Genomic DNA, 136,891 nt, shown 5'->3' with positions numbered 1-136,891 from the left:
GTCATGGTGTATGTGCGGACATGCTTTTTAAATGGGGTAAACGACCATCCCCGCATTGTGATTGTGGAGCTCAGAGACAAACTGTGAACCATATTGTGACTCAGTGTTATCTCAGAGCATATTCAGGAGACAAATTGGACTTTTTAAGTGCTACACCCGAAGCTATGAACTATCTGACCAATATGGATGTAACCTTTTAATTTTATTGGTTTTTAAAATGACTTTTGACTTTTAATTTTATGTTATTAAAGTGTATTGTACTGCATGTTTTGATATTCATGCCATACGAATAAATAAAAAAATCATATGCTCGATAAAAAATAAAATACATTTATTGTGTGCATGCGCGCTCAGTATGAAAATAATAATTATTATTATTATTATAATCCGCTAACGCATTTTAGGCGAGACCGCTTTAGCCCTATCTAACATTTGGAGACTAAAGGATAATGAGTCTGGCTGACTGAAAAACTTGGCTAAATCACACACACACACACACTGCATACTACTATCTGATATCTGTCCACCAGTAACCCACTTATCTAAATAAATACTTTACACTTCAATATTCTCCAATGTTAGTTAGGGCTTAAAACGGCCTCACCTACTCCCTGTATATACGGGAATAAAAAGGGGTTAACTAATGTTTTTTTTTTTTTTGATATTCTCCAATTTATGCAATAGCCTTTCTTGTGATGTGGTATCTTATAACATGTCTTACCAACAGTATTATAGTGCAGCGTTTCTCAACCTTTCTAAGCCCAAGGACCAGTAAAATGCCTAAAGCAATTCTACGGATCACTAAGTTACAGAGGCGTGGCTGGGAGAAGGCGGGAGATCCTCCCCTGGCGTCACTTTTTTAGCGTTTAAGAAATCTTGCCATACTGTCTATAAAAGCAACTGAGTGATGAAATAGACTTCGACAATGTCATCGACGATTCTGCGGAGAGAAAAGCAAGAAAAATAACATTTTAGAATGTTGGAATGAAAGTTTTACTTCAAAAATAAACATAGTGTTTTTAATTTATTTCCCTATATGTCGTTTTGACTTTTTGTAATTTTTTTAAAAACCTATGTAGGAATTACCAACATTTCGGAAAAATTTACCATTTATAACAATAAATCTAAAAGCATATTTTGAATGCATATGGAAACATAATTAATTAAATTGGAAGCAAATGATTAACATTGAATCATCATTAAAGAAAGTTTTAATTGTTACTATTTAGTTTTAATAAGATGGTTGAGCTTCTCGGCCCTTGTAGGGTTGTTGGATATCTGGCTCAATATTCGTCAATTTCAGTCGAAGATCGGCACATACACTAAGACGATTTCTATATTTTGTTTTTATTTGAAGAAGCGATGAAAATCCTTTCTCAGAAAGATAGGTTGTAGAAATCTGCATGACGATTTTCAAAGCTTCTTCAGATAATTCGGGAAATTCACTTCTCACTGAAGGCGAGATCCAGAATCGAGCCAAACAACGATCACTGAATTGCATTTTAAGCCCACTGTCACTTGAAAGCTCAATTAACTGTTCGATAACAAAAGGTCGATCTCGTGACTGTAAGCCTGAAATGGATCGCAAACTCAGAGAAATTTCTTATAAAAGTTATTTGGAAAATATGTTTCCGAATGTGCCCATTTCATCGCAGAGTACGGAAAATAACCTGTTATATAACGATCGAGCCTTAATAAAATAAAATTAACTAGCTTTACAGCGTTATAGCACAGATTTAAATTCTGGTGGCATTCCTTTTGAGGCTAACGCTTCCCTATGTATGAAACAATGTACCCAATTTAAATCCTGAGCTACTTCCTTGCCCATAGAAACAACCTCACTATGCCTGCCTGCAAGGGCGCGAGCTCCATCCAAACAGAAGCCTATACATTTTTCTCACTGGATCCCTTTGTGCATTATGTAATTATTGAGAGCGTGAAATATTTATTCGCCAGTTGTTCGGGATGGCAAAGTTCAACAAAACAGAATATCATCATAAATGTTGTTATCATGCACATATCTTAAGTAGCATATTAGCTACGCATCATTTGTAACATCAGTAGTCTCGTCTATTTGTAACGCATTTTTTTTTTAACTCTTTCGATTACGGTTTTACGTCACCTGCCATATCATTAATTCTGCAACCGACAGAATTAATTTGAAATTAATTCCTTTGAAAGAGGAATCAAATCACTGTTATATCTTGTTGCCAAACATAGTTTTACCACATTCTTTATAGCTGGAAGTAGCAAATTTTCTCCAATAGAATGAGGTTTCCCTGTTTCAGCTATGCGCAAACTTAAGAGATAGGATGCTTCCAGTGCTTTGCTATTAATGGAACCCATGGCCGAAACTATATCTTTCTCATGATTTAATCTCACTAAGCGTCGCTGAAAAAATTCAATTCGCTTATTTTTCACCTCACAATTTAAATTTCTAAATGTCGTTGGAGGTTCGCAGGTTTCATGTACTCGTTTGACAACACTTCATAACACAACACATTGAGGTTTTTGTTCGCTTTCATCTCCACACCAATATGAATTGTTATATTTCCTACTGTATTTTTTCTTTGAACTGTTTGTTTCGTCTACCTTAATAGTATCAGATTTACTCGCCATTACAACACGTATATCACAATTAGGGTTAGCATCACCTGTTTCATTTTATTCTTCTTTTCAAAGTCTTAGTTCTAAGCCACTTTTCCATTATTAAAAAACGTTTACGAAAAATACTTGGGTTAACTCACTACTTCCTTTGTTCAAGTATCTCTCAGCACTACTGAGGATATACTGAGTCTTTGTTGAAGGAGGGAAACCTTCAATAATAAAAATCAATAAACAACAAGCAATTGGTTGAAATGTGTTCATGTTCACTTCAAATCTGACCAAACAGCAAGGGAAGGCGGAAGCAACATAACTATATTGTTGTTCACTTCATCCTTCTTTTATTATTCGTCTTTCTGCCGCGAAATTTGTAGCGGCAGAAAGAGGAATAATAAAAGAGGAAGTGTACAACAATATAGTTTTATTGCTTCCTCCTTTGAACATTCTCACGCTATTTGTTGGTTTTTTCAAGTCTCCATTTGATTTCAATAATTTTTAATTATTTATTCCATTTTAATTTGTTCTATTTTGGATAATTAAAAAATAATTTATTTATTTAATTAAGTAGCCTGTGTAGCTCAGTAGAAGTGGCGTTTGCACTCTACAGCGCTTGACCGCACGAAGAAAGGGTTTGGTGGTTCAAATCTAGTCGCCGACTAGAGGAAATTTTTCTAAGCCTTTTTTCGACCGGTTCCCGAGTTAGTCGATCTCTGGCACGGGCAAGCGGGTTTTTCCTCCCGGAAACTTGGGTTTTTCGTCCCGTAAACTCAAGAAAATCGACCGCAGAACCCACATTATTTTCAGACATTAAATATATTGTGTTAAGGTTAGGGACCACGAGATGGCGGCACATTTGAGCCGTCTCTCTTCACTGTGTACCGCCTAATTAGTGATAGTCTTGGGCCATCTATCTCCGATTGGTACCAGTGGAGATTGAACTGCCCACTCAGTCTCCAAAAGTTAGATAGGGCTAAATGGCCTCGCCTACTCCCGTATACGGGAATAAAAAAGGCGTTAGCGGATTTTTTTTTTTTTTTTTGATTTATTTAATTTAAGTCTGCCTGTGGACCACCTGTGCCATCGTCGCAGACCACAGGTTGAGAAACACTGTTATAGCGTATTCATTGCTTATGATAAAGTATTTTACCATGGTATGGTAAATTATTGTTATTGTTGTGCCGATAATTGTCGAAAACTCGCCGCTTGTAACCCTTGTATTCTTGCCTTCTGGTCTGCTGGATGTAACTTTTGTCCATCTGTGCTGTCTCCTCTTTCTCACCTTAAGTGTAAAATTGTATCATTTTCTAAAGGGAAACATGAATGTCCTGGTTGGATTCTTCTCTTCCAACTCCTTTATAGCTAACTATGAGAAATTGCCTCCTTCTTTGCTTCATTGTCTAGAGCAGTGGTCTCCAAACTTTTCGTCGTGAGGGCCATATTGGTTACTTCAGCACTGTTCAGCAGGCCATAGTAAAAAAAAAAAACTCTAGAACTAGATATATGAGTTTTACTGAAAGCAGATAAAAACTGATTACAGAGTATGTGAGATTAAATTATCGTATATTAATGACAACGAACACTATAAGCAAATTCTCATATTTTTATCACAAATTATAATAAAATCATTAATGTGAAAATGATGTAACTCTGTGTTTTTAATATTTTATTGAATTCAAGTTCAAATTTTGAAGTGCTAATTACAAGTAGCGATTTCAAATGTTCATCAGATAAATTTGCGCTGTATTTTGACTTCATATATTTCATTCGGGAAAAAGTTTGTTCGCAAAGATACGTTGTCCCAAAAATAGAGATAAATTTGCAACCAAATTTCTTCAAATTTGCTAGTAAAATTTTGTAAAATTCAAATTTTGTTTCTTCGTTAGTCCATTTTAACAGCCCCTTTGCAGTCAGAAAGACCGTAACTTGGATTACGGTTACTTTTTGCTATTCAGAAATATATTTTGAACACATGAAATCTATCAACACCCTGTATTTTTTTGCGGATTCTTATTGAAAAATTAGTCCAATTGGTGGGCTGGATAAAATCATATAGGCCGTATCTGACACGCGGGCCGTAGTTTGGAGACCCCTGGTCTGGAGCATTGCAACTCATTCCTTCTGTGTCCTTTCACCAATCTTAAATGAATCTTGAAAAATGTGGATACCACAAAGGCAGTTTGTTCTGATGGAATCCCTTCTATTGTGTTGAAGAGATGCCCTTCTGAACTAACTTGTTCTTTATCATCTCTACACGAAACTGTACTCAGCTGGCATTTACCCTTAACATGGCAGCAAATCTATATGTATTCAGCTTCCAAAAAAAGGTGACAAATATCTATCGACCTATTGTTCTCATTACAACTTTGTGCAGAGTAATGAAGAAGATTATCAACAGTCAATACTTGTGACACATCTAATTATCTACCAACTATGAATTTTACCAATGTAAAATTCATAGTTGGTAAATCTACAGGAAATCTGGCTTATATCATGCTCTTCTGGACTCATTCCATGGAAAGGTTTGAAGAAACCTGTACTATTGCACTTGACATATCCAAGGCTTTTGATAGGATCTGGCATTGAGGGCTTCTCAACAAATTACAGTCATATTGACTGCCTTTTTCTTCGTATAATTGGATTGCCTGTTTTCACTCAGATCGATCCTTACATGTAATGGTGGGTGGCATTTTCTCTTCAGTTTCCTGCTAATACAAGTATCGCTCAGGCTCTGCCATTTCACCAATCCCCTTCCTGATTTATATAAATGACGTGCATTTATTGACTCTAAACCCTATTCATAGTTTTCCTGATGATAGCACTCTCCACTCTTCCCACTTATGACAAACCTTGCAGTTCTCAAACATCTCAAGATTCAAGAACATCTGCAATAAATGTACTGAATAAATGTGCATTTATTCTGTTAATTGCCACACAGAATTGCCTGAATTTTGAGTGGCGGTTGCATCCCCTGCCTTAGGTCGCTCAAAGTTAGACTTAAGTTCAAGTCTAGTCGCCGACTGGAGGAACTTTATCTAAGCCTATCTCTGTCACGGGATAGCGGGTTTTTCTCCCCAAAACCCGGGTTTTTCGTGGGTAAACTCAACAAAATCAACCGTAGAATTATTGTTATTTCAGACAATAATATATCCGGTTCTGGTTAGGTACCAAGGGGTGGCAGCACTTGTTTACTGCCATCTCTCCCTTACAATTAGTGATTAGTCAGGGGCCAGCTGTATCTGATTGGCTACCGGTGGAGACTGAACTGCCCACTCAGTCTACAAAAGCTAGATAGGGTTAAAAGGCTTTGCCTACTTCCTGCAAGGGACAAAAGGCGTTAGCTGATTTATCTTTTTTATTTTAACTAAAATTTTGCCTAAATAGCTATACTGTTTCATTCTTTCTAAAGGTTTTCAACTCGAAAGCAAATGAAGTTTCCTGCTTGTTCTTTCATGCTATATTTGTTACATCAATTATTTCATTTAGATAAAGAATTTCACTAACTTGTACTAGATTATTTAAGAGTATAGCATCATCCACATAACATAAAGAGCTGAGATTACCATTTCTAATTTTGATATCCGGTTTAATGACATAATGTGATCTATATAGATAATGAATAACAGAAGAGAAAATGTGCACATTTAAATCAGATCTTCCTGAATCTGCTTCAATTCTAATTACTGACTTACAACTTTAATATAGACTAACTATCGATTGGCATAATATCTTGTTTTCACTACATACTTGTAATGCTTTCAACAGTATTTCTCTTGAAGGCGTCTATGCCTTTTCCTGATCTTACAGCTTAAACAGAGATCATTGATATATTACCATGATTTCTCAATTACCTGTCTTAAAGTGCAAATGGTATCCTGAGAACTTCTGTGTAGACTGAACCCAATTTGCTCTTCCTCAAGTTTGCCTTCCACAATTTTCTTACAATTTTCCTCAAGTATGCTTAAATAAATCTCACTAGGGAAATTCTTCTCTAATTTACGCATTGTTTTTTTTTTCATTTTACAGAAGGCAAATGAGAGCTCTTCTACAATCATCTGCAATTAACTTTCTGACCAAGCCTTCTGAATTATTATTATTATTTGACACCTCCAAGGAGTCCAAAGACTCGTCGAAGGAGAGTGTGCCAACAGCATCGAACGATTGCTGAACAAATATCTACTCTAGCTGCTTTTCGATATGTAAGATTTAGATCACTTTTTCTGTCTTTAGTACTGGTATGTACTCCTTTCAATTACTCTTGAAAACTTCCTATGATTCTTCTATCACTTCAGATTACATTTATTAGTCTTTCTTAATAATTATACCAAACATCTATGATATTATATTGCTTATTTTTGTTACATTTACTGTCAGGAATCCTCTTTATAGCACTTTCATCATCATCATCATCATCATCATCATCATCAAATTCCTGCCATGTACCCTCAAGGGGGGTACAGGATATAATAGTACTACATGAAAAATTTACATCATTACTAAATTCCTATCTACAGTTTTCCTTCAAATCAGTCTTTTACTTGTCAAGACTGCAACAATACCAGATCTTATATTTCTATCGTCTAAGGCACTTTGTACCGTATCAATCCACCTATATCTTGGTCTTCCTCTGGGTCGTTTTGCTGCCAGCCTTGCAGAGAACACTTGTTTTGCTAATCTTTCCTTGCCCATTCTGTTTAAATGACCATACCACCTGAGATTAGCTCTGCTAACGCATTCCTGGATGCTGACAATGTCAAGTTCTTTCCTAATATTCTCGTTTTTAATATGATATTGCCATTGATGCCATCTGTTCACACCCCTAGTCTCTCTCAGGACGCTCATATCTGCGGTCTCTAGTCTTTGGTCAAGTGTTTTACTTCTGACCCAGCTCTCAGATCCATAAGTTAAAACTGGTTTGAACACTGTCTTGTATACAGCTTATTTAGTGTTCCGAACTAATTTCTCTCTTATTCAATATGAATTTATTCAATTGACTTCCTACCATACCAGCTTTGTTGATTCTGTTATCAATTTCCATATTTAATTTACTATCTTTACTAAAAATCGTGCCGAAGTAGCTGAAATGTTTCAAAAGGTTCTCCATTCACGACACAGTTGACATTTTCAATGATTCTGCCTATTTTCATTGTCTTTGTCTTTTTATTGCTGACCTTTATACCATATCTATTGCACTTTCATATATTTCGGATTTTTGAATAGTATCTAGAACCTATTGCCAATATTCGGATATTAATTTTCACCGTTCTTACTGATCTTCCAAAAGTTTTCTAGTTTTGCTTTCTTAAGTTTTTCTCATATTTTCTTAGGACATCTTCAGCCTTATTTCCTAGGAACGTTCAAAAAGCATTCTTTTCCACGACTATCTCTTTTACTTGAATCCACTATGAAGTTTTCTTTCCTTGCACACAGTTCGCCACATGCCTCGCAAGCTAAATTAATGAATTGTTTCTCTAGTCTACCCCTGCATTTCCAAGATTTGAATATTGTTTTCAACTTTCATTTTCTTCTGAAAATATTTGTGTAGTGAAGTTTACAGTTCACTCTGAGGCTACCCGACTTTGATTCTATTTAAAAAAACTCCCTTATATATGTTTTCAATATAATATTCAATTCTACTCTGTTCAAAACTAAATGGTCGTAAATTCCCACTCTCACTCCTCCATATACGTTTGTCGTGAACTAGTTTGAAATCGCTATCTACAATAATCATATCAATGAGACTTTTCATATTCCTTGTGGCTTCTCCCCATGTAAATTTATGCGCATCTATATTTTGGATCACCAGCAATGATATCTTTTTTTTGGCATTATATCAACTATATTCCTTAGTGATTTCAAGTGTTCCTCCCTTATCATTTTCTGTTTGGTTTTGAAGACTATAGCTACTCCTCCTTTACCTGATCATTACAACTTAAATATAAATAAATAAATATCTTGAATATTTAGAAGAATCTCACTTTTTTAGTAACAACAGCTATGTCAATGTGGTACTTCATTAATTCAACTGTCGATTTCCACATACTTTGCAATAATACTTAAGTTTATTATGGCTATATTGAATTTTCCTGTCTTTCCTTTTGGAGTTTGCTACAGTAGCTAACTTTTCACTCAAACTCATAACTCTTCACTGGTCACCCACTTTTCTTAGAAAAACAACATTAGGAGTTTTTTTTAATCAGGATATGTCCAGCTTGGCATGAGTTTCATCGTGTTATACCATAATTTTCTTCAATTGAAGCTAATACCGTGGAAACGAGGATGGGTCATTTGGGATTGGACATTAGAGCAGAAACATCACCACCTTCTTGTGGCACACAAATCCAGTGCTGTTAACTCGATGCTACACAAGGAGGTGATTGGAAATTGGATCAGAACTACTGGTTGGTTCTCTTCATTCCTTAAAAACTATATGAAAGTCTTCTCTGTTATCCAGCTTTGATCCTTAACAAACCTTTATGATTATAAGGAGTTCATTTAATTTATTTGGTGATATTAATACAAATAAACGAAACCGACTAGTTTTGTGGACATGTAGTTGCCATTAGAGCTTGAATATAGCATCTGCAATATTTAGAAGAATCTCGCTTTTTTGTGACCCTACCGATTCCAGATACTTTGCATTAATAATTATTATAAAACCATTACAATATTGTAACCTACATGTTTTTGCATTATAGTAACGATTCCTGTTAGCCTTTTATTATAACTTTTTGTTCATTCCAATCCTAACCCAGAAAAAACACAAATATATGAGGCGAAATTTATCAATTTCATTTATTTGCATTAATGCAGACAAATAAACCCAATGTATTCCTTCTTATAACTAAATTTTACTGATCGAAAATCTACATATTAATCATTACTATTATTAATTGCCACCTGTCATCAAAAAAATGAGAGGCCATTTTGCTCACTTTAGGGAATAACAGGTGTTGAAAATTTTACTAAAAGAATCACCTGAATGTAGATTAGAAACGAAAAAATGCATCTTCTGTGAAGAACAAACTTTATGTCTATGTAAAACGCCTAAAAACAAACAAAAAAGGCTTCCGATGAGAGAAACTGTTTTTAATCATTTAAAATATGCTCGGTTCCCGAGTTAGTCGATCTCTGGCACGGGCAAGCAGGTTTTTCCTCCCGGAAACTCGGGTTTTTCGTCCTGTAAACTCAAGAAAATCGACCGTAGAACCCACATTATTTCAGACATTAAATATATTGTGTTAGGGACCACGAGATGGCGCTTAATTAGTGATAGCCTTGGGCCATCTATCTCTGATTTGTACCAGTGGAGATTGAACTGTCCACTCAGTCTCCAAAAGTTAGATAGGGCTAAATGGCCTCGCCTACCCCCCGTATACGGGAATAAAAAAGGCGTTAGCTTATTTTAAATAAAATATGCTAATCCTGAAACCATGAAAACGGCTTCAACAAAATAGGCTCACATCTCACATGCAGAGAAGCACATGCATGCATATATATATATAATAATTGATGTCCTCCCAAATGCACTATCCAAATATAACACAGAATTTAGAGTTGTTTTATGAGACTGAGACTAGGTTGAAACACCCATATATGAAAACCTATATATATATATACGAGGGTGGTCTGAAAAGTTCTCGGCATGGACCATAGATAGCAACAGTAGCGGCAAGATTTTTTTTTTCTAGGTTGGTACATTTGTCATAAGCATCCATGTGAAACTGTTAATCATTCTATTAAGTAGCCTGTTTTATACAGCGGTCTGAAGCAAAAGTGTCTGTATCCCTTAAAATGGATAAAATTGCGTATCGTGCGGTTATAAAATTCGTTGCAAAACACGGTTTAACGCCAAAAAAAAATTCATTCGAAGTTCATAAAAGTTTATGAGCCCCCTTCTCCTTCATTTTCGACAATTAAGAAATGGGCTGCAGGATTTAATCGTGGCCATAGTCTTGAAGATGATTCACGTGAAAGACGTGAAAAAAGTGTAAAAGCACCAGAAATCATTGATCAAGTGCCCGATATGGTATTGAATGACCGGCGAGTCAAAGTGCGTGAAATAGTTGAGACTATAGGCATTTCAAAAGAACGTGTAGGATATATTTTGTATGAAGAATTGCAAATGAAAAGGCTTTGTGCAAGATGGGTGACGTGCATGTTCACAGCAGATTATAAACGCACTCGCATGAAAATCTTTGACTTGGAGCGTTTTAACAAGAATAAAACTGATTTTGTGCTTGGAGCGTTTTAACAAAAATAAAACTGATTTTATGCATCGATTTTACTATGGATGAGACTTGCATCACACACCAGAATCCAAACAGTACTCCAAACAGTGGACAGATGCTGGTTGTTCTGCGCGAAAGAAGACAAATTCGGTTCTATCAGCAGGAAAGGTCACGACATCGGTGTTTTGGGATGCTAAAGGCATTTTGTTTATTAATTATCTTGAAAAGGGTAAAATAATAATCATGAAATATTATTCCGATCTTTTAACCAGACTAGACGAAAAAATTCGTGAGAAAAGACTTAGTTTGTAGAAGAAAAATATCATCTTTCATCAGATAATGCACCAGATTACAAAGGTGTTTTGGCAATGGGAAAATTAAGGGATGTGCACTATGAACTGTTGGAACATCCACCCTATTCGCTAGATTTGGCTCCCTCTGACTTCTGTCTCTTCCCCAAACTAAAATCTTCCTTAGTGGTCAGCATTTTTCATCGAATCAAGAGGTGATTGCAGCTGTAGAGGGGCATTTTGCATATCTAACTGAGAACCACTACAGGGACAGGATAATGGCATTGGAGCATCGCTGGAATAAATGTATGTCTTAAGGGAGATTATGTTGAAAAATAAAAAAAAAATAATTTTTAAATTATAAGTTCGTCTTTTCATTGTTAGGCCAAGAACTTTTCAGACTAACCTCGTATCTAAACACCAATATATATATATATATATAATTATTATTTATATGAGGCTTGGTCGCTCAAAGTCAGACAAGTTCAAGTCTAGTCGCCGACTGGAGGAACTTTTTCTAAGCCTTTCTTTGACCGATTCCCGAATTAGTCGATCTCTGGCACGGGCAAGCAGGTTTCCCCTACCGGAAACTCAGGTTTTTTATCCTGTAAACTCAAGAAAATCGACCGTAGTATCCACATTATTTCAGACAGTAACATATCTTGTTAGGGTTAGGTTAAGTACCAAGAGATGGCAGCACTTGTTTCCCAGCATGTTTCTCAACATGTGGAAATTTTAGTCAAGAAAGGGTTTATGCGGAATTACAAAGCTGGTGATTATGATTAACACATGGTTAATCACTAATTATAGTGGCGATCTTCATCGGTGGCCACTATAATTAGTGATAGACATCGGCCAGCTATCTCTGATTGGCTACCAGTGGAGATTGAGCTTCCCACTGTCTCCAAACACTAGATAGTGTATATAAGGCCTTGCCTACTCCCTATTAGGGAATAAAAAGGGTTAGCTGATTTTTTTTATATTATTTATGTGGGCACTCCACAGAGCCAAAAGACTCATCGCTATTGTCCCATACTCTCCATTAACATAATACGTATTTACACCTCCTTAAAGACCTGTGTAGCTCAGTGGAAGTAGCGCTTGCATCCTCTGTGCTTGGTCGCTAGAAATTAGACTTCAGATTGAACAGAGTAATTTGAACTTCCTCCAGTCAGAGAAACTTCAAAAAAGTTCCCAAGTTAGTTGATCTCTGGCATGGGCAAGCGGGTTTTTTTTTCAGTAAACTCAACAAAATCGACCGTAGTACCCACATTATTTCAGACAGTAACATATCTTGTTAGGGTTAGGTATCAAGAGATGGCAGCACCTGTTTTCTAGCCTCTTCATCGGTGACTGCCTGTAATTAATGATAGCCATAGGCCAGCTATCTCTGATTGGCTACCAGTGGAGATTGAACTGCCCACTCAGTTTCCGAAAGCTAGATAGGGTATGAAGGCCTCGCATACCCCCCCCCATAAAGGAATAAAGGTGTCAGCTCTTACATCACCTTAAAAGTACACTTTTGGGCACTCACAACCGCATCTGGCAATACATTCCACTCATTCACCACTCTCCAAGATAAGAACCTCTTCTGCGCATCCTTATTAACCACACTCTCAAACAACTTCCATATGTCCCCTTGTTTTCCCCCTACTCCCCATCCATTGAACATTTTTCTTTTTTGTCCATAATTGAGAATCCATTCGGTAACTTATAGCCCTTCTCCTCTGCTTGTTAGAAAACTCTGCACCCCACACATTCTCAATCCATCCTCATAGGGAACAGTTCACAGACTAGTCACCAGCTTGGTCACACTTCTCCGAATCCACTCCACCACTTCCCAATCCCCAAGAAATGCAGGTGATGAAATCTGTGGCCAGAAATCATGTCACCCAATCATAGCCTTATAAAGAGGAATAATAATTTCCCTATCTCTACTTGTACATGTGCTTTTCAGCATCCATGCTATCCTCTGAGCTATTTTGCCGACTCTTGTCAATAATATGTCCGCTGAATTTCAAATCTCTATCCACCATCATCCTCAGATCCCTAGCCTCATCAATTTCCTGTAAACTAGTACAATCGATATGATATGAAGTGTGTGATCTTTTCATCCCGAAATGCATTACCTTACATTTTACAAAATTGAATGGACTGTCACTGTTCTTTGTCCACATTGCCAATTTATTTAAATCATCTTGTAAGATATCTACTGTTGCCCTTCCCAGTTTAACATCATTGGCAAACAATTGAATGTTCCCATTGAAATTTAAATAGTGGTCCTAGTACAGAGCCCTTGGGCACTACATTAGTAACCCTCATTCGCCTTGATTTCAATCCACCACACACCATCCTATGATTTCTATCGGATAGCCATAATCAGTCCATGACACCAACCTCATATCCATTCCGATATTCTTCAACTTACAATAATTTTCCATGCTATAGTCTGTCAAATGCCTTTGCAGTATTCAGTAGTATAATATCGTGAATAAATTACTGAGGCAGGAGTACCCTTTTACAAAGAAATCCTGCCGCTATAAAGTACCGCATTCCTAACCATCCATTCCTGAAATTTACTTTTCAACTTTTCAAATATTTTAACCACGACTCCACCACCATTGTATAGAGACTATGTTGTTCATAGTTTTTTTTTTACCTTCAGTGTTTTTTTCTTTTATAATGTCACCTGATGAAGGCTGTTGTAAGCCGAAACTAGTAGTTTTATTATTAAATCCCCTTTTACCTCTGTCACCTCAGTAAGAAAGTCACCATCTGAATGATATAATCTTGCAAAGTGATCATTTAGTAACTGAACCATTTCTTCTGATTTTGTTACTTTCATACCATCAGCAATGAGTACAGTAATCTTTCCATAACCATTTTTTCTCTTATTTGCGCTGTGGCAAAGAAATCTTTCGGTTTTACTTAGGCCTCCTTCGCTAATTTTCTCTCAAACTCTGATTTGACCTGCCTTACCTTGCAATACCACACTAGTTACCATTCTTGCTTGTCCTTTATATTGCTCCTGGGCATGCTAATCACCTCGTTCTTTATTTCTTCCACAATGTCTTCTTTTTTCAACTTTTGCTTTATACTGCTAGTCATCCATTTTATACCTACTCAGTTTATTCTCATATGCATTCTGATTCTGCCTTCATCAAACACAATCCTTGGCAACTTCCCATGCACCAATGGCATTCCATGGCACTGATCAAAGTTGCCTCATGTGTTAATCATAATCACCAGCTTTGTAATTCCGCATAAACCCTTTCTTGACTAAAATTTCCACATGTTGAGTAACCTCCCAGGATATATACATATATATAGAAGCGAACAAATTATTCCGATCAAGCCGAATTTTCATCAATTTTTTGGTTTGATTTTTGTTTCACTTCACATTAATTTTGGTTTTAGTTCACTATTTTGAGTGCTGCGTGTTTTTACTGCTTCTAAGATGTTTACTAGTGTTATGTGTTTTATTAGTATAAACAAGTTTATATGCGTAGTGTTTTATTCATTTTGTGTAGCTATAAAATAGATACAACTCCAAGAAAGCGTTCAAAAATATATATACTCTTTCTTAGCACACATTCATGACTCAAAGACAAAATTGACAATGGATGTGGTTTTGATTTGGGTACAGTTAATGCGATTTTAAAGAAGTTTAGAGAGCGGGTACCTTTTCTTCTGACAGAAAATGAAAATGTGTGCGAAAAAACTATACTTACTCATGATCGTTTACTATGAGGAAAAGGAAATGGATCCATGATTGTCTGCTGTAGACTTAGCAAGAGACTTCGCAGCTAGTGGCATTAGTGTTTCTGATATGACAGTGCATCGAAGATTATTGGAAACAGGGAGGACTGCCCACAGACCAAAAAAGGTACAACTGTTTACGAAGGCTATGCAGAAAAACAGGTTGCAGTGGGAAAAAGTGTACTAATATTGGACTGTTAAGTAGTGTATGAAGGTTATCTTCTCAGATGAGAGCCATTACTTTGTGCACAGAGAGTGAGTACCCTATGTTCGCAAATGAGCGGCTAAGAAAACTTCTCTCTCCCATCTTCAACAAGCTCCTAAACACCCAGCTAAAAAGATGTTCTGAGGTTGTTTTACACATGACGGTCCACGATCACTTTTGCCTGTTGATGGTATGATGAAAAGTGACCAATACATAAAAATATTGGAGAAAAGAGAGCTCCCATAGATCCAGAAAGACAAAGAACTCATCTTCAAACAGGATCTCGCTCCATGCCTCACTTTAAAAATAGTGAAAAATTCCTCAAAATTCACAACATTCGATTGCTGCACTGGGCAGATAACTCTTTTGAAATTAATCAAATAGAGAAATGGGTTGACATAGAATTTCTACTTTGCAATGAACAGGATGAGCTTATTAAAGGAAGGGCTTGTTTTAGCAAACTTGCTCACATTCTGTAATAATGTAACCATTTAGGTAGGCAAGGGGAATGAATACACTACAATTTTGGATTTTGTTAAGGATTTTCACAGAATACAGCATGTAATACTTGCATAAACAATGGGAGATGTAAGTGCAAGATTTAAGGTAACCAGTAGTATATCACAAGGATCAGTCCTTGGTTCACTGTTATTCAATCTGTACATTAATGGTATGGGAAGGATTTGACAGACGACATTATGCGAAGATAGGAATGGTAATCTGAAGTGATGCTGATTTGTAGTACTTGCAGAATGATTTGAATAGGCTGGAATCATGGTCATGTGAAATTCAATGTTAGTAATGTGCTTCAGTGTGATTTTATATATATATATATATATATATATATATATATATATTATAATGGAGCCTCTGTAGCTAAGTCAGTATAGACAGAGACCCTTTGGTCAGAAACGCCTGGGTTCGATTCCCGTCAACTACTTCACAGTCTCATTTGACTAAAGTGCGTTAGCCATCTCATACGGAGGCAGGGATTTTTCGTCTCCCAAGAACAGGCAAACTGCCCAGTGAACACATGCATCTACAGACATGGGACACACAGGAGGCATAGAGCTATCTGCCTTATCCTCGATACGGTAGCGGTTAAATGTAGAAAAATCCTCGCCACCGCAAGGAAAAGAGGAAGAAATGAATAAGAAAAAGAATATACTGAGGGATTATGGTAGAAAAAACTGATCAGGCTAGGAATCTTGGAGGTTTAGCAGATAGGAAGCTGACGTTCCTGAACCATATAGCAAGGATTTCACATACAGCTCAGAGGATAACTTTATTGCTGAAACGAACCTTGACATGTAAAGATAAAGCAGTTATTTTGCCTCTTTATAATACCTTGATGATACCTCACTTGTGCACAGGTGTGGTCTCCTGGTGATTCTGATACAGTAGTATGTAAAGAGAATCTTAAAATGAGGTCAGGATTGTAGAATGGCGATTTATAGATTTCAGACACTACTAAACAGGACAATGTGGAGTGAAATGATTGAGACTTATCAACTTCTGAAAGGATCATACAGAATTTCAGTTGATGGAATTTTTCATTTTAAAGAGAGTGGGGAAAGGAGAGGGTATGGGTATTATTGAAGGTTGAAAATGAATGACTTAGGAAGAGTGTGAGAACTAGATTTTTCTCATAGAATGCTGCGTTATTGGATAGTGACTGCCATTTGATGTGTGCACGAGTAGTGTGAATGAATTCAAGAACAAGTATGATAACTGGTATGGGTAGAACATACTCACCCTCCGAGTCCCTGAAGGACTCCCTTAATATTTTGTATGCCTTCATATGAGAAAAAAATGGTGAAGTAATTGTCATAACACACACGTTATATTTAAGTAGAAAATTAGAATAGGATTGTGATGGTTTTTTCCCTCAGTCGTTTCCGACCTTAGGTGTTTTTTGTGGGCAATTGCTCAGTGTTCCTAGCGAGATTTTTACAGGGATCACCATTGCTTTCTCTCCACCCCCCACCCCCAATTTTCCCATAATGTAAAACACATCTCTGCCAGGAGATGTGTTTTACATTATGGGAAATATTAAGGATAGTGATCAGAGCTTACTCCACCTTTACTACGAGTTTCCCATCATGAAAGGTTTGCTTATGCTTGGATTCGCCAAAACTTTTGCTATATTCGGCAAGAAACTCGTTTCTCTATTCGGCTTTGAAATAATGTTAGATTCAATATCCACTTAATTTGAATAATTTTGCATCGCCGAAGTGAAGCCTTTTCGCTCTTTTTTTCAGTTAACAGGTTTAATCATTTCAATATTTCATCTCAGTCACAGAGACATCTTCAGGAATACAATATTAAAATTGTATTATTTAATGTTAAAATGACAGGTGAAATATTGAAACAATTAAGCCCGTTTAATTATTTCTCTGTGCAGTTATTATTCCATTAAAGCATAACATGAATATAAACCAGTACCAAGCCTAAACACTTGTTTCCTATTGCACATTTAGTAGTGCAGAGTGGACTAAGGATCTACCCACACACTACTAAATTCCTCTAGAGTCCAAAGACAGTGCTATCAGGCTTCCAATAAGTAAGATGATGGTCTACTTACCAGATAACAAAAATCATCTACCACAAAGACTTTCATAAGCATCCATGCCACAGTGGGATTTGAACCAAAGGTGTTGGTTGGAAAATGGAAAAGCTATACACGTAGCTAACCAGGTTGGCAATAATAATTTATGTAATTAAAAATACTAACTAACGTGCTAATATACAGAGATATCATTTCAACAACAAGTTTTATATATATATATATTTACAGTATTATGAAGATATACAAATAATGATAAGTACATAAAAAATGTCTACACATAATTTGATGAGAATATCATTATTATATACAAAACAAATATATGCCTTCAAGATGGAAAATCCAATTTTTCATAGGATGTATTTAAAACAGGGAGATGGTGGCAAAGTTCTGCTGGATCAGCCAGCACTGTAATAGGAACCTAAAAATTTAATAACAAAGTTATTGCACAAATAGAATACAGAAATTAACATTGAGTAAAACAGTAGAAAAAGAAACTATAATGTATCGAATATGTAAAATCACAATGATACTGGTGATATTTTTATCGTTGAAAACAGTATTCAGATCAGAAAAACAAGAAGTACAATACACAGCCTTCCTTACTGGTTCAGTTGGTTTTCAGAAAAGTAGAGAAAATCATATTTGGATAATTTTTCCCCTTCCTCTTTCCCTTCTCCTCACTCACCTCTATTTTTTAATGACCTGTAGAAGATATCCTTTATGTGTGGCTGTCACCAATACAAAAATTAGTATCCCTACCACTAAAAGAAACAAGATTAAAGTGTTTCTGTAGGACAAGCGCCAAACAGTGCATTAGGCTGTATATAACGAATACATATTAGCAGGTGTAGGGATCACACAGTGAAATTATTCACTGCCATCTATTAGTACTGTTATCCCAGGTGGGGGCTGTTAAAGAGCATAGTTTTTGTCTCTTGTATGTCTCAAAAATGCATATGAAATACTGCAGAGCTAATACAAGATTGGAAGAATAACATTAGGATGTTGGTATCCAAGCTATTAGATTCTCACTATGTCTTTTGGCAAAAGATGGTGCATGCAGTAAGCTCTACTGCAATCAGGAGATGATTTGTCATGGTTGTTTATAGAAGATCTAAAGCAGAAGAATGATACCAGGAGGTCAGCCTTATTTCTGAGTCATGTCCTGATGACATCAGTATAAGCATAAGAGGTGTAAACATGGCCAACAGAAGTTGTAATAGCAGCCTTGGCAAGGGACTAAAAGGCCTGACTGCTATTTGAGCAGGAAGCAAGTTTTGTGCATTTTGCTCTTTCAAAGCTGGATTTTAATTTGTTGCCATTTTTTTTAATTTACAGTAGTTGTGACTACAGAGCAGGCTAAGTAACTGATAGAGTTTTGTCACAAGCTAGTGCTGAGATATACTGAATTTTTCCCCTTTTTGGATTGTTTGGTATGCTGTTAGATAACTAAGCTTTAGATAATATTTTTTTTTTTTTTTTTTTTTTGGTGTGTGTGTGGGGGGGAGATAAAAAGTTCTCATTCCAGCAATGAACATTTCAGGTAGGTATTCTCTCAGAGTACATATTCAGATTTGAAGAGTGGAAACAGTAATTAGAATATAGAGAGAAAGAGTAGAAATCATGGGGTCAACTAACTTTGAACTGTTGCACAGTAATACCAAACATAATACCAAGAATGGTGGTATAAAAGAATATTCCATAGAATAGTTTACAGTAATCAAGAGGAGTACTGATAAGTACTGTATATTTAGAAGTGTGGTAAGGATCATCTATTGTTTTGGTGAACAGATGGGCAATTTGTGTATGAATGATTGCTAATAGCAGACACTTAGCATCTCTTCCAGTTTGATCCATTGAATCAGAGAAGAAAGAGTTTGAGAAATTCTCCAAGGAAGAAGTTTTACTGTTCAGCTATCTAGATTACAGAAACTCAAGTTTCAATATAAGGAATCAAGGGAGATCAGAGTACTTATTAAATCTGAAGAGTGATAAACAGTGAATGAATGCAACAAAGTATGGTAAAAAAAAATTTGAACCATAAGTGATTCAAGCCTGACAACTGCATGCATGTGATGGAAAGAACAGCATTTTAGCAATTATTACACAGCTTTTAAATGGTTGTTAACAGAATGAAAGTCTGATATGCTGCATAATCAAGCTGAGTCAAACGGAATCCTAAAATAGAAGGTGAAACATGAGTGTTTCACCTTCTATTTAGGATATCATGAAGGTGCATAACTTCACTGGAATATTTTGAAGCCCATATTGCCAGGTTACCTTCCATTAGGGCATAAAATGAAATGACCACTTCATGTCATGGTGTTTTCTGTGGAGATGTGGATTGTACAGCATGATTTATCCTTTGGTGATTGATCTTGTTAAAGTTTTTATTTATTTTTTTTTTTTCAGATTTGAGACCTATTCAGCAAAGTAGATTTTGCTGCATGAGCAAAAGATCCTCTATATATACCACTGTTTTTGAAATGAAATAGTTTTTTTTTTTGGGACCTTACAAAATTCTGAAGGATTTGAGCTGAAAACAGATTTCATATTAATTTTTTATTTTTTTTATTACCATCTGTATGTAAGGAGGCAGCACAAATTCAAGGAAAGGAGATGTAACCTTTATATCCAAATCTGGTAGCTGTACACAACAAGTTTCTCAAAAAACTTTTCATAACTTTTATAACCATTTTGCAGGAAATGTTTGAAGAGAAGATTAAATCCATTTTTCTCTTTTAAATGCATACCTTTTATGATATGTAAGAGCTTGCTTTTTAAGGTGTTGAGAATTCAAAACTGGCATGATGGTATCTACTAGTGTGGGATGGTTTCCTATAGGCATCTAGAGACAGTTAAACATTTAGATGTCACAGCTCTTAAAATACACAAGTCCTGTTATTCTGACTTAGTGTTCCTCATACTTTTCTGTAAACATGAGAACAGTAGTTGTTAAAGTCATCATCTGAGGGTTTGTAAGAAAAAACAGGTTTGTTTGGTTTAGGTGAAACAAACAGCAGTGAACATCGTTCATGTTTGTGTTAAGGCCATAAATGATGGTCAAGCAGATGTGGAAGTTTTTTTTTTTCCTTTTTTTTGGTAATGCTTTTTGTGAGAATTTTTTTCTGATCTACAGTACAGATCTATATCTTCCAGATGTTTTTTACACTTGGTGATGAAAAAATGTGAAGTGGGGACATACAGTGAGAGGTGAAACATTCCTAAACAGTCTCTTGTACAGGTAGCATTCAGTCTCCAAATCCTAATGTGTCCTCAAGTGCTTTCCCCTGGTGTGGATACAGTCAGGACATGCTTGTTACTGACAGATTCCCTTCAGGCATGGCAGAATACTTGGTAACAAAATCATTTGCCAGCCTGCTAAAGAAGCATTCTAATGCAGTATCATTAAGTCTACTCCAATATACTAGCTACTGGCTAGCCTCGGGGAACCAATTTATTGCTGTACTTTCCAGTACAGCGATAAGTTCTGGGTCCATATAATACGTTTGCATGCCTTCTAAGTGTATCATTCATATTACATGTAAGAAGAGGGGCAAGGACACAAAGGAAGAGCTTGATCTAGAGATTGAATAACAGCTGCTTGAATTAAAATAAGTAATCTAGCCCCAACTCCAAACTGGAACCCAACGATGCATAAATGAATACCATTCTCTTAGAAATGTAAATTAAAGAACCTCATTTTGTGTTTGAACGATTCTTTATCCATAAAGTTAAAATCTCTACTGAATTTCTGGTTGAAAATTGAGTTCTTTAACTCATTTTTGATTTTAATGGTAAGTCTTCATATATTTAGTTCATTACAATTTCAGGCAAGTGACAATAATAAGCTAATGTAACATTGCAAAATCGAAACATCAATTTTGGATTGTCCAGGACTTCTGACCTAATGTCCAATCCTCACCTTCTCGTGGTGCACCTTTGGATACTGAACGAACGAAGATGGGCTGGCAATTTGGGATTTAGCCGACCAAATTGTATTCTTATTGATTAAATCAAAATAAAAAATGATGGTACAACATGACAAAATTTCTCTGGCTGGGGCGTCGCCTGGTTAAACAAGGACCCTGTTGTTTTCGCCAGGGAAGCAGGGCGAACAGCGAAAAGTCAGCTACTGGAACAAATCTAAAAACAAACCCCAACTCAACATCATCAGAGTTAAAGATCAGTACTATCAACATAAGAAGCCTGAATGGCAAAAAAATGGAGCTAGCTGAGGAATTAGATAAGTACCAGATCGACATAATAGGGGTGACTGAAACAAAAAAGACAACTGGTGAGATCTTTCTGAGCAATAAATATAAAATGTTATATTCAGGCAATGATAATCAAGGAAAAGAAGGAGTAGCCATAGTATTCAACACAAAATATGAGGCTAATCTTCTTGAATGGCAGTCAGTCTCAAGTACAGTAATGTGGACAAATATGAGAATAGGGAACTGGACAAAGACTTATTTGTGCTTATGGTCCCACAGAAGGTTCTACTAAGGTAGAAGTGCAGGAATTTTTTGAAGCTTTAGAAAAAGCAACTGACACAATGAAAAAGGAAAAGTTGGTCCTTGTTGGGGATCTAAACAGCAGAGTAGGAAATGATTGTGAGACATACAAAAATATCTTGGGAAAATTTGGAGAAAAGAGGAAAGCTAATAATAATGGCAAATATTTGTTGGATTTCTGCTCAGGACATGGACTGGTTATTACTAATACCATGTTGCAACATAAAAATGTGCACAAATTCGCATGGAGAGAAGAAGAGGCAAGGAATAAGAAAAATCTCATTGACTATGTTATTGTTGATAGTGATGTTTTCTCCCTGGTGCAGGACATCAGAGTGTACAGAGTATTTGAAATTGGAAGTGATCACTATTTAGTCTTGAGCAGGATAAAATTGAATTTCATATTGAAAAGAATAACATGTAAGAAAGTTTTAAAGCGAATAAAAGTTGAGCAGCTCTCAGATGTGAACTGTAGACTAAAATACACAAAGATTATTAAAGAAAAAATGAAAGAGTTTGAGAACGGGAATCAATCCTTGGCGATTCAGTGGCAAGCCTTGAAGAAATCCCTGATTGATTCAGCTAGAGAGGCATGTGGTGAAGTTGTCTGAAAGTATAGAAAAATTAGAACTCCATGGTAGGCACAGGAAGTTAAAGAGGCAGCGAAAGAAAAGAAGAAAGCATATCAAAAGTTCCTGGCAAATAAGTCAGCTTGTGCTCTTAGAGAATACAGAGACAAATGGAAGAATGCTAAACACTCTGTAAAACTAGCTAAACAAAAGTCATGGGAGGACTTTGGAAAGAATATAGAAAATAAATATCAAGAAGGTGGCAAAATATTCTGGAGGTTGTTGAAGAAGCTTAGGAAAGGAGGAAAGAGTGCTGTGAAAGGAGTTAGAGATGATAAAGGTGACATGAAAACGGAAGAAAAAGATATCCTTGAAGTATGTAGTAATTATTTGAAAAACTGCTAAATGAAACAAGCAGTGATGACAGCACAGTGGTAGAAAACACTGACCAGGCATGCAGTCAGGAATACATATCCATACTTGAAGTAGAAAAAGCCATCAAAGGCTTAAAATGTGGAAAGGCAGCAGGAGTAGATGATATTCGACCAGAAATGCTGAAGTATGGTGGTATAAAAGTCTTACAGTGGCTGCACTGCATAGTTCAGAAAGCCTGGACACAGGGATGAATTCCTGATGATTGGAGTATTGCTCTCATAGTACCCATATATAAAAAGGGAAATAAAACTAATGTGAGAATTACAGAGATATTTCCCTACTAAGAGTTCCTGGCAAGATCTATGTAAGTATACTTGAGAAACGATTGAGAAGAATTGTGGAAGAAAAGCTGGGTGAAGAACAAGCTGGATTCAGGCCAAATAGAGGCTGTCAGGATCAGATCTTCACTTTACGACAAATGGTCGAGAAAACATGGGAATATAACAAAGATCTGTATTTAAGTTTTGTCGATTTGGAAAAGGCATATGACAAGGTGCCAAGAGAGAAGCTATTCAATACGCTGCAGTTATATGGTGTCAATGGGGCATTATATCAAGCAATACTTAGTCTTTATTTGAGTTGTAAGTCAGCAGTTAGAATTGAAAGAAGTACAGGAAGATGGTTTAATGTTAAATCTGGTGTGAGACAAGGATGTACATTATCCCCTCTGTTATTCATTATCTATATGGATCACAATATGAAGGAAAGTGGTATTAAACATGATATTAAAATTGGAGATGTTAATGTCAGCTCTTTGCTTTATGGGAATGATGTTATACTTCTAAATAAATCTGCTACAAGTCTGCAAGATTCTCTGACTAAATTGAATAACCGTTGTAATAGATATGGTATGAAGGTCAGCAATAAAAAGACAAAGACAATGAAAATAGGCAGAATCATTGAAAATTTCAACTGTGTTGTGAATGGAGACCTTGTGGAATAAGTAAAACATTTCAGCTACTTAGGCACAATTTTTAGTGAAGATGGTAAATTTAATATAGAAATAGACAACAGAATCAGCAAAACTGGTATGGTGGGAAGTCAAGTGAATAAATTCATATGGAACAAGAGAGAAATTAGTCTGAACACTAAATTAGCTGTACACAAGACAGTGTTCAAACCAGATTTAACTTATGGATCTGAGAGCTGGGTCAGAAGTAAAACACTTGACCAAAGACTAGAGACCGCAGATATGAGAGTCCTGAGAAAGATTAGAGGTGTGAACTGATGGCATCAATGGCAATATCATATTAAAAACAAGGATATTAGGAAAGAACTTGACATTGTCAGCATCCAGGAATGCAATAGCAGAGCTAATCTCAGGTGGTATGGTCACCTTAAACAGAATGGGTGAAGAAAGATAAGAAAAACAAGTGTTCTCTGCAAGGCTGGCAGCAAAACGACCCAGAGGAAGACCAAGATATAGGTGGATTGATACAGTACAAAGTGCTTTAGACAATAGAAATATAAAATCTGATAATATTGGTGTCTTGAGAAGTAACATACTGATTTGGAGGAAAATTGTAGATAGGAAGTCAGTAATGTTGTAATTTTTTTCATGTAGTACTATCATATCCTGTACACCCCTTGAGGGTACATGGCAGGAATTTGATGATAATGATTATGTTATTTGTACTTCCTGTTGCTGTTTTCTGCTTTAGATATGGTTTTCCATAATTTCCTGTGTTTATTGCAATTTCTTTTATTATTTTCCTTACAATGATTTCCTTAAAGCATTTTCTACAATTTCCTTTGTTTTATTTTTCATATTTTCCTTTGTTTTATTTTTCATATTTTCCTTTGTTTTATTTTTCATATTTTCCTTTATTTCTGGCGATTTCCTTTTGTGTTCTGTTATCAGTGTAAAATCTCTACTGACTGTGATGTCATATGGAAGGAAATTCAGTTCTATCACTATCATAAAGGTGACTAGCTTTTGATGTTCGTAATAGTAATAAGCATAAAATAGCAGTCGTTTCACAGGTCTCAGACAATGAAATTTTTGTAGTTCATTATAATGCATCAGTTTGTTATAGTGATGTTCACTAGAATGTGAATCTAATCATACGTATTCATCTTGTGTATTAGCAAGAAGAAACCTTTCCATAAGGGATGTACTGCTGCAGATCCCTTATGGAAAAAAATTAGTAGTAGAAAGACACAAATGCCAATTTTGTGAGAATTACAATTAATTTCAACAGTTCTGACTGAATGGCTATTTCATTTGGACTATTTTTCCCCAACTTCTATTCACCTCTTACACAAGAGTTGCAAATCTTATAGCACACCAGTCATGCATGTTGGCAAGTGGTTAAGAAGAAAGAAGGCACTTGGTCAACATGCATCACTAATCTTATATAATCTTAGGAAAAATTGTGAGAGGAAGTCCATGACAATGAATAGAAACAGATGGAATGAAAGAGGATGACAATTAGCTAGTTTGGCAATTTTGAAACTGACGTGGTTCTTAAAAGAGAAGAAAAAATGTTACATCAGCTAATCATTTCATAGACTGGTTCCACAATGTTAAATCTTGAATGAAAGGTTTAAATTGTCATAAAACATTTCATTCAGGATTTAACTAGGATACAATTAAATTTTCCTAAAGTATTGTATATAGGTATAAATGAAATTGTAAATAACGTATTAGTCCTTTGTTTTCTAAATTCCTCTGTTTTGCTATATTGTTAACTGTCCTACGTATAACCGAAAGGAATCAGATTTTTGTGAGAATTATATTAGAATAGAAAATGTTAGATCGAAGTTCACATCGAAGTAATCGGCTTAAAGACATAACCCGAGGCAGTCGCGAGGTCCGAGGTGCACGCGAGACATCCACGTGGAGAAGATATCGAGAAGATAGTACCGAGTGCAAGGGGCTTAGGTGCCGAGCGGAATCAGTGACGTAGGGGAAGAGCAGAAACGTGGAGGTATGAAGCTTAGCGGTGCGGGCTCGAGGTGTTTTTTCTCTTCATTCCCCTTTGGCTTTCGGGTACTGGTAGAAGTGACACGAGCGGTCAGGAAGGACGATGGTCAGTGGTGGCTAAGTGACCAGGTAGCAGTCCAGTCCAGGTATGGTACAGCTAGACAGTCAGCGAGAACCGAAGTGTCATGCCGAAACATGAGGACCTGTCCAGGCAAAGCAGTCTCGCTCACATCAGCAAGAGGGGGATTTGTGAACGTAGTCACTAGAGAGTCATATCCGAAGACAACAGGCCGTAGAATGAGGTAACAAGCCACGTGCTCACAAAGGACTGATTGGGAGAAGATACCAGCACGAACCAGATGGTCTGTAATGTAAAATCTTTCTAGTTCCATTGTGCTCTGAACTAAGCTGAAGTGCAGAAAAGTGCTGATATATTATGTGATAGGACTTGATAATTAGTAATAGGACTCTAGTACTTAACTTATCAATAAATTACTGTAACTCTAAAAGTGCATAGTAGTAGAGTTTGAGTTTGAATTGTTGAGGTATGCCATTGTCTGTTAGTCTTAGATGAATGAGATAATCGCAAGTTTAATTTTGTTACATGAGTAGAAGCAGGATAATTTAAATTTGATATTGTCTCTTAATGTGTTGTATTGATTGTAGTTCTATTTTGTCTAGTTAATAATTGTTACGTGCAAGTGCAATTCAGTTTAGTTAAGTGAACTTTTGATAAATGTACAACAAGCTAAAGAATGAATAAACATTCATGTTTTCTTTACCTTATAAAGTTGCCTGATCTCTAAAATCAATGCACCACTCACTAAAATCAAAACCTGTATGAATTCAAATGCGGGGGGGGGGGGGATTGGCTATGACTGCATGTAGAATAAGTTTGTTAAGGATTTGTAATTGGGATTGCTGTTTGTCAGATTCTAGAATCATAAAACAGTTAACTCCAAAACAATGAGATTTCTCTTGAATAGGAAATAAGATGGCGCAGCGTTATCAAACAAATTTTTCTTAATTCTGAAAGGGAGTTAATTCCAGAATTTGCATTCAAAGAGGCTTGACTCTAGCTCAAGACAGACTCTTTGTCTGCTGAGCTTTGCACTCATAACCAACCGAAGGAACGGCCATCGAAGGGATAGGATTTAGCTAAGGCAGATTATAGTAGCAGAGGGGTCAAGGATAGATAAATTACTGTGTTTGTAGGTACTTCTAACTATTTTTGAACGGAGTTGAGTAAGGTTAAGGGAGAGGAATTCTAGCATACCTTGAAACACTTAAACGCTAGAAAACAAACAATAATAGTGAAAACTAACACACAACTACGATGTCTTATTCAGAAAAAGATTTCTTTGGGACTGTTTTGAAGAATAAAAAAGTGACTTCATGTGCTCAACATGGAACTTTAAGAATCAAAGCTTAATTCTGTGTAATGTGCAGAAATCCTTAATCAGATATGTAGTATCTCAACTATTCCAGCACTCCCACAAACAATGCAAAGCAGAAACAACTGACATGATATAAAATGTGCTGCATAAGAAAAGTAACCGTTCAATGTTCCATTAACAATAATTCATATTCATTTCTATATGTTAAATTTTTCTTTCACTGTGTAAGATGTTTGCATTCAATGAAATGAATTCAGAATGCAAAAAGAAAGGATTAAACAGAAACAAAGACAAAACATAATAATATATTTGTAATAGTGCTTTATGGTATAAACAGCACCAGACAAAACACACAATTTTTTGAAAATAACTAATTTATTGAAGAATTACTAATATTTCTGGATTTCAAACCAACATCTTCAGAGCACAAGTTCAAAATGTGACAAGACACAAAGAACTCAATTAGAGAACATTGAAACAGTAAATGAGAAGTAATCCTGTCAAGGAGTCTCTCTTGGAGCCAGATGAACAACCAAGCTAAATGTGGTCTTAGAATGATTCTTTCAGATAGGCAAATTAATGTTATACTTAATTTAGGGTAGTGCTTCTTAGCTGATGCTGATTCTAAAATTAGTCTCTCACGCCTAAAGTCATTTTTATGCAGCACTGTTGTCTTCTTCCATTTATGGCACGTTAGGAATGGCATGCTCTGGATGCTACTTCACACAGGATTAAACAGCAGTCAACTGTGCAGCATAGATGTCACTACAGGTATGAGATACTATTTTTGGATTGCAATCTCCACTTACAAATTTATGTCGATATTTTTGTTATGATAATTGTTACTTTTCTATATGGTCATGCTGCATAAAAATGGGATAATAGATATGTTATATTCTCTGTCACTACTGTATTGTGACTAAAATATCATAATCATAATCATAATAATGCTAATGTAATGTTGCTATAAAATCTGAAAATAATGAATGGTAATTCACTCAAATTCAGTACCACTATTAATATTTAGTAGTAGCAGTAATAATAATACATTAAGATTTATAGTTATTCATAAGGAAGGGAAAACGTTCGTAAAAATTTACCTTTAGATCACAAATTTTGCTTTCTCTGCTTGTAAATTCTCTTAAAAAAAAGTTGCAGTCTGACTAGAAAAATAATTAATAATCATAAGCATTCTAATTAATTCATACTCAGAATATTCAAATAAAATTAAAATTAGGAACAAATTTTATTTAGTTTTAGACTTTCTTAAATATACAAAACACACATGGTAAAGTCAAACAATAAATGAATATGGTGCATAGCTCCAGTACCTGCAGTGAAGGACCAGTAGTCTGTTTTCAATAGAGGTAAAAACAAAAATATGAAGTATTAAACCAATATTGCAGTAAAATAATAAACAAATGCTACAATTTGACTTGTGGACTATGCAGAGAACAATAATTTCAGCAGAAGTAAACAGATATCCAGAGCTGTTAGCTATAGAAAAATATCCTTTGAATGGATGTGCTTTCCACACGCATGATTTTTCAACAGTTTTCCTAAAAACATTCCTTATCTGGACTCACTCTACAACATTAAACACAATCTCTCATGTTTTCCAAGTGAAGAAACCAGCTAATAAATTATCTTTCAAAGTAGCAGCTCTATAAAATCAACTTATCTACTTCCAAAATTTTATGCCTTAAAAAATCCTTGAGATGAAATAGCTATCTGACAATTATATATATAAAAGAAAGAAAAGAAAAGCAGTAATGGTAACTGATGCTACTAAATACAACAAGAAAATGCTGTTTCTCTTACATGATGTAACTACTTACCAAGACTGATCAGAATGCTATTCAAAGCTAAATCAAGAAGCTCAACTTATTAGATGAATTTGTCAGCTGGGACTATGATACCATAAATTTAAGAACTTATTTTGGTAGAATCTATTTCTCCCTCTCACTTTTATGGCCTAAAATACAACAGGAAGATGTTCCTCTGAGACATACTGAAGTGCACTGTTTCTCCCCATTTATTGTATCGCAAAGTCCCTTGTGCATCCTGAGCAGTCATACACATCCTGTTCTTTTATTTGAAATTCAGATTTTTTGACAAAAGTTAAAAGCTTAAAGCTCAAAATATGGAAATTCTTAAAAAACACGGAAGACTCCCTGTTCTTCTTCGTTCACTCTGAATTCTTTATCATGGATAAACCATGTTGCCATATCTGGTTCCCTTCCCAGAATAAATCAATGATCTTCCCTCATTCAGCTTTGATATTCAATCAATTTAGAAATGATATGTTGATTAAAACCCTTCAGTTATTATCACAAAATTTCACTCCTTTTCCCCTAGAAAAGTAAAATCTACAAGCATAGTGAGTAGTCATAGGGAGCCTTCTCTCACCTGTTCTACTTGGCCAATCTTGAAAACATGGAAGACTCCTTGTTCTCCTTCATACAGTCTGAATTCTTTATCATGGATAAACCATGTTGCCATATCTGGTTCCCTCTCTAACATAAATCAATGACCTTCCCTCATCCATTAAATTTCACCATGGAAAAAAGTGGCACATTATCTGTCCTCATTCTGCTCTCCCATTCTCTGTCTGGCACCCTATCCAGTTCTGTATTCATACACCATTCTTCACTGATTGATACATTCAACTAGATTCTGCATGTCACCTTCCTCAAACATTTTTGTCAAAACTCTAATCTTTATGATCTACAACAAAAAGTGGACACCATCAAAAGATTAGCAGCTTAATGATTCTAATCCTTGGAAAATCAAATGTGTTATAGGCACACTGTAGTTGAAATCCAACTCCTTGTCACTCAAACACTGAACATACAGCTCCAATCCCCTGCAATTATCTTTCATTACTGATATCAGAACCAATATTAAGAATCTGGAGAAAATAAACTTCAGTGTGTGCTTCTCCCCATCTCCCACCAAAACTGTCCACCTTATTACCATTCACCAAGGATGAACTTCAACTAGTCTCTAAACATTCAAATAACATTCAAAGTCAAAAGTAAGGGAGCTGTTTGAAGAGATGAAATAGGTGGTTAGAGAGAAAGAAAACAATTATTGTTTCAATTAGAACATGCACCATCAACTTAAGTATCATAATAAAACTAACCAAACAATTAGAAGTACAACTTTACATAACTGGTGTCACTAAAAAAAAACAAGAATGATAGTGAAAAATAATAACAATAAGAAGTAATATCCAAACAATAATAGATCAGGGAAAGAAAGAGGAAAGAGTAGCTATTGTATTCAAAACCAAACAGAAATATAAATGGCATTCAAACAGGATGATCTGAGTAAATTAAAATATGGGAAATAGGACACGAGACTAAGTTGAAACTTCTGTAAGCCAAAACAGCCTCTGAAGTAGATCGTTTCATTATGTTAACCACTAAAAACGAGAAATTTAAAATACACATACAAGGTAAATGGTACAAATAAATTTAAAACATGGAAACAACAGCTTTATATACATGTGTGTGTGTGTGTGTATATATTCATCTGTTTTTGACTGACTGAAACTGAGAAATAGCTAAGTTATCTATTTCTCGGTTTAAGTCAGTCAAAAAAAGATGAACGTATCCAATCACTGAGTCAATTTAACTACTGATCACATATATATATACATACACACACACACACATATATTAGACTACTTAATAACCATGAAATTTGAGATGAAATAATTGAAGCATACACATCGCTAATATAGTGACAGTTATGGAAAGGATTGACTTCAATTGGTTTTATATAGGTCAAATTTATTTGAAACTAAGTAAGAAATACTGACAAGTTTTGCCAACTTAGCTGTTTGGCTTCTTCAGGGTAAAAAATAATTGATGAAGAACAACTTAAACACTAAAACTGTTCATGAAGGAAAGAACCGAATACAATTGTATTTTTTATAAAAAACAGAAGAACGCGTACATCACATGCATGGAGCGTGTATGATGTCAACTTTATGCAGGAACGTTCTGTAATTAGCAGCAGCAAGATTTAACTCTGGCATGCTTAAAGATCTTATGAGGGTCTTCCAAATATCAGGCAGAATTAATCCTTGGTTTCTATTTAGGTTGTGTTTAAAACAGATAACTGTTATGGCTTCTTTTATGATACAGGAGCAGAAATCTTCCTCTAAGTAGGGCATGGAGCTTTTGTCCCATTCTATGGTATGGTTTGTCAGAGAAATGAAGTGCTAACTTATGTGTGTGTTTCTCTATGCTTCTCTGTTATTGTTTACATCTCCTACGTGTTCTTTTTTCTGATTTTCAAACTTCTAGAGGTCTGACCAATATAGTTTAATCCGCACGAACAGGGGATGTTATAGACGCCGGCATATTTGAAGAAAGCATGACTATCTTTCAAAGATCTTAAGAATTGGCGGATAGTCTTTAAAGGTTTAAAAGTCACTTGTATTCTATGTGGCTTGAGGAGTGTAGCAATCTTTTTGGAAACTGTCCCAGTATAAGGAATTGCGATGGTGGAAGTGTAATGTATTTCTTGAGATTGTCATTGTGGGGGATCACAGATCTTATGAATCAATTTTATGTTGTCTATAAGGTTTTTTGATATTAGGGATAGTTCATCTTTGAGATCTTTATCCTCTGTAGTGATGCGAGAGGCCCTATTTTTTTAGCATGTGTACGATGCTTAGTTTTTGGGAAATGTGGTGCAAAGATGTGAAATGCAAGTATCAACCTGTGTTGGTTAGTTTGCAATAAACTGTAAGGCTGATGGCCACATCAGCCTTACAGTTTATTGCAAGTTTATTTTGTGATGGAAGGAGTTGATCTTGGTAAGAAACAGTTTATTTGTTTCTTAACTAAAGTGTCCAGGAATGGTAATTGTTTGTCCTCCTCAAGTTCTAAGGTGAATTTTATTTTGTGATGGAAGGAGTTGATCTTGGTAAGAAAATCAACAATCAATCTGAAGAAATACGTAATAATTCCACCATCGCAATTCCTTATACTGGGACAGTTTCCAAAAAGATTGCTACGCTCCTCAAGCCACATGGAATACGAGTGACTTTTAAATCTTTAAAGACTATCTGCCAATTCTTAAGATCTCCAAAAGACAGTCATGCTTTCTTCAAACATGACGGCATCTATAACATTCCCTGTTTGTGTGGATTAAACTATATTGGTAAGACCTCTAGAAGTTTGGAAATAAGAAAAAAAAAGAACATATAGAAGATATAAACAATAACAGAGAAGATAATTCGCAGTTAGCACTTCATTTCTCCATACCATAGAATGGGACAAAAGCTCCATGCCCTACTTAGAGGAAGATTTCCGCTCCCATATCATAAAAGAAGCCATAACAGTTATCCATTCTAAACACAACCTAAATAGAAACCAAGGATTAATTCTGCCTGATGTTTGGAAGATCCTCATAAGATCTTTAAGCATGCCAGAATTAAATCTTGCTGCTAATTACAGAACATTCCTGAATAACAACAGTTGACATCATACATGCTCCATGCATGTGATGTACGCATTCTTCTGTTTTTTGTAAAAAAAAACAATTGTATTCGGTTCTTTCCTTCATGAACAGTTTTAGTGTTTAAGTTGTTCTGTATCTATTTTTTACCCTGAAGAAGCCACAGCTAAGTTGGTGAAACTTGTCGGTATTTCTTACTTAGTTTCAAATAAATTTGATGTATATAAACCCAATTGAAGTCAATCCTTTCCATAGTTCATTTGGTCAAAAAATAACTTTTAATCATTACAGTGATACTTAATTTATTTAATTTGTTGATGAACAAAAAGGAAATATTGGAAGTGACTTTGGATCATCAAAATCATCCACTGTGTCCAGATTAAAGTCACGTGATAAGCTTTCAACCTCGAACATCTAATATTCAGTTTCATATTGGGATCAATCTTATTAAGTCTATGAGTAGGTGTACTGCTCATATCATTTGGTCTTTAGCTTACCATCATTATTTAACCCTATAAATCATAGTAAAATAATTTTTAAAAAAAGATACCACTGCTACAATATCATAGCCAGTAAAGACCACAAAATGAATGAGCATTCTTAGGATGGATGACATGCTGCTAACACACTATCTCTAAAAACCTAATTTCATTCGAAGCTTCAGTTAGATGGTGCCTAACTCTTACTGGCATAAAGTTGCATTGTTTCATCAGAAGCTTTTCCAACATTATATAACTCCAGGCCGGTCTAAATCAAGGATTATAGTTCCAAAAAAGGTAAAGGTTTTAGTATGGAAGTAAAGAAATTTTGAATTATCCTTTGAGAAGGCATATGATATAAAAAAAAAAAAGGAAAAGTTCTTGTTAAAGACTCTAAACAGGAGGAATAGAAAATGAATACTAGTCATAAGAAATGTTTTAGGAAAGTGGAGAAAAAGAGCAAAGCTAATAATAAGAGGGTGGTCTGAAAAGTTCTCGGCCATGGCAACACTATCAGCACGATTTTTTTTTCCAAGTTGGTACATCTGTCATAAGCATCCATGTGAAATTGCAAGTCATTCTATTAAGTACTTTATTTTATACAGCTGGCTGAAGCAAAAGTGTTGTCTGTATCCCTTGAGTATCGTGCAGTTATAAAATTCTTTGTAAAAGACGGTTTAATGCCAAAAGAAATTCATTCAAAGTTCATAAAAGTTTTTGGGCACTCTTCTCCTTTATTTTCAACAATTAAGAAATGGGCTCCCAAGTTTAAACTGGGCTGTACCAACCTTGAAGATGATCCACGTGAAGGACGTCCAAAAAGTGTAACAACACCAGTAATCATTGATCAAGTGCATGATATGGTATTGGATGACCAGCGAGTCAAAGTGAATGAAATTGCTGAGACTATAAGCATTTCAATAGAACGTATAGGATATATTTTGCAAGAAGAATTGCAAATGAAAAAAGTTTTATGCAAGATGGATGCCACACTTGCTCACAGCAGATCAAAAATGCACTCGTATGAAAATCTCTGAACAGTGCTTGGAGCATTTTAACAAGAATAAAACTGATTTTGTGTGTCAATTTATTATTATGGATGAGACTTGGATTCACCATTAACACCAGAATCCAAACAGCAGTCAAAACAGTGAACAGAATCTGGTTGTTCAGCGCCAAAGAAGAAAAAGGAGGTTCCATCAGCAGGAAAGTTCATGGCATCGGAGTTTTGGGATGCTAAAGGCATTTTGTTTATTAATAACAATAATCGGGGAATATTATTCCGATCTTTTAACCAGACTACATGAAAAATTTCATGAGGAAAGACTCAGGTTTGCAGAAGAAAAAAAAATCATCTTTCATCAGGACAATGCACCTGCCCACAAAGGTGTTTTGGCAATTGGAAAATTAAGGGATCTGCACTATGAATTGTTGGAACATTCACCCTATTCCCCAGATTTGGCTCCCTCTGACTTCTATCTCTTCCAAACACAAACTCTTCCTCACTTGCCAGCGTTTTTCTTTGAATCAAGAGGTGATTGCAGCTGTAGAGGGGTATTTTGCAGATCTTACTGAGAACCACTACAGGGACGGGATAACGGTGTTGGAGCATTGCTCGAATAAATGTATGTCTTAAGTGGGATTATGTTGAAAAATAAAAATAATTTTGAAATTATAAATTCGTTTTTTAATTGTTAGGCCAAGAACTTTTCAGACCACCCTCGTAATGTTAAATACCTGCTGGATTTATGTTCAGGACATGGACTGGTCATTACTAGCACCATGTTATGTACATTTGTGCACAACATGAAGTCATACATAAATGCACAAAGAAAACACAAGAAAAAAGTCTTCTGCTAGTGGTGTTGATAATGATATCTTTGAAGAGGTTCACAAGAGCACATACACAGGGGATTTGAAATAATAAGTGATTACCACTTAATTTGGACTAAGATAAAAAATTAATACCACATTGACAAATATATATTACGAACAAATTATGAAATCACACAATCCATGAATTGTATAATGCGTTTGTACAGTTCATGGAATGTATAGAATTTTGCACAATTCATGAAATGAGCATTATGTTTTCTTCTCATTTCATGAATTGGGTGCATAGTAACAGCAACAGCACATGATATGCAGAAACTCGTAATAAACTGGTGAAGAGCATTTCTTATTGGTTGTTGCTGCAAGTTGCTGTGTTTTAAGAATTTTTTTTGTAATAGTATTAGTCAAGTGTTACAGTAAATTTGTACAACATTACATCAGAATTCCTTTCGTCACATTTAGTAAGGTTAGTTTCTCATTGGTGTGAGTTGCAGGACCTGAGGCTTATATAATATGTGACTATTAGGTTTTAATTACAGTAAATTTGTACAACATTACATCAGAATTGCTTTCTTCTTTTTTTTTTTAAGGTTAGTTTCTCATTGGCGTTAGTTGCAGGATCTGCAGCTTCAATAATGTGATGATTCATCACTATTAACTTAATAAAGTGATATTTTAGGATTCCACGAACTGTACAAGAGCATTTTGCGGTTCATGGAATGCGCAAAAATATTGCACATTCCGTGAATTGTGCGATTTCATAATCTGCGCGTAACACACACACACACACACACACACCAGGGGCGAATATTCCGGGTGTGCTAGTGTGCGGTGCTCATCCACAAAATATCAGTATCACTGATATTATATTTTTGCATTTATTCCAGTTAAAGACTCCCCAAATTGTTTGCAGACTTCGTGTGATTCCTAAAATCAAACACAATATACTAATGCTTCATTGCTCTGTTGAAGAGGGCACTTTTCAATGCTTAAACATTACATCATATTCGCATTAATAGCCAGGGTGTGCTTTCAAAATACATACACTTTTGAGCCTTATGAAAAGATGTAAAGAGGGTGCAGCAGGTCAAATTCTAAGCGTTCTAGTATTTTTAAACCACTCAGAAGGCAAGGCTGGGTGAGCTCAGAGACAATAGCACCTAGCAGCTGTGATTGGTTATTGTGTCAACCAATCCAATTGAATGTTGACATTTGTCATGAGTTGCTTTTTTTGTTTTCTGAGTTTCATTTGTTTTGCATACGTGAAGTGTGAACTGACGTGGTAGGCAAGTTTTTATATATAATATAGACATAGACAAGTTTTTAATATATAATTATCCATAAATTTAAAACTTTTTTTTGTCCATATTTACAATGGGGAACAGTGTTGATGATCTACTGAATTCCTGTTTTCTGCCAAAACTTTTGTGGATTTATGATTGTACTCGAAGGAGGTAAGCCTCATCCTCCTCGTCCAAATTTACATCGCATGCACAAAGATGCGAAAACTGAGTATATGAGACACTTTTCTATTTCACAATACAGTACAGTAGAATGGTTAACTGGATGTGAAGTGCGGTCAAGACTTTTTTGTTGGCCTTGTTTATTATTCTCCAGAGAGAGAGGCGTTTGGAATAAACATGGATATTCTGACCTTAACCATTTAATTGCACTCTCAATCACGTGTTCAATCAATTTTAAATCTCAAGATGTTTAAAAAACAAAGAATTGACACTCTCATTGACAAAGAAAAAAATTGAAGTTGCCTGCCATAATGAACAGTTAAAGAAAAACAGAGACATTTTAAAAAGATTAATTGATAATGTATGCTATTTGGCTAAGCAAGAGCTTACTTTGCGAGGTCATGATGAGTCTGAAGATTCAGTTAATCGAGGAAATTATATAGAATTAATGTGGTCTTTTAATTTAAATATGCTTCATGAGTATGATCCTCTTTAAGACATTTAAAGACTTTTAGCTTTATCTATTGTTCATTTGGCCTTTATGCTTTCCGTATTTAAAATTATATTAACAGATCTCATTTGAACCTGGGTGTCTGCACTTCCCTGGCGGGTACTAGCTTTTAGCATATGTATGTGACTTCCACGTCGAACTGTTGCATTTTCACAAATGCTTTATTTCCATCCAGACACTTCAATGCAATCGTCTGGATGACATCGAGTATCTGAAATGTGATTAACTGATTTCAAGTTATATATACATATATTCATTTTGCTTTTCATAAACTGAGCACTTCTGCATCCAATAGCTGTATTACAAACAGATAACAGATGTTAGACATATTTTCTGGAACTGAAAATTTGAAAGTGGATGTTAAGACAAACATGTTTAATTAAGTGTCTATGTTTCATCTATTCTGTTCGCTTGCACATAACATAGCCTGTGGGAGCAGAGTGTTTTTTCATTAAGTGCGTCGTTTGAGTTGTCTTACACTAATTGTTCCTAAATATAGTTCACAGATGTTAAAAATCTGTTTACTGTATTTAATGATAAAAAAAGCGAATTGTTTCTCTTGCTTGTGCAGTATAACATATGTTGAGTTGGAAAATTTTTTAATGGTATAGACATTTTTATGCTAGTCTAGGGGTGCTTAAGGGTCAAAGCTGTATAACTGAGAGGAGACCTCCACATAGCCTTTAAAGGAATGCGGAGAACCGACCAGGGGTTCTGACCTAATGTCCAATCCTCACCTTCTCGTGGTGCACCCTGTTGGGTATCTACTTTGATACTGAACGAACGAGGATGGGGTGGCAATTTGGGATTTAGCCGACCAAATTGTATTCTTATTGGTTAAACCAAAATAAAAAATGATGGTACAACATGACAAAATTTCATGCTGGCTGGGGCGTCGCCCGGTTAAACAAGGCCCCCGTTGTTTTCGCCAGGGAACCAGGGCGAACAGCGAAAAGTCAGCTACTGGAACAAATCTGAAAACAAACCCCAACTCAACATCACCAGAGTTAAATATCGGTACTATCAACGTAAGAAGCCTGAATGGCAAAGAAATGGAGCTAGCTGAGGAATTAGATAAGTACCAGATCGACATAATAGGGGTGACTGAAACAAAAAAGACCAAAACTGGTGAGATCTTTCTGAGCAATAAATACAAAATGTTATATTCAGGCAATAACAATCAAGGAAAAGAAGGAGTAGCCATAGTATTCAACACAAAATACGAGGCTAATCTTCTTGAATGGCAGTCAGACTCAAGTAGAGTAATGTGGGCAAATATGAGAATGGGGAACTGGACAATGAGACTTATTTGTGCCTATGGTCCCACAGAAGGTTCTACTAAGGTAGAAGTGGAGGAATTTTTTTGAGGCTTTAGAAAAAGCAACTGACACAATGAAAAAGGAAAAGTTGGTCCTTGTTGGGGATCTAAATAGTAGAGTAGGAAATGATTGTGAGACATACAAAAATATTTTGGGAAAATTTGGAGAAAAGAGCAAAGCTAATAATAATGGCAAATATCTGTTGGATTTCTGCTCAGGACATGGACTGGTTATTACTAACACCATGTTCCAACATAAAAATGTGCACAAATTCACATGGAGAGAAGAGGCTAGGAATAAGAAAAGTCTCATTGACTATGTTATTGTTGATAGTGATGTTTTCTCCCTGGTGCAGGACACCAGAGTGTACAGAGGATTTGAAATTGGAAGTGATCACTATTTAGTCTTGAGCAGGATAAAATTGAATTTCATATTGAAAAGAATAACATGTAAGAAAGTTTTAAAGGGAATAAAAGTTGAGCAGCTCTCAGATGTAAACTGTAGACTAAAATACAGAAATATTATTGAAAAGAAAATGAAAGAGTTTGAGAACAGGAATCAAACCTTGGAGATTCAGTGGAAAACTCTGAAGGAAACATTGATTGATTCTGCCAGAGAGGCATGTGGTGAGGTTGTGTGCAAAGATAAAAAAATCAGAACTCCCTGGTGGACACAGGAAGTTAAAGAGGCAGTGAAGGAAAAGAAGAAAGCATATCAAAAGTTCCTGGCAAATAAGTCAGCTTTTACTCTTACAGAATACAGAGACAAATGTAAGAAAGCTAAACAGTGTGTAAAACTAGCTAAACAAAAGTCATGGGAGTACTTTGGCAAGAATATAGAAAATAAATATCAAGAAGGTGGCAAAATATTCTGGAGGTTGTTGAAGAAGCTTAGGAATGGAGGAAAGAGTGCTGTAAAAGGAATTAGAGATGATAAAGGTGAAATGAAAACAGGAGAAAAAGATATCCTTGAAGTATGGAGTAATTACTTTGAAAAACTGCTAAATGAAACAAGCAGTGATGACAGCACAGTGATAAAAAAACACTGACCAGGCATGCAGTCAGGAATACATATCCATACTTGAAGTAGAAAAAGCCATCAAAGGCTTGAAATGTGGAAAGGCAGCAGGAGTAGATGATATTCGACCAGAAATGCTGAAGTATGGTGGTATAATAGTCTTACAGTGGCTGCACTGCATAGTTCAGAAAGCCTGGACAGAGGGACGAATTCCCGATGATTGGAGTAGAGCTCTCATAGTACCCATATATAAAAAGGGAAATAAAACTGAATGTGAGAATTACAGAGGTATTTCCCTACTGAGTGTTCCTGGCAAGATCTATGCAAGTATACTTGAGAAACGGTTGAGAAGAATTGTGGAAGAAAAGCTTGGTGAAGAACAAGCTGGATTCAGGCCAAATAGAGGCTGTCAGGATCAGATCTTCACTTTACGACAAATAGTTGAGAAAGCATGGGAATATAACAAAGATCTGTATTTAAGTTTTGTCGATTTGGAAAAGGCATATGACAAGGTGCCAAGAGAGAAGCTATTCAATACGCTGCAGTTATATGGTGTCAATGGGGCATTATATCAAGCAATACTTAGTCTTTATTTGAGTTGTGAGTCAGCAGTTGGAATTGAAGGAAGTACAGGAAGATGGTTTAATGTTAAATCTGGTGTGAGACAAGGATGTACATTATCCCCTCTGTTATTCATTATCTATATGGATCACATTATGAAGGAATGTGGTATTAAACCTGATATCAAAATTGGAGATGTTAATGTCAGCTCTTTGCTTTATGCGGATGATGTTATACTTCTAAATAAATCCGCTACAAGTTGCAAGATTCTCTGACTAAATTGAATAGCTGTTGTAATAGATATGGTATGAAGGTCAGCAATAAAAAGACAAAGACAATGAAAATAGGCAGAATCATTGAAAATGTCAACTGTGTTGTGAATGGAGAACCTGTGGAACAAGTAAAACATTTCAGCTACTTAGGCACAATTTTTAGTGAAGATGGTAAACTAAATATAGAAATAGACAACAGAATCAGCAAAGCTGGTATCGTGGGAAGTCAATTGAATAAATTCATATGGAATAAGAAAGAAATTAGTCGGAACACTAAATTAGTTGTATACAAGACTGTGTTCAAACCAATTTTAACTTATGGATCTGAGAGCTGGGTCAGAAGTAAAACACTTGACCAAAGACTAGAGACCGCAGATATGAGAGTCCTGAGAAAGATTAGAGGCGTGAACAGATGGCATCAATGGCAATATCATATTAAAAATGAGGATATTAGGAAAGAACTTGACATTGTCAGCATCCAGGAATGCATTAGCAGAGCTAATCTCAGATGGTATGGTCACTTAAATAGAATGGGAGAGGAAAGATTAGCAAAACAAGTGTTCTCTGCCAGGTTGGCAGGAAAACGACCCAGAGGAAGACCAAGATATAGGTGGATTGATACGGTACAAAGTGCCTTAGACGATAGAAATATAAGATCTGATAATGTTGGAGTCTTGACAAGTAACAGACTGATTTGGAGGAAAATTGTAGATAGGAAGTTAGTAATGATGTAATTTTTTCATGTAGTACTGTCATATCCTGTACACCCCTTGAGGGTACATGGCAGGAATTTGATGATGATGACATTTTTATGCTAGTCTTCGGAAACAACAGGAAAAAATTTATCTATTCCTGAATAAAAATGAATACTTCTGTGTATTATAAAACATGATCTACAACAAAATGCCGGCATATGTGAAGTTGATAAGACAGAAGAGACGTTGACGCTTAAAAAAAAACAACCAATGAATGTAGGATTCCCAAAAATGTGGATAATTCTGACAATGATCGGATATTATGTATCCTGTTTTGCATAAAATGTATATTGAGTCTCAGTAAACAAAATAAATTTCTTAGAAAACGGAGCGATATATACAAATAACGTGTGCAACAAATTTTACGAGATTATTTGCTGCTCCATCAAACCATATTTATTCCTACCATACTCTGTCTCCACGTAAGTTTTTTTTTTTAATTATGCCATTATAAATTCACTTATTCATGTCCAGACTTTATAGGATCGTGCTATTTGCTCTTACCCAGCAACTTATAGGACACACACATTCAGAAATGTTAATTATTAATAATTCGTTTGCCATTAATGAAAGTATTTCTACTCACTTATTCTTACCTTTCATTTCCCATTCTCTAATGTCTTACAAATGATGGTTTACATATTTTCACCTTTGAGTAATTCAAATATACCAACCAAATAGCACATTCTCCTCCATTCTTCTAATAAATCCTAAAACAAATAAATTGTTCCCCCACTCTATGCATATTTAGTTACAATTAATTGATAAATTAAAGTATTCAAAGTTATCCTAGAATTATTGCATTGGACCAATTAAGATCAGCACAGATGATGCGTTATGCACTCTCAAAACTTTCATACATCGATAAAAATGCAATCATGTGGTCAAACTGACATGAATTTTGTAGTGCGAACTGCATAACTCAGTGCAGACTGTGTGTGTGTGTGTAAGAGGATTCTAAAAGGAATCAGAAGTTAAGCACTTCTGGAAGTGAAACGTACATTCATTTCAGTCATACATACTCATATGCAATTACTGCTCAATCAAAAAATGAAATAGTCTGAAAATAACAATCAAATCCTGGAGACTCAATGGTGAACTGAAGAAACCATTGATCGTTTCATGACTTCCTAGTATGTTACCTGTTATCATCTCACATGTTACCTTTATCATCTCAAACAACTTCTCTAAGAGAAGTTGTCTCATTGTGTGTGCATAACACTGTGTGCTCTAAAGACTGGATTTTTCTATAAAGGTAGCAAGTTTTACAGTGGCTGCATTGCATAGTTCACAAGACCTGGTCAGAGGGTCGAATTCCAGATGACTGGAGCACAGTTTTCACTAGTACCCATCTATAAAATGGGAAAAATGAGAATTACAGTGGCATATCCATACTGAGTGTTCCTAAGATTTATGCAAGTAGACTTGAGAAATGGCTAAGAAAACTTGTCAAAGGGGAGCTTGATGAAGAACAAGGTGGATTCAGGCCAAATACAGGTTGTCAGGATCAGATTTTCACTTTAAGACAAATAATTGAGAAATCTTAGGAATAAACAGCAAGAATTTGTATTTAAGTTTTGAAGATCTGGAAAAGGCATATGTCAGGGGTGTTCAACCCGTCGATCACGGAGCGATTTTTGGTTGATCTCGTGTATTCCTCCTTACTAACAAATTTAATTAAAACTGAAAACATAATATTTTATTTATCATTATTTTGTATTATTTTTAATTCGTTTTAAGTGTACTGCTACTGTTTATTTATTTTTCGTTAAAATTGTCAAATCAGTAATTTTCTTATAAGTCCAGGTAAATAAATTAATTGGGATCAGTGGAAGTCAAACAGCGATCTGTCTGTTTGACTTCCACCACAACTATCTGTCATAAAGTGAAAATCTGATCCTGACAGCCTCTATTTGGCCTGAATCCAGCTTGTTCTTCACCAAACTTCTCTTCCACAATCCTCCTCAACCGTTTCTCAAGTATACTTGCATATATATACCAGGAACACTCAGTAATGAAATGCCTCTGTAATTCTCACATTCAGTTTTATTTCCCTTTTTATATATGGGTACTATGAGAGCTCTACTCCAATCATCGGGAATTCGTTCCTCTGTCCAGGCCTTCTGAACTATGCAGTGCAGCCACTGTACGACTTTTATACCTCCATACTTGAGCATTACTGGTCAAATATCATCTACTCCTGCTGCCTTTCCACATTTTGATGGCTTTTTCTAGTTCAAGTATGGATATGTATTCCTGACTGCATGTCTGGTCAGTGTTTTTTACCACTGTGCTGTCATCGCTGCTTGTTTCATTTAGCAGTATTAATTTCAAAGTAATTTCTCCATGCTTCAAGGATATCTTTTTCTCCTGTTTTCATGTTACCTTTATCATCTCTAATTCATTTTACAGCACCATTTCTGAGCTTCTTGAACAACCCCCAGAATATCTTGCTACTTCTTGATATTTATTTTCCATGTTCCAGCCAAAGCCCTCTCATGACTTTTGTTTAGCCAGTTTTACACATTGTTCAGCTTTCTTACATTCGTCTCTGTATTCTCTAAGAGCTCAAGCTGACTTATTTGATAGGAACTTGATATGCTTTCTTCTTTTCCTTCACTGCCTCTTTAACTTCTTGTGTCCATCATGGGGTTCTGATTTTTCTATCCTCTCACACAACCTCACCACATGCCTCTCTGGCTGAATCAATCAGCGTTTTCTTCAGGGCTTGGCACTGAATCTCCAAAGTTTGGTTCCTGCTCTCAAACTCTTTCATTTTTTCTTGAATAATATTTGTGCATTTTAGTCGACAGTTCACATCTGAGAGCTGCTCAACTTTTATTCTCTTCAAAACTTTCTTACATGTTCTTCTTTTCAATATGAAATTCAATTTTATCACAAGACTAAATGGTGATCACCTAATTTCAAATCCTCTGTACACTCTGGTGTCCTGCACCAGTGGAAAAACATCACTATCAACAATAATATAGTCAATGAGACTTTTCTTATTCCTTGCCTCTTCTCTCCGTGTGAATATGTGTACATAGTATTCAACACTAAACTTGAGGCAAATCTTCTTGAATGGCAGGCAGTCTCAAGTAGTGATGTGGGCAAATATGAAAATGGGGAGAACTCGAAAATGAGACTTATTTGTGCCTATGGTCCCACAGAAGGTTCTACTAAGGTAGAAGTGGAGGAATTTTTTTTGAGGCTTTAGAGAAAGCAACTAACACAATGAAAAAGGAAAAGTTGGTCCTTGTTGGGGATCTAAATAGCAGAGTAGGAAATGATTGTCAGATATACAAAAATATTTTGGGAAAATTTGGAGAAAAGAGCAAAAATTTGGAGAAATAATGGCAAATACCTGTTGGATTTCTGCTCAGGACATGGACTGGTTATTACTAACACAATGTCCCAACATTTAAATGTGCACAAGACAAAAATATAAGATCTGATAATACTGGAGTACTGACAGATAAATTAATTAAGAGAAAATTTGTTAATCAGATGTTAGTAATGATGTAACTTTTTCATGTAGTACTATCATAACTATCCTGTACAATCTTTGAGGATACATATGAGGAATTTGATGATTATGATGATGAAAGGTAGTAAGACATGATAATCTTACAGCAGTATATATATTAAAACACACGACATCTGTAAACTTACTACATGTGAGTGGTGTGATAAACTGAAAAATGCCATTATTTCAAAAGTCCACTAGAGCATCCCCCCCCGCCAACTAATGAAAAGCACAGGCCCAACATCACAGCACAAATGCAATTTTCTATTCTTCCCACCTATTCAAAAAAACTAAAAGCATTATTGCATAAGGATAAACAAATCAAGATTAAAATAACTTTAATGTCAACCATTAAAAGAAATCCATCACTAATACTAGCAAAAACCATATATTATTAAAACTCATCACATTTAATGCTTACCTCATGGTAAACTCGTGTATCATTTATTCTGACTATTACATTGTCTACCCTTAGAAAATATCTTAAAAGAATGAAGAAACTTCCTTGCATCACCCTCTGTAAAATAATGGAAGGAAATAAAAATTTATGTACAAGATGAAAGATTCCTATGCAAGAAAACAAAGTTTAAAATCAACTTTTATGTTAAATTAAATAATCTCAACAAACTCAGTGAAACTTTTGCTCATATGAAGGTGAGAAGATCATAACTTAGGCTGGCTTGGTTGGCCAAGCGGTTAGCATATCCATCCTACAAACAACAGGCTGTGCATTTGAATCCCACCATGGGTGGTTGTGATTGTTGTTAAGTTGGAGATGATTTTCATTGCCACCTTGCTTACTGGAAGCCAGAAGTGGCTTGAAAAAAGTTCTATGTATATATATAAAAGAATATATATATAAAATAAAAATAGAAAAAAAACCTTAGTTCACACACACACAGTACAAGAATTACAACAAAATAATCTTTCATAGGCAGGAGTTACATTTAAAAAAAAAAAAAAATCTTGTGAAAATAAAAGAAAACAGAAATACAATGTATAACATAATTACAAAAAAAAAACATTTTTTTTACTATGCATAACCAAAATCAGATACAATTCAGGAAATGAATATACACAATCATAAAGAGGTACGCTTGTAAATACAATCTTGTGGTTATTTATTAACACTATCATAAACTTAAAGGTTTATTTTATTTTTATTTTTTTTGGAAAGTTATTGCAGGTATACCTAATTTTACCATTAAAACATGCACTTATAGCTTTAAAAAAAAAAAATTAATTATCTGCTTTGGCAGTTAATTAATTTATTTTTTTGCACTCTGTCTCTTTTGTAGATTGTTCAAGATTGCTTAAACTTTTTAAGCCAACTAAACACCAGTTTTAATTAATGCTCAGCAAGTTTCCAATTCAACCAGTGTTAGGTCCCCCCACCCCCGACTGTTTACGTACAAAACAGTATTAAAATAATCAGAGCTGAATTTTTTACTATCAATATTCCAATGTTTTTGCAACAACTATCATGACAGCTGTGACAAAATTGTTATTCAAAGAATTCTATTGAATAACGGTACTTATTTGTTAAAAAAAAACAAAAACTAGAAGGGTGCAAACTCAAAATGTGCATCAAATTGTCTGACAAACTCCAAACTAAAATGATCTGACAACTTTTAATGACGATCCTTAATATCATTAAATTTCATCTAGCCAATTATTAATTACACTGGATAATATGCAATTTGCCTCTGAAATGAAAATAGCTGATTCTTTACTAATTTTGATGTGCTGAACACAAAAATGACAAAATCTGTCAGCTGGCTCTTGTTTAGGAGAGACCCAGTTCACATTATGTACATAGATATCATTTGGCAATGCCACATGTTGCAATCTCCTGATTGCAACATGTGGCATATTGCATCACTGGCTGAAGCAACGCAGTGCTGAGTCATGGCATTGCTATTGTAAGATGATACAATCATTAGTATAAAGTGAAGCCTGGTAGGGTCAGCAAGTGTTTGTGTGACTTCCTGGGCTACGCTCTCATTAACTCCTGTGTCATAAGTACTACACAAGTGATCCCTGAAGTGTAAATCCAGCTGTAGTGTTGCCTCGTACTTATGCTAATAGTGCAAATAATTTTTATTATATTTGCAGGGAAGTGATGTTCGCAAGCCAGAAAAAGGCAATCACTCCTTTAGTGAAAAATAGGTATATCAGCTTTATTTTTGATGTGAAATCGGGGACTACCACACATGCTGCTGTAAGTGTGCTAGAAATCTTCCAAAATGGCCGAAAGGCAGTAAAGTGTCAATGCCGTTTGTTGTTCCTATGGTTTGGAGTTCTGCATGATATCACCATAGAGAATACGTTCAGTTTCAGGAGGCATCACGAGAAAAAAAGAAGTGGACAATAGCATACCCACATACACCATCTACTCCCTGACCAGTCCACGCAGCGAAGGACTTCCTGTTCCTGAACCTCCAAAAGAATTTTCCATTAATTTAGAGGACAATGAGGACAGAGGGAAACCAATGTTGGGTTCTCCTGAGCCTTCGGTATCTAATGATCCATATGTCAGCCATGGTACATCATCTGCACCAAACATTTTCACACACATGTAATGAACGATCTTGTTCATGATCTGGAGCTATCCAAGGCAGAGTTACTGATCAAGACCTACAATGGAATCTTCTCAAGGAAAAGGTATGAGGGACTTCATTTTGCATTCATCATGAGCAATTTGCACCTTACTTCTGAAAGGAAGATGACCTGTGTTCTGCTACAATGTGGATAACCTGATGAATGCCCTTTGAATCAAACATGGTCTACACGAATCACAACTATTCATAGACTCGTTGAAATTGAATCTCAAGGCAGTGTTGCTGCATAATGGAAACCAGCTTCCATCCATTCCAGTCGAACACGCTATCTACATAAAAGAAACCTATGGCAACCTAAAACAGCTGTTGGATTGTCTTCAATACAGCAAGTATTGCTGGCATCTCTGTGGTGACTTGAAAGTGATGAGTATTGATGGATCTGCAGCTGGGACATATGAAGTATTGCTGTTTTTTCTGTGAATGGGACAGCCGAGCAAGGACTTTGCACTATGTGAAGAAAGACTGGCCCCTGCAAGGAAATCTCTGAAGGTTGGAGAGAAGAATGTGCAACACCCAGCAATGGCAGAAATACACAAAATTTTGCTACTGTCCCTACACATCAAACTCAGTCTGGTAAAAAAAATTTTATAAAAGCCATGGACCAGACTGGATCAGCTTTCAAGTATCTGGATGACAAATTCCTTCAACTCAGTGAAGCAAAAAAATTAAAGACGAGATGTTAAAATTAACATCCATTGAGGACTTGTCTCTGTATCAAACTTGGCTGCAATATGTCCTTAAAAATACACTTGCTCCATTCCCACTTGGATTTCTTTCCTGACAGATGCGGCATGGTTAGCGATGAGCATGGTGAACATTTTCATCAGGAATGGAGAAACGATACCAGGGAAAGTGGTTCACTTCTATGTTGGCTAACTACTGTTGGATGCTCGCTAAAGATGATCCTGAGCGGCTATACAAGTGACATCGGATATAGAAGCAGACATTTACCAGTATATGTGATAAATACGTATTACTCTATCATATAAGAAACTACTGCGAATCCGTCACAAACCATAGTCAAATTTGCATTTTCACTGTCATATTTGTGTTCAGCACCTCAAAATCTATAAAAAATGACTAAATGAATCTGGGGGCATGATTTTTGTAAAATTTTGTTGTCCAGTGTTATCAGTATGAATCACAAAAATCTCTTCTTGTGGGTATTCTAAATCACAAAATGTTACTTAATTCCATCCATTTAGAATGCAGTTATTGCAATCTTAATTTTATGCATATATAAAATCAATTCAGCTAGAGTCCTACAATAATTTGTACATGTAATAACAACACAGTTCTTATAGGTTGCAGGTGAAATTTATATATTTTGCAGAATGTACCTAAAAAAACAATGTTACTTTTTTGAAATAACTCACAAAGTAACCACTTAATCTATTAATGCATGAGGATCTCAATTCATCATAAGAGGTAGTACAAATATACATCAAAATGTTGAAGCAAGAAAATGCACAAGGTATTTTATGATTTCAGAGAAAAATCAAATTTCATTATGTCTCAGTAATGTGTTCAGTGACAGTGTCCATTTTCATGTCAGGCTATCAATACAATGTGAGATGTGAATAATTCCCATACTACAGTTGAAGGTTTAGCAGACATTCTGAAGGAAAAAATGTTCAGCGTGTTTGTTGTCTTTGTTGAAAAAAAACTAAAAATGATTACTTTGGGAATGCTTGGGAACTGCTTTTGTGAGACAGCAGAGAAAATTTGTTTCAACAAAATGGAGTGCTGCCTCACTATTACAATACCATAACAGGATTTCAAAATGAGAACTTGCCTAGATGTTGAGTGATTGTGGAGTTTGAAAATCATGGCCTCCAACAATGGATGATTTGACATCTTCATATTTCTTCTTATTGGACTGCATAAAAGATCATTATGTTTCTTTGATGCCAAACAAACAGCCAGCAGGATCTCAAAACCAGATACACATTAAGTGCAGAATCTATTGGTGCAGATACTGAACAAAAAAAAGTTTAGGATAAGTTGGGATATTATTTGGATGAAATCAATGTTACTGGATCCCCCAATGAATACTTAGATAGGTAACTGAGTTCCAAGACAGTACAGAAACCAGTTTAAACATAGGGATCTGAGGGTCGGATTATAAATAAAACAGTTGATCAAAAACTGGAGACCAACGACAAAAGCTGAAGGAAAATCAAAGAGCAAAACAGTGCGCACAGAAGAGTTCAAAAATAATTTGGAATTATTAATATTCAATAATGTATAAGCAAGATAATGATATTGGGATGGATTAATAAACAGAATGAGAGATGAAAGATTATCAAAACAAGAATTTAATGCAAAAATGATATGAAAAAGGCATATCAGATTAGGAGTGCTTTAGAGCAGTGTTTCTCAACCTGTGGTCTGCAACGATGAGGCAGACTTAAATTAATTAAATATATATTTTTTAATTATCCAAACAAATTAAAATTGAAGAAGTAAAAATTATTGAAATCAAATGGAAACTTAAAAAAAAAAAGCAAATAACAGCAGAATGTTCAAAGGAGGAAGCAATAAAACTATATTGTTGTTCATTTCACCCCTCTTTTATTACTCGTCGTTCTGGCACTATAATAATTTGTAGCTGCAGAATGACAAATAATAAGAAGGGTGAAGTGAACAACAATATAGTTTTATTGCTTCCACCTACCTTGCTGTTTTGTCAGATTTGAAGTGAACATGTGTTATCCACATTTCAACCAATTGCTTGTTGTTTATTGATTTTTATTACTGAAGGTTTTCCTCCTTCGACCAAGGCTCAGTATACCTTCAGAAGTGCTAAGCAATACTTGGACAAAATGTGTCGTGAGTTAACCCCAGTATTTATATATTTTTTGGAAAGGTTTTTTAATAATGGAAAAGTGGCTTAGAACTAGGACTTTGAAAAGAAGAACAAATGAAACAGGTGATGTTAACCCTAATTGTGGTACACATGTTGTAATGGTGAGTAAATCTGATACTATTAAAGTAGAAGAAACAAGCAATTCAAAGAAAAAATACAGTAGGAAACATAACAGTTCGTATTTGGAATTCAGGTTTACTTGGTGTGGAGATGAAAGTGAACAGAAACCTTAATGTGTTTTGTGTTATGAAGTGTTGTTGAACGAGTGCATGAAACCTGCAAAACTCCGATTTTTAGAAACTAAACATTGCGATGTTAAAAAAATTTAAAAATAAATAAATAAATAAAAAATTGACGCTTAGCGACATTAAATCATGGGAAAGATGTAGTTTCGGCCATGGGTTCGATTAATAGCAAGGCACTGGAAGCATCTATCTCTTAAGTTTGAGCATAGCGAACACACATTCTATCAGAGAAAATTTACTACTTCCATCTATAAAACGTGGTAAAAACTATGTTTGGCAACAAGTTACTAAACGATGCTGATTTGACTCCTCTTTCAATGACACTGTAGGTTGCAGAATTAATGATATGACAGGTTACATAGAATCTCAGTTAATCAAAAGAGTTAAGAAGAGTCCTTATTATGCGTTACAAATAGACGAGACTACTGATGTTATAGATGATGCACAGTTAATATACTATGTAAGATATGTGCATGATGATAACATTCATGATGATATTCTGTTTTGTAGAACTTTGTCATCCCAAACAACTGTAGAAGGAATATTTCACACTCTCAATAATTGCATTATACACAAAAAGATCCAGTGAGAAAAATGCATGGGCTTCTGTTTGGATGGAGCTCGTGCCCTTACAGGCCAGCATAGTTGGGGTTGTTTTTATGGTCAAGGAAGTGACTCCGGATATCAATCTGGTATATTGTTTCATACATAGGGAAAGGTTGACCTCCAAAGGAATGCCACCAGAATTTAAAACTGTGCTATACAACGCTGTAAAGCTAGTTAATTTTATTAAGGCTCGAACACTAAATAACAGGTTATTATCTGTGATGAAATGAAATGTGAATATATACAACTTTTGCTTCATTCTGAAATTCACTGGATTTCCAGTGGCAAAGTAACAAGCTCATTTCAATTAAGGCACAAAGTTTTATTGTTGTAAATGAACGTAATTCTAATTTTGCATCACTCCTTGTTGACGAAGCATGGTTATCAACACCATCCTGTCTTTCATTTTTTCGAAATTAAATGAACTAAATCTCTCCCTTCAGAGAAATTCTTTAACTGTTCTTGATGCCTACGACAAAATAAAGGCATCCCAGAAAAAAAAAAAAAAAAAAAAAACTAGTGTTGTGCATTAGTTTATGTAAAAGACAGATAATTTGCACCTTTTCAAACATTGGAATCCTTTTTAGTAGAAAATGATCTTTTTGTTGATTCCGAGTTTCTGGGAAGGAGTTTGTGACCACCTCAAAACTTTGAAATATATTTTCCGAATAACTTTTATAAGAAATTTCTGTGAGTTTGAGATTTCAGGTTTAGAGTCATGAAAACGACCTTTCGTTATCGAAAAAAGAACAGTTAATTGAGCTTTCAAGTGACAGTGGGCTTAAAATACAATTCCATCATCTTGGTTTGGCTTGATTCTGCATCTCGCCTTCAGTGACAAGTGAATTTTCCGAATTGTCTGAAGAAGCACTGAAAATCAGCATGCAGTTTTCTACAACCTATCTTTGTGAGAAAGGATTTCCATTGCTCCTTTCAAACAAAATACAGAAATCGTCTTAGTGTGTGTGCCGATCTTCGGCTGAAGTTAACCAATATTGAGCTAGATATCCAGCAACTCTGCAAAGGCCGAGAAGCTGAACCATCTCATTAAAAGTAATTAGTAACATAATTATATCATATTATTTATTTGGACTACAGTTTTCAATTATTCTCGTTACTGGTTTTGGAATTAATCCATTTCCAAAATCGGGGATGAAACGAAAGTTACATAGAGCAATGTCACGGTGAGGGTCAGCTCTGCTGGCGAGGAGGATAGCTGCCCGCATCTCGTTAGTAAAGTTCCGTATCTCATACTGTCGCTTGTGGGAATATGAGCCCGAGCACTCCGAATCCGTCGCATGCAAACAACAACATCCATACAATTATGAATTGTACAGAAACACACATCACAACTAGAAATATATACATGTTAGCACAAGAATGTTTAATTTGCCAAATATTTCGGTCTGAATATTACAGACCATCTTCAGTGGCTACATAGGAATAGTTTTAAAAAACAAAGTGTAATACGAACAATTGATCATTCATACATAGAACACGCCGCATGATGTCATATCGCTAAGTATTAGAAGAGTAAACATTAAAAAAATAAAATTAAAAAAATTTAATGTGTTATCCTGATTAAACTTTCCCAAATTTTTGCTATAGATATACAGTCATTACGATTCAAGTTAGGACGTTGAAATAAGGCCTCTACACCTTCTTTAAATAAACGTTCAAATTTGTAGTGACATCTGTGTAGGAGGAGAGTTTTGGACCAAAGGATATTGTGGTTTGTTTCTAATCCATGCTGAGGATTTGCTATATGGCCTCACGACAGAGACTCCTTACCTTCCTTTTTAAGCAGTATCAATTCCTTACATCCTCGTATAAAGTTTACCATGGAAATTGAAAAAGACAACAAGTTATTCTTTTTAGATGTCCTTCTCATCCGTTCACCTTCTGGTATTCTTACAACAACAGTTTACAGAAAACCAACTTTCACAGGTCGTTATATTCTCAAAGAATCTGCTCATCACCATTGTCAAAAAACAGGAGTCGCAAAATGTTTAATTCGACGAGCAAAAACTAACTGTTCAATTTCTCATTTATTACAGAAGGAACTTTCAACTATCAAGCATCACATGAAACTAAATGGCTTCTCCGAAAAGAGTACACAACATCTTTTGAATTCTTACAAACCAACACAGAACAACCAAGATTCAATATGTCGAGTTCCAATTCCTTACATTTCCGGGATTTCAGAACCAATTTCGAGAATTCTAAAAAATATGATCTAACAGCCACTTACACCTATTAACAAATTATTCACCCAGTTTCCTTCATCTAAAGATAAACGCTCAACCTTGTCTCTACCTGGTGTGTATCAAGTTCCTTGTAATTGTAATCTTTCTTACTTTGGACAAACTGGACGTTCCACAGAAAAAAGAATTCAAGAGCATCAGTCATCAATTCAACACAACAAACCTGAGAAATCTGGATTAGCTCAGCATGGATTAGAAACAAACCACAACATCTTTTGGTCCAAGACTTTCCTCCTACACAGATGTCGCTACAAATTTGAATGTTTATTTAAAGTGTAGAGGCCTTACTTCAACGTCCTAACTTGAATCATAATGACTGTATATCTATATCAAAAATTTGGGAAAGTTTAATCAGGATAACACATTAGTTTTTTATTTTTTTTTTAAATATTTACTCTTCTATTACTTAGCGATATGACATGACGCAGCACGTTCTATGTATGAATGATCAATTGTTCGTATTCCACTTTGTTTTTTAAAACTATTCCTATGTAGCCACTGAAGATGGTCTGTAATATTCAGACTGAAATATTTAGCAAATTAAACATTATTCTTGTGCTAACATGTATATATTTCTAATCATTATGTCACACGTATCATTAAAAATTCAAACACATCACAACGTAACGAATTCAAGCAGCACACAGGACGGATATAAATAAAACCACCACACGATTAATGAATCTGCCAGATTTACGATGACCAGTGTTGTGCCTCTGGATAAAACAGGATGGATATAATTAAAACCACCAATCATAGCACGATTAGTACAAATCACATGCATGCGGTATATATGCATACGGTCGCTGGCGGGAAAATGCGCCCGACCACGTGGATGGCGCTATGTGACTGACATCGTGGGTTGAACTGTTTATAGATATTGGGAATGACCTCACATAACAGGATGTCTTAAATTTTTTTTTTTTGCTGGTCATGGAAAACTCCTCAGGGAAATGAGGTGATTCGTATTGGCCGGAAGTGTGTGTGTGTGTGGGGGGGGGGGGGGGGGGAACTAATTGCTTTGGGATGTTCTGAGTGAAATTTTTGGGTATATACAGGGGATGGTTTGGGACAGGACATGGATGACATGGTTTCCATCATGTCATCCATGATGGAAATCATGGATGTGAAGTTCATATTCATTATTATGATGAATGGAGTAAGATAAGAACAACATTTTCCCCTCGTCTCACAGCGCACTTAGCGAATGGAACAGTTTACATGTCGCAGGTCGAATCAGAGAGTGCGTGAAGATAAAAGTTGTGGTGGGGCTTCATGAGTATGGGCAGATGAATGGGGATAACATATAAAATATAAACGTTGCTGTGGGTAGATGAATGGGGATTAAAGATAAACGTCATTGTGCACAGATGAATGAAGGTATCAGCAGGACGGTGCTGACATTCCCCATGCATTTTCCCATGGTACTAACAGTGCTAAAAATGTTGCAGGGTGAGCTTAATGAGTATGGGCAGATGAGTGGGGATAACATAAAATATAAAAGTTGCTGTGGGCAGATGAATGGGGTATCAGCAGGATGGCGTTGATATGCCCAGTCATTTGCCACAGCAAATAAGAAACTGATACCTTTATTTGTTTAATAAAAATTAAAACTTTGTTTAGTGATGGTACACTTTTAATCATTTACTTCCAAGTTAATTATGTTTCCAAATGTATTTGTAAATGTTTATGTAAAATGTTGTATGTAAATATGTATATGTTGGTAATCCCCACATACATTTAAAAAAAATTACATAACTTAGTGGTCCATAGAATTGTTTTAGGCATTTTATTGGTCCTTGGGCTTGGTTGAGAAATGCTGCTTTAGAGGATTGAAAATTAAGAGCTGATAAAATCAGAGGTATGATAAAACCAATCTGGAAGTAAACTGACAGCAATCTAGTCAAGAAATACCTAGCATGACCCATGCAAGTATTACAATACAACAAGGTCAAAAGTAATAAGTGTTTGTATCACATTTAGGTTAATATCAAAATTTTGTGTCCATTTCTGTTGCAATTGGTGGCAAAACTATAATTACAAAATCTCTTTCTATCAAATTCTGATGCTCCTAATTGATAATATCTGAGTCTTAGCAGTATGTAATGAAAAATCTCACCTACACACAAATACATACGAAGTAAAAAACTCACCATTTTCACAGAACACTGTGCACAACCATTATCTGCAAGTTCATCTTCAAAGAGATGAATATCTTCATAGAACATTATTTTCTCTCTCACCTTCAGTTTTTCTATGTCAATTCTTTCTTCAGTAGGAGACACCTAGAGTAGAGATTAGGATCAAATGAAGTGTGTCTGCATGATGTTTATGTAAAAAAACTTATGTAAAAAAAAAAGAACAATTTCTAATATTTTTGGCATGGAAGTCCATCATTAAGGTTGAGATATGTTTGAAGTAGGGCTTTAGAACTTTAGAGACATGCATATTTACGAGCACATTTGTATCAAAGTGATCCAGTAGCTAGTAATAGTAATCCCATGTTCTGCTGGCCAACTTGTTGCATTTCTTTGAGGGTAAATTCACAAATGTGTAAACTAGAGAATATATACAAAAAGAATAAAAAAAATTTCAAAAATGCATTATTTCCTTTGTCACTTCCTTATTTGCTTAATTTATCTAATTTCAAATACTTTCATTATAAATATTATGCATTTATTGTACATACATTACATCCTACTATTTATGTTTATAATAGTAGTACAGTGATACCTTGATTAACAAAGAGGATGCATTCCATGAAATTACTTGGTTAAGCGAACCTTCGTTCTCAGAGATAAAAATACTATGGCCATAATAGGGATGCATTTGTATGCAAACAAAATGAGACTTTTTGAAAAAAGGAAAGCTTTAATGAAATAAAAAGTCAATATTACATACCTAACAAATATAAAATCACGACATTTTAAAATACGAATCTAAAGTTGATCGTTTATGCTTTTTTTTTCTCTTTCATTTAACAATTGCCTATACAGATTTATTGCATTTAACACTGGTCACTTAACAATAACACTTCTTCCTAAATCCTTTTCACTGAAAAATTTTTTCGTTCAATTATTTCCTTTAGTTTTTCTGTAAATTTATTCACAGCTTCTCCTGATAATTTTACACTATGAATTCCAGCCCGTTTTTTAAAAATTTCTCAAACCAACCACGAGAAGCTGCAAAATTTCCACAATTTCTTCACTTTGTTTAGATTTCAGGTGATTAAACCAAAATAATGCTTTTTCTTGAATCACCATTTGATTTAAAAGGCATATGATGTTGTGACATATCATCTATCCACAAACTTAACATTTTCTCCATTTTTTTTTTATAAAATTGGACTCCTTAAGCAAGTTAATTTGGTTGCTGTAACATCTGTACAATTCTGAGCAGACTGTTTTATTTTTTCTGATTGACTAAGTATGGTTGTTAAAGTTGACTTCGCTAATCCTAAAGAATGTGCCACATCGAATTTTCTTTTACTCCTTTCAACACGTTGTACGATATGTAATTTAGTTTCTAAAGAAATTGCTTTTCTTTTCATTGATTCTGACATTTTAACTAAATATTAATATTTACAAAATCTACAATAATGCTATCAGAGAACATACGTCATTTATTGCAATGCACCACACCGAAACACACCCTACGAAGTGTAAGCAATGACTAAATTATGCAGATGATGTGCAAAACTGTTAATACAGACACACCCACAGCTTGGGAGTATGTGACAAGTCTCTGTCGTTCGCCAATCAAATGATTGGCGGCGGTTGACCTTAAAATTTTTATATTTTTACGTAAAATGGGGCTTGAAATTGCGGACTTTGTTAACAGAGGTAACGTTAACCGAGGTATGACTGTACTCTCATCAATTTGAACAATATAAGAATTTTAATTTTGCCATTAGATAAATGTGTCTGCTGCAATTATGAAACTAAATAAATGTGTCCACTGTTTACAGGCAATATATTGAACAATCCAAAGTAATGAAATGATATCACCTGAGAACTTGCTTTGTCTACCACCACTCGTCAGAGATTCAGTTTCATCATCACTTGTAACAAATTACAATTCTTGCACTTAGTAATACTAATCTGATATTTATTATCATTTGTCCAGAGAACCAGTTTGTTCAGAGTAATCTACAAAGATTTTTTTTTTTTTTAATAAGATATGTTCCTTATGAACTTTGCATCACCAAGCAGATAGATGTATACCACTATCCACACCAATCCTAATATTAATATACAAGTTAAATAAACAAACAAAAAAAAAAGGGAGGGGGGCAAGCACAGAATCCAGTCACCCTCTTTCTCATAGACTCAGAACCTCCACACACTACTTTGTGCTATCCATGAATCAACCATTCTCCTATCCAATGTCATGTCTGTTTTTCATACCTATTTCTCTATGCTTCGGTAATGCCTCCCCCACTCTACCCTTTAGGAATCCTACCAAATGCCTTGGCAAAATCAAGAACCTCAAAGAAGTATTTTAAAAAACTCTTCAGGAGATATATTCGACAGAGAAACAGAAGTCTTATTCCATATTTCAAGTATTTTTGGACTATAAAAAATTTCCCAGAGCATCTGAACTACAAGAATTAAGTGACTTTTATTACATACCAGGAGTCACTTTCCCAGTCCTTCATCTGAACTACAAGAATCAAGTGACTAGATACACACCAAGTAAAAAAAGTTTACTTCATCCCTATCTTCTCAAGTTTGGAGGTATGAAAATGCTATGTTCTGCTGAATATATAGTAAAAAAAAGAACAGTATGAATCAACATTCTGCTTATGTTCTAACTTGGTGTTTTAATATATGACTGTAATTCATAATAAATAAGCAAGATACACTGAATTTGGTATCAAAGTAATCTTTAGGTGGGAATGAATGTCATCAACTGGTGTAAGACCACTACCCACTTATTGGAGGCCTGTAGTGGCTTGAAAAAGGTTCGTGTTTGGTCACTAGAGTAGGATTTATGGACCATGTAGAAAATCCCAAAGAAATACATAAAACTAATAAAATAGACAAAAAAAAAAATTCTTAGCCCACCTACAGTATGAATGTAATACAGGTTTGTAGCAAAAATATTTCATGGATGGGAGCTAACATCTCTTATTTGTTATTAAATCTCTGTTTTGGATAATTTTATTGTGTCCCATAATTTCAAAATTGCATTTCTGGTATTAACATTGTCCTTTATGATTTGGATGTTATGTTGCTATATGTGACAAGATATGCAATATCCCAGTTAAGATACCATTTTTCTTTTTTTATTTTGGAAGAAGTAACCGCTCACTGACACCTGAGAACACCCCCCCCCCTTTTTTTTTAAATAGAAGTCATACTGAAAAAAGGAATATCACGTAAGTACTAAAGGTACAAATGGGCTACGGATGAGTTCACAGATTCAGCTCTACTGACAAAATATGGACTTCGTGCCATTTTATCCCTCCTATAAGCAAGGAAATGTTACACCAGATGATAAATAACATTTACTAAGTACAGACTTTCTTCAACATCTATCCTATCCAAACTCATAGCCTACTGTTGGCAAAATTGGTCTTTAAGCTGCAATCAATGTAACATGATTTAAACAATATCAATTTATGTAATTACCTTTAATGCTTTTTCTCCTGATAATAAAGTACCTTTATAGTCTGTTGAAAAAGTCCAATCAAATGGTTTCACAACCTCTTTAACATGTTCACTGCAAGCCCTACAAATAAAATTAACAGAAACATTAAACCTGCCTATAGAATACAGTGTAGAGGCATATAGAGACTGTTTTCATGAAACTTTTATCTTAAAATTAACAGAATAATTAAGCTGAAATTAACTGTATTAATCATATAAATTAAGAGTTATTAACCTTTTACATACTCCTTTACAGCTCCATACTCTTTACCAAAAATTTTTTCATAGCTATCAGTTGTGTTTTTAGATTTAATTAACTATATACTGTAAATATAGTATATAAAATCAATCATGTTTATCACATATTAATGAGACAATAAGAATATAATGCAGATGATAAACCGAATAAGAATTTGCAGTTCCACAAGTTATAAAAATTTCAATGGACAAATCATCATCATCTTCCTTATACCCTCTTTTACCTTGCGGTGTCGAGGGTCCATTGATCATCGGACCTCACTCTGTTTACAGGATAAGGTGGTCAGCCTTATGCCCCGGTGTATCCTATGGCCTGTAGTATTGAGTTCTCAAGGCCAGTTTGCCTGCTTTGCGGGATGAAAAACCCCAGAATAAACTGGGGAAAAAACCCTGCTGTCCACGCCCAAGACTGGCTAACTATGGCTGAGGAAGATTCTTCAGCTCCTCACGTCACCGATGGGAATCGAACCTAGGACACTCCTTCCCCAGGCATATGGTTGCGAAGCGCATAGCCACTAGGCTAACCACGCGGACCCTCGAAAAATTATCAAAAAAAAAAAAAAAAAGATCAATACAAATCGCAAGGTATGGCTATGGACAAATCAATATTTTTTAAAATGTTATCGAAAAGAAGTATTGTCTTTCTAAAAATTTATAACAATATTTCTTTTCTTGAAAATTAATTTATTGAAATTTTGATAAAATTAATAAAATAAACAGTCAATGAAATAAAAGATCTCAAGAAGAACTTAACATCTTTGGCAATTAGCAATGAAATACTGACTGAAGGAGAAGGTATAATATCCACTAGGAAATAAATGGTTCATGAGTAATATCTAAAGGCCTCATCATTTTAAGGAACAGTCCCTGCTGCTATGGAGAGCTCCCTCATCCTATTTCTGGCTTTCCTCTTATAGTACTTCATAACCTTTTCTAGTTAATCTAAACACTTCCTCTAAGAATGTATATTTCAGCTGTCCTCTCTTCTTTTCCCTAGTATCTTTCCTTCTAACTGTTGTCTTCATATGTGTTCCAGGATTTTCATCTTTCATTATGTGATTGTCTTCTTCAATACTGGGGTTTTTATTTCAAGAAAGACTACCTTGTTGGATTTGCTTTTTCCCAAATTACTCCTGCAGTATGTTTGAATGCTTCAATTCTTTTTCCAGTCTTCTATTATTATAGTTCAAGTAATAATTATTATAGTCTATTATAGTCTCACAACCATATAAGAATACACTCGAAATAAATGTTTTTGTATAAATCTTTTCCATATATCTTTATTTATCTAGCTTGTAATAAACAATCTCTTTCTTTTTATTTTTTCTATTCCCCCCATAGCAATTCTTCAAATTTCCAACTTAAATCTTATGTCTTCACCAAGATATGAGTGATTTTACTTGTTCAATATTCTAATCACTATTTTATGTATCATCATTTGTTCCTTTGAACTTACCAACATTATTTTAGTTTCTGCTGCATTTATCTTAAATCCATAACTGGATAAAACACCATCCATTCTAGACAATATTTTAAATCCTATTCATTCTCAATTAATACAACTATATCATCATCAACAAAACATATGTATCTGCAGCTACCCTTCTCATTCCTTTTTTTTTATTTTTTATTTTTTTTTATTAATTTCATTGTCTCTGTATACAGGTTGAAAAGTAAGAGGTGATAACATAACCTTGTCTTACACCTTTCTTTACTTTCACAGCTGCTCTGCATCATTTTCCTGGCTGGTATACAATTTCTTAATTAGTCTATCTCTTCAGTGTACTTCAATTTCCTTCATTATTTGAAAAAGCTTGTTTCATTATACATTATTGAATTCACTTCTTCCATCTATTATTGTTCTTAAGGCTAGTATTGCTTCTCTAGTTCTATTGCCAAAATGCCAAATTGAACCAAATGGCAATAGAACTAGATTTTGAACATCGGTTCAAATTCCATTCTGGAATTTGAACCAGATGTTCAAAATGTATGATCTTTGAGGCATGACTGAATAAACTTAACATTTGATAATTTCATGAGCTAGTGCATTTCCCCTTTCTTGGGTATTGCTACCATCAAATTTTCATAGAAATCATTTACTTCCTATCCTTCTTGATAGATTAACTTAATCACCTTAAATAATTTGTCTTCTGTTGCATATCCTGGATTTTTTTAAATTCCAGATGGTATTTCATCTGTTCCTACAGTTTTCTAGTTAAGTAATTCATTAATCGCTCTCTTAATTTTTTCATTTTTTTTTCTCTCATTCTACTTTACGTTTTGGGATTGTGTAGCAAGTATTCAATATGCGATGTCAACTCCTGTTTTTAATTCATGGTCAACTTCTTTATGTTGTATGTCTTCCATCCAGTTCTCCTTTGCTTTTTTTTTTTTTTTTTTGCAATCCTCCTTAATCTTGTTCCTTAGTCTTCAGTATTCTTCATAGTCTTTTTTCCCTGCTTTATTTCATTCTTCTATTAAATTAAGTATCTCATTTGTAATTCTGTAAATCCATTGTCTGCTGATTTTTTGGTTATTTCCTTGATGACCACCCAGTCTTTCTCACTATTCATCTCAAGCATGTAATCCATAAAATAAAAATAAATCTGCTAATGCTTTTAAGCAGGAATTGCACACAATGAAAAGGTTGTGGAGAGATTATATAGAAAAAGGGGATCAGCATGCCCATGAGCAGCTTAAGGCACCAGCAAGATGACCTGTGCAGTAAGGACGTCCAAAGCTAATTATGAGAAAAAGCTAGCTGATGAGACCAAAAGAAATCCAAGAGAGTTCTTTTGCTATGTGATAAAACAAAGGAGAAATGACTATGAAAGGAATTTTTTTTTTAAAGTGGAGAGGGGTAACAGTTTAAACCAAATAGCTGAATTGCTGAGTGAGAATTTTGCAGAGGCATACCATCTAGTGGTTATGCTGCAATTCAAGATGTGACACTGACTGATAAGAAAATCTCTATTCTCTTATCAGTAATAGTGATTGAAGAAATGGAGGTGCTTAAAACATTGCAGAACCTCAATACAAACACAACCATAGGAGTAGATGGCATATCGGCCCAATGTATTACAAGAATGTGCAAGGGAATTATCACCCACTCTACCAAGCTGTTTAATTTAAGCCTCAGTACTGGGAAGGCACCAATGAAGTGGAAAGAGGGCAAAATAGTCCCAATGCATAAAGGTGACTCCAAGACTGAAGTAACAAATTATAGGCTTATCAGCATCTCAGGAGTGGTGGTTAAGGTACTGTATAAACTGGTGAAAGAAAGAATTCAGGACTCAATGCATGGGAATATGATACTCTATAAGGGGCAACATGTTTTGTGAAGGGCAAATCGGCAAGTCTTGCCTCCTTTTTATAATAGAGTGACAACAGGATTGGATAAGGGAAATGGCTACTCAGTAATACCACATAGAACTCTACTGCATAAATTGGAGCAAATGGAGATGGATATGAGTCTGGTGATTTGGATTAGAAGGTGGCCGATGGATAGATATCAAAGAGTGGTTTATGGAGGAGTTGAATCCAGGAGAGGCCAAGTGACCACTGGGGGTGTACCACAAGGCCCTCTGTTGTTTATTTTATATATCAATGATATAGGAAATGATTTGACAGAAATATTAATTTGTTTGTTGAAGATGCTAAACTGGGATGAGCAATGGTAAATGATGATATACAGATCCTGCAGAAAGACTTAAATAGACTAACAGAATGAGCAAAGGTAAATGGCTGCCAGTTTAATGTGACTAAGTGTAAGGTGATGCATTTTGGTAAGAGATCACAAGCCGTGTACTTATACTGATGGAACTGAACTTCAGAAAACTGATGAGGCCAGGGACTTGGGGTGATTGTGGACAGGGAGTTGAAGTTAGACGGATATTGCGAAGATAGCTAAAACAGCACATCAAATTACACAGTTGTTGAAGAACACACTGACAAGCAGGGATAATGAAGTTATTGTTCCCTCACATAAGGCTTTAATAAGGCTACATCTGGACTAAAGCACAGAGATCTTGACTCCCAGATTATGTGGGAATGAAAAATTGGTGGAGAGGATCCAGAGACAAGTGACAGAGTGCAGCAAGTCTATGGAATGCACCCTAAGAGCACAGATTGATGGTCTGTGAGCTTCAGAGACTAGCTGATAGGTGAAAAAGAGGAGTCATAATAGAAGCATTTAAGTTATTAAAAGGATTTTATAGGACTAACACTGAAGACTTTTCAATACATGGCAAGAACAGAGAAAACAAGGGATCACCAGTGGAAATTTTGTAAGAGCATGGTGAATGGGATGTCAGAAATGGTTGTGAGTACTTAATAAGTGAGTTTAAGGAGAGGTATGATAGGTATTCGGTGAATAATGAATCTTCCACAATTAGACTTGACTCCATGAATATACCTGTATAATAATAATAATTAAAAAAAAATTAGCCAAATAACAATTCAAAAAAGAAAGCCAAAGTGCTAGTTAACAGACCCTCTGTTCTAATTCATCTTTCATATGAGGGCAAAATCTTATAATCCATTTCATATCAGGAGTAAACAATTAGAAAATAATTTATGTATATATATATATATTTTTTTTTAATGCATAAATTATTTTCTAATTGTTTACTCCTAATATGAAATGGATTATAAGATTTTGCCCTCATAATGGCTTTCTTTTATTATTATCTTGTATACAGATAATTTACATTAAATTATCTGTATACAACACAATGTTCAAACCAGTTTTAACTTATGGATCTGAGAGCTGGGTCAGAAGTAAAACACCTGACCAAAGACTACAGATATGAGAGTCCTGAGAAAGATTAGAGGTGTGAACAAATGGCATTAATGACAATATCATACAAAAAACGAGGATATTAGGAAAGAACTTGACATTGTCAGCATCCAGGAATGTGTTAGCAGAGCTAATCTCAGGTGGTATGGTCACTTAAACAAAATGGGTGAGGAAAGATTAGCAAAATAAGTGTTCTCTGCCAGGTTGGCAGAAAAAAGATCCAGAGGAAGACCAAGATATAGGTCGAGTGACACGGTACAAAGTGCCTTGGACGATAGAAATATAAGACCTGATAATGTCTTGACAAGTAACAGACTGATTTGGAGGAAAATTGTAGATAGGAAGTTAATAATGATGTAAATTTTTCATGTAGTACTATCATATCCTGTACACCCCTTGAGGGTACCTGTCAGGAATTTGATGATGATGATGTTACCTAAAAAATATCAAAATCGCGTTAATCAAATCTAATAATCAATGTTAAAAATTACAATTAGTCCATGATCGATTACTGTATTAATAATTCGTTTTATATGGTACTCTTTTAGGAAAGATAAAAAATTAATGCAAAGTAAATGTTTAAAAATACTTGTACCTACATTATTTACTGTAATTTTTTTATCAAAAGAAGTTATCAAGAGTTGCTTGAACAGTTTTAGTTTTTTCTTATCGACATAACTACGATAACAAGCAAAATGATTCTCCAGACCTCAGCAAACAAGCAATAAAACACAGAAAAAACACTGCAAATATAATATATGATGGTTCAAATTAAGTGGATACTGAATCCAACATTATTTCATAGCCAAATATAGAAACTACAAGAGTTTTGTGCCGAATATATAGAAACAAAGTTTCGGCAGATGCAAGCATAAGCAACCTTATGGGCAACTCATAGTAAAGCTGGAGTAAGCTCCAGATCACTTTCCTTAGTATTTTCCATAAATATAAAGCACATCTCCTAGATGATATGTATGATAAATAAGCCTTTGGCTCTCTATTTCAGTAATACGTTATTTTATTTATTTTCAGTTACAATCTAGAAATTATTGAACAAAGAATAATAATAATAAAAAAAAACTAAACCATACTATACTGACATCGGAGGTCGCGGTATCTCTCAGATACAATTTACTATGAAATATCACAAATCTTTACATAACACATGTTAAACCAAACTGACAGCAAAAAACAGTGCAGAATATCATCACTCGTAACATGTGAATGAACAGCTACACATGATTTCCAAGCTATACACTGAATTGTGTAAGAATATTAATATTAAACATTCTGCATGTATCTGTCAAAGCAGCAAGATCTGATAAAGTGAAATGGTTGGAAGACCAGTACAAAGACATTGAACAGTACTATGGAGAACATAAAACTAGAGAGGTCTACAAACTTATAAGAAATGTCAATAGGAAGTGGCAAACAAGATCAGTAGCAATCAAAGATGAAAATGGTAAAGTATTGATGGACAAGATAGAAATCATACATAGATGCACAAGATATTGCAGCGAACTATATAAAAATCAACTAAATGATACTGCAACAGAAGTAATCAAAGAACTAAAAGCAATCTCTCCACCAGCAGAGATCTTTGAAAATGACATCTTGGAAGAGGAGGTGAATAAGGCTATAAAACATCTCAAGAACAACAAGAGTCCTGGAAATTACAACATAATAGGCGAGATGCTAAAATATGGGGGGGGGGGAATCAGTTGCAAAAGAAATACATAAGCTATGTAATGAAATATGGAGAAGAGGATATGTCCCCGAAGAGTGGAAAAAATCGGTCCTGGTTGTTCTTCATAAGAAAGGCAGTGCTTTAGAATGCACCAATTACAGAACTATTGCATTAATGAGTCATCTTGGCAAAGTGCTGATAAAAATACTAACAGAATGCCTGAAGGGGCATATGGAGGCACATCTTCCGGATGAGCAAGCCGGATTTCAACAAGATCGAAGTACAATGCAACAAATACTCACACTAAAACTAATAGAAGAGAAAGCTCAAAGAAAGAACAAAATGATATATTGCTGTTTCGTGGACTTCCAAAAAGCATTTGATAATAAATATAACACAGGCTGTCCTGGAATCCTATGGTGTGGACAATAAATTGATCAGCCTGCTGAAAGATATAAACAGCCAAGCACAAGCAAAAATCAGGATAGCAGGTGAGACTGGATATTGGTTTGCCACTAGTCAAGGGGACCCAATATCACAAATCATCTTCATCACACATCTGGGAAGAACACTAGATAAGATTAAAGAAGAAGGTGGAGGCATTTCAATAAATGGCATGAGAATAAACTACTTCTGCTTTGCAGATGACATCGTCCTGATTGAAGAAGACGCAAAGCTGGAACAGACCTTGCAAACACTATACACTGAAGGAAAAAGATATGGACTAAATGTCACATTGAAAAAACTAAAACAATGATATTCGGACAACAGGAGTTACTGAACAGAGTTACGATAGATTTCAACTGGAAAATGTGGAACACTTCACATATCTTGGATGCCACATGATGCATGACTTGGACCCCAAAAAAGAGATAAAAACTAGAATAGCCAGAGCAACAACTATGTTAAAAGCCAACAAAATATGGAAGAGTCGAGCTATAAAGATGCAAACTAAACTGCGCATTGTAGAAACCTGTATCTTCAGCAGCATGCTCTATGGATGCAAGGCCTGGGTACTCCTGAGAGAATCTGAAAGAAGGATATTGGCATTTGAGAGGAAGTGCTACAGAAAGATTTTGAGAATAAGCTGGATACAGAAAGTGAACAATGAGGAAATCTACAGGCGAATACAACCAAAAGAAAACCTGATCCAGAAAATAATCAAAAGGAAACTACATCTATTGGGCCATATATGTAGAATGAATGACGAGAGAAAACTAAAAACGTTGCTGTTTGGAATAAATGAAGGAAAGAACAAAAGAGGAAGACCAAATAGAGAATGGGGCGATGACATCGTCAAATGGTGCGGAAACTCTATACACAAACTGAGTCATCTTGCACAAAATAGAATGCAATGGAAGAATCATATCGAGATGGCAGCAGACACCTACGGGCATTGGACCCATGGTTGTTGATGATGACTATGTATCTGTCAGATCAGTTACAAGCTCCACAGGATTAAAGGTGTGTTAATCACAACTCTTGCCAAGTATATTAAGGGGTTGCCACAATTAATTTTGCCACGTTAAGCAATGGATGCCTGTAATATATAAGAATTACAAAAGAAAATTGTATAAGAAGAATATAATAATATATGGCAATTAAAAAGCAGTCATCAGGCATATTGCAAGATGCAGGTAGCTGATATGCTATATAAGTATTCTATAGTGAATACCTTAAAAATCAGGCATAATATAATTTGAATATAATAAATATTCAAATAAAATGGTAGTCACAGGTCTGTGTGATGTGTTCCCTGTTGTAAGTCAAGCACTACATCAAAAGTCTGTGATGTTGTCCTGGATAAAAACTTCTCATAAATCAATTTAATCCACTTTTTACTCAAAACAAAACAAAAATTGATGTACACATAAAGACCTACATACCTAGCTTGCTGCCAAACTTCAGCAGCTGCCACTTTCATCAAATCATTATTGTTGTCAACAAGCCTTAAGGCATCTAAACAGTTGAATTCAATTCCAAACCCATCCTTGTGTTGGATTCTTAACAGATTATTTGCAAAAGTCATATCGGGTAACTGAGGTAATTTTAATTCTTTTTCAAACCTAAAAAAAAAAAAAAAAAGATAACATCCATGTAAAAACCTGCTTTCCTTCAGAATTATAGTACCAAAGCCTGCAAAAATGTAGCAACCAATACACTAAAAATTTTCATGATGAATTGTATTAATTGTGTAGTTGCCTAAGGATTTATACCTCTAATGGCTACATAATAATGCTATTTTAATAATACAAACACCTAAATCACTACATTTCTGAAAGTTTAAAGTGACACAAATGGTTGTTTTCATATCTTTTGTAGCATATTTTTTTTATCGTGTAGCACTTAATGTGCAACTTAGATTTTATAAATTTATCAGTTCCATCATGATAAGTCCATAAGGGTTTCTAGATGGATGTTCAAATCCAATATTAACAAGGGTATCAATAAATCTTCTGTAGATCTATTAATACTTATCACAGTTAAATGCATTCTGCTATAAGCTTCTTATAATTATTAAAAGAACACGTAAGACCACAGTAATAACTTTTAATTAATAAAGGTACAGATATTTCATACTAAAACTAATAATACATCTTCAGTGTCACACAAACAGTTATAGGAATGGAATACAAGTGAACTTGTATTCCATTGTAACACGTAAGACCATTGTATTCCATTCCATGGTCTTACGTGTTCTTTTAATGATTATACTATGCCACAGGTACCTCTAAAAATAATAAGCTTCTTATAGTCTCATATATATGACTATAAAACTATAGGAATTAAAAAGCAACTGATAGTAGCATGCTAACAATGACTATAATGACAGTACATGTATATTATTGTTAGTGAGGGTAGGAGGATATATATAACACTAAATTCACTAATAACAGTAATTCATAATTAAATGAACAAAGTTGTAGACTTCTATTAATAAAATTTGCACAACATACTGAACTAACACACTGAAGATACAGTCAACGAAACATGAGTGCTCAGTTCAACATCAAGCAAGAGACTAATAAAGATGCAGTTCGCATGAGCATTGTGAAGGATGAGTCATTGGCTGAATTCACACTTGCTCAAGTTTACCAGTTGTTTTTTTAAATGTTTCTACTGATAACGAAATATCAGGTCACAAACCACACATGCATAAACAGAGGACTTACTATGTATATTTTACAAATGTGATACTAAAAATATATGCATTCAACTTTTACTCTAAACATACTGAGAACTCCTGAACAAAAAGAAATTTACCATCCATCAAAACAAAAGGGACAGGAAATTCATTCATGCAAACCCTGAGTTCAGTATAGTGAGTCAACTGTATTATTTTTTATAGACTGATACGATTTTAGAGGCTTTGAGTTTGGAAAATTCATCATTGCAATTCAAACTGGTTGTTCAACACAGTAACTTTCTTGACTGTTCATACATGGACATGTTTTGTTACATAAGTCCAGAGCTAGTTCAAAGGATCCTATGATTAGTGTCAGCTCTTTGTCTAACGGTCAGTGTCAGCTCTTGGGTTTTTAAGCTTCGAAGTGTTTTGAATTACAGCCACAGCAAAGAAGACTATGTAGCTGGTGTATTTATGTCTGTTTACTGCATGTTTTTCTGGTCACTTTGTCTTTCTGAAAGATGAAAAACCTGAGTTTAAGTGAAGAAAATCCTCCCACCGCTATATGAACTCGCAAACTCATCTTTAGTTGAAGAGGGAAGAATGGATTTGTATAAGAAGGATGGCCTACACCTGAATGAGTTTGGTATCAGGAGTCTAGAAGAACTAATAACTGGTATGAGACCTAACACAGAGAGTCAGGGAAACTAAATTATAAAGGGAGGAATGGAATGAATGTGAGTGTAAGGGCGACAATGTTATATAACTGTGTTAATGATGCGAATGGGCTTTGTCATGGAAATGTTGACGAGGAGAGAACGATTTTGAATTTGTGTTCATCTGGTTTGGACCCATCAAATGTGTGCAAAGATATCTAAAGATGTAAGGCATTAGAGAAGATTAGAGATAGGCAAGTTGTCCAACTGCGTCAGGCAGACTGCAGACAAGACAATACAAAAGAACAAACAAGTAAATTATGTCTGTACATGAATGCTAGGAGTATCAGAAACAAAGGAATAGAGTTTGTTGCCGTAGTCAATATGTTGCGACCTCAGATTGTAGGTATTAGTGAGACCTGGCTATCAGAATCAGACCTACTAACTGCTATTGAGTGTCAAGGGTACAGTATTTTTAGGAAGGATAGACAGGATAGCAGAGGGGGGGGTGCTGCTAATAATATCAGATGACTTGAATCCAGCTGAGACCTATGATTGCAGTACTACTACTAAAAATATTTCACGTGGCACTGAGTTTGAAACCATCTGGTGTGAGGTGGAATCTAACAAGATCAATTACATAGTGGGGTGTTGTTACAGACCTGGTGGATTGGTTGCTAGTGATGAAGAAATGCATCACCAAATAGAAAAGATGAGCACGAAAAGAGTAATCATAATGGGAGACTAATTATCCAAATATTGATTGGGGAGCAGTAGAATCTCACGAGAAGAATGAAAATTAGTTTATTGAATTGTTACGGGATAACTTCCTCAAGCAGCACGTGACAGAAGGAACTCGAGAGCAAATAGTGTTAGATTTGATTATAGTGTCAGAGGACGTTTCAGTTAAAGATGTAACTATTCTGCCTCCGGTTGGTGACAGTCATCATGCGGTACTCCCTTGGGAAGTGACTAAGTATACGAATGTTCCATTCAGAAAAGGTTACATGATGAACTACAAAGCAAGAAATTATGACCAACTGAGGAGTATATTGGGTTCAGTGGAATGGGATCGGTTGCTGGATGGAAAGAATATCGACAGTACTGAAAAGCATTTAAACAATACTTCAATGATACGATATCAGAATATGTCCCTAAGAGTTCGAAGAATAAATAGAGTAGGAGTCAAATGGATGCGGAATCTTATTAAGCAAGAGATTCGTAAGAAAAGAACGATGTGGAAGGAATACCATTTGCATAAGGATCACGTCCATTATGACTGTTATAAACAGAAGTCTAGAAGAGTCACAAATGTAGTATGAAAAGCAAAGTTTGAGTATGAAACGAAACTGGCTCTGCATGCAAGACAACCTACAAGAATTCTATCGATATGCTGCAAGTAAAAGAAAGAATGAATATGAAAGAATAACTCTTATAAATCCAGATGGCGTGAGGGTTTTTTAGTTTGCATACACCAGTTTTTTGTTAAAAGTTTGTGTACGCAACAATGAGCTCACTGCTATCTCTTCACTGGATGAAGAAACGCAGGTGTGTGAGGCCGAGGTATTAGAGCTGTTGCACAAATTGAATAAGAATTCAGCAATAGGGACTGATGGAATATCAGCACACGTGCTAAAAGAGTGTTCAGCTGAACTGGCCATTCCTTTGACCAGGCTAATTAATATGAGTCTCTGAACAGGGAAGATTCCTGTGGAATCTTCCCTGTTCAGAGACTTCAGCTGAACACTCTTTTAGCACGTGTACTGATATTCCATCAGTCCCTATTGCTGAATTCTTATTGAATGGCAATTGAATTGAATGAATTGAATTGAATTCAAAAAATTGAATGAATGGCAATTCCATTGCACAAGGTCGGTGCAAAGACTGATGTATCCAACTATCGACCAATTAGTATCTCAGGAGTGGTGAAGATTTTGGAAAAATTGGTTAGGGCTCACATTGAGAAATGGGTTGACAGTGAATCTTTACTTTGCAATGAACAACATGGGTTTACTGAGGGAAGGTCATGTTTTAGCAACTTGTTCACATTCTATAATAATGTTACTATTGAACTAGACAAGGGGAATGGATACACCATGATACTTTTGGATATTGCTAAGGCTTTTGACAGAATACAGTATGGTAGACTGTTGCATAAATTGGAGAAAATGGGTTTGGGTTATACAATATTAGCATGGATAAGAGGATGGCTGACTGACATATCAAAAAGTGGTATACGGGGGATCCGAGTCTGCAAGGTAGGGACAGGTAATATCTCCTATCCCTGCCTCTCCATCTTCCAGTCACCATCCTGCTGTTGAAGAAGAGGTTTTGATTCTCAGACTGGCATCTCTAGATGATCCTCCTCTTCCAGAATATAACCATCAAATTCTTAAATATCTCATCCAGACTCACCTTCTGGGAATGGATATCACAGATCAGTTGAATGACGAGCTCCACGCTGAATTCTCTGAACACTTCATGCCTCGTCAACATCAGCCTACGTCTCATTCTACAATGACTCTGCAATGCCCATTGTAAAAGTCATCATCTCAAATAGGAAGCAGAGGAAGAGGACCTATGCAGCTATGCAGGCCCTCTATAAAAAAAAAATAGAGGGCAATGTGCCAAAACCATCCTTGACGGTGCTTCCCCTCCACCTCTAGTAGACTTACATGATGATTTTGTCAAATTCTGGAGTACAGTCTTTTCTGCTCCACCTCCATATTTCCCTGATTATGATGAACAACCTACGATATTGAGATCCATTCCTGCCCTTCAAATATACCAGCCTGTCTCTATCCAGGAGATTAAAGCAGCTCTTCCATCCAATTTCTCTGCCTCCGGACCTGATGGCTTTCCTACATCTAGGCTTCGGAAGGTGCCGTTGAAGATTCTTCAAGACTTAGTGGACATTCTCCTTTCCAGTAATGTAATACTACCATAGTTACGTGCTTCAAGAACTATCTTCATTCCAAAGAAAGAAACTTCAAGCTGTGCATCAGACTTTAGACCTATTACCATCTCCCCCGTGTTACTTAGACTCTATCATAAAATATTAGTTAAACGACTTCAGCAACATATACAGCATGATTATAGAGAGAGAGCTTCTGTCCCTTCAGATGGCTGTGCCGAGAATATATATCTTCTTTCTTCTCTCTGATTTCCAACGCCACCTTAAGCCTCTATATATGGCGTTGCTGGACCTCCAAAAGGCCTTTGATAGCATCTCCCTTCCTGCTCTCCTTCGAGTGCTGTCTATTGCTGGATGTCCAGAATTCTTTCCATCACTAACACTACAGGGTCCCGTGCAACTTCTATTCCCGCAGTGTGGGGTGTTCGCCAGGGTGATCCTCTATCTCCCCTTTTCTGTACCTGCGTCATAGATGAGGTTCTTTATTCTCTTCTTAGCCATATAGGCTACTCTGTAGGTGCTTCTTCCTTTAATGCTATGGCCTTTGCGGATGATCTTATTCTCGTAGCCTCTACTAAGATAGGCTTGCAGGAACTCCTTGACCAGGCAGTTGACTTCTCTATTCAAGGTCTTTCTATTAATGTAGAGAAGTCCTGCTCTTTAGCTCGTCCCCCTCTAGTTGTGACAAGAAGCTTAAGGCCAAGACTATAGCATTTTCCCTGCACGGGAGGCCGTTGCATGCTTTGACCATCCTGGAAGCGTGTAGATACCTCGGCATCATGTTCATCCCAAAGGGAAAGTCTTCTGTCCTAGAAGCTGGGATCGCTTCTTTGAGGAAAGCTCCTCTCAAGCACCAGCAAAGACTGTTTCTCCTTTCCCACTATCTCCTACCTCGCTTTTACCACAAGTTGGTGCTTGGTAGGACATATCTCGGTACTGTCCAGAATGGACAGGGGTATCCGTTCAGGGATCATGGTCGGAGCCATGATCTCATGGCTCCGACTGCCGCCTGACACTCTTACTGCATATTTCCATTCGAGGGTGAAGGATGGTGGACTTGGGGTTCCATCACTTAGATGGCTGATCCCATGCCTGCGGCTGTCAAGAATCACGCAGTTAGAACTATCTTCTTCCCCCATCTGCAGAGAGGCTTTCTATAGCCCATTAATACAAGAAGACTTTAGGTGGGCTAAAGGCTGGTTCCATTCAGAGTCAGCACCTGCAGAACACAAGAGATGGACATCTCTGTTGCACTGTTCTGTAGATGGTGCTCATTTAAAAGATTCATATGTGGTGCCTCCCCAGTATGATTGGGTAAGGGATGGCACCAGACTCCTCCCTGGGTTCGAGTATATTGACCTTATCAGGACGAGGATCAATGCACTGCCTACTTGAGCCCGCACAGCTCAATTGGGTAGTGACGACTCCAACTGTAAGACTGGCTGCCACTACAGTGAGACATTATCTCATATAGCCCAGTGTTGCTTCTGCACCCATGGGGTCAGCATGAGGAGCCATGATGCCATACTCTCCATTCTGAACAACTGCTTTAAGAACAAAGGTTGGGAGACTGCGGTGGAACCACATTATAGGACCTCCACGGGTTTGCGTAAGCCAGACTTAGTGATTAAAAGAGATGGTGACGTTTGGGTAGTTGATGCCCAGGTGGTGGGAACAGAGCACCCACCAGCCTATAGCCATAATAATGAAGTAAATTATTATAAAAATAACCAAGATCTAGTTAGCAATATATGGGAGGAGCATGGGGCAACTCTAAGGTTTACCAGCGCAACCGTCTCTTTACATGGCGTATGGAGTGCAGATAATTATAAAAACATAAAACAGCTTGGGCTTACGCAGAAGGATATAAAAGTTCTTTCCTTGAGGGCCCTACAAGGCACACTGGTGACATGCCATTGCCACCAGAGAATGATTACAATGATAACTAGAACAGGCATAGGGTAAAAGGCTTAGGCCTATATCAAGTCTGGACGTGATGTAAGGGTAGTACTGCCCATAACCAGTATAAAGATTAATAAAAAATAAATAAAAAAAATAAAAAAGTGGTGTACCACAAGGATCACTGCTTGGCCCAATGTTATTCAATTTGTACATTAATGATATTGGGAAGGATTTGACAAGCGACATACAGCTATTTGCTGATGATGCAAAGATAGAACTTGAAGAATGATTTGAATAGGCTGGAATTGTGGGCATGGGAAAATGGGTGTCAGTTCAATGTGAGTAAATGTAAAGTCATTCACTTCGGCATGATTAGATATCCAATGTCGTATTATATTGATTATATTATACTGACTCGACTCCCTGGAGGTCACTCTTAATAATTATAATACCAAATCTTTATAAAGATTTGTATGCTCCAGATGGAATTCGTATCCAAGAATTTCCAACCAAGGTACCTGTGGTTTATATATTCATGTTCAGAAATCTATATCTCAGCTGAATGACAAGTTTGAGCAAAATAAGTTGCATAAGCATAGGACATAAAGCAACAATTTTACCCACCCCCCACTTTCAGAGAATCCTGGAGACTTGCACTAAATGTGTTAGGAGTGCATCATCTGCATATAGCAAAGAACTAAGTTTGTCATATCCAATTCTAATATCAAAACTCATCAAATTCCTGTACCCTCAAGCAGTTTACAGGATATGATAATACTACATGAAAAATTTACATCATTACTAACTTCCTATCTACAATTTTCCTCCAAATCAGTTTGTTACTTGCCAGGACTCCAACATTATCAGATTCTTACATTTCTATTGTCTAAGGCACTTTTTACTGTATCAATTGACCTATATCTTGGTCTTCCTCTGGATCGTTTTCCTGCCAACATGGCAGAGAACACCTGTTTTGCTAATCTTTCCTTGGCCATTCTGTTTAAATGACCATATCACCCGAGATTAGCTCTGCTAACGCATTATTGGATGCTGACAATGTCAAGTTCTTTCCTAACATCCTCATTTTTAATATGATATTGCCATTGATGCCATCTGTTCATGCCCCTAATCTTTCTCAGGACTCTCATATCTGCAGTCGCTAGTTTTTGGTCAAGTGTTTTAATTCTAACCCAGCTCTCAGATCCATAAGTTAAAACTGTTTGAACATTGTCTTGTAAAAAGCTAATTTAATGTTCTGACTAATTTCTCTCTTATTCCATGTGAATTTATTTAATTGACTTCCTACAATACCAGCTTTGTTGATTCTGTTGTCTATTTCCATATTTAATTTACCATCTTCACTAAAAATCATGTAAGTAGCTGAAATGCTTTACTTGTTCTATAGGTTCTCCATTCACAATACAGTTGACATTTTCAAGGATTTTGCCTATTTTCATTGTCTTTGTCTTGTTATTGCTGACCTTCATACCATATCTATTACAACAGTTATTCAATTTAGTCATGGAATCTTGCAGTGTAGCAGATTTATTTAGAAGTATAACATCATCCACATAAAGCAAAGAGCTGACATTAACATCTCCAATTCCGATATCATGTTTAATACCACTTTCCTTCATAATGTGATCCATATAGATAATTAACAACAGAGGGGATAATGTATACATCCTTGTCTCACACCACATTTAACATTAAATCATCTCCCTGCACTTCCTTCAATTCTAACTCATGACTTACAACTCAAATAAAGACCAAGTATTGCTTGATACAATGTCATTTTGACACCATATAACTCTAGAGTATTGAATAGCTTCTCTCTTGGCATCTTGTCATATGCCTTTTCCAGATTAAAGACAGATCTTTTTTATATTCCATCATTTCTCAACTATTTGTCATAAAGTGAAGATATGATCCTGACAGCCACTATTTGGTCTGAATCCAGCTTGTTCTTCACCAAGCTTTTCTTCCACAATTCTTCTCGACTGTTTCTCGAATATAATTACATACATTTTAACAGGAACACTCAGTAGAGATATACCTCTGTAATTCTCACATTCAATTTTTATATATGGGTACTATGAGAGCTCTACTCCAATCATCAGGAATTCGTCCCTCTGTCCAGGCCTTCTGAACTATGCAGTGCAGCCATAGGACTTTTATACCTCCATACTTAACCATTTCTGGTCGAATATCATCTATTCCTGCTGCTATTCCACATTTCAAGAGTTTGATGGCTTTTTCTATTTCAAGTATGCATATGTATTCCTGATTGTATGCCTATTGAGTGTTTTTTTACCTCTTTGCTATCACTGCTTGTTTCATTTAGTAATTTTTCGAAGAAATTACTCCATACTTCAAGGATATCTTTTCAACAGTTTTCATGTCACCGTTATCTCTAATTCCTTTTACAACACTCTTTCCTCTATTTCTGAGTTTCTTCAACAACCTCCAGAATATCTTGACAACATTGATATTTATTTTCTATGTTCTTGCCAAAGTCTTCCCATGACTTTTGCTTAGCTAGTTTTACACAGTGTTTAGCTTTCTTACATTTGTCTGTATTCTCTCAGAGCACAAGATGACTTATTTGATATGCTTTCTTCTTTTCCTTCACTGTCTCTTTAGCTTCCTGTGTAAACCATGGAGTTCTGATTTTTCTATCCTTGCAGACAACCTTGCCACATGCCTCTCTGGTTGAATCAATCAGAGTTTTCTTCAAGGCTTGCCACTGAATCGCCAAGGTTTGATTCCTGTTCTCAAACTCTTTCATTTTTTCTTCAATAATCTTTGTGTATTTTAATCTACAGTTCACATCTGAGAGCTGTTCAACTTTTATTGGCTTTAAAACTTTCTTGCATGTTTTTCTTTTCAAAATGAAATTAAATTTTATCCTGCTCAAGACTAAATAGTGATCGCTTCCAATTTCAAATCCTCTGTACAGTCTGGTGTCCTGCACCAGGAAGAAAGCATCACTATCAACAATAACATAGTCAATGAGACTTTTCTTATTCCTTGCCTTTTCTCTCCATGTGAATTTGTGCACATTTTTAAGTTGGAACATGATATTAGTAATAACCAGTCCATATCCTGAGCAGAAATCCAACAGGTATTTGCCATTATTATTAGCTTTGCTCTTTTCTCCAAATTTTCCCAAAATATTTTTGTATGTCTCACAATCATTTCCTACTCTGCTATTTAGATCCCCAACAAGGACCAATTTTTTCTGTTTCATTGTGTCAGTTGCTTTTTCTAAAGCCTCAAAAAATTCTTCCACTTCTATCTTAGTAGAACCTTCTGTGAGACCATAGGAACAAATAAGTCTCATTGTCCAGTTCCCCATTCTGATATCTGCCCACATCACTCTATTAGAGACTGCCTGCCATTCAAGAAGATTAGCCTCGTATTTCATGTTGAATACTATGGCTACTCGTCTTTTCCTTGATTGTCAGTGCCTGATTATAACATTTTGCTCATTTATTGCTCAGAAAGATCTCACCAGTTTTTGAATTTTTTGTTTTGGCCACTCGTATTATCGATCTGGAACTTATCTAATTCCTCAACTAGTTCCATTTCTTTGTCATTCAGACTTCATATGTTGATAGTACCAATCTTTAACTCTGGTGATGTTGAGATGGAGTGTTTACAGATTTGTTCCAGTAGCTGACTTTTCGCTGTTTGCCCTGGTTCCCTGGTGAAAACAACAGGGGCCTTGTTTAACCAGGTGACTCCCCAGATGGCATGAAATTCTGTCATGTTGTACCATCATTTTGTATTTTGGTTTAAGCCAATAAAAAGTTAGCCGACCAAAATTTGGTCAGCTAAATCCCAAATTGCCAGCGCATCCTCGTTTGTTCAGCATCTAAGTAGATACCTAACAGGATGCACCATGAGAAGGTGAGGATTGGACATTAGGTCAGAAGCTCTGGTCAGTTTTCTGCATTCCTTTTAAGGCTATGTGGAGGTCTCCTCTCAGTTATACAGCTTTGACTCTTAAGCACCCCAATATCAAGCTTAATGTCACTTACTTTTCATAATGTGATCCATATAGATGATGAATACATACAGATACTGTATTTCCTTCGATTCTAACTGCTGACTGACAACTTAATATCACTAGTGAAAATATTTATTTTATTTAATTATTTTACTTAAATTTTGTTTAATGTTTTACTACTGTGCTATTTGTAAAATTTTTCTTACAGCATAATTAGGCATTTCTTAAGATATCCAAAAGATAGCCATCCTTTCTTCAAATATGCTGGAGTTTACAACATACCCTGCTCGTGCAGCTTGAATTACATCAGCCAAACTTCAAGGAGCCTTGAAATTAGGCAAAAGAACACATTGGTGACGTCAATAATAACAGAGAAGAAAAATCGGGGTCAGCTTTTCATTTCTCAAGAACGAACCATATCATAGAGTCGGATAGAAGCACAATTCCTTACATAGAGGAGGATTTCCGCTGCTGAATTTTTAAGGAGGCCACAGCAGTTGCCTGCTGTATACAAAACCTTAACAGAAACCTTGGACTAATCTTGCCCATGATCTGGAAGACCCTTATTAGATCTCTCAACTCACAGTGCCAACTATAGAACGTTTCTAAATAACAACAAGTGAGATCATGCACACTCTATGCATGTATTGCATGCGCTTTGTTCTTTGTCTAATATAATTCGAATTGGTTGATTATAGTTTGTAACAGTTTTTTACTTTTTAGTGCCTTACATCAGTTAGTTATGTACCCTGAAGATGCCAACAGCCTTAGTTGATGAAACTAGTTGGTATAACATAGTTGTTTATTATATGCACTTGATCAATATAATTCCATTAAAAGTCATTCCAGAGCTTTATGGTCAAGAAAACTTTTTTTTTTTTTTTCCAACATGTTTATTCATTCTAAGACAAATTATTTACAAAATTTAAACAGCACATATCATGTGTCTGGTTAAGACAACAAGAGCACAATGGAGACAATACAAATCACGTGTCGAATTCTCCACACGATCATTTAAGCATTTCGCTTAAGCTTTGAGACAAAAAAATTATAAGTAGTACACATAACCTTTGAGACACTTGGATAGAATTTAGCACACATTTTAACTTCACTCACGTTATAAACATAAAAAGGCAAAACTTAAACCACATTCAATTCTTGCATTACACAACATTAGCAAATCTTTAGATTTGCTAATGTTGTGTAATGTACAGCATTTCTGAATAGTCAGAAATGCCGTACAGAAGTACGGCTTTCTGACTACTCTAGTACTTTCTATGCTAATAGATAACCGAACCAACATTCGTTGTTTTAACTTCACAATCTGGGATATTGCATAAAACACTTTACTTACAATCTTGCCAATTCCTTACACAGTCCTAGATCCTAAAGTCTTACGGCCACGTTCAGCTTCTTCCCAGAAAATTTCCGATCAGGCACTAGGTTATGGTAGCGATAATGTAGCACTCATGTAGAACATTTAAGAATTATATGGTTGGACATCTTGAAAGGACCGTCTCTGCTGCTATCTAACTTCCCATCTTCGTTGATACTGCCGATCACGGAATGCGACTCTCCCCGTCCTTGGAAAAGACTTGGCACACGAATAAAACTTCAAAACGATAGCCCTTTGGCCCCTCAATCTCAGGCCTTTTATCTCGCTCTCCCGACCTTGGCTCTTCTTCAAATTAAGTCTCCCAGATTTACTGGAGGATTTTTCTCTGCCACCCACCCTATCGCTGGGTTTTGGTAGGAAAACTCGTAATCCGGTGATCCTCACGATTGTCACTAGCCTTAGGTCTATTTGCCTAATCCTGCCTGAGCTTATTTTTTTGTTACAATGCTGGTGGTTCTTATTTAAATATTCTAACAATTTGTTACCAGATTTAATATAGTAAAGTGAATTATACTTTATTTTAATTACAAGTATTTTATGTAAATTTAATTGCTCATGTAAAATTGACATAGAAAAAATACTTTCTATGTCGATTAACAAAATTTAAACAGCACATATCATGTGTCTGGTTCTAAGATAACAAGAGCACAATGGAGACAATACAAATCACGTGTCTAATTCTCCACACGTGTCTTCTTTGTTTCAATAACTCTAATTATGTTGATATTGTACATATTTAATTCTTGTGCCAGTTTCCTTTCTCTTCTGTTGATACTTCTTGCATTTATGGTATCTATCTTGAATTATGCTGTTGGTGAGTTTGAGTGTGTTCAAGTGGCAGACTTTTCACTGTTTGTTCTGGCATAAAAATTTCACATAATCATGATTCATTTATAAACAGGAATACTGAAAGTATTTTTCACTTGGTTATACTATAAATTTAAGATGTCAAGAAATTATATTTTTGTTTTCATCCTTTATCGAAGTATAAGCAAACAAAGTTTGCGCGTGAGGTAACTTCACAACTGGGAAACTTGTATATAGAGGCTAATGACTTCACATCAATTTTCTTAGTATCCCATAATGCATGCAATGAACATATACATATGGACATGAATAATGTTATGCATTATGGGAAGGGCCACTACCCAGACCGGTTTCGACCTTTGAGGTCTCATCAGTGGAAGCCAGACATAGAAGCGATACCAAGGTTGCATTAATACGGAAGTCTTATTTCCATATACAAGTAGTCAAAAGGTGTCACACCTTGTTAAGGGTTTAAGTTAAGTCATGTGCAAATGTTGTTTACACTTGGATAAAAAATGAAACTAAGAAAATAATTTCTTGGCATCTTAAATTTATAAACAGGAAACGTTTTGTTGTATGATAAAAAAAAAAAAAATATATATAATGGAAATCTGCAGTGATGTTCTTTTTCCTGGGAATGCCATTGGAACTACTCAATTAAATGTATTCCTATTTCAGAGCAATTATCTACAAGCATATTTGATTTGTCATGAAACTTACTTGTCATAAGATACAACAAGTTCTGAATGAAACTAAAATTAAATGAATTCACGTTTCCTACAGACTTAACATGGGTTTGCATTTTGAAACATATATTGATATATCAGATGTACTAATTTCTTGTAATTTCCCAGAAACGTTACTAAATTGAGGATATTTTCATTACTTCATGTTATAATGTAAATGTTGTAAATTGTTTAATGTTTAAACTTTGCTACTTTTGTGTAAATACTTATAAATTGCTGGGAGAAACAATAATCCAATTAAGTAAAAATGGCCAGAATCTAAACACGTGCTACAAGTACGCATGCACTCTTTTAGATAAACACGCAGTTCCCCCCCCACACACACACACACCGAAGAGCACGCTAGGATTCTGTGTGTGGCGCTAAGTACTGGGAGACGTAGGGTGATACGGAAAAAGGGGAGGAGAAAAGCGATGACGTAGAAAAGAATGATGGCACGCAATTTAAAAAGCGTAGCAGCGCCAAGCGGAACGCTCGTGTTTTGGAACCTTCTTGTCCCCCATTTTTGATGAGGACTTCGAGACAAAGACTGAGGGAACATGCCGTGATATCCGTGAAAGTTTGCCAGTCAGAAATCAGCCCAGTGGAAGGAAGCCTCCAATTTCCCCGGAAATAACTAAACTATGTTGAGCCAGTTGACCAGAGAACGACAAGCACTTACTTTTGGCTGGACTCTCTGAAGAATATTACAGATAAGATAGAATGAATCAAGAGTCAAGAACGAATGTCCAGTTGTGATGTGTGTGATGGCTAAATTGTTCCACAGCAGTTGGTAATGTGCAGTTTATATGTTAATAAGTAATTGTGTTTAAAGAAGAAATTCTGTACCTATAGGAAGGACTTTAGAGATTGTTTTCTTTTAAAGTAGAGTAATTATGAGATTTTAGAGAAGGAATTAGTGCGGAAGCACGTGGAGCTAACTTAGTGATTCAATAAGTAACAATCCTTTAGTATTGAAGTGTAGAGAAGAGCATAATTGATCTTGAAATAGAATGTGGTTATTAGAATTGATTTTCCTTTGTTTTGCATGCTATGATAAAAGTAGAGAGTTTGAATAACTATACTCATCCTTTAGAATTAGTGGATTAATATATCAGTGTATGTTCATAAAGTGTAAGATGTCTGAATTGAAATTAAACGTTTTCTTCTTTAAGTTTAACTGATGACTTGCCTGATTTCTTTTTCTCTATTGCACTTTCTCATTAAATTCGGACCACAACGGGATATAAGTTAATAGGGAGGCAACGACCGCATAAATAAGTTATAGTGAAATAAGAAAGTAAGCTAAACTGTGTTCTGGTTCCTTGATTCTGCACTCTTTGTTAATCTAGGATTCAGGGTGGCACAGGATAATAGAAATTTTCCCTGAATCCGAAAAAAAAAATCAGATCCAATATTGAAACAAAGGAATTGGTGTTGACTATTAGCAATTCCTTTGTCTTATATCCACTAGCATCGTTCTTAAGAGTAAATAACAGCCCTGAGAGAAAAGTGAGATTGATTAAAATATAGAGTAAAACTGACAAATAACGTAAGGCAAAGTAAGAGAAGTTAATTAAAGTATTTGAATTAAGAACAATAATTACAAATGTATCCAGGCATACATTATACAAACAACTAAAAGAATAAAGATTTTACAGTATCCCATAATGCATGCAATGAACATATATATATGGACATGAATAATGTTATGCATTATGGGAAGGGCCATTACCCAGACCGGTTTTGCCTTTGAGGTCTCATCAGTGGAAGCCAGACATAGAAGCGATATTATCATAATCATCATCAAATTCCTGCCATATACCCTCAAGGGGTGTACAGGATATGATACTACTACATGAAAAAAATTACGTCATTACTAACTTCCTATCTACAATTTTCCTTCATATCAGTCTGTTACTTGTCAAGGCTTCAACATTATCAGATCTTATATTTCTATCGTCTAAGGCGCTTTGTACCGTATCAATCCACCAATATCTTGGTCTTCCTCTGGGTCGTTTTGCTGCCAACCTTACAGAGAACACTTGTTTTGCTAATCTTTCCTTGCTCATTCTGTTTAAGTGACCATACAACCTGAGATTAGCTCTGCTAACACATTCCTGAATGCAGACAATGTCAAGTTCTTTCCTAATATCCTGGTTTTTAATATGATATTGCCATTGATGCCATCTGTTCACGCCTCTAATCTTTCTCAGGACTCTCATATCTGTGGTCTCTAGTCATTGGTCAAGTGTTTTACTTCTGACCCAGCTCTCAGATCCATAAGTTAAAACTGGTTTGAACACTGTCTTGTATACAGCTAATTTAGCATTCCAACTAATTTCTCTCTTATTCCATATGATTTATTCAATTGACTTCCCACCATACCAGCTTTCTGATTCTGTTGTCTATTTCTATATTTAATTTACCATCTTCAGTAAAAATCGTGCCTAAATAGCTGAAATGTTTTACTTGTTCCACAGGTTCTCCATTCACAACACAGTTGATATTTTCAATGATTCTGCCTATTTTCATTGTCTTTTTCTTTTTATTGCTGACCTTCATACCATATCTATTACAACAGCTATTCAATTTAGTCAGAGAATCTTGCAGACTTGTAGCGGATTTATTTAGAAGTATAACATCATCCACATAAAGTAAAGAGCTGACATTAACATCTCCAATTTTGATATCATGTTTAATACCACTTTCCTTCATAATGTGATCCATATCGATAATGAATAACAGAGGGGATAATGTACATCCTTGTCTCACAACTGATTTAACATTAAACCATTTTCCTGTACTTCCTTCAATTCTAACTGCTGACTAACAAATCAAATAAAGATTATGTATTGCTTGATATAATACCCCATTGACACCATATAACTGTAGCATATTGAATAGCTTCTCTCTTGGCACCTTGTCATATGCCTTTTCCAAATCGACAAAACTTAAATACAGATCTTTGTTATATTCCCATGCTTTCTCGACTATTTGTCGTAAAGTGAAGATCTGATCCTGACAGCCTCTATTTGGCCTGAATCCAGCTTGTTCTTCACCAAGCTTTTCTTCCACAATTCTTCTCAACCGTTTCTCAAGTATACATGCATAGATCTTGCCAGGAACACACAGTAGGGAAATACCTCTGTAATTCTCACATGCAGTTTTATTTCCCTTTTTATATATAGGTACTATGAGAGCTGTATTCCAATCATCGGGAATTCGTCCCTCTATCCAGGCTTTCTGAACTATGCAGTGCAGCCACTGTAAGACTCTTATACCACCATACTTCAGCATTTCTGGTCGAATATCATCTACTCCTGCTGCCTTTCCACATTTTAAGCCTTTGATGGCTTTTTCTACTTCAAGTATGGATATGTATTCCTGACTGCATGCCTGGTCAGTGTTTTTTTATCACTGTGCTGTCATCACTGCATGTTTCATTTAGCAGTTTTTCAAAGTAATTACTCCATACTTCAAGGATATCTTTTTTTTCTCCCGTTTTCATGTCACCTTTATCATCTCTAACTCCTTTTACAGCACTCTTTCTTCCATTCCTGAGCTTCTTCAACAACCTCCAGAATATTTTGCTACCTTATTGATATTTATTTTCTATATTCTTGCCAAAGTCCTCCCATGACTTTTGTTTAGCTAGTTTTACACAGTGTTTAGCATTCTTGCATTTGTCTTTATATTCTGTAAGAGCACAAGCTGACTTATTTGACAAGAACTTTTGATATGCTTTCTTCTTTTCCTTCACTGCCTCTTTAACTTCCTGTGTCTACCAGGGAGATCTGATTTTTTTATTCTTACAGACAACCTCACCACATGCCTCTCTGGCAGAATCGATCAATGTTTTCTTCAGAGTTTGCCACTGAATCTCCAAGGTTTGAGTCCTATTCTCAAACTCTTTCATTTTTTCTTCAATAATCTTTGTGAATTTTAGTCTACAGTTCACGTCTGAGAGCTGCTCAACTTTTATTCGCTTTAAAACTTTGTTTTTCTTTTCAATATGAAATTCAATTTTATCTTGCTCAAGACTAAATAGAGATCACTTCCAATTTCAAATCTACTGTACACTCTGGTGTCCTGCACCAGGGAGAAAACATCACTATCAACAATAACATAGTCAATGAGACTTTTCTTATTCCTTGCCTCTTCTCTCCATGTGAATTTGTGCACATTTTTATGTTGGAACATGGTGTCAGTAATAACCAGTCCATGTTCTGAGCAGAAATCCAATAGATATTTGCCATTATTATTAGCTTTGCTCTTTTCTCCAAATTTTCCCAAAATATTTTTGTATGTCTCACAATCAATTCCTACTCTGCTATTTAAATCCTCAACAAGGACCAACTTTTCATTTTTCATTGTGTCAGTTGCTTTTTCTAAAGTCTCAAAAAATTCCTCCACTTCTACCTTAGTAGAACGTTCTGTGGGACCATAGGCACAAATAAGTCTCATTGTCCAGTTCCCCATTCTCATATTTGTCAACATTACTGTACTTGAGACTGACTGCCATTTAAGAAGATTAGCCTCGTATTTTATGTTGAATACTATGGCCACTCCTTCTTTTCCTTGATTGTCATTGCCTGAATATAACAGTTTGTATTTATTGTTCAGAAAGATCTCACCAGTTTTGGTCTTTTTTGTTTCAGCCACCCCTATTATGTTGATCTGGTACTTATCTAATTCGTCAGCTAGCTCCATTTCTTTGCCATTCAAGGCTTCTTACGTTGACAGTACCGATCATTAACTCTGGTGATGTTGAGTTGGGGTTTGTTTTCAGATTTGTTCCAATTGGATTGGACATTAGGTCAGAAGCCCTGGTCGGTTCTCTGCATTCCTTTAAAGGCTATGTGGAGGTCTCCTCTCAGTTATACAGCTTTGACCCTTAAGCACTACAAAAATCTTAGAGAGATAATTTTTCTTTGAGCTCACATTGTAGAATGGTTATATAAATATACAGAATATTAGAAATCAATATACAAATTGTAATTCTATAGAAAATATGCATGTCAGAGAGAGAGAGAGAGAGAAAAGAATAACTTAGCATATAGAATTAGTATATAAAAAGTAAATAGTATATAGAATAATAGAAAGAATAACTTAGTATATAAAAGCAAACATTTTACTTTTTTTAATATCTGAGTTTCATTCCTTGGGATACATAACAGGCTAATTTTGAAGTTAATGAACCATCATGGGTAAGGATCTGAAACATTCTAACCCAATAAACAAAATAAAACAACACAAACGCCCAATTAATTTATTCTCCACAACTGACTATTAAATAAAAAGTTGGATATGGACAAAAGTAAGGGTTAACACTAGTTTCCTGACGTAAAACAGCCAAGGTCTTGTTTGACCAAGAGATACCCCAACTTCCATGATTTCATCTTATTGTGCCCTCATTACCTTTTAGTTTAATCCAATATAGAATACAATTTTGGGCTAAACTCCAAATTTCTTGTTAATCCTTACTGGTTGAGTATCTAGATATACCCACTAAAGAGATGCACCACAAGGTGAGAAATGGACATTAAGTCAATATAAGTCAATCCCTGGTTGAATTTATGTTCCTCAAAGAGCTATGTTGAAGTTTTGACATTTAAGCAACCCCAAAATTAGTTCCACATGAAGCCAAAATCGAAATGACACCAAAATTTGAAAAGAACAATATGTGAGAAATTTTAAAGTTGAGAAGCTTTTACATGTAACGATACTCAACCATACGAATATTATCATTATCGCGAAATTCCTGACATGTACCCTCAAGGGGTGTATAGGATATTATGATAGTACTACATGAAGAACTTACATCATTACTAACTTCTTATCAACAATTTACATCCAAATCAATCTGTTATCTGTCATGACCAACATTATCAGATCTTATATTTCTGTCTTCTAAGGCACTTATAACATATCAATTCAACATATATCTTGGTCTTCCTCTGGGTCTTTTTCCTGCCAACCTGGCAGATAACACTTGTTTTGCTTATCTTTCCTCTCCGATTCTGTTTAAGTGACCATACAACCTGAGATTAGCTACGCTAACACATTCCTGGATGCTAACAAAGTCAAGTCCTTTCCTAATATCCTCATTTTTAATATGAGGATCTTATAACCATCCATTCATGCCCCTAATTCTTTTCCAGGACTCTCATATCTGTGGTCTCTGGCCAAGTGTTTTATTTCTAATCCAGCTCTCAGATCCATAAGTTAAAATTGGCTTGAACACCGTTTTGCATATAAATTTATTGGACTTCTTACCATGCTGGCTTTGTTGATTCTGTTGTCTATTTCCATATTTAATTTACCGTCTTCACTAAAAACTGTGCCTAAGTAGCTGAAATGTTTTACTTGTTCTATAGGTTCTCCATTCATAATGCAGTTGAATATTTTCAATGTTTCTGCCAATTTTCATTTGTCTTTGTCTTGTAATTGCTGATTTTCATACCAAATTTATTACAGCAGTTATTCGATTTAGTCAGGGAATTTTGCAGACTTGTAGTGGATTTATTTAAAAGTATAACATCATCTGCATAAAGTAAAGAACTGAGATTAACATCTCCAATTTTGATATTAGGTTTAATATCACTTTCTTTCATAATGTGATCCATATAGATAATGAATAAGAGGGGATAATGTACAATTCTTGCCTGACACCAGATTTAACATCAAGCCATCTTCCTGTACTTCAATTCTAACAGCTGACTTACGATTCAAATAAACACTATTGCTTGATATGTCACACTAATACCATATAACTATAGCATTTTGAATAACTTTTCTCTTGGCACCTTGTCAAATGCCTTTTGCAGATCTACAAAACTTAAATACAAATCTTTGTTACATTCTCACGATTTCTCAACTATTTGTTGTAAATCTCTGAATCTTCTCTACTACCTCCTGGTCCCCAAGAAATACAGGTGACTCAATCTGTGCACAGAAGTCAAGATGCAGTTGAATAATGAGGGATAGTAATTTTAAGTTAAGATAGGAAAATTACTATCCCTATAAAGAGGGATAGTAATTTTCCTATCTTTACTTGTTAGTGTGATTTTCAACATCCAAGTAATTCTTTGAGCTATTTTACCACTTTTGCAACATGCCCTCTGAACTTCAACTCTGTATCCACCATTAGTACCTAGCTTCATCAATTTCCTATAATTCAGTACATTCAATATGATGTAACCTTTTCAATCTGAAATGCATAACCTTACATTTTGTAACATTGACAACCATTATCCTTTGCCCACAATGCTAATTTATTTAAATCATCCTGCAGGATATCTACATCACCTTTATCAACTATTGCTCTCCCAAGTTTGCATCAGCAAACAACCGAATATCTCCTCTTAAATCTTTCCCTATATTACTGATATACAAATTAAAGAGTAATGACCCTAGTACAAAACCCTGAGGTACTCCACAAGTCACCCTCATTCTCCTAGATTCCACTCCACCATATACAGTTGACCCTCGAACAACAGGTTTGAACTGCATGGGTCCACTTCTACACTGATTTTTTTTCAATAAATTTATTGGAAATTTTTTTGGAAATTTGCAACAATTTGAGAAAACTCAACTGCATAGCCTAGAAATATCAAAAAAATAAAAAAAGTTAAGTATGTCATGAATGCATAAAATATACACAAATCTATAATAAAAATCTAAATTTGATCAAAATTTATGCACACAAATTACTGAATGGTGCCATGTACTTAGACCGTACATGGCACCATTCAGTAGAGAGAAATGTTGCCCAATGCAAATATGCAGTACTAAATCATAACTACATAAAATTAACTGTTATTAATAAATTATTAAAAATTTAATTAGCACAAAAAATTATAACACTTCATTTATTAGTGTATAGGCTAGGCTACCATATTGTTGCTTTTCATTATTAATACATGAATCGTTATACCTGGAAATAAAAATGAATTTATTTTTCATATTATCCTTTCATTATTGATATCTAGTGTGAGTAAAGTGTATAACATCTGCAGTGTTTTGTGTCATAAGATAATACTGATGTAGGTACTGACAGACATACGATTCATCTCATAAACAGACGAAGTAAACTATGGTATTGATAAATAGAGTACAGTACTGTAAATGTATTTTCTCTTCCATATGATTTTATTAATAACATTCTTTTCTTTAGCTTACTTCATTGTAAGAATATAGTATAAATGCATACCACACACAAAATATGTTAATTGATTGTTTTTGTCATCGGTAAGGCTTCTAGTCAACAGTAGGCTATTAGTAGTTAAGTTTTTGGGAAGTCAAAAGTTATACATGGATTTTCGACTGTGCAGGGGGGGGGGGGGGGCGGCATCGCTATATTCCCATACTGTTCTGGTATCTCTGTCAGCCCCACCCCCAATTCATGTTACTAACTTCATATCCATTCCCATTTGCTCCAACTTTCTTAATAGTTTACATGTTGTATTCTGTCAAATGCCTTTGCAAAGACCAGCAACATCATTATTTGTCCATTTCTGTTATCCAATTTCGCTGTCATCATAAAATGCGAATAAATTACTAAGACCAGACCAACCCTTTACAAAACCATGCTTCCCACTATAGAGCAGTACTTCCCAAACTTCTGGATGTCAGGGCCCCCTTTGCAAAAATTAAAATATTTCACAGCTCCCCTCGAAAAAAAAATCATAATAGAGACATATATTATTATAATATTTATTGTATTTATATTCAATACAAAACATACACAGCGAATATTGCAAAAATCAAATGCACATATTACATTTTTTGCCTCTTACCGTTTGGTTCTGAAGATGGTGGGGGCTGTTTTGGTAAAATATGAAATACTGTCCTTTTTTTGAGTCTGTTTCTGATTCTTCTGATTGTTCGCGGGATAGCCAGTCTCCAATCCATTGCACTAATCTAATATCCGGTCGGATATTAGATTAGTGCAATGGATTGGAGACTGGCTATCTGATAGGTATCAGAAAGTTGTGTATGGGGGAGCAATATCCAAGAAGAGGAAAGTCACTAGTGGTGTGCCTCAAGAGGTCTGTTTTAGGGCCATTGCTGTTTAACCTGCATGTTAATGATATTAGCAAAGATTTGGATGGGGATATTCAGTTGTTTGCAGATGATGCAAAGTTGGGATGAACTACAAAGAGCAGAGAAGATCTTATGGCCTTACAAAAAGAAGACTTGAATAGACTGAGTGAATGGGCACAGGAATGGGGGATGCCAGTTCAATGTTGCAAAATTGTAAGGTTTTAAAATTTGGGAAACAAAGATGGTATTGTAGAATTTACACTTGGTGGGGATATATTGTTGGAGGTGGAGGAAATAAGAGATCTTGGGGTGATAGTGGATTAAGATCTAAAATTTAGAGGACAAATTGCCAAATTGTGAGGACAACACAATGAATTCTAGGAATGATGTGGAGGACACTGATTTGTAGAAGTCAGTGTCCTCCACATCATTCCTAGAAAGCTTGCAAAAGTAAGAAGATTCTTGTTCCATTGTATAAGGCTCTGATTAGGCCACACATGGACTACTGTGCACAGATTTTGTCACCTGGTTTTCAAATGGACGAAGAGATCTTGGAAAGGGTCCAGAGGCAACTGACTAAGGTTGTTTCTGATCTCTGGAAAGTTGAATATGAGGAAAGGTTGAGAAGATGCAATTTACAGAGTCTAGTGGATAGGAGGAAAAGGTGTGATATGATAGAGACCTACAAGTTAGCAAGGGATTGTTATAGGATCAATGTTGAAGAGGTTTTACAAAAAGCAATGGGAGATCCAGAGGTCATACCTGGAAAATGTATAAGGAGGGCGTGAGATGGAAGTTCTTTGCATGTTTTGGAATGCATTGCCTCAGAGGGTAGTGTCTGCATAGAATTTGAGTGTGTTTAAGGCATGGTATGATGAGCTGTGTGTATGACAAAAGGATCTCCTAGATGAGTATTTGACTCCATGGGATCTTAGGGTAATAATAAATATCTCTATTGATTTATCCTCCTAACCTTGGGTTTATAGTCTGATGCTGCTTATCTCAATCTCTGACCACTTCCCATGCACTAACATTCTTTCCTCGTAGCTTCTTCTCAAGCCATGGCAATGCTCCAAGATGACCTCCTAAGTCTATCATAATTACTAGCTTTATACTTCGACATAAACCTTTTCTTGAACAATTTCACATGTTTGGCAACATCCCAGATATGACTGCATGATCACTCTTCCCAACTGAAGATAGAATGTCTACCTTGGTTATGGATATATCTTCTATAGCTATTATCAGATCCATCTTGCCATGCCTCTTTCCTCCCTCTAGTCTATGTTCCCATAGTTGGTCTCCCATAATAACTGTTTGGCCTGCACTTATTGTAGTAATCTGCCAATACATAGTACCTACATCTTCCTGGACTCTTCTGGTCTAAAGAAGCATCCAACAATATATTTTATTCGTCTCTATCTCATACCAGACAGCCTCAAATGAACCAACTCCCCCAGACCTGAAATTCTCTAACTTCTAATTTTATTGGCTGTAATTCTTCAGCTATTATCAGCAAAACCCACCTCCTATCCTATTCTCTCTATCCCCCCCCCCCCCTGAAAATACAATATCCTTTACAGAAGATAAATATCAAGAAAGTGGCAAAATGTTCTGGAGGTTAATGAAAAAGCTTAGAAATGGAGCAGTGGCACCCGCGAAGTTTTAAGTGGGGGTGCTGCCTATACAAAATAATTTTTAAAAAATTATTTTTTTCCTAATTAGTAACCAATTTATTAATAAATAAATCTGTACATTTATTTATTAATAAATTGGTTACTGATTAGGAATAAAAGAAATTTTTTAAATTATTTTGTATAGGCAGCACCCCCACTGAAATGGAGAATGAATACTATTACTTTGATTATCTTGATGGACCTGTAATTTCAGTCAGGATTTCTCCATGACTGCGGGTCATAAAGAGTCCAGCTATTTCTGTTTTGGGCCTTTCTTCTCCATTTTCTTCCGACTTTCTTAATCATTGGGTCTTCCCACCTTAAGGCTGGTCTTCCAGGTTTCCTTTTGGTACCTCTCGGATACCAGTTTGTAACTCTAACTGTCCATCTGTTGTCTCTCATTCTGGTGAGATGTCCTGTCCATCTTCTTTCGCTGTTCCAGATTGCTTTTATTACATCTCTGAGTCCAGACTTCCTAATTTCTGTGCGTCTTACGTGATCTATTTTGTCTATATTGCACATTTTTCTTTCCATTGCATGTTGAATTGTTATTAATCTATGTTGTTGGTAATTGTTGATTTTATTTTGTTAAGGCTATCCAAGCAGCTCTTTTTCTCCTTGCTATTTCATTTGATATTTCATTATTCATTTTTATGGACTGGCCGATGCAGATGTAATCTTCAACTTTTTCAATGGTGTGGGATTCTAGAGTGATTGTATAATCTTTACAGTATTTGTTTTTCATCTGTCCTGTTTCACCTTTCATGTCAGTTTTTCGAATGATGATGTCCAGAGTACATGTGAAGAGATTAGGTGATAAGACATCACCCTGACGTACTCCTCTACTTAAGTTAATTTTAATCAGGTGATTGAAAGGATGATATTTGTTGTGCCTTCTTTGTAGATATCTTTTATGAGTTGGATGTATGCTTTTTCTATGCCTTGTTCTATTAAAGCTTGGAATACTGCGTTATGCTCAACAGTGTCAAATGCCTTTTTAAAATCTATAAAAAGAAGACAAAATGGAATTTGGTATTCTCTGCATCTTTCTGTTAGCTAAATAATAGGTTGAATGTGATCTATTGTTGAAAAGTCTTTTTTGAAACCGGCCTGTTCTTTGCAGCTATTTTCGTTGATGGAGGTTTGTATTCTGTTTAGGATGACTCTGGCGAATATTTTGTGTGTGTGCACTAATAGACAGATGGGTCTGTAATTAGATGTCTTCTTTATTACCTTTTTTATGCAGAATTATGGTCTCTGATGTTTTCAATTCAGTAGGTACTTCATTGTATATATCAGGTAAATCTTTCTGCTAGAGCTTTAAAGAGTATTTCTCCACCCATTTTTAATTCTTCAGATTTTATACCATCAATTCCTGGTGATCGGCATTTTTCATATAGTGGATAGCTATTTTTACTTCTTCAGGTAGGGCAGATGGTATTTCCAAATTTTCGTCTGGTACTGGAGCTGTGATTACTTGTTTAGATGAATACTATAAAAGGAAACAAATATGATAAAGGTGATATGAAAACTGAAGATAACGATATTCTAGAGGTCTGGAGTAATTATTTTGAAAAACTATTTACTATTACATGAAACAGTAGCAGAAAATATTCAAAAAGAATGAAAATAGGAGTAGATATCAATACTTGAGATAAAAAAGGCTATGAAAAGCATGAAATGTGAAAAGACAGCTGGAGTAGATTTGACCAGAAATGTTGAAATATGGAAGCATAGAAGTTTTACAGTAGCTACACTGTGTAATTCAGAGGGCCTATTGAGAAGATCAAATTCCAGATGACTGGAGTAGATATCATAGTTCCCATTTATAAAAAAAGCAAATAAAGCTGAATGCAAGAATTACAGAAGAATTTATTCTCATTTTAGAAATTATGGACTTTACAACCGTGTTATAAATAACTCTTTTAATTTCCCGATGTTTCAATCTTCATATTAAGATCATCATCTGGAGTATATACAAATATACATGGACAAGCTGAGTTACATTACACACAGTAAGCTAAAGAAACAATGATTTGTTCACCAGTTATTATACTGGCATGACCTCTAGTGGTAAAAAAAATACAAATTAATTAATTATTTAGAAACTACATCAAAGCTAAATTCTATTTAAGATAACATGAGAAAAACATTCTTTATTATAGATAGTCTTCTTTCAGTAACAATGATCTCTTATTTTTAACATTACAATTGTAATTTTAGATTTAGGATTCCGGATATCTACAGTCCTGTTTATAGTTAACACTTAGAGAGAAAGGTTCCATGGGTAGAATATGTGCCTTCCATATACTTAGGATTTTTAGACCATCATTATTGTTCAGATTGGGATGGTTGATAAGAATCTCGCATGTTTTCTCTCACATCACACCAAAACATCATACCATGTTTTGGTGTGATGTAAACAACTGGTGCTTTTCCAGTCAATCCTATGTAAAGTATTCAGGACATGATCAGAAAGGCCAGCTTCACCATAGTTATTATAGTTAATGTGTCGTTTATGTTCCTTTTGTCCGATAGGAATTGTGTGTCCTGTTTCCCCTATATATGATATATTACAGGTGCAATAAATACAGTATACTCCAGGGTGGGCCAGCAGAGGGAGTGGGTTTTTGGATGAGTTGAGTAAGCTTTTTAATTTTGCAGGAGGTTTAAAGGTGGCTTTGAGGTTGTATTTTTGTAGTATTCTGGTTATTTTATCTGATGTCCTTTTAATGTATGGAATGGTTATAGTTTTATTGTAGTCTGATTTATCTTTGTTTTTTTATTGAGGTCCTGTAGAGAAATTTGTTAATAGTGTTTTGGCTGTAACCATTTTTTAGAAAAGTATTGCTGATAACTTTAAATTCATCTTTCAGCATATGTTCATTGGAGCAGATCTTCAAAGCCCTGTTTTTTAGAGTATTAATGACTATTTTTTAATAACTTAGTTTTTGTGCTGGGTGGTGGTAGGAGTTTGTGTGTATATATTAGCCAGTATGTGTCGGTTTCTGGTAAACAGTGAGGAAAGACTGCCAGAAGGAAGACGTGTGACAAGTGTATCTAGAAACGGAAGTGTGTTCTGCTTTTCAATTCCAATTGTGAACTGTATGCATTTGTGTTGTTTGTTTAGGTGGCTAAGGAAAGTGTCTACTGACTATGGGACCAGATCGCGAAAACAAGACTTTGAAGCCAGACTTTGGGTTTTAAAGGAGAGGAATCTAAAGTATGTTGCTCAAAATGTTCCATATAAAAATTAGCAATAGGGAGGGATAATGGCAAACACATAGAAAGCATTTTGCCATACAAAATAACCAGAACGTAATACATGCGCAAAGAGTGCCCAAGATAGCTAGAGGGAATTTGTTCTGTTAAAGAAGGAGTGTGTCCTTGATTAGGACATTCGTAAAGAGGGCAGAGACATCAAAACTGACTAATAAATCATCTTTTTCTAATGTAATGTCTTTGATTAAGTTTATGAAATGTTGTGTATTTCGGATTACAGAAGGATTTCTCTACTAAGTGTTCCAGGTAAGATGTATGCAAGCATTCTTGAGAAAAACTGTGGAAAAGAAATTTGAAGAACAAGCTGGGTTCAGGCCAAAATGAGGTTATCAACACCAGATTTTCATTTTACAACAAACAGACAGTTGAGAAATCATGAAATATATAACAAAGATCTATACTTAAGTTTTGTAGAAATGGAAAACGGCATACAACAAAGTGTGCAAAGAAAGCTTTTGAAAACACTAAATGGGGTACATCGTACATTATATAGAGCAATACAGTCTATATTTATTTCATATTAGCATCACTATTTTCTAGTATTAAACCACTCACAAAGAAGTCAAAGAAGAAAAACTTTGTTTCACTTCATCAGGAAATAGCACGAATAAATTAAAAAAACTACAAGCAAAGTAATAACAGTTAACATGTCTATTGAAGAATATTTGAAAATGTTTAAACAATGGAAAACATTCATTTGCTGTTACACTGCCTCTTGGTTCATTGGTTGCTGCATACTGCTGGTAGATACAAGTGTGTTGTCATTGATTAAGGAAGGCGAGATTTTAAATTAAATTGAGCAAAAAATTAGAGGGAACATTGGTTGTAACAAATTTGGCATGAAAATCAGCAATAAAAAGAACAAAACTATGAAAATAAAATAAAAAACAAATTATTTCAGCATTTATATGGAATAAGACAAAAATTAGCCAATACACTAAACTAACAGTATACAAAACAGTGTTTGAACCAATTTGATTATGGATTTATAAGATGGGTTAGAAATAAAAAGGTTGATTAAAGAACTAGAGAACACAGATATGATGATGCTAAGAAAAATTAAGAGAGTAAACAGATAGCATCAATGGTAAATAAAATCATATTAAAAATTAAGATGGAAGGAGATTGTCATTGTTAGCATTCAAGAATGCATGAACAGGGCTAATTTAAGGTGATAGTCATTTAAATAGAACAGGAAAGGAAAATGTTAGCAACGCAGGTGTTTGGCACCAAGATAAAAAGATCCAGAAAAAGACGAAGATCTATGTGGGCTGACTCAGTCAGAAGTGCCTTAGAACATTGAAATGTTAGATATAATACTGGAGTGCCGAAAAGTAACAAATTGTTACTAGTTTGGAGACAAATTGTTGATCATCTCCTATCAACAATTGTTGATAGATGGGCAGTAACGTAAATTTCATGTAGTACTGTACATATCGAGAGAGTACGTATCAAGAAATTGATAACATTTCACTACATTCCATCAAGCCAAAAAGGCATTATCATTTCAAATTTTTTGTTAAACTATGTCAATAAAAATACTAATAATGATGAAAGGGGAGAATGAAGAGAAAGAAAAATCAATTAGTCTTACAATATGAAAGAAAAAGCTAAGTTATTTTTGGCAATAGAGCAGACCCCTTTCTAACCGGGTCTGCTCCATCGCCCATAGGCTTAATAACATAGGCTTAACAGTTGCATAAGGTTAAAAATAAAGGATGCTAATTAACATGCCTGTGTCTTGAAGATAAAGATGCTGAAAACTTTGACTAAAGTCTTGATTAGAACTGAGACCGTATGCAATTTAAAGTAGTGGGTACATGATAGCAACAAGTGCAGAAAATGCATGAACAAGAATTTTAAATCAATGACCAAAAGGTTAAAACTGAAAAGATAAATTTGTAAACTTTGGATTTTGAAAGAACTGAGAATAAAAAACCTTTTATATACATAGTAAGCCAGCACCAAACAAGACATGTGCTAGCTATTTTGTTACATTAAAATATCATCAGATGAGTAAAGCAGAAAACTAAGTGTGAGCTAGCCACATGGCTTTTTGGTAGTCAGGAGCTAACCAACACAACTCCTAACACTAACTTTTGGTAGTTAATGTTAGGAGTTGTGTTGGTTCAAGAGAATGCAAGAAATGGGTTGGTTTTAGAGTACAGGGTAATAATTTATTTTGTTTAATTTCCATGAAGAGTGTAGTAAATAGGGTCTTTTTTGTTTATGGCACACTTGATGGTTCTTACTGCTAATTCAGAACAACCTAATTCAGATTCATTTTCTTGGAAATCGAGAATGATAAACTTTGATTTCAAAGAGATGCATGCAAGGATATTTCAGTATTAAGATTTTGGTTTTTTTTTCTAGTATGTTTTTGTTTATGTTTTTTTCTTTATGGTGGAAAGCACATAGTCAGGTATGGGGAATGGGGAATATATATATTACAATCCCGAAAGTGTTCAATTAACGAAGACTTGAAAAATAAATAGTTATCCAACATAACAGGTGTTATATCCTGACTGGCAGTTGAACTTATAAACTAAATTATGGCATATGGTTGTTCGTTTTAGCAAATTTTATAGTTCACTGTTTGTAGTGAAGACAATTCTGTAGTTTGAATATTTGAATATTCGTTTTATACTTTTATAGATGTTTTGAACATATGGGAATTCTAAAGCTACATGTGGTGTTTTTGGGATGAATGAACAGTGTAGCCTATAAGTTGCTTGCGGTATTGTCGAGAGCTGAAGATATCTTTCAGAAGAGTAATTCATTAACACCTAAAATATTCTGAAGACGAATATTTTAGGTGTTAATGAATTGTGTTAATATGAGATTTTCTGATTTTCTGTCATCATAGTCAGGATGACAGGAGGGTGAATTTATTGCTTGTAGTTTGTGGTATACTTTGGTACCGATATGGTGATAGAATCTAATGAGAGTCAAATTAAAAAAAGTTTATGGTTTTCTTTGTATTCAACTGAGAATTTTAATCTAGGGATTAAGGTGTTGAATGAACAGGCTAACTGTTATATAGCATCCTCGTTACTGATGCACAGTACATCATCCATGTATCTACCATAATAAGCGATGACGATACGTAGCGAGGAGAATAAGAATTGTGTTTCCGTGTGTATAAGAAAATGTTCAGTAAGTATACAGCTAATGTTCTGGTCCATGGGAAGAATGAAAATTTGTTCATAAAATTGGTCATATTTAAAGTAATTTGCTGAGATTATTAGTCTTATTAGAAAGAGGATATCTGTAGGAAATAATTTTGTACATTCCAATAAAGTTTGATCATTTACAAGGAGAATGGAGAATGGTTAGGGTTTTGGGCATATCAACATTTGTATATATAGAGATGAAGCATCTATGGAAGAAAGAATATTATTGGGAGATATGGTAGTTTGCTTAATATGTTGGGAGAGTTGATCAGTATTTTTTATCATAAATTTTGAATATTTTAATAATGGTTTTAGTAGAAGCACAATAAATTTAGATAAGGGAGCTATTGTAATATGCTTGTATGCAATTATGGGATAGCCTGGTTCGTGTATCATGTCTGAAAATAGTAGGGACAGTTTCTACGAGGAGTAATTGTTTCAGTGTATTTATCTAATTTGTTCTTTGAGTTGGTGTGTAAACCTTTTTCTTCTAATGTTACGAGTGGGGTCTTCAGAGATTTATTTTGTACGTGTGTGGATCATTAACGATGTCTAGAATTCTATTATAGTAATCTATTTTGTTTATTATTACTATAATATCTCTTTTGCCTTACTAATAATAATGTCAGGGTTATTTTTAAATTTCTTTATAGCATACAAAAGCTGTGGTGGAAAATAAATAATAAAATAATTCCTATTATTTTACTATTTATGATATTATCTTTCTAAAAAAATATGTCTTTATTTGGATCACTTTTTAGTTTAGTTTGGGCTTTAATGATTCTTCAGTATTCTTTTTTCCCTAGAAAGTATTTTTTTTTTTTTTTGGAGGGGGGGGAATAGCAAAATTTATTCAATACTTCTATTTTGTCCAGAGACAGCATATAGTTATATAAATTTATAAATGAACTAATGAATAAAGGTGTTACACTCACTTTCTTTAAGTGTAGAGAAAGCTAGGAATCTGTGTTGATGAATTTGTAATACTTTTCCATTTATTATTATGGTGTTCTATAATGTAGGAGGCCACTATTAATTAATGAATGTAATTTAATAGAGAAATCTTTCCATTCTTTGAGGACCAGAAAAAGTTCCCAGTATGCCACTAGAATTGAAGCTAGGTCTTTATTTGGTGGCCTAGCACTGAGGAAGTTAATATCACTTCCACTCAGCTACACAGGCCTACCCTGTGCTGGATAAGGAGATTATTTACTTTTTTTTTCATTTTATTTAGATTATTCAAGATTCTTCTAATGTTTTTCTGGAAAAGGGCTATTTTTTCCAGAAAAAAACAAGGACATATTTGAACTGTTTTCAGTATAGCTGGAGGTGATTTGTGATTTAGACAATAAGTAGGTTGAAGAATTTCTTCCATCCACTATGGGGCATGGAGGGACTCCACTTTGGTGCACTTCAGGAGAACCGTATAATCGTGGTGTCACTGGGTGCAACGACTTTAATCTCCATTGCAGATCTACAGACTAACTGTTCATATTACGTAATAATTATTACATTGGTGTGGTGAAACCTGTAATCTTATTCTAAAATTAAGTTAGTGGCCAAAATAATACACTCACAGTGATTTGTTATTCTTCTTTATTATAATCTAATCTGTATATGTAGAGAATAACAGTAATCTAACCTGTGTATGTAAAGAATAACATGCATCAGAATATACCAGCTCATTAATAATCAACTAACTTTCTTTTTCATTTTTAACTACATTTTACATAACTGTATGAACACTTCACAAGATCATTTTTTTTTTAAAATAAAATTTGATATCCTTTACAGAAATATTCTAAGCCATTTCAATGCTGGCTTTGAACAGACCATCTACATGGACTCAAAACGGCAAAAATACAGCACAATAACTCCAAAAGTTGTGTACTATATTGATGGAACTGAACTAAAGGAAATTGACGATGACAAGAACTTGAGGAGAGATTGTGGACAGGGAATTGAAGTTTTGAAGGCATATTGTGAAGGTAATTAAAACAGCACATCGGATTACGTGGTTGAAAAAGTACACTAACAAGCAGGGATAGAGGTTATTGTTCCCTTATATAAGGCAATATATGGAATACTGCACACAGATCAGTACTCATGGATTCTGTGGTGGTGAAGTCTAGATAGAATCAAGAGGTAAGTGACAAAGATCATGGCAGGTCTGTGGATTGCTTCCTATGAGAATAGCTTGACTGTCTCTAGGCTTCAAAAATTAGCTTACAGATGAAAAATAGGAGACATTATAAAAGCATTTAAGTTATTAAAGGGTGTTATAAGATTGACAGTGAAAACGTTTTTAGTACATGGCAAGAAAGGAGAGGACAAGGGATCACCAGTGGAAGTTGTGTAAGAGTGTGATTAGCAAGAATGATAGGACTAGGATTTTTGATTGAAGGGTAGTGAATGTGTTGCCAGAAGTAGTTGAGGGCGCTTCAGCAGTGAATGAGTTTAAGGAGAAGTGTGATAGGTGTTGTGTAAATGATGGCTAGTGTGTGAATAAATGGATCTCCCACGATGAGTCATTCAAGGAGATACCTGTATTATAATAATAATAATACTAAAAGAATTAACATGTTCATATATATATATATATATATATATATATATATATATATATATATATATATAAGGGTAAAAAAATTTACCTGCAATATGTACATATTTCATTTTTACACTGCTTGAGTCCTTTAGCATTTAATGCATTACAGCCACCTGAGGAACACTGAGATGGTAAAATATGGTTCTTTTGAGCGGTAACTACCCATGGTCCAAACTCAAATTTGTTTAATATGCCGATTGTTTTACCAGCTTCACTTTCTTCAATCTTAGAATCAGACATGCTGTTAATTATTAAGAGAAAACATTAGTATTTGCCATATATTAAATGTTCAAAAAGTTAACTCTTAAAAATGCTTATAAATTAGAGCATGAATGCAAAGAGGCCTGTTATAAAATCCAGCTAATTCAGCAATTCTATCCACCTAACAAGAATTTAAAAGCTACTGTAACACTCTCAAAATAATATCATTTGTAATACCATATTTTAAACATAACAAAAATATACATTAAAAGTGCATCCACATGTACATCTTGACTCACTTTTAGTTTTAAAAAAAAAACAACTAAAAGTGAGTCAAGTTCAAAATAAATTCAAATTTATTTATTTTAAATAAATTTAAAATTTATTTATTTTAAACCATGAAGAATGCAACTCTCTCTTCGCTCTGAAATCTGAAATAAAGAGAACAGGCCAAACCACTACAATGAGGGAATGATCTAAAACACTTACTCCAGTGAAAAACTAGTCTCCCATGACTTAAAAGTATTATCTATAATCTGCACAAACAATAAATAAATGTGACTTGTACATTACTGATCAATGCATAAAGCAACTTAAAAATTTGATTTTATTAATAAAAGCTGGAAGATAGCTAATCCATTTCCTCATTTCTTTTCAATTTGCATGGATTGGCCTTCTAAAATTAATCCTTGAAGTTATACTCAAAAGGGTTTAATGACACCTACTATATATATATATATTTTTTTGGATAACAGTTTCATACATGTAAGAGTATACTAAATATAATTTATTACTCCTATATTTCGTTAAATATGTCATGAGTTTCTTTCAGGGAGAAGACAGAAAAATTGGTAACAACATTTAAACTCTAAATACAAGAATGAGTCATACAGCGTGCATATAATATCATATCTCAGTCACAGCTGTCCAGTAGGAGGAAATAGTATTAGAGTTCAGAGTAGCGGGAATCGATGTATAATTAATTTTAAAATAATAAATAAATAAAAATATTAAAAAAATTATAAACAATTAACAGCAACCATTTCCCAAATCTGTCTGATTAAGATTAGGATGGTGGTGTAGGGATTCACATGATTCAAAAAATAGACAATCAAATTTGAATTACTGTAGTGTGTCATCTTAGTATAGTTCCAGGAAACTCTGTCTAATATTAATGGCATGAAAAGCAAGACCTGAACCTTCAGAATCCAAATATCTTACATAATTTTGATGTTCTTCAATTCTAATAGCAGCACAACAGTCAATCTGTCCATGAGTGTTTAATAAACACCAAGCAAGGATAAAGGTGATAATGTATCAATCCTTATACATCTTGGTCTTCCTCTGGGTCTTTTTCCTGCCAACCTGGCAAAGAACACTTGATTTGCTAATCTTTTCTCTTCCATTCTATTTAAGTGACCTAAGATTAGCTCTACTAACACATTCCTCAATGCTAACAGTGACAAGTTCTTAATATTCTCATTTTTGATGTGATACTGTCATTGATGCCTCCACTAATCTTTCTCAGAACTCTCATATCAGACATGTCTAGTCTTTGATCAAGTGTTTTATTTCTAACCCAGCTCTCAGATACGTAAGTTAAAATTGGTTTGAACACTGTCTTGTATACAGCTAATTTAGTGTTTCGACTAATTTCTTTCTTATCCCTTGTAAATTTATTCAGTAGACTTCCTACCATACCAACTTTACTAATTCTGTTGTCTATTCGATATTTAATTTTCCATCTTCACTAAATATTGTGCCTAAATAGTTGAAATGTTTTACTTGTTCTATAGGTTCACCATTCAGGATAAACTTGATGTTTTCAATGTTTCTGTCTATTTTCATTGTCTTTGTCTTTTTATTGCTGATTTTCTTACCAAACGTATTGCAACTGCTATTCAGTTTAGTCAGGGAATCTTGAAGACTTGTACTAGGTTTATTTAGAAGTATAACATCATCTACATAAAGTAAACAACTAAGATTAACATCACCAATTTTAATATCAGATTTAGTACTACTATTTTCCTTCATAATGTAATCCATATAGAAAATGAATAACAGTGAAGATAACGTTCACCCTCATCCCCTATTTTACTTCAAACCATCTTCATGTACCTCCTTCAATTCTAAATGCTGATTTAAAACCTAAAGACTACACTATCTACCAATAATTGTCCAGACACTCCTGTTATTTGAAGTTATGGAAGATTTCAGGTTTGTTAACATAAAAACTGGTGTACAAATAGCAGGAAGCAGTATTTCATCGTAGCAGTGGAATACAGGTGAACTCGGGGTCTTCGAGAGAGGGTGTCATCATGGGATTTAACATTGTAGTATGTCTATACGTGCTGTAAACGTGTCGGTTTTTCCTTCCTTGGTTATATATCCTGTCGATGCTGCGATATTGTAATATTTCGTAGTTTCTTTCTTTTATATTCTAGTGATGCTGCGGCAGTGTAATATTCTCGGCACTTAATTTTATACGTTCCCCTTTTAATACTCTAGATTCCTACCTTCTGTATTCAGTACTCCCTCTACCCAAGAGCAATGGAAATATTTATTTAGACTTTATGACTGCGCCATCCATGCCTCGATATGGTGCAAGAAATATAGTACTTCCAGTAGGTTATTAAATCTTTCACAACAAAATCTCTTTAACGTCCCCAAGTTGTCAATTTGCTTTGCAGTCCTGGCGGTTTTCTCACTTACTATTTATATCAACGTTTCACGCTTAGGTTCGATTTTTATTTAAGATCAATGCATTGCAATTAAAAATAAGATCAGGCAAAAACTTCATTTAAAATGCAACATAGGATTTAATAGTCAATAAACAGGCATATATTTTACACCATAAGACAGAGGGTGATTCTCTGTAATTCTCAAAAAAAAAAAACTAAAACAAACTTGCATATATCTCTACTTCAATTAATACAAGGCACACATCTGTTATCTATCTCAAAGAATTATCATCAACAACAAACTTCTCAATACCTGCATATCTCTCTCTTCAATCAATACAAGGCATACATCATGTTATTTATCTAGCTTAAAGAATTATCATTTAACAAACTTCTTAATACATGCATATATCTCTCTTCAATTAATACAAGACACACATCATGTTATCTATCTAGCTTAAAGAAATATCATTAACAAACATCTTAATACTTGAATAATCGGCGTTAAGGACATGTTATGATTAATATAACATATTGTAAACTTAGTTAAGAAAAATCATACAAGATTATATACAGGCATTAGATAAAAATCATAACCCAAAATATTTCCTGGGAATTAGCTATACTCTTTCTTAGATGCAATCATCAAAATCCAGACAGAACAAGTCTCTAAAAGTTATTCTGGCTATTAATATCCCTCTTACATGCATTTTTCCAGTTCTACAACCTATTCTTATAGCGTCACATAGTCTAAATAAAACAATATTTTAACTCACATGGGCCGTCTTCTGTTGGGTTGCACTCTCCAATTCCGTTGGCTGCGACTTCCTATGTTTCCTTTTCTTCTTCTCACGTTTTTGATCTCTCCTCCCTCAGGTCCTTGGGATACTAGCCATTTATCAGGTTGGCTCGCGGGTTGTGGGTGACGATTCATCAGCATGTTAATACACTGGCGAAGGGTCGCGAATTGTCAGGGCCTTCATGGACTTAGATAAGCGGAATGTCTCATAGACAAGTTCGGCTGCTCCTCAGCTGATTCGTCCCCTGGTCATCTACGCTTCTGAGCTACTGATGGCTCGCAGCATGGCTTCCCTCCTCTGGTTTACTCCTTGACACTCAGGACTTCACTCTAAGGCTTTCTATCAGATCGTCTCCTTGTATGCTCGTTTCTTCTCTGTGCAAGTTTCATCAGCTGATTCATCCCCTGGTCATCTATGCTTCTGGGCTACTGACGGCTCGCAGCATGGCTTCCCTCCTCTTGCTTCCTCCTTGACACGTCAGGACTTCACTCTAAGTCTTTCTATTACATTGTCTCCTCGTATGCTCATTTCTTCTCTGTGCAAAAAAAAAAAAACTCCCGTATCTCTGGAAGTCCCATCTTATATTCCATCAGTTCCGAGACCCTGGGTTCAGTTTTCTAAACCCCGTGCACTCCTTGTGTGCAATTACGTGAACCCCTTACGTTGTCATATGATTCCTGGTTCTGAAACCTTCGAAACCCTTTCTTCCCCGTCTTCGTGTTCTAATCTCATTAAGTCAGCCAGCGGAACATCCGTTTGAATTTTGCCGCCCCTTTTTTGCATCGACCTTGAGGTCACTTAGGGTTGAACTTGTAAACAAAATTTCAAACGGCTTTCCGACTGCAGAGCGTTTCCCTTGAAAGTTTTACTTCTTTTGTTCAAAGAGATAGCTAATTCCTGTTGGGCTGTACATGTTACATACAATACAAAATGTTAAGAGAAAAGACTATTTACAGGTGTTTTGGGTTCTGCCTAACTATAAAAACTCGATGCGTTCGTTACAAAATTTATTCTTGTTGCATCGAATTTTTACAGTGTCATTGTTGCTCAACTGGAGCATCCAAAATGAACAGTTGATGATGTGATCAACAAATGGAGATGTTTGGCATCACTAGTCCAGGAAAACACCCATGACAGCCATTGAAAATGACTAACAGGGATAGAAGGGTTTAAAACGAGTGGCACACAAAAACCAGCTACAATCGGCAAAGACCATCCGTGATGATTTCCAGAGCACCAGTAACACCACGGTGAGCATTAATACTGTACAAGAAGAACTCCATTTACAAGGTTTCCACAGAAGAGCAGTGGTACACAAGCCAAACATCACAATGAACAAGGCGGTTCGTCTGGGCTGGTGTAAAGAGTGTGTGAACCGGACAATTGACCAGTTTTCCACTGGTCAATTGTCCGGTTCTGGAGGAATGAATCAAGGTTCACCTGTTTCCAGTCTTATCGTAGGGTGTGGAGGAAGCCTGGTGAACGGTTGTTACCACAGTGTGTTGTACCCAAAGTAAAGCTAGTTTATAATGGTGTGTATTCAGCTGGTTCGGAGTGGGACCACTGGTCATTGTCTGTGGTTCCATGAAAGCAGCTCAGTCCTGAATATCTTGATATTCAGGATAATCAGGTGCTGCCTACACTGTGAAGTTTTTATAGCATGGACCTGTGTTACTATCAAGATGACAATGCCCCATGCCACAAACCTGTAGTTATGGAATGGTATGAAGAGATGGATGTTAAACGACTGTCCTGGCCTGTGCAGAGTCCTGACTTCAATCCCTCCCATGGAACACCTATGGGACGAATTGGAGTGACAAATGAGGTCCAGAGCAGCATGTCCTCAATTTGTCACTGAACTCAGTGCTGTTTTGATAGAGGAATGTTGACAAATTCCACCTAACGTCTGCTGCACATCAGTGGAAAGCCTCCCTCAAAGGGTGTAGAGGTTATCAAAGCCAAAGGAGGACATAACTGATATTAAGGTTTGCCTGCTGGTATTAACTGTAAATTGCTGAAGTGTCCGGACAATTATTGGTAGATAGTGTATGTATTACTTAATATAATGTCTTGCTTACACCATATAACTTGCATTTTGAAAAGCTTTCCTCTTTGCACCTTGTCATATGCCTTTTCCAGATCAACAAAACTTAAATAGAAATTCTTGTTATATTCCCAAGATTTCTCAACTACTTGTCTTAAAGTGAAAATCTGATCCTGACAACCTCTATTTGGCCTGAATCCAGCTTGTTCTTCTCTACGCTTCCCTTCCAAAATTCTTCTTAGCCATTTCTCAAGTATACATGAATAAATCTTACAGGAACACTCAATATGGAAATACCTCGTTAATTCTCACTTTCAGTTTTATTTCCCTTTTATAGATGGGTACTATGAGAGCTTTGCTCCAATCCTCAGGAATTTGACCTGACCAGGCCTTCTGAATTATGCAAGCAGCCACTGTAAAACTTTATACTTCCATATTTCAGCATTTCTGGCTGAATTTCATCTACTCCAGCTGTTCCACATTTCAGAATTTTGATGACTTTTTCTACTTCAAGTATGGATATATATTCCTGACTGCATTCATTCCTGTTGGGAATATTCTACCTTCATGCCGATGCTGCTTGTTTCATTTACTGTATTTACTCGAAATAACTCACAATTTTTTCCCCAAAATTTAAAGTTAAAAAATTGTGGTGAAAGATATATGCAGGAATTTTCGAAAACTAAAGTTTTTCACGAAAAAATGACATTGCATTTTATAATTAAATTCTCAGTATTCATTATAATTTATAATTGATCATATTATCTATAAAATGAATGCATTTAAATTTTAATTGGCGTTATTTATGCACTCAGCAGCCCACTTTCATCACGCGACATATATTTGAATCTGTAGCAATGATTCTTCTGTAATGAAATTAAAACAAAGTTTTTTTATTATTGCTTGTTCCTTTTATCATTTCGGAATCATAAGTTCACCATGATTAAAAAATATTGAAAATGGGTATGCCTTACCAAGAATCTACTATTCGTTATTGTTACTTCTGTTGGATCCTACTTCTTGTCAATCCTTACTTTGGATCCGACATGATTACTATTACGATGTTCTTAACTAATTGATAAGTAGTAAGTTGATTTCTAACTCAAATATAAAGAAAATTTATATTTAAAGACTGCGCCACTTTATATCTGAATTAGTTCAAGAATTGAAGATAAACCAACTCACAACTATCTCTCCTTTATATGATGTTATTATATATACTGGCCGAGTATATTTTAACTTACTCAATTTACCCACTTTGGTTCGAATATTTTATGAATGGTGCAGTAAAAGAGATTCAGGAAAAATACAACTTTTGATTAACAAAAACAAACATTTGATTTTAGAATCACAAATTTTACACTTAACTTCAAATCACTAATTAAGTTTTAGAAACACTTCAGCCTTCCTGGAAATACAGTCATACAAACTCAGACAATGGTAATTCTGCTATCTCTATTACAGTTTTCTCACAGTTCCTTAAGTTCCAAATACAATAAAATTGCAGTAACACTTCTTCACAAACAAATACTTTTAATTTTACACTTCAGTTAATCCTCTGCAATAGTTACTGTTAGTATAAGAAAATTCTAGAATGAAACTCACACACTTCTCTGTATAGAAATATTAATAGTTGGAATAATCTTACCGATAATCTATCTTCATCTGCTTATACACTTTTTATAACTGTAAACACTTTAAACAGTAAACGGCACTCATTAAAATAATTCTTTTAAGCAATAACTGAATTAATCATCCGCCACAATACACATAAACAAACGTTGTTGCATAAAGTACTACTGATCACTCATGAAATAAGGCAATACATAATAATTCCTGAACTTTAGGTTTAGGTTTTATATGCACAGTTGTTCATTCCTTCGGCATTCGATTAATTCTTTAGGCACTATAATCCTAAGCACAGCTAACGGTAAACTTCAACTTTACAGCTCTACTATTCTTTAGTAACTTCGTGCTTTGCTTCAAGGTTCTGTGTGTCCTTGAAAGGTCGGCCCTTAAATTGAATCTCAACTCAAATATCGCTAGTCTATTTAGTAGTCACTCAGCTGTCTTCCATAGCTATAATTGTTATTCTACAATTTATTAGCTAACTGCCTCTCGACTAGTAGACTTTATTAGCTGCTTGGGTGACTTGCCGACTCGCTATTATCGCACTGTGATTTCCGAATGCTCCGATTCCAACTTAATGCCAATCCTCTCCTTTCTCTCTCTCTAATCTATCTCTTAATTCCAGCATTCATTGCTTTTTATATCCATTCTTCCCGCCTAAATTCTTCTCGTGATTTCTTTCTAAACTCTTTTCAATAAACCTCATGTGGTGTTCCAAAACGTGCTCACTCACTTACATACGTTTCCATGACAACAAAACAAAATATAATAAAATTGAGGTATTGCATAACGTTAACTTCTACAAACAGGAATAAATAGAATATTTACATTTCAAATAATGCGCAGTTAAATTATCAAATACAAGTTCTTATAATATTAACATAGTAATAATTAAAATAGCTTAATAATATTTAATACAGTCTTTTCATTATTAATACATATATCTTGATTAAATAATTAAATATTAGACAAAATTAAAGTAGTTATATGAATATTAAATTGTAAAATAAGTTGTTTACATTAAATAATATTTACAAGTCTAGCCTTTGTGATGGAAGATCATGTTGGATTCTGAAGCAAATAATAATTACTCTAATCTCTACATAATCAGAATCCCACACTTCCAGTTTGACATATGATTCATGCAGTATTAACAAAAGATGTGCAACTCAACAATACAAAGGCAAGTTGATAATTGTTGAGTCTCTTCAACCGAATTTATAAATATCTGAAACTGTCATAACAACATTCACTATCTATTTTTTAAAGTTTAAAAATTTTTTCGTGTATGAAATATGATAAACGTTTTAATTTCTTTTTTTGTAAAGTAAAATCAGGGATGCGAGATACATGCGAGGGCGAGTTATATTCGAGTAAATACAGCAGCAGCAGTCTTTCAAAGTAATTACTCAAGACATCCAGAATATCTTCAGTTTTCATGTCACCTTTCATCTGATTCCTTTTACAGTACCCTTCCATTTCTAAGCTTTTTCAATAATCTCCAGAATATTTTGCCACCTTCCTGATATTTATTTTCTATGTTCTTGCCAAAATCTTCCCATGACTGTGGGAAGTATAGCTAGTTTTACACACCGCTTTCTTACATTTTTCTCTGTATTCCTTAAGAGCACAAGCTGACTTACTTGCTAGGAACTTTCTATATGCTTTTTTCTTTTCCTTGACTGTCTCTTTAACTTCCTGACTCTACCATGGAGTTCTGATTTTTCTGTCCTTGCAGACAACCTCACCACATGCCTCTCTGACTGAATGAATGTTTTCTTTAGGATTAACCACTGAATCTCCAAAGTTTGATTCTGGTTTTTAAAATCTTTCATTTTTTTCTATGAAGTTTGTGTATTTCAGTCTACAGTTCACCTCAGAACGTTGCTCCAATCTTGTCTCATTTTAAAACTTTCTTACGCTCTTCTTATCAATATGATATTCAATTTTATTCTGCTCAAAACTAAACAGCGATCACTTCCTATTTCAAATCTTCTGTATATGCTTGTGTTCTGAAACAGTGGGAAAACATGCTATAAACTATAACATAGCCAATGAAACTTTCCTCATTTCTTGCATCTTCTCTCCATGTGAATTTGTGCACTTTATGTTGGAACATGGTGTTAGTAATAACTCATTCATGTCCTGAACAGAAATCCAGCAGGTATTTACGATTATTATTATGTGACACCTCCAGGAAGTCCAAAGACTCATCAAGGGAGAGTGTGCCAACAGCATTGAACTACTAACCGCACTCAAACTTGGTTAACTTTTTGCATGAGCCATTAGCAGCAGAGCTCTACCAATCGACCAACCTTTGCTGGCTATTAGCTTTGCTCTTTTCTCCAAATTTTTCCCAAATATTTCTATATGTCTGGTAATCATTTCCTACTCTGCTGTTTAGATCTCCAAAAAGGACCAACTTTTCCTTTTTCATTGAGCAAGCTGCCCTCTCTAATGCTCAAAAAATTCCTACATTTCTTTATTGGTAGAACTGTCTGTGGGACCATAAGCACAAATAAGTCTCATTGTCCAGTTCCCCATTCTGATATTTGTCCACATCACTCTACTTGATATTGCCTGCCATTCAAGATTACTTTATTTAGTGTTGAATACTACAGCTACTACTCCCTTTTCCCTGATTGCTAATGCCTGAATATATCATTTTGTAGTTTTCACTTAGAAAGATCTTACCTGTTTTTGCCTTCTTTGTTTCAGTCACACATATTACGTTGATCTGGTATTTATCCAATTCTTCTGCTAGTTCAAATCTCCTTTCTGTTGATAGTACCAAACTTTAACTCTGTTGATGCTGACTTGGGATGTGTTCTGGGATTTGCTCCAATAGCTGACTTTTCGCTGTTTGCGGTTCCCTGACAAAACAACAAAGCCTTGTTTGACTGGGTGAATGCTTCAGCCAGCATGAAATTCTGTAATGTTGTACCATCATTTTACATTATGGTTTCAGCCAATACAAATACAATTTGGTCAGCTAAATTCCAAATTGCCAGTCAATCCTCGTGTTCAGTATCCAGATAGATAATTAACAAGGTGCACCACGAGAAGGTGAGGACTGGACATTAGGTCATAAGCCCCAGTAGGTTCTCTGCAATTCTTAAAAGACTCATAGATGAGTCTTAAAAGGCTACATCGATATGTCCTCCCAGTTACACAGCTTTGACCCTTAAGACCCCAATGAAATATATAGGAGTAATAAATTATATTTAGTTTTCTGTTATATGTGTAAAGCCGTTATTCAAAAAAAAATACAGTACATCTAATAGAAGTCTCTATTAAACAACTAGTAACTTATTTAATAACACTTCATTAAATTAAATACTTTGATTCGAACATAACAGATCATTGTTAGTGAACATGCAATTCAACAAAACAATGGATTTCAAAAGATACGAGCTGCATGATAGGATAATAGAGTACTGTAAAGGATAAAGATCCCTCTCTTAAATTTTAGACGAAGAAAGACGGACATCATTGTTTAGGTTAGGATGAGCAGTAGCTTCAGCACTCCTGAACAAATATTTAAATTTGAAATAGCAATGGTGTCATAGATGAGTCTTTGATCAAAAGATTTAGTTGTCAGTGTCAACTCCATACTGTGCTAGACTTGATTTCTCAGGCTAATTAAAGAACATATGATTTGTGTTCTTGTAGTCTTTCCTCAACAGAATGTCCTGTTTGTTCACAGGGAAGATTCTTGGTAAACACATGGAATGAATAGAGGAGACCACTTATCCTTGCTACAAAGTAATAACAAAGAAGAGAATTGGTCGACCATAAAAAACATGGGCAGTAAATTACACTTCTTGAGAATCTTCTATATTGGTTTAGATCCCATTCTGTTATTTTCATCCCCTCAGTATATACAGCTTTTTGAAAAAGAAGACCACCACATTTTTTTCTTATGCATCTTACTTTCCAGCAACTTAAGATAATTTTTTTTTTTTTTTTTTTGGATCATGAGTAGTGCACCACATGACAGTAGTAAACAGGAGAGTAAAAACACAAGTGAATGCTTTAAAAAAATATGTATAGGTACGTAAAGTGTTGAATGTCTAATTAGAGCAGTGTTTCTCGACAAGCGTGCCACCAAATTTTGACATTAAAAATATTTTTGTCCAAATTTCAGCATACTTTTGCTCTATTTATACAATTATTTCTGTATAAGAACTTTCTCCTGCCTAACATTTATGTAATATTCGTTTATTTTGACAACAATGACTATGTTTTCAAGTACCATGGACTTGGATTAAAATCTTTCTGTATAAGCAAACTCACATTTCACATTGAAAACAGGCACTTGCATAATAAAATTTATCTCAAATTTTTCATTTTTTTCACACCCTACTAAATAAAAATATATACTGTAATAGGATTTGAATATATTCAATATAGTGCAAATTGTAAAATACTATAAATTTACAGTCAATTACACGAGAGGCTAGCATTAACACAGGTGTGCCATGACAGAAATTTGCACTGCCAAGTGTGCCAAAGCCTGAAAAAGTTTGAGAACTACTGAATTAGAGGAAATTTTTTTTTTTTACTTTGCTCTATTCATTTAAAGAGAACAGCATTCTGATAACTAAATTGACAAAACGATACTCTCATTGTATCATGTCATTAGATGTAGAAAGTGTTTTTTCACTTGGTTATGAATTAAATTTAACTATATTCTTGTTTAATCCTTTATCCAAGTTTAACAAACCAAGTTTGCATGTGAGGCATCTTCATGACTAGGCTACTTGTATAGACAAGTAAAGGACTTCGCATTAATTGCCTTAGTGTCCCATAATCTAATTTTAAAACCAGACAGGAACTATATAACTTTCAAATAAATTAAAGTGGCCAAGAAATTATATTCTTGTTTAATCCTTTATGCAGCTGTAAGCAAGCGAAGTTTGCATGTGAAGTATTGGGTGATCAAAATTAAGGTACTCCTGCTTAAGGTCATGTGAAGTGAAACCCAATAATCCAAATGCTGCAAAACAGTGTAGGAATGAGGGGGAGAAGGTGGGGGTAGTTCCAAAATTCACAACCAGAGGTGTTGTATGTAGACGTAATTTTTCTGTGTGTGTAAGGAGAAAATTATACAAGCATAAATAATACACATTTGACACATAAACACAATATATATATATATATATATATATATATATATGTTAAAGATACCAAGCAATTTTAAACTTGGTTTTACTCCATTTCCCAAGTAAGCAAACAGACAAAAAGTCAAGTTTGCACCTGCAATTGATGCAAGTCTAACTGATCCTACAGGTAGTGCAAGACCAGGCCAACTCGTGGTAAAGGTGGGGCAAGCTCCGATCACTAATCTTAATATTTACCCTTAATGCCAAAACACATCTCCAAGAAGGGGATGTATGATGTTTTGTATTAAAGGCAAGGGGCCACTACCCAGACCGGTTTCGACCTTTATTGAGGTCTCATCAGTGGGAGCCAGGCTAGAAATAGAAATACCAAGATTTAGTAATACAGAGCTTGTAAGTATTTTACCAAAACAAGTTACCATAAGGTGTTTTAACCTTATTAAATAAAAATCTCTGGAGGAGATATAAATGTAGAAAGTATTTTTACCTTGGGTAAAATTATGTTAAAGATACCAAGCAATTTTAAACTTGGTTTTACTCCATTTCCCAAGTAAGCAAACAGACAAAAAGTCAAGTTTGCGCCTGCAATTGCATCAATTGCAGGTGCAATTGCATCAATTGTGTTGCACTAATGTCTTGCACTACCTGTAGGATCAGTTAGACTTGCATCAATTGCAGGCGCAAACTTGACTTTTTGTCTGTTTGCTTACTTGGGAAATGGAGTAAAACCAAGTTTAAAATTGCTTGGTGTCTTTAACATAATTTTACCCAAGGTAAAAATACTTTCTACATTTATATCTCCTCCAGAGATTTTTATTTAATAAGGTTAAAACACCTTATGGTAACTTGTTTTGGTAAAATACTTACAAGCTCTGTATTACTAAATCTTGGTATTTCTATTACTAGCCTAGCTCCCACTGATGAGACCTCAATAAAGGTCGAAACCGGTCTGGGTAGTGGCCCCTTGCCTTTAATACAAAACATCATACATCCCCTTCTTGGAGATGTGTTTTGGCATTAAGGGTAAATATTAAGATTAGTGATCGGAGCTTGCCCAACCTTTACCACGAGTTGCCCTGGTCTTGCACTACCTGTAGGATCAGTTAGACTTGCATCAATTGCAGGCGCAAACTTGACTTTTTGTCTGTTTGCTTACTTGGGAAATGGAGTAAAACCAAGTTTAAAATTGCTTGGTATCTTTAACATAATTTTACCCAAGGTAAAAATACGTTCCTGCTGAAGGTTGTTTATAACAAGGGGGAAAGGAGCGTGAGGGGGGTGCGTTTTGATGCGGGAAGAATAAACTGGAAACCCGGGTTTATTTTAATAATATATTATTAAAATAAACCCGGGTTTCCAATTTATTCTTCCCGCATCAAAACGCACCCCCCTCACGCTCCTTTCTCCCTTGTTATAAACAACCTTCAGCAGGAACATGGAATTTGAAGACATCCTAGTATCAAAACAAGGTATGTACAAAAATTTTTCCTCCTCTTTTATTCTGCTATAATTGCCTTCACACCCATAATGCCCTAAAATATATATAAAAAAAATGTGAGTAAAAATAGCCAATGTATTTAAAATAAAGGACACTCCTAAACAAAAACAGGCTATAATAGCCATAATAATAATAATAGTGTTTAAGCGGAGAAGCATGGGAATTTTCCCAGATACAATACCTAATAACTAATACATTTTTATTCACTTCCATTATGCATTCACAAGCTGTACAGTTGAAAATTCTGTCCTTCCCAGTATGCCATAAACTGCATCCTTTGCACAGTGTGCTCAATGGCAGAATGCAGCTGGTCAGGACTGATGTTGCACACACTATGTTATGAGGTCTTTCAGCACTAGCAAGTTATCAGAATGATCCTGATAAATGCAATCTTTCAGAAATACTCAGAGCCAGAAGTCTCAGAGGGGTCAGATAAGGTGAATGAGGTTGCTATAAAGAGGGATATGGATGGCTGATCGCTTTGGCTTGCATGAAATATTCTCAAAGAACTTCCAGTACAGATTGACCAATGTGTGGAAGGAACCCCATCCCAATGAAAATAGCTGAATTCATGCACAGGCACTGCTGTTGTCGCTGTGGCACAACAAAATTGTTTATCATATTGCTATACCTCTCAGCAGTAACTGAGTAGGTCACAGGAACCAACTGGCAATGTCTTGAAAGAAGAATGATTCTTTGTTTATCATTGGATCATATAAACCTACACTAGACAGAATGCAAAGGAATTATTTGGATTGTTGCATGTAAGTTTTACACAGCTCATACCTGGCAATTGTGGGTATTCACAGTTCTGTTTAGATGAAATTTGGCCTCATCTTCCCCCAAAATTATCCACAGCCAAGCAGCTCCAACTGCACTCAAGCAAGAAATGTTAAAGCAAATGCCGGTTGACTTTCAAAGTCCTGTGAGTGCAACTCCTATGTCAGGGTTATCTTGAAGGAAAGTTGCAGTCATTTACACATCTGGGTAAATAACAAAGGTTATTTCAACAAGAGTGAATGGCTGTCTGCTGTATTTACAGTATTAATTAGCAAAATTACCATAGATTTACTATAGAATTGGTATAAAAATTGACAAGATCATATCCTCTGTAAAAATAACATTGCATTTAAGTAGTAAGTACCAGTTAATTAACTTGTTAAGTAAAACTGGTTACAACAGAACAAAATATTCATCCAACAAACTATGAAGCATTCAAATGATTTAGGCTTCAAGATCTCAATAGCCAATGTCTTAAACAGAGATCTTACCATTCTCCAGTGAGGCGAGCATGAAGTTGACAAGGCTATCCTCACTCCCATTCAGAGAATGACAAGGATATCAGTTGTTTAATTTTGATGGTATATATCAGAACACAGAATTATAAGAATAATTATTTATTGACTTATTGCTGATGTTATAACCAGCATCTTCAGGGCACAAAAACACAGTTTGTCACAGTACACGAGACTACAACAACATTGTGTAACAAAGGGACTAGTTTACAAAAATTGTAGCAACAACACAAAGACTAAAGTCCTAATTAGGCGCTCTCTATCTTAAAAAAAAAAAAAAAAGGGAGAAATGCGGGTACGAGTTATGTCTTAAGATGACTGTCTCTCAAATCTTAGGCAAATTAAAGGGCGATGATGTGATTTACACAAAAATTACACCATCACCCTTCTCAACAGTATGGTATCTTTAAAACCCTAACCCACAGAGCGAGAGCAATCTGTTCCAATGACAATGCTCTTGCTGCTGAACTGACTGACTCACACCACATCTTCTTGGCCAACGGCTATAATCTGCATAAGATAAACAAAATACTAAATACTTCTAAGAAAGCCATCCCACTATCCACCAGGGAGATGGATAGTGGGAGTGGGTGACAAAACAGTCACTATCCCATACATTAAAGGCACATTAGAAAAGATATCTAGAATTCTCAATAAACATCAACTATGCACCATATTCGGACCTTGTGTCAAATTAGCAACTCTCATCCGTTCACACAAAGACAGCATCCCTCCTTTATCATATCCCGGAGTCTACGAAGTACCTTGCTCGTGTGATCAAGCTTACTATCAAACAGGAAGAACTGTGGACATCAGCGTCAGTGAACATAAAAGATACATGTGGCACTATCGCTATGGTGAGTCAGGCCTAGCAGACCATGCTTTGGATACCCCTGCACACAGGATCAACTGGAAGAAAACAAAAGTACTGCACAGAAGCCTTTACAAATCACAGAGATTGTTCTTAGAAGCAACAGAAGTCTTGAGACACACCCCAAATCTCAACAAATATGGCTGTATAAATTTGCCTAAGATTTGGGAGATAGTCATCTTAAGACATAACTAGTAACAGCTTTTTCTCCCCCTTTCTCCCTCTTTTTTTTTTTTTTTTTTTAAGATAGAAAGCACCTAATTAGGACTTCAGTCTTTGCGTTGTTGCTACAATTTTTGTAAACTAGTCCCTTTGTTACACCATGTTGTTGTAGTCTCGTGTACTGTGACAAACTGTGTTTTTGTGCTCTGAAGATGCTGGTTATAACACCAGCGAAATATCAGCAATAAGTCAATAAATAATTATTTACTTATAATTCTGTGTTCTGATATATACCATCAAAATTAAACACCATGTAAGATGAACACATAAGCCTTTCTAAATGTTTAAGGATATCAGTGTCCAGGGCACTGGTTAAGGAAATCATAAAGCTTGAATATTTGCAAAATACAAATACAGGAACACCTTGCTTAATGGAAATTCGATATGCGTGATAATCAGTTAGCATGATTGAGTGAACTGATACTATTGCCCGCTTTAAGCGAGTGATTATCACTTAATGCGATTTTTTTATGTTATGCAACATTTTACATTACGAGAAATTTTTTTGTCGCCAATCTGCAGTAAGCGGAAGTCGTTAAGAGACGTGAAAGTGCTGCTAGTAATACAACGATTGTGCAAGACCTGGGACAGCGAGTCTACAGTTTGATATTAAATAAGAGCAAAGAATACAAAGAACAAGGAAAAGTTGTTACTGCTTCTTTAAGCATGCAGATCAAAGATCTGCATGCTTAAAGAAGTTTAAGATTTAAACTTCTTTAATGATTGAAATTTAATGACTGAAATTGAGAATCTTCTATCACTCTGGATTGAGTATTATAACCAGAAAAAGAATACCTCTTAGTACAGGGAATACTCAGACAAAAGCTCTCAATATTTTTACCTCATTGAAAGAGACTAAATTTCAAGAAGTATGTGAAAACTTTACTGTAAGTTTAGAATGATTTGACCATTTTAAAAATCGGACCATTTTGACCATTTTAAAAATCGAACTGGACTGCATAACGCAGGAATAACTGGGGAATCTGCTAGTGCTGATAAAGATTCTGTGGCCAAGTTTCCTGAAGAATTACAATGGATAATTTAGGAGGGTGATTATGATGATCGGCAAATATTCAACATCGAAGAAATTAGTCTATTTCGGAAGCATATGCCAACAAAAACTTTCCTTGATAAAATTGAAGCATTTCAACCAGTATCCAAAGATTGTCTAATGCTTTTATTTGGAAGCAATGCAGAAGGTGACTTTAAACTCAAACCTATGTTAGTTTATCATGCACAAAATCCAAGATCTAACAGTATTGAAGAAAATAATGCACAATTGGAAAAGTACTTGGATTTAATTAACTGGATAATGAAAATGTGAGAAACTTGCTCGATTCCCATTCAAAACATTTAAGCGAGAATGATCCTCTTCAATTAGAAGAACAGCATGCATATGAAGAAGATAAGGGTGTGAACAAGGCGAGAATGTTACAACTAAGAAGCTAACTGCAAAAGAACTTGAGCTAGTTATCAATCACATAGAAGAAAATTTTGTTTGATGCTGATCCTGATATGGAATGAAGTCTGCCGAAATCTTGATAAAACGATTGCCAGCAATCGCGAATTGCATGACAAGATGAAAAATTCAAGCATGATTCAAACATCTTTACTTAATTGTTTTTGTAAAAAAAAGTAGCTCAATCAAATGTTTAGACATTAAATAAAAATTTAAGCAATCGATTTTTATTAACTTTGATTATTTTTTCCTCTAACATAGCTTATACTGTAATTTTTTCCAAATTTATGCTAACTGATAGATGAATTATTATTATTTGTGGTTTATTGTACTCGCTAAATGCAATTTCACTTGGCATCCATTAATTGATGGATCAATTAATCACATTAAGCAAGGTTGTCCTGTGAAATGAAGATGAGGAATGTTGTGTACTGTTATCCAACAGCAGTCAATGAGAGGAGATCATTTATGTATGAAAAAGGCATATAGGTATAAACATGGAGTCTTCAGACTGTAGCTGGTAAGTAGGTCTTATGCCAGATCTGATCAAATACTCTGGAATATGAAGAGTGAGCACACATGTTTCTTCAAGCTTTTATACATGGCTCCAGCTAAAAGGTGATCTCTAATTAACTGATGGGCCTCCAAGTGGTAAAGAGCTGATTCTTGACCACCTGGTAAAGTTGAATGCTACAATGTCAGCCACCAACATTTTGATGGCTGACATTTACCTCATTTTTTTTTTTTTTTTTTGGAAATGACTAAATATAGCCTAGTGTTCATGCTGTTGGATACATATGGAGTGAGTATAATACACTGTAAAGAAATAGTGAAACAAGTTTTAAACACAAATCAGGAGTAATGGGAACAGGAGTGTATTATTCTTTCTGGTGAAGAAAGATCAAGGAGACAAATAGTGATCTGTTCTTGGTAAAGTGAGAGAAGAATTGTCTCATTCTCCTATGCAGAGGTTGAAAGAAAAGAATTATGATTTTTGGTATGGCAGGAAGTGATCTGCCTTGGACATCTATGAAGATGGGAAAGAATAATATGGAGAGATTAGTTTTATATTCACATGATGTACAATAATGATATACAAGTATAGATTGGGGGGGGGGGGATAGAGAGAAGTGAAAAGATGAATAGACAGTTCTGTTTGATGTCCTTGACCAGAGTGTGGGAGAAAAGCTTCTCCAACTGCTGAAGTTTGATATGAATTTATTGATGGTTTTTTGAAAACTGTTTGGAAACATAGACTTAATGTGAAGTTACACATATACATAGTTAAAAAATATTTTATTAAAATCGATTAACTATATTAACAGAAATCTTGATTTGCATATCATGGACCATTGTCAGCATAAAACAACTGGAAACCCAAAAAATTAAATAAAGAGAACCAAATCTTTCTTATATGCAGTCATGAGACAACCAGATAAAACAATGCTTATTAGGATCAAATGAAGTGTGCATACATGTGATTTTATAAAAAAAAAAGAAAAAAATGTGTGTGTATGTAATAAAAACTATACAATTAATATAATTAAACAGTACAGTTCTTAATAACAACTTCCAGATTTTTGGCATGGAGAGTCCATCATTAAGGTTGAGATTTTGGCAATGCTGATAAACTTCAGAACCTTCTTTAAAGAGACGTTCATATTTATGGGAATATCTATGTAGTAATTTGGCTTCATTCCAAAGGATCCTGTGGCTAGTATTAATAATTTCATTTTCTGCTACATCGAATTTGTTCCTCCCCTTCGATCACCTCAAATTCCAGAAAAAAATATCAGTTTTTTTTTTGTTGTTGTTTAGAGCAAGTGATCTGATCAGAAATAGAGAAAGATTAATCAGACCATTTGGCACCACCATAGTACATAAGAAACAAAGGAAAATGACTGGGAGCATATTTCCACACGAAAGGTAAATTGGAAGTCATGGTCTGAATTACGAGATGAGAGAGCTGTCATCCACAGTATACTGGGCGTGGTGAGATTGATCTAGCATTCTAGTAGAAATGGTGGTGTATGTTTAGGCCATTCCAATGGCAAATACTGTGGCATTTCTTCCAGTTTGAAATTTTTTGCTAAATTTTAAACTAGCTAAATATTTTTAGCTAATCGAATACCTGTTAATGTTGTCAGCTAGACTGTAAAACTACTTGACTGGAACTGGGGAAGTTCTGTGCCACTGCTCTGTGTTTGGCACATGATACTGCATGTAAAAAGGATAGCATACATACATATATAATGTAATAAATTTTTTAACTTGGGGATACTGTATATTAGGGTTACCAAGTAATTGTATAAGCTTGGTTATTTAACTCCTAATCCCAAGTATGCAAACAATTAAGTTTGTGCCTGAAACATAGTTCAAGTCTAAAGATGGTACAACACCAGGGCAACGCATTGTAAAGGTGGGTAAAGCTCTGATCGCTATTCTTAGTATTTTCCCATAATGTAAAGCACATCTCACTAAAAGATGTATACTGCAATACATTATGGGTGGGGTCACTACCCAGACCGATTTCAACCTTTTTTGAGGTCTCCTCAGTATTACTAAAACCTTGGTATTTAGGGTCTAGCTACTCACTGAGAAGACCTCAAAAAAGGTTGAAACCGGCCTGGGTAGTGACCCCATTCATAATGTATTGCAGTATACATCTTTATAATGTATTGCAGTATACATCTTTATAATGTATTGCAGTTTACATCTTTATAATGTATTGCAGTTTACATCTTTATAATGTATTGCAGTTTACATCTTTATAATGTATTGCAGTTTACATCTTTATACTGTCATTTTATGCTGTCAGTCTTTTGAAAATCTCATATCCTTAACTTTCCCTGCATACCACTATTCAATAGTTCTAGGAAATAATTTGCTACCTAAAGGAAGCGTGGATCACATGATCCACACTTCCTTTAGGTAGCAAATTATTTTTAACTAGCTGAATACCTCTTAATGCTAACAACTAGCCTGAACTAGTTCACTGGAACTGGAGAAGTTCTGTGTCACTGCTCTGTGTTTGGCATGCTCTTAAATGATATTGCATGTAAAAAGGATAACACATAAACTGGTTCTACTCTGTGACCAGACATCTGAACCACTTCATGTCCTTAATAAGCAAGGTGGTGCAACCATCTGAATCTCATCTACAGCCCATGGTTAAATTCTAAACGAATAAGATCCGGGGTCCTTAAAGTAAGGATCATAAATATGAGGTTATTGCTGGATTGTTGAAAACATTGTTTTTTTTTTAATTTTATTTATTCTCTTGAAGTTAAAGCCATCAAGCCTTCTCTTCCACACCACCAAAAACATTAAATACAAATACAGATACAAAATTACAAATTAATATAATACTTCTAACATATTAAAAAGATTCACTATCTCAGTGCATGTCACATCACTATGTAAAGCATGCCCTACATCTAGCCCATCAAGAATCTGAAGATCAATTAATTTTGGATGATCAACAAAAGGACGGTTATGCTTTGCAATATCATACACAGTGTGAAACACAGGGCACATGATTTCGTGAGTTAAAAAGTTACGTTCTTCTACAATGTGTCGCAATGAATTCTCACTTTTACTTCTAATAATTGTTTCTGAACTTTAGTGAAATTTGATATCTCTGTGTTCATAAATTTTCTTTCGGAGTTGCTTTTGTTGGCATTGTTTAGACCCTTCCCCCTTTAATACATATTAATCCATTTATTCACTCTGATGCAAAGTGAAAACCCTGATATGAAGAATTTGCACATAGGGTCTGTACCTCTGCATGTTATACACCCCAAACTCCCAACCTTACAAAATAACCAATTGTATTTACCTTTAAATACTATCCACTGGTCGAGTGCCCAGCAAGTCAGCAAATCTTTCCTTTTGTTCAACGTATTAATATTATCGCATTGCAACTGATGGGAATCCTGTGTTTCTGTGGATTCATTACAGACTGCTTTCTCTTCAGAAACTATACACAAACTGTCATTACAAACTCGTTTTGTATTATCACTGTCATCTGAGCTATTTTTCCCATTTAAAGAAGGCACCAATGTACTAATCCATAGTTGAAATAGTAGGCCTACATAAACACAAAACCATTACACAATTTTCTTCGTGCTTCTCGCAATCACAAGCTCTGATAAATAACTGCTCATCTGCTATTCTATTCTTGGTTACTGACTGTTGCTAACAAGTGTTGCCAACCAGAAAATATAAAATATCACAATGGGTCTGTCAAAATTCTGCTACACAATGTGCAATAACGTTTGTTTGTCAATCACTGCAAGATAATGCATTACAGGAAGCTCCAAACTTCCCCGTCCCTTATATCATGCATTCGTAATCAGGTGACTGTTGATATTGACTTTATATACACATTCAAAACTGCAAACAATTGTTGAATAATAACACAATAATGTAGGCATAATTACCGTAAAGGGAGAAAAGTCACAAAACAGAAAAATGTTTCGGGTCTGAGTCCGGTGCATAAAAAAATTCTGGGGCTGGGCCCAAGCTGAATTTAACCACTGTCTACGACTTTTATAACTTGTCTACTTTTTAATGTTGCAAATTAGACACTTTATAACTTATTCAACATAAATAACAATACAAGCAAATCCAGTAACCTAATTATATTTTACTAGCAGAATTGCCAGTCACATTAAGGCATGCTTCTTTACAAAACACAACTGGAAAGCGGATCAAAATCTACTGCGCCTGTGACTTCAATTAATTACTAAAAGATGCCTAAACAGACTGTCCGCTTACATAGTAAGGGTAGTATGGATACCAGTTATAACGATGTGGATTAAGCCACTGAAATTTAAATGGATAGAAAAGGGTGAGGTAACATACACCCACTTTACAGTGTCTATACAAGCGATGTTACTTATTTCTCAACAATACGCTTTTATAGGTTAATCAAAAAATTAACCTTATCTTTAGAGTTCAAGTATAATCAGAGCTTACATAAACGATGACCTTCCTCGACATGATAATTACGCTAATGGTATAATATATACACATACACAGCGAGTGACAGCAAAGACATTAGCTTTCCGGAAGAACTATAATGCTTTAGCATGAAATGTACAACTAACAATTATTATAAATTAACCAAAACATACAACATACTCTTTAACTGGCCGTTGGCACAAATATAACTTGCATATCACACTAAAAGTGACGACCTAGACCACCCACGCCATCTGGTAATAAAAATTAAAAGACTTTATATATATATATATATATATATATATATATATATATATATAAGACACTTTATAACTTATTCACTTTATAACTTATATATATATATATATATAAATATATATATATATATATATATATATATATAAATATATATATATATATATATATATATATAAATATATATATATATATATATATATATATATATATATATATATATATATATATATATATATATATATATATATATATATATATATATTTATTTATTTATTTTTTTTTTTAAATTCATTCAAAGAAAGATGTGCAGCATTATATATTTCTTATCGCATTATATATTTCTTATCGCTTTGGACTTTTACTTTACAGTAAAAGTCAAAAGCTATTACAAATTATCCAGGTATGTAAGATAATTTGAATTTAATTCAATTCTCCTTTTGCTATCCTGGAACATTAATTAAACTTGAAATACAATCTTAAAACTGGCTATAAACAATATGTGCTCCATTATTATTATCATTATTATTATTATTATTATACTATTATGTAACATGAAAAAATAATGTAATAAATTATTCTTATAATTAAAAAATTATTTAAACAAAAAAAATATTATACAAAAAATTCTGAATAATCTTCATTGTTAACATATTAGAAGAACATGTGTTGTAAATACATAATATGGAGGCAAAAAAAATACTATTAAAAATTTTAGTTGAAATCAATGTAGAAAATAAAGCACTTAGAGCTGAATTCTGTAAAAACAAGAAAAAAAGTGTATTTACATTTAAAAAAATCACTGTACCCTACATTTTGTACAGAACAGAAAATGTAATAGTATGCTTTATTGTATATATGTAAATGCTCTGTATGATGATAAGTAAAATGTTATTACAAAACAAATTATTATTTAAAAATAAAAAATAAATAAAAAAATTATTATTACATGTTGCATTCATGTCCACTTTTTTTGGTAGACATCTATGGAGTTACAGAACCTGGTGAGGAAGCCAACTCCATACTATAACATATATCTATTATAAAATTCTAGAACCGAAAAGGCTTCAATCTAGCATAAGTTCTATATTAAAATAGTGGATCCATATTTAACATCGACATACAGAAAAAAAAATTTAAATGCTGAAATTTAACAAGGATCTTATGAGAATATAATCTTTGGCAATAGGTTGCCTTGGTATACACATAATCAAACTGATTATGCACTTACGGCTTCTTCAGCTGTAACTTTGTAACTGATTATGTCTAAAAGTAATTGATTATGTACATTTTGCATCCAAATAAAACCTTATGAGAATATCTTCGTCATCGGATTCCTGGGTTTGCACTACTTCAAAAACATGAGCATCGCCCTGGAGCCCGGCAATGCTGATGCTTTTTATTAAGTGCTAAATTAGGTTTCAATAGGTTTTCATAGCCAGTCCCAAGCCTGGGCAAGAAAAACAGGAAGGTTTGGCAAAGGGCTAATCCCCCTTTCCAATAAAAACGAAATAATTATGGAAACTAAGAATCTTGAACAAACCATACGATGAAAGGAACAAAATACTTTGCAAGACACAAGACAGTGGCTATCACAGCTGAAAAGTAAAAAAAAAAAAAATCAGCTAACGCCTTTTTATTCTCGTATACGGGGAGTAGGTGAGGCCATTTAGCCCTATCTAACTTTTGGAGACTGAGTGGGCAGTTCAATCTCCACTGATACCAATCAGAGATAGATGGCCCAAGGCTATCACTAATTAAGCGGTACACACAGTGAAGAGAGACGGCTCAAATGTGCCGCCATCCCGTGGTCCCTAACCCTAACACAATATATTTAATGTCTGAAAATAATGTGGGTTCTACGGTCGATTTTCTTGAGTTTACAGGACGAAAAACCCGAGTTTCCGGGAGGAAAAACCCGCTCGCCGTGAGATCGACTAACTCGGGAACCGGTCGAAAAAAAGGCTTAGAAAAATTTCCTGTAGTCGCCGACTAGACTCGAAACCAAGTCTTCCTTCGTGCGGCCAAGCGCCGTGGTGTGTAAACGCCACATTCACTGAGCCACACAGGATCTTGCTGAAAAGTAAAAAAAAAAATCAGCTAACGCCTTTTTATTCCTGTATACGGGAGTAGGCGAGGCCATTTAGCCCTATCTAACTTTAGCCCTAGCTGAAAAGTAAAAACAGCAAAAATGAAATCTCAGAATGAAAGCCTTTGGGAGCTCTAAGATGGAAAAAGGGTCAAATGGTGTCACCAAAATATAACTTAAAATTTGCAACATGGAATGTAAGAGCCTTATATTAAATTGGAAAAACAAGACAGGTTAACTCAGGAATGGATGCTTATGATATAAACATCTTGGGAATTAGTGAGCTCAGGTGGATAGGTTCTGTACAGATGGTAACTGGAGATAAACATGCAGTCCTATACTCTGGTCATGAAAACAGACACATAAACGCAGTAACACTAATACTAAAAAAAAGGGCTAAAAGTTGCCTTATTGAATGGAACCAGTGAATGACAGAATTATTATTGCATGTTTCAATTCAATTCAACATATATCAAAATGTCAATAATACAAATTTATGCACCTACAAATGATGCTATTTATGAGAAAAAGGAAAAATTTTATAAACACTGCAAAAAGTAATAAATAAAATACCCACGTGACATTCTTATAATGATGGGCGATTTTAATACAAAAATAGGAAGAAAAATTCAAGACATTTGTAAAGCAATAGGAAAAGAAGCTTGTGGTAGAATAAATCAAAATGGTGAAAGATTAATAGAATATTGCTAGATAAACGACCTAATAGTTCGAGGTGTGTCAATGTCGGGTCTCCCGCGATGGGTCTTTTGACACCACCGTTAAAATAATAATAGTAATATTAATAATAATAATAATAATAATAATAATAATAATAATAATAATAATAATAATAATAATAATAATAATAATAATAATAATAATGATTATAAAAGGATATCCAATATCCATAAATTTGCTTGGATCTCCCCTGAAGGAAAAAGCAGAAGCCAAATTGATAAGAAAATAATAATAAACGGGAAAAAACAAAAGATCACTTTTGAATCACTTCACTTCAGATCATTTCTTAGTACAAACCAAACTAACTTACACCTTATAACAAATAAGACAAACGAAAGTAAGAATAGAAACAGATATGATATAGCAAAACTAAATAACAAAGAAATAAAATAACAATTCATCACATCAATTAGAAAGAGATTCACAAAACTGGAGCAAATGGATGAAGAAGAAAATGATTGTCAAAAAGAGTAAATGATAAATGGAAATTTTTCAATATGTTTATAATGACTGTGCTAACGAACATTTAAAGTTACGGGAGGGAAAATAAACAAAGAATGGATAATAAAAAAAAATCTGGAATTTAATTGAGGAAAGGAAAAGAATAAAAATACTACAAGGCAATACAAAGTCCAAAAGGCTTTATCAAATATACAAAGAAAATGTAATTCTGTTGACAAAGAAATTAAGAAATCAGCCAGAATAGGCAAATGATCTTACACAGAAATCCTGGCAATGGAGGCGAAGAGAGCAGCTGACATGGAAAAACTTAATACAGTATATGAAATAAGGCACAAATTGTCTAGAAAGAAAAAGAAATTGGAAACTTGCATAATGGAAAAAAACGGAAAGTTGTTAACAAAGGAACAGAAAGTAAACCGCTGGAAACAGTATTTTAGTGAAACTTTGAATGTAACAGAAAAGAAAATGGTGACAAGGTTAACACACAAGAAATTCTAAAATAGAACAGGAAGAAAAACGTAAACAAAACGTAATGATTAAAAAAATCACCCTAAATGAGGTAATGAACTCAATAAAGAAACAAAAGTCCGTAAAAGCACGTGGAAATGACAACATATGCATTGAATTACTAAAAGTAGATAAAAGTACTGCTGCAAGAAACAAAATTATACAATCTGTTTCTGGAAACTGAGAAAATAACAGATCAGTAGAAGGAAACAGTAATAGTTAAAATACCGAAAAAAAAAAAGAGGCCTAACATAATGTGAAAATTTGAGAGGAATTATTCTTCTATCTGTGCCATGAAAGGTATTTAGCAGAATATTAATGGAAATAATAAAAAATGAAATCAAAGCTATGCTGAGGAAAAAACAAGCAGTCTTCACAACTGGAGCTGGAACAATGCAACAGACCTTCATTTTGGGAAACATTACAGAACAAACAGTAGAATTTGGCATCTCCTTGTACTTGAATTTTATAGATTTTGCCTAAGCCTTTGATTGCATTAACAAAGAAATCCTCTGGAAAATCTTAAGCACTTATAGTATACCAAATAAGATTAATGTTATCAAACAAATGGATGAAAACAGTATATTCCGAGTTTTTGGTGCTGAACTCGGAGATAAAAGCCGTTCCCAGTGTAACTGGAGTTTACTCTCTGGCCTATTTTTCAATATAGTGATAGACTGGTTATTGACCAAAACCACGAAAACCAAAGCTAGCTTAAGTGGAATTTGACAACACGTCTTGAAGATCAAGATTATGCAGATGATATCATTTTAATTTCTTCTCGTTTCATTGATTTGCAACAGAAAACAGAAAGATTAAGAGAAAATACATATTCAGAAGGCTTAAAAATAAATAAAGATAAGACAAAAGTAATAAGGATTAATAATAACAGTAAAGAAACTCTAAAGATAACACTGAAGTGAAAGATATGACAGACTTTCAATATCTTGGAGCAATAGTCAGCAAAAATGGTTGCACAGATGAAGATATTAAACAAAGAATAATTAAAGCATGCAAGGCTCTCAAACGTTTACAGGCCGTATGGAAATCTGCAGCATACAAGATTAAAACTAAACTGAAGATATTTTTAAGTGAAATTAGATCTATCCTACTCTATGGAGTAGAAACTTGGAAAATAAGTAAAATGCAAGAACAAAAGTCAAAGAGTTTCCAAACCAATGACTTAGAAAATTCTAAAAATTTATTGGCAAAACCAAATATCAAATAAAGAACTATATAAAATAACTATCACAAAAATTATTCAAGAGGAAATCAAACTGCATGGATGGAGATGGATGGGACATGTACTCAGGATGAGCCACGATGATATCCTAAGTGGAATTTTGACTTCGACCCCTGAAGGAAGGCGTAAAAGCGGAAGGCCAAAGCTTACGTGACAAAGGATGATGGAGGAGAAAAATGAAGCTGGATGGTCTAGTTGATTAGAAGCAAGAACACTGGCTCTGGACAGAAAGTTGTGGAAAGAAAGGATCTGAGTGTTATGTGCCATAGGGAACGAAGAGGATAAATTAGGTTTCACCAGCTTGGAATTCCTGTTTGCTTTTATCCGAGACCAGGCAGAAACTTAAAGAAAGCAAAAACTCTCTGATCAGTACCATAGCAAATCTATGCTACAAGATTACATTCATCATATGTGAACTCTATGTAGATGCATAATCACTTATGCGTCTACATAATTCACCTGATGCTATTTATAATGCGTGAGAGTTTTTGTTCAGTTATCTATGATTGGCTACCAAACAAAAAAAATACGCTAATGCCTTTTTATTCCCGTATGCAGGGAGTACGCGATGCCGTTCAGCCCTATCTAACTTTCGGAGACTCAGTGAGTAGTTCAATCTCCACTGGTAGCTAATCAGAGATAACTGGTCCAAGGCTATCACTAATTAAGTGACACGCAGTGAAGAGAATGGCAACAAGTGCCGCCATCTCGTGGTGCCTAACCCTAACACAATATATTTAATGTGGTTTCTACGGTCGATTTTCTTCAGTTTACAGGACGAAAAACCCGAGTTTCCGGGAGAAAAAACCCGGTTGCCCTTGACAGAGATCGACTAACTCAGGAACGGAACGAAAAAAGGGTTGAAAAAATTTCCTCTAGTCGGCGACTAGACTCGAAACCAAGTGTTCCTTCGTGCAGCCAAGCGCTGTGGTGTACAAAAAGATTAAACTCTAAAATGTGTTCTATGTTGGTACAGCACGTACTGAGTGAATTAATAAACTTATTAAGAACAGAAGAGAAAATATAAATTATTACATAGATATAGATAAAGATGAAGTTTACTTTTTGTACTCATTTTTTGTGAAATTAAAATTTTTCTTACGAGTAGTCATTATCACCATCAAATTCCTGCCATGTACCCTCAAGGAGTGTATAGGATATGACAGTTCTATATGAAAAATTTACATCATTACAAACTTCCTATCAACAATTGTCCTCCAAATCAGGCTGTTACCTATCAAAACTCCAACATTATCAGTTCTTATATCTCTATCGTCTAAGGCAGAGCTTCCCAAGCTGTGAGACGCGGCCCCCTTGGGGCCATAGGATTTGTTGAGGGGGGCCGTGAAATAACGAAAACAAATTTAAAATGTTTTAAGACTAAGTATATTTTTTATTTTAAAACAAACGTATTTAACTTTTATTATTTATTATTTCTTTTTTGCTATTTTTTATATTTTAATGGAAAAATTCACACATTGGTGTTGGTTTACAAACTTTGTTTAAAGCGTATTTCAGCACTTAATGAATATTAGTAAATATTGCTTATTCATATATTTAATTTCAAAGCAGTGGTTAATTGTATTTACTTCGAATGCTCTCCAGGGAACCTCCAAATCTTCCTGTCCCTTTCATCACGCGTTTGTAATCAGGGACTGTTGATATTGACTTTATATACATATCAAAACTCGTTTTATATTATCACTGTCATCCGAGCTAGTTTTCTGTTGCCAATAAAAGTTTCGCATATACTTCACACATGAAAAAAAAAAAGCTTAAACAAGTTCATGTGGGAAGATAGTAACTCGCTTGCAGTGGTAAACAACACGCCCTCCCGCAGAGGCAATAAAAACAAGTACTTTTATTATACCAGTGAATAAGGTATGAGGAGTCTGTGTAATATATTTCTCAACAAATAGTGCAATTAGAGACAGCTGGGATAAAAACACACTAATTAATGAATCACATGTCCCCTCATACAGAAACTATTCTGTATATATAGACTGAAACAAAACCATATGTTGCATGGGCAAACACAGTATCTAACTAAAAACTATTGTTATTAATTAGTTGTGTGCGAGTTCGATTTCCCAAGGCAGCAATAAAATTCAACCGAACGTGTTAAAATTCGTAAAAGTGCTAAAACTAAGTTATATATATATATATATATATAATGAATATTATGGCAGTTTCACATATGGAATTCGGTTGAAGAGAGTTAGCATTTCAACTCAATTGTCAGCTATGCTTTTATCTTTCGGTTGCACGATCTTTTGTTAATACCGCACCAATCATATGCACGTTTTAATAACCTGCCTTTGCTGTCTGTTTCGAGTTAGGCTTAATTACCGTAAAGGGAGAAAAGTCACAAAAGAGAAAAACGTTCCTGTTCCGGAGATTCCCTTATTCAGGTAATATTCACTAATTTCATGTTATCAGTCTGTGGTGTGCCAGTATCGGTAAGTGGTGATATTATTTGATATATTCTACGTTAAAAAATTTAACCCTGAGATGGATAAGTGGCTGATAAAAAATAAAAAAAAAATTCCCGCGAATAATCAGAAATACCACGTAAATATTCTATTATATTTTCCCTATTGTAATAAATAACTTTTTTTCAAAATTCTTTGGTCAGTTTCATCGTAACGTCTACGTTTGTGCTCATGTTGAAAACCTGCTACTGCTCTTTCATAATCAACATCATATGTTTATTGAATTTTTTGTAGTCCATTTATAAAAATCCATAAATTTGGATGACTTGTGCTGCTGCCAAAGCTCAATTGCAGTTTTCGATGACAGGCTTCCGCAAAATTATTTGTCCTATCGCTTCCATTTATTGTTCTTTAGTACACAGACCAAATGTTTGAGGGAAAAATCGATGTAGCCCTGGTTCTGTTATTCCTTAGACGACCTATGTATGTGTTCGTAAACCATTCTAAAATTGGTTCAAATTTATTGGATAAATGATTCTCAAGTTCAGAAATAGCGTAAACAATATCTTGTTCTGGAACGAAAGCAAGCGAACTGATCATTTTTGAATTTAAAGCGAATTGCGCATCAGAATTATATCTGGTTAAAAAATTGCATGAAGCTAAATGCTTACGAAGATTTTGTACGAGATAAAAAAAAAGCAACCATTTATGTTAGCTTGTGTAAATACTATACGTAATGCTTGATGAATGGCAATTTCAACATTTATATTTTCGGGGATCTAGTAATAGCCACATTTCATGTATCATATAAAATAATTTTGTGTATGTTTCAAGAGTCTAATTAGGTAATAAACAATATAAAACAGGACCTCCATCCTTTTTAGCCAAAATAACAAAAATTTGAGCAAAGAGGGGGAGAAAGAAAAAATGTGCCATCCATAAATAATTCATTCATGCTTTGGCTCCACACTGCATGGCTTTCACGACCAAAAATTAATATTCTCATGGGGTCGACCTGTTCTGATCCAGAATCAGCCAATGAAAAATGTTCAAATTGTAATGGACTGAATTCATAATTTAAGTATTCTTCAGGGATAATTATTGTTTCCCTAGAATCAGGATTAATTGTGACTTTTAAATTTTTTAATCTTCTTCTTTGAATATTTCTGCACAGACTGCTATGATTTGGAAGCATTCCTTCTACCGCAGAAGAAACATTTTGTAGAACTTCAGTTCTGATTTGTGATGGGTTGCGCATTGTCGTATCTGCTAATTTTTTGGCTGTTGTACTAACTTCTTGCGTTATTACTCTGGCCGCATTTCCAGAATTGCTACATGTGAGTTCCTGTTTTTCAGAAATTAGTGATCCATCACTGACACTTGTCCAAATTCTACCTTTGCATCCTTTGTTTTTATGTTCACATCACCAAAATTGAATTGAACCTTTCTTATCAATCTTGTCTTTAACATAAAGATACGTTTCCAAGCATATTTTTCCTTTGACTTAATATTCTTGAATTATCCATTTCTGAAGAATAGAAACAAGAAATATAAATATAAAAATAAAATTAACTGAAAAATTGCATATCAATAGTGAAATATTTCTCTACTTCAATATAATTGCACTTAGCAATTTGTTTCATTTAAGAGATAATCAAGAGTTTGAAATTTATTTAAATTAATTTAGATGTCACGTATCCATAGTACTGAAAAAATTCTTAATTATATCAATAGTGAAATATTTCTATACTTCTATATAATTGTACATGGCAATTTGTTTCATTTGAGAGATAATCAAGAGTTTGAAATTTATTTAAATTAATTTAGATGTCACGTATACAATTTAGTATACGATTAAGATTATAAATTTTGAATACATACCTTTTATTTACTGAAACTTGTTCTTTGCATGTACCTGTAACGTTGACACAAATATCGGATATGATGTAATAAACAAACAAACAACTAGTCTTACTGTTTAATAGAAGTCAAAATATCTTGCGAATGCGTATTAAACTAAATTAGCGCACACAAAACGCCCAACTAACTTGTTCTTTGCACGTGATAACTGTAACGTTGACACAAATATCGGAAACGATGTAATAAACAAACAATTGGTCTTACTGTTTAATAAAAGTCGAAATATCTTGCGAATGCGTATTAAACTAAATTACTGCACACAAAACGCCCAAATGATAAATCGCCAAACAAGACACCTTACGCAGTGAAGCTCAGAAATACTTCTTCAGACAATAAAAATAAACTTAATTATAAGCGAGATTTTTCAAATTTTATGTTTATTCCATAATTCTATGGGAAATTTCAATATAACTTCAACACAATTCGTAATTCTACACAATAAAAGTAAACTTAATTATAAGCAACATTTTTCAATATTTTTGTTTATACCGTTCTTTTAACTCATTTTTATCTGTAATAGATCAACAGGATAGAATTGCATATTTCATCTTTTATTCCGTCGCTCAGTTGCCGTCGTCCTGTTGTCCGTCGCCCAGTCGACCGTGTCCGATATGCTGTCCTTTGTTGCGGCAACCTGCTGAAATCGCATGCTCAATCATAGAACGTAGAGTTTCACTCAAAATGTTGTGAATATTGCATGTAATGCTGGTCTTGAGGTTCACTTAGGTGGCTATGTCCACGATAGACAACGTCTTTAAGATGTTCTCGCAGCCAAAAGTTGTAGCAGTTCAGATCAGGAGAGCTGTCCTTTGTTGCTGCAACCTGCTGAAATCGCATGCTCAAGCATAGAACATAGAGTTTCACTCAAAATGTGGATACTGCATTTAATGCTGGTCTTGAGGTTCACCGAAGGTGGCTGTGTGTCCACGATAGACAACGTCTTTAAGATGTCCCCGCAGCCAAAAGTTGCAGCAGTTCAGATCAGGAGAGCGTGCTGGCCATGTTGTACGAAAATGACGACTAATGATTCTGCCCTCGGTAAAATGTGCCTGATGCAACCACTTGACAGGAGTAAAGATGTGAAGAGGGAGCATCATCCTGAATAAAAAAACTGTTGAATCTAGGCCATTGACGCTGTTGATGTGTTGAAATCACCTGGTTGGATAAGAGAGATGGATATCGCTGGCCATTAGCAGTGCAGTTAACGCGACAGCAGGACCGAGCTCCTCGAACAAGAAAATGACGATTACTGTAAAACCACAACAACCGGTGACCTTTGGGAAATGAAGCAGTTGTGCTTAATGCTGAGTTGTGCATATTCACAGCACTGTCCAGATTGAAGTGAGCTTCGTGATTTCAGAAAATGTTCCATGGTCAGTCGTTATCCAGTTCAGTCTGAGCAAGAAACAGCAGGACAAATATTTCTCATACACCACGTTGATGATTAAACAATTGTTGAACTTGGGAAATCTTGTGAGGATAACAGCTCAGAATCTGCCTTACGACTTTGTTAACCGTATACCTACGGTTTGTCTAAAGACCGTACAATACAATATAATACCCCATGCCTGTTACTTCCTACGAATTTTCTAACCTTTCTTCCTCTAACGTTGTGGTTACTTCTCTCACTGTCTGCCGTTCGATGGACTTTCGTCCTCTCCCAGGTTTGATTTCTAAGGAACCTGTTTCTTCAAATTTACAAATTATTTTGCATAAATCATTTGTAATCATAGAACCCATTTAATTCCTTTAATGTTCTGAACTTTTCGCAATGCTCTGAAGGCACTGCTGTTATTTTGGTACAACAATTCCATGAGAAGTGCACATTTCTTCGGTAATTGTGCTTTAACAGGTTGTCTGCTCACAGATGATGAACTATCGCATTCTTCAGCTACCTGGTTTTATAGAAACGTCTTTCGAAGCATACGTCATTGGAGATAACGTCATTCGCATAGATGGTATGGTCGCAGCGTTTTACTGCATACCAGGAGTATCATATCTAATTTGCATATATTGCAGCGCCATGTATCGACCTATTGGCAACTTTTAGAGCTAATGTTGGTTTTGTGTAGAATAAAATTCCATTGCCACACACATCATGTTAGGTATTAAATCGTTCTGCTGAATAGTTACCCAGTTACAGCCTTTTGAAATGTGAGCTTTAATTATAATCACCTTGTACTTTGGCAGTGCCGGCCTGGTTAGCCGAGTGGTTAGCATATCCACTCTCCAGCCAAGAGGTTGCGGGTTCGAATCCCGCCTAGGCAGGGATGTTTGTAATTGTCTTTCACTTTCATACATTCATTCACACAACTGAATAAACACTCTCCCAACCCACCCCCGATGGGAGAGTCCACCCTGTAGTGGGTAGAAAACAGGCTGAATATCATCGTCACTTCGGCAGTGTCCCTTGCATGTTTGCGCTGGACAGTGATCGATGCTATACTGTCCTGCGTGTTCAAGACTGGTTTCCAAAAAAAAGGAAACCAGTCTTGGACACACAGTGCACAAGGCATGGACTCTGAGCCGGACAGTCCAACTCTGAGCTGGCTGGCCCAGAGTCCTAAACCCCATCGAACATCTTCGGGACGAATTAGGAGGCCAAATTCGCTCCACATCACAGCAGCCATCATCATCATCATCATTAGAAATGGGGGAGAGGAAGCTTTGCGCGAGGATTGGAAGAATATACCTGTTGCGATGTATCAGAAATTAGCTGCTGTCATTTGGGCCAAAGGTCCAAATGACAGCAATTGGCCCAAATGTCATTTGGGCCAAAGGTCCCATGCGGTACTAAAAATTCGAACTTTTTTTATCACAACTAGGTGTTCAAATACTTTGTCAACATAGTACATATGTCTTTTTAACAGAACATTCTGCAGATCTGCCAACCTCCAATTCGAAGACTACATTAAATTTTCCTCAAGCAGAGATAGCTGAATTGATAACTTTTAATTTCTCTAAATCTATGACCAGATCCAGCACTCTTGAACCTCGTTTATAAATTGCTGTATAAATTCAATTTCCTTCTCTCTGTCAGACGAATCCTCTTTCTAATCTACGATCCTATAGCTGAAATCCCTCGTAATATTTACTCCAACTGCACTCATCTTGCTAATTTTCAAATGCATATCATCTACGTTTACCCTTAAACCCACTGGATTATTGCCAATTATTTATTCTGTCTTTTTGGTCTTCATCTCACACTAGATAGCCTGAAATGAAATAACCTTTGCATCTTTGTCGTCTTGATGTACTCCTGCTCTTTTTGCTTTCAATTATTCTGCTCTCGTTAGCACCTTTTCTTCCATTCTGTTCCTTATGCCCTTTCTGAAGACACTACATCCTTTGCATTCTATTACTAAGAGTGTATTATCCTTGTTAACCAAGTCTCACTGATATCTATTAATTTTGGTCAAGAT

The 136,891-nt window shown here is 35.0% G+C and overlaps 1 protein-coding gene across 1 annotated transcript; it reads right to left on the bottom strand.

Moving 5' to 3' along the window:
* Positions 1 to 17,891: 17,891 nt before the first annotated feature.
* LOC150104381 (TIP41-like protein) lies at positions 17,892 to 133,446 on the bottom strand. The gene is made up of 8 exons (XM_090396965.1): positions 133,431 to 133,446; positions 101,082 to 101,276; positions 67,596 to 67,775; positions 58,949 to 59,048; positions 55,469 to 55,600; positions 45,132 to 45,227; positions 28,600 to 28,662; positions 17,892 to 18,073 (listed from the first exon to the last, which is right to left on the bottom strand). The coding sequence occupies exons 2-8, from the start codon at positions 101,273 to 101,275 to the stop codon at positions 17,981 to 17,983; spliced, it is 858 nt and encodes a 285-aa protein (XP_090253091.1). The 5' UTR covers position 101,276; positions 133,431 to 133,446; the 3' UTR covers positions 17,892 to 17,980.
* Between the last annotated feature and the right edge of the window lie 3,445 nt (positions 133,447 to 136,891).

The sequence above is a fragment of the Typopeltis vanoorti genome, chromosome 8, assembly GCF_054136105.1.
Source record: "Typopeltis vanoorti isolate ZY-2024b chromosome 8, IOZ_Tvanoo_1.0, whole genome shotgun sequence".
NCBI lineage: Eukaryota > Metazoa > Arthropoda > Arachnida > Uropygi > Thelyphonidae > Typopeltis > Typopeltis vanoorti.
This window is presented reverse-complemented; position numbering and strand designations above follow the sequence as displayed.

Excerpts from the sequence above, each read along its gene's own strand:
- LOC150104381 (XM_090396965.1), bottom strand. The coding sequence starts at position 101,275 with ATGTCTGATTCTAAGATTGAAGAAAGTGAAGCTGGTAAAACAATCGGC. Across the intron at positions 67,776-101,081 it reads GAAATATGTACATATTGCAG|GTTTGAAAAAGAATTAAAAT; the intron begins GTAAATTTTTTT and ends TTTTTTTTTTAG. Across the intron at positions 28,663-45,131 it reads ATACACGAGTTTACCATGAG|TCAGACTGCAACTTTTTTTT; the intron begins GTAAGCATTAAA and ends TTATTTTTCTAG.